The sequence below is a fragment of the Osmia lignaria genome, unplaced genomic scaffold, assembly GCF_051020975.1.
Source record: "Osmia lignaria lignaria isolate PbOS001 unplaced genomic scaffold, iyOsmLign1 scaffold0011, whole genome shotgun sequence".
In the NCBI taxonomy this organism is placed as follows: Eukaryota; Metazoa; Arthropoda; class Insecta; order Hymenoptera; family Megachilidae; genus Osmia; species Osmia lignaria.
Genome location: NW_027478165.1, coordinates 4,136,003 through 4,280,181, shown reverse-complemented (window position 1 = coordinate 4,280,181; position 144,179 = coordinate 4,136,003).

The window sequence follows — 144,179 nt, the reverse complement described above, 5'->3', positions numbered from 1 at the left end:
ATTTCGAGATATTTCTTCTTCTTGTTGTTCTTCTTCTGCACAGCTAAGCTGGAAAGGGCATTTGCAGCTCGTAATAGTGCAGAGTTATCTCAAAGAAAGGGGCCACGGTGTTTCTGTATCTCTATTATGTTGGTGCGGCTTCGGAACTTTTAAATATCTCGATATATCTCGAGAACTACGCATCTGATCAAAAAATATCATAGAACATAAAAAGTAGGAAACTTAATTCTCTACACAATAGGTCTCTTAACATTTTGCCATAGCTCGCTTCGTTTCCGAGATATTTGCAGATTTATCTCAAGGGAAGGGGCCTGACGGACATATTTCGAGATATTTCTTCTTCCTGTTGTTCTTCTTCTGCACAGCTAAGCTGGAAGTGGCATTTGCAGCTCGCAATAGTGCAGAGTTATCTCAAAGAAAGGGGCCACGGTGTTTCTGTATCTCTATTATGTTGGTGCGGCTTCGGAACTTTCAAATATCTTGATATATCGCGAGAACTACGCGTCTGATCAAAAAATATCGTAGAACATAACTTGTAGGAAAGATAATTCTCTACAAAAAAGGTCTCAACGTTTTGCCATAGCTCGCTTCGTTTCCGAGATATTTGCAGATTTATCTCAAGGGAAGGGGCCTGACGGACATATTTCGAGATATTTCTTCTTCTTGTTGTTCTTCTTCTGCACAGCTAAGCTGGAAAGGGCATTTGCAGCTCGTAATAGTGCAGAGTTATCTCAAAGAAAGGGGCCACGGTGTTTCTGTATCTCTATTATGTTGGTGCGGCTTCGGAACTTTTAAATATCTCGATATATCTCGAGAACTACGCATCTGATCAAAAAATATCATAGAACATAAAAAGTAGGAAACTTAATTCTCTACACAATAGGTCTCTTAACATTTTGCCATAGCTCGCTTCGTTTCCGAGATATTTGCAGATTTATCTCAAGGGAAGGGGCCTGACGGACATATTTCGAGATATTTCTTCTTCCTGTTGTTCTTCTTCTGCACAGCTAAGCTGGAAGTGGCATTTGCAGCTCGCAATAGTGCAGAGTTATCTCAAAGAAAGGGGCCACGGTGTTTCTGTATCTCTATTATGTTGGTGCGGCTTCGGAACTTTCAAATATCTTGATATATCGCGAGAACTACGCGTCTGATCAAAAAATATCGTAGAACATAACTTGTAGGAAAGATAATTCTCTACAAAAAAGGTCTCAACGTTTTGCCAGAGCTCGCTTCGTTTCCGAGATATTTGCAGATTTATCTCGAGGGAAGGGGCCTGACGGACATATTTCGAGATATTTCTTCTTCTTGTTGTTCTTCTTCTGCACAGCTAAGCTGGAAGCGGCATTTGCGGCTCGCACTAGTGCAGAGTTATCTCAAAGAAAGGGGCCACGGTGTTTCTGTATCTCTATTATGTTGGTGCGGCTTCGGAACTTTTAAATATCTCGATATATCTCGAAAACTACGCTTCTGATCAAAAAATATCATAGAACATAAATTGTAGGAAACATAATTCTCTACAAAAAAGGTCTCTTAACATTTTGCCATAGCTCGTTTCGTTTCCGAGATATTTGCAGATATATCTCAAGGGAAGGGGCCTGACGGACATATTTCGAGATATTTGTTCTTCTTGTTGTTGTTCTTCTGCACAGCTAAACTGGAAGTGGCATTACCAGCTCGCAATAGCGCAGAGTTATCTCAAAGAAAGGGGCCACGGTGTTTCTGTATCTCTATTATGTTGGTGCGGCTTCGGAACTTTTAAATATCTTGATATATCTCGAGAACTACGCATCTGATCAAAAAATATCATAGAACATAAAAAGTAGGAAACTTAATTCTCTACAAAAAAGGTCTCTTAACATTTTGCCATAGCTCGCTTCGTTTCCGAGATATTTGCAGATTTATCTCAAGGGAAGGGGCCTGACGGACATATTTCGAGATATCTCTTCTTCTTGTTGTTCTTCTTCTGCACAGCTAAGCTGGAAGTGGCATTTGCAGCTCGCAATAGTGCAGAGTTATCTCAAAGAAAGGGGCCACGGTGTTTTTGTATCTCTATTATGTTGGTGCGGCTTCGGAACTTTTAAATATCTTGATATATCTCGAGAACTACGCATCTGATCAAAAAATATCATAGAACATAAAAAGTAGGAAACTTAATTCTCTACAAAAAAGGTCTCTTAACATTTTGCCATAGCTCGCTTCGTTTCCGAGATATTTGCAGATTTATCTCAAGGGAAGGGGCCTGACGGACATATTTCGAGATATCTCTTCTTCTTGTTGTTCTTTTTCTGCACAGCTAAGCTGGAAGTGGCATTTGCAGCTCGCAATAGTGCAGAGTTATCTCAAAGAAAGGGGCCACGGTGTTTCTGTATCTCTATTATGTTGGTGCGGCTTCGGAACTTTTAAATATCTTGATATATCTCGAGAACTACGCATCTGATCAAAAAATATCATAGATCATAAAAAGTAGGAAACTTAATTCTCTACAAAAAAGGTCTCTTAACATTTTGCCATAGCTCGCTTCGTTTCCGAGATATTTGCAGATATATCTCAAGGGAAGGGGCCTGACGGACATATTTCGAGATATTTCTTCTTCTTGTTGTTCTTCTTCTGCACAGCTAAGCTGGAAGTGGCATTTGCGGCTCGCACTAGTGCAGAGTTATCTCAAAGAAAGGGGCCACGGTTTTTCTGTATCTCTATTATGTTGGTGCGGCTTCGGAACTTTTAAATATGTTGATATATCTCGAGAACTACGCTTCTGATCAAAAAATATCATAGAACATAAATTGTAGCAAACATAATTCTCTACAAAAGAGGTCTCTTAACATTTTGCCATAGCTCGCTTCGTTTCCGAGATATTTGCAGATATATCTCAAGGGAAGGGGCCTGACGGACATATTTCGAGATATTTCTTCTTCTTGTTGTTCTTCTTCTGCACAGCTAAGCTGGAAGTGGCATTTGCGGCTCGCACTAGTGCAGAGTTATCTCAAAGAAAGGGGCCACGGTGTTTCTGTATCTCTATTATGTTGGTGCGGCTTCGGAACTTTTAAATATCTCGATATATCTCGAAAACTACGCTTCTGATCAAAAAATATCGTAGAACATAAATTGTAGGAAACATAATTCTCTACAAAAAACGTCTCTTAACGTTTTGCCATAGCTCGCTTCGTTTCCGAGATATTTGCAGATTTATCTCAAGGGAAGGGGCCTGACGGACATATTTCGAGATATTTCTTCTTCTTGTTGTTCTTCTTCTGCACAGCTAAGCTGGAAGTGGCATTTGCGGCTCGCACTAGTGCAGAGTTATCTCAAAGAAAGGGGCCACGGTGTTTCTGAATCTCTATTATGTTGGTGCGGATTCGGAACTTTTAAATATCTCGATATATCTCGAAAACTACGCTTGTGATGAAAAAATATCATAGAACATAAATTGTAGGAAACATAATTCTCTACAAAAAAGTTCTCTTAACATTTTGCCATAGCTCGCTTCGTTTCCGAGATATGTGCAGATTTATCTCAAGGGAAGGGGCCTGACGGACATATTTCGAGATATTTCTTCTTCTTGTTGTTCTTCTTCTGCACAGCTAAGCTGGAAGTGGCATTTGCGGCTCGCACTAGTGCAGAGCTATCTCAAAGAAAGGGGCCACGGTGTTTCTGTATCTCTATTATGTTGGTGCGGCTTCGGAACTTTTAAATATCTCGATATATCTCGAAAACTACGCTTCTGATCAAAAAATATCATAGGGCATAAATTGTAGGAAACATAATTCTCTACAAAAAAGGTCTGTTAACATTTTGCCATAGCTCGCTTCGTTTCCGAGATATTTGCAGATTTATCTCAAGGGAAGGGGCCTGACGGACATATTTCGAGATATTTCTTCTTCTTGTTGTTCTTCTTCTGCACAGCTAAACTGGAAGTGGCATTTCCAGCTCGCAATAGTGCAGAGTTATCTCAAAGAAAGGGGCCACGGTGTTTCTGTATCTCTATTATGTTGGTGCGGCTTCGGAACTTTTAAATATCTTGATATATCTCGAGAACTACGCATCTGATCAAAAAATATCATAGATCATAAAAAGTAGGAAACTTAATTCTCTACAAAAAAGGTCTCTTAACATTTTGCCATAGCTCGCTTCGTTTCCGAGATATTTGCAGATATATCTCAAGGGAAGGGGCCTGACGGACATATTTCGAGATATTTCTTCTTCTTGTTGTTCTTCTTCTGCACAGCTAAGCTGGAAGTGGCATTTGCAGCTCGCAATAGTGCAGAGTTATCTCCAAGAAGGGGGCCACGGTGTTTCTGTATCTCTATTATGTTGGTGCGACTTCGGAACTTTTAAATATCTTGATATATCTCGAGAACTACGCATCTGATCAAAAAATATCATAGAACATAAAAAGTAGGAAACTTAATTCTCTATAGAAAAGGTCTCTTAACATTTTGCCATAGCCCGCTTCATTTCCGAGATATTTGCAGATTTATCTCAAGGGAAGGGGCCTAACGGACATATTTCGAGATATTTCTTCTTCTTGTTGTTCTTCTTCTGCACAGCGAAGCTGGAAGTGGCAATTGCAGCTCGCAATAGTGCAGAGTTATCTCAAAGAAAGGGGCCACGGTGTTTCTGTATCTCTATTATGTTGGTGCGGCTTCGGAACTTTTAAATATCTTGATATATCTCGAGAACTACGCATCTGATCAAAAAATATCATAGAACATAAATAGTAGGAAACTTAATTCTCTACAAAAAAGGTCTCTCAACATTTTGCCATAGCTCGCTTCGTTTCCGAGATATTTGCAGATTCATCTCAAGGGAAGGGGCCTGACGGACATATTTCGAGATATTTCTTCTTCCTGTTGTTCTTCTTCTGCACAGCTAAAGTGGAAGTTACATTTGCAGCTCGGAATAGTGCAGAGTTATCTCAAAGAAAGAGGCCACGGTGTTTATGTATCTTTATTATGTTGGTGCGGCTTCGGAACCTTTAAATATCTCGATATATCTCGAAAACTACGCATCTGATCCAAAAATATCATAGAACATAAATAGTAGGAAACTTAATTTCCTACAAAAAGGGTCTCTCAACGTTTTGCCATAGCTCGCATCGTTTCCGAGATATTTGCAGATCTAATTCAAGGGAAGGGGCCTGACGGACATATTTCGAGATATTTCTTCTTCTTGTTGTTCTTCTTCTGCACAGCTAAACTGGAAGTGGCATTTCCAGCTCGCAATAGCGCAGAGTTATCTCAGAGAAAGGGGCCACGGTGTTTCTGTATCTCTATAATGTTGGTGCGGCTTCGGATCTTTTAAATATCTCGATATATCTCGAGAACTACGCATCTGATCAAATAATATCATAGAACATAAAAAGTAGGAAACTTAATTCTCTACAAATAAGGTCTCTTAACATTTTGCTATAGCTCGCTTCATTTCCGAGATATTTGCAGATTTATCTCAAGGGAAGGGGCCTGACGTACATATTTCGAGATATTTCTTCTTCTTGTTGTTCTTCTTCTGCACAGCTAAAGTGGAAGTTACATTTGCAGCTCGGAATAGTGCAGAGTTATCTCAAAGAAAGAGGCCACGGTGTTTATGTATCTTTATTATGTTGGTGCGGCTTCGGAACCTTTAAATATCTCGATATATCTCGAAAACTACGCATCTGATCAAAAAATATCATAGAACATAAATAGTAGGAAACTTAATTTCCTACAAAAAGGGTCTCTCAACGTTTTGCCATAGCTCGCATCGTTTCCGAGATATTTGCAGATCTAATTCAAGGGAAGGGGCCTGACGGACATATTTCGAGATATTTCTTCTTCTTGTTGTTCTTCTTCTGCACAGCTAAACTGGAAGTGGCATTTCCAGCTCGCAATAGCGCAGAGTTATCTCAGAGAAAGGGGCCACGGTGTTTCTGTATCTCTATAATGTTGGTGCGGCTTCGGATCTTTTAAATATCTCGATATATCTCGAAAACTACGCTTCTGATCAAAAAATATCATAGAACATAAATTGTAGGAGCCATAATTCTCTACAAAAAAGGTCTCTTAACATTTTGCCATAGTTCGTTTCGTTTCCGAGATATTTGCAGATATATCTCAAGGGAAGGGGCCTGACGGACATATTTCGAGATATTTCTTCTTCTTGTTGTTCTTCTTCTGCACAGCTAAACTGGAAGTGGCATTTCCAGCTCGCAATAGCGCAGAGTTATCTCAAAGAAAGGGGCCACGGTGTTTCTGTATCTCTATTATGTTGGTGCGACTTCGGAACTTTTAAATATCTTGATATATCTCGAGAACTACGCATCTGATCAAAAAATATCATAGAACATAAAAAGTAGGAAACTTAATTCTCTATAGAAAAGGTCTCTTAACATTTTGCCATAGCCCGCTTCATTTCCGAGATATTTGCAGATTTATCTCAAGGGAAGGGGCCTAACGGACATATTTCGAGATATTTCTTCTTCTTGTTGTTCTTCTTCTGCACAGCGAAGCTGGAAGTGGCAATTGCAGCTCGCAATAGTGCAGAGTCATCTCAAAGAAAGGGGCCACGGTGTTTCTGTATCTCTATTATGTTGGTGCGGCTTCGGAACTTTTAAATATCTTGATATATCTCGAGAACTACGAATCTGATCAAAAAATATCATAGAACATAAAAAGTAGGAAACTTAATTCTCTACAAAAAAGGTCTCTTAACATTTTGCCATAGCTCGCTTCGTTTCCGAGATATTTGCAGATTTATCTCAAGGGAAGGGGCCTGACGGACATATTTCGAGATATTTCTTCTTCTTGTTGTTCTTCTTCTGCACAGCTAAACTGGAAGTGGCATTTCCAGCTCGCAATAGTGCAGAGTTATCTCAAAGAAAGGGGCCACGGTGTTTCTGTATCTCTATTATGTTGGTGCGGCTTCGGAACTTTTAAATATCTCGATATATCTCGAAAACTACGCTTCTGATCAAAAAATATCATAGAACATAAATTGTAGGAAACATAATTCTCTACAAAAAACGTCTCTTAACATTTTGCCATAGCTCGCTTCGTTTCCGAGATATTTGCAGATTCAGCTCAAAGGAACGGGCCTGACGGACATATTTCGAGATATTTCTTCTTCTTGTTGTTCTTCTTCTGCACAGCTAAACTGGAAGTGGCATTTCCAGCTCGCAATAGTGCAGAGTTATCTCAAAGAAAGGGGCCACGGTGTTTCTGTATCTCTACTATGTTGGTGCGGCTTCGGAACTTTTAAATATCTTGATATATCTCGAGAACTACGCATCTGATCAAAAAATATCATAGAACATAAAAAGTAGGAAACTTAATTCTCTACAAAAAAGGTCTCTTAACATTTTGCCATAGCTCGCTTCGTTTCCGATATATTTGCAGATTTATCTCAAGGGAAGGGGCCTGACGGACATATTTCGAGATATCTCTTCTTCTTGTTGTTCTTCTTCTGCACAGCTAAGCTGGAAGTGGCATTTACAGCTCGCAATAGTGCAGAGTTATCTCAAAGAAAGGGGCCACGGTGTTTCTGTATCTCTATTATGTTGGTGCGGCTTCGGAACTTTTAAATATCTTGATATATCTCGAGAACTACGCATCTGATCAAAAAATATCATAGAACATAAAAAGTAGGAAACTTAATTCTCTATAGAAAAGGTCTCTTAACATTTTGCCATAGCTCGCTTCGTTTCCGAGATATTTGCACATTTATCTCAAGGGAAGGGGCCTAACGGACATATTTCGAGATATTTCTCCTTCTTGTTGTTCTTCTTCTGCACAGCTAAGCTGGAAGTGGCATTTGCGGCTCGCACTAGTGCAGAGTTATCTCAAAGAAAGGGGCCACGGTGTTTCTGTATCTCTATTATGTTGGTGCAGCTTCGGAACTTTTAAATATCTTGATATATCTCGAGAACTACGCATCTGATCAAAAAATATCATGGAACATAAAAAGTAGGAAACTTAATTCTCTACAAAAAAGGTGTCTTAACATTTTGCCATAGCTCGCTTCGTTTCCGAGATATTTGCAGATTTATCTCAAGGGAAGGGGCCTGACGGACATATTTCGAGATATTTCTTCTTCTTGTTGTTCTTCTTCTGCACAGCTAAGCTGGAAGTGGCATTTGCGGCTCGCACTAGTGCAGAGTTATCTCAAAGAAAGGGGCCACGGTGTTTCTGTATCTCTATTATGTTGGTGCAGTTTCGGAACTTTTAAATATCTCGATATATCTCGAAAACTACGCTTCTGATCAAAAAATATCATAGAACATAAATTGTAGGAAACATAATTCTCTACAAAAAAGGTCTCTTAACATTTTGCCATAGCTCGTTTCGTTTCCGAGATATTTGCAGATATATCTCAAGGGAAGGGGCCTGACGGACATATTTCGAGATATTTGTTCTTCTTGTTGTTGTTCTTCTGCACAGCTAAACTGGAAGTGGCATTACCAGCTCGCAATAGCGCAGAGTTATCTCAAAGAAAGGGGCCACGGTGTTTCTGTATCTCTATTATGTTGGTGCGGCTTCGGAACTTTTAAATATCTTGATATATCTCGAGAACTACGCATCTGATCAAAAAATATCATAGAACATAAAAAGTAGGAAACTTAATTCTCTACAAAAAAGGTCTCTTAACATTTTGCCATAGCTCGCTTCGTTTCCGAGATATTTGCAGATTTATCTCAAGGGAAGGGGCCTGACGGACATATTTCGAGATATCTCTTCTTCTTGTTGTTCTTCTTCTGCACAGCTAAGCTGGAAGTGGCATTTGCAGCTCGCAATAGTGCAGAGTTATCTCAAAGAAAGGGGCCACGGTGTTTTTGTATCTCTATTATGTTGGTGCGGCTTCGGAACTTTTAAATATCTTGATATATCTCGAGAACTACGCATCTGATCAAAAAATATCATAGAACATAAAAAGTAGGAAACTTAATTCTCTACAAAAAAGGTCTCTTAACATTTTGCCATAGCTCGCTTCGTTTCCGAGATATTTGCAGATTTATCTCAAGGGAAGGGGCCTGACGGACATATTTCGAGATATCTCTTCTTCTTGTTGTTCTTTTTCTGCACAGCTAAGCTGGAAGTGGCATTTGCAGCTCGCAATAGTGCAGAGTTATCTCAAAGAAAGGGGCCACGGTGTTTCTGTATCTCTATTATGTTGGTGCGGCTTCGGAACTTTTAAATATCTTGATATATCTCGAGAACTACGCATCTGATCAAAAAATATCATAGATCATAAAAAGTAGGAAACTTAATTCTCTACAAAAAAGGTCTCTTAACATTTTGCCATAGCTCGCTTCGTTTCCGAGATATTTGCAGATATATCTCAAGGGAAGGGGCCTGACGGACATATTTCGAGATATTTCTTCTTCTTGTTGTTCTTCTTCTGCACAGCTAAGCTGGAAGTGGCATTTGCGGCTCGCACTAGTGCAGAGTTATCTCAAAGAAAGGGGCCACGGTTTTTCTGTATCTCTATTATGTTGGTGCGGCTTCGGAACTTTTAAATATGTTGATATATCTCGAGAACTACGCTTCTGATCAAAAAATATCATAGAACATAAATTGTAGCAAACATAATTCTCTACAAAAGAGGTCTCTTAACATTTTGCCATAGCTCGCTTCGTTTCCGAGATATTTGCAGATATATCTCAAGGGAAGGGGCCTGACGGACATATTTCGAGATATTTCTTCTTCTTGTTGTTCTTCTTCTGCACAGCTAAGCTGGAAGTGGCATTTGCGGCTCGCACTAGTGCAGAGTTATCTCAAAGAAAGGGGCCACGGTGTTTCTGTATCTCTATTATGTTGGTGCGGCTTCGGAACTTTTAAATATCTCGATATATCTCGAAAACTACGCTTCTGATCAAAAAATATCGTAGAACATAAATTGTAGGAAACATAATTCTCTACAAAAAACGTCTCTTAACGTTTTGCCATAGCTCGCTTCGTTTCCGAGATATTTGCAGATTTATCTCAAGGGAAGGGGCCTGACGGACATATTTCGAGATATTTCTTCTTCTTGTTGTTCTTCTTCTGCACAGCTAAGCTGGAAGTGGCATTTGCGGCTCGCACTAGTGCAGAGTTATCTCAAAGAAAGGGGCCACGGTGTTTCTGAATCTCTATTATGTTGGTGCGGATTCGGAACTTTTAAATATCTCGATATATCTCGAAAACTACGCTTGTGATGAAAAAATATCATAGAACATAAATTGTAGGAAACATAATTCTCTACAAAAAAGTTCTCTTAACATTTTGCCATAGCTCGCTTCGTTTCCGAGATATGTGCAGATTTATCTCAAGGGAAGGGGCCTGACGGACATATTTCGAGATATTTCTTCTTCTTGTTGTTCTTCTTCTGCACAGCTAAGCTGGAAGTGGCATTTGCGGCTCGCACTAGTGCAGAGCTATCTCAAAGAAAGGGGCCACGGTGTTTCTGTATCTCTATTATGTTGGTGCGGCTTCGGAACTTTTAAATATCTCGATATATCTCGAAAACTACGCTTCTGATCAAAAAATATCATAGGGCATAAATTGTAGGAAACATAATTCTCTACAAAAAAGGTCTGTTAACATTTTGCCATAGCTCGCTTCGTTTCCGAGATATTTGCAGATTTATCTCAAGGGAAGGGGCCTGACGGACATATTTCGAGATATTTCTTCTTCTTGTTGTTCTTCTTCTGCACAGCTAAACTGGAAGTGGCATTTCCAGCTCGCAATAGTGCAGAGTTATCTCAAAGAAAGGGGCCACGGTGTTTCTGAATCTCTATTATGTTGGTGCGGCTTCGGAACTTTTAAGTATCTCGATATATCTCGAAAACTACGCTTCTGATCAAAAAATATCATAGAACATAAATTGTAGGAAACATAATTCTCTACAAAAAACGTCTCTTAACATTTTGCCATAGCTCGCTTCGTTTCCGAGATATTTGCAGATTCAGCTCAAAGGAGCGGGCCTGACGGACATATTTCGAGATATTTCTTCTTCTTGTTGTTCTTCTTCTGCACAGCTAAGCTGGAAGTGGCATTTGCAGCTCGCAATAGTGCAGAGTTATCTCAAAGAAAGGGGCCACGGTGTTTCTGTATCTCTATTATGTTGGTGCGGCTTCGGAACTTTTAAATATCTTGATATATCTCGAGAACTACGCGTCTGATCAAAAAATATCATAGAACATAAAAAGTAGGAAACTTAACTCTCTACAAAAAATGTCTCTTAACATTTTGCCATAGCTCGCTTCGTTTCCGAGATATTTGCAGATGTATCTCAAGGGAAGGGGCCTGACGGACATATTTCGAGATATTTCTTCTTCTTGTTGTTCTTCTTCTGCACAGCTAAGCTGGAAGTGGCATTTGCAGCTCGCAATAGTGCAGAGTTATCTCAAAGAAAGGGGCCACGGTGTTTCTGTATCTCTATTATGTTGGTGCGGCTTCGGAACTTTTAAATATCTTGATATATCTCGAGAACTACGCATCTGATCAAAAAATATCATAGAACATAAAAAGTAGGAAACTTAATTCTCTACAAAAAAGGTCTCTTAACATTTTGCCATAGCTCGCTTCGTTTCCGAGATATTTGCAGATTTATCTCAAGGGAAGGGGCCTGACGGACATATTTCGAGATATCTCTTCTTCTTGTTGTTCTTCTTCTGCACAGCTAAGCTGGAAGTGGCATTTGCGGCTCGCACTAGTGCAGAGTTATCTCAAAGAAAGGGGCCACGGTGTTTCTGTATCTCTATTATGTTGGTGCGGCTTCGGAACTTTTAAATATCTCGATATATCTCGAGAACTACGCATCTGATCAAAAAATATCATAGAACATAAAAAGTAGGAAACTTCATTCTCTACAAAAAAGGTCTCTTAACATTTTGCCATAGCTCGCATCGTTTCCGAGATATTTGCAGATTTATCTCAAGGGAAGGGGCCTGACGGACATATTTCGAGATATTTCTTCTTCTTGTTGTTCTTCTTCTGCACAGCTAAGCTGGAAGTGGCATTTGCGGCTCGCACTAGTGCAGAGTTATCTCAAAGAAAGGGGCCACGGTGTTTCTGTATCTCTATTATGTTGGTGCGGCTTCGGAACTTTTAAATATCTCGATATATCTCGAAAACTACGCTTCTGATCAAAAAATATCGTAGAACATAAATTGTAGGAAACATAATTCTCTACAAAAAACGTCTCTTACCGTTTTGCCATAGCTCGCTTGGTTTCCGAGATATTTGCAGATTTATCTCAAGGGAAGGGGCCTGACGGACATATTTCGAGATATTTCTTCTTCTTGTTGTTCTTTTTCTGCACAGCTAAGCTGGAAGTGGCATTTGCAGCTCGCAATAGTGCAGAGTTATCTCAAAGAAAGGGGCCACGGTGTTTCTGTATCTCTATTATGTTGGTGCGGCTTCGGAACTTTTAAATATCTTGATATATCTCGAGAACTACGCATCTGATCAAAAAATATCATAGATCATAAAAAGTAGGAAACTTAATTCTCTACAAAAAAGGTCTCTTAACATTTTGCCATAGCTCGCTTCGTTTCCGAGATATTTGCAGATATATCTCAAGGGAAGGGGCCTGACGGACATATTTCGAGATATTTCTTCTTCTTGTTGTTCTTCTTCTGCACAGCTAAGCTGGAAGTGGCATTTGCGGCTCGCACTAGTGCAGAGTTATCTCAAAGAAAGGAGCCACGGTGTTTCTGTATCTCTATTATGTTGGTGCGGCTTCGGAACTTTTAAATATGTTGATATATCTCGAGAACTACGCTTCTGATCAAAAAATATCATAGAACGTAAATTGTAGCAAACATAATTCTCTACAAAAGAGGTCTCTTAACATTTTGCCATAGCTCGCTTCGTTTCCGAGATATTTGCAGATATATCTCAAGGGAAGGGGCCTGACGGACATATTTCGAGATATTTCTTCTTCTTGTTGTTCTTCTTCTGCACAGCTAAGCTGGAAGTGGCATTTGCGGCTCGCACTAGTGCAGAGTTATCTCAAAGAAAGGGGCCACGGTGTTTCTGTATCTCTATTATGTTGGTGCGGCTTCGGAACTTTTAAATATCTCGATATATCTCGAAAACTACGCTTCTGATCAAAAAATATCGTAGAACATAAATTGTAGGAAACATAATTCTCTACAAAAAACGTCTCTTAACGTTTTGCCATAGCTCGCTTCGTTTCCGAGATATTTGCAGATTTATCTCAAGGGAAGGGGCCTGACGGACATATTTCGAGATATTTCTTCTTCTTGTTGTTCTTCTTCTGCACAGCTAAGCTGGAAGTGGCATTTGCGGCTCGCACTAGTGCAGAGTTATCTCAAAGAAAGGGGCCACGGTGTTTCTGAATCTCTATTATGTTGGTGCGGATTCGGAACTTTTAAATATCTCGATATATCTCGAAAACTACGCTTGTGATGAAAAAATATCATAGAACATAAATTGTAGGAAACATAATTCTCTACAAAAAAGGTCTCTTAACATTTTGCCATAGCTCGCTTCGTTTCCGAGATATGTGCAGATTTATCTCAAGGGAAGGGGCCTGACGGACATATTTCGAGATATTTCTTCTTCTTGTTGTTCTTCTTCTGCACAGCTAAGCTGGAAGTGGCATTTGCGGCTCGCACTAGTGCAGAGCTATCTCAAAGAAAGGGGCCACGGTGTTTCTGTATCTCTATTATGTTGGTGCGGCTTCGGAACTTTTAAATATCTCGATATATCTCGAAAACTACGCTTCTGATCAAAAAATATCATAGGGCATAAATTGTAGGAAACATAATTCTCTACAAAAAAGGTCTGTTAACATTTTGCCATAGCTCGCTTCGTTTCCGAGATATTTGCAGATTTATCTCAAGGGAAGGGGCCTGACGGACATATTTCGAGATATTTCTTCTTCTTGTTGTTCTTCTTCTGCACAGCTAAACTGGAAGTGGCATTTCCAGCTCGCAATAGTGCAGAGTTATCTCAAAGAAAGGGGCCACGGTGTTTCTGAATCTCTATTATGTTGGTGCGGCTTCGGAACTTTTAAGTATCTCGATATATCTCGAAAACTACGCTTCTGATCAAAAAATATCATAGAACATAAAAAGTAGGAAACTTAACTCTCTACAAAAAAGGTCTCTTAACATTTTGCCATAGCTCGCTTCGTTTCCGAGATATTTGCAGATTTATCTCAAGGGAAGGGGCCTGACGGACATATTTCGAGATATTTCTTCTTCTTGTTGTTCTTCTTCTGCACAGCTAAGCTGGAAGTGGCATTTGCAGCTCGCAATAGTGCAGAGTTATCTCAAAGAAAGGGGCCACGGTGTTTCTGTATCTCTATTATGTTGGTGCGGCTTCGGAACTTTTAAATATCTTGATATATCTCGAGAACTACGCTTCTGATCAAAAAATATCATAGAACATAAATTGTAGGAAACTTAATTCTCTACAAAAAAGGTCTCTCAACATTTTGCCATAGCTCGGTTCGTTTCCGAGATATTTGCAGATTTATCTCAAGGGAAGGGGCCTGACGGACATATTTCGAGATATTTCTTCTTCTTGTTGTTCTTCTTCTGCACAGCTAAGCTGGAAGTGGCATTTGCAGCTCGCAATAGTGCAGAGTTATCTCAAAGAAAGGGGCCACGGTGTTTCTGTATCTCTATTATGTTGGTGCGGCTTCGGAACTTTTAAATATCTTGATATATCTCGAGAACTACGCATCTGATCAAAAAATATCATAGAACATAAAACGTAGTAAACTTAATTCTCTACAAAAAAGGTCTCTTAACATTTTGCCATAGCTCGCTTCGTTTCCGAGATATTTGCAGATTCAGCTCAAAGGAACGGGCCTGACGGACATATTTCGAGATATTTCTTCTTCTTGTTGTTTTTCTTCTGCACAGCGAAACTGGAAGTGGCATTTCCAGCTCGCAAAAGTGCAGAGTTATCTCAAAGAAAGGGGCCACGGTGTTTCTGTATCTCTACTATGTTGGTGCGGCTTCGGAACTTTTAAATATCTTGATATATCTCGAGAACTACGCATCTGATCAAAAAATATCATACAACATAAAAAGTAGGAAACTTAATTCTCTACAAAAAAGGTCTCTGAACATTTTGCCATAGCTCGCTTCGTTTCCGAGATATTTGCAGATACATCTCAAGGGAAGGGGCCTGACGGACATATTTCGAGATACTTCTTCTTCTTGTTGTTCTTCTTCTGCACAGCTAAGCTGGAAGTGGCATTTGCAGCTCGCAATAGTGCAGAGTTATCTCAAAGAACGGGGCCACGGTGTTTCTGTATCTCTATTATGTTGGTGGGGCTTCGGAACTTTTAAATATCTTGATATATCTCGAGAACTACGCGTCTGATCAAAAAATATCATGGAACATAAAAAGTAGCAAACTTAATTCTCTACAAAAAAGGTCTTTTAACATTTTGCCATAGCTCGCTTCTTTTTCCGAGATATTTGCAGATTTATCTCAAGGGAAGGGGCCTGACGGACATGCTTCGAGATATTTCTTCTTCTTGTTGTTCTTCTTCTGCACAGCTAAGCTGGAAGTGGCATTTGCGGCTCGCACTAGTGCAGAGTTATCTCAAAGGAAGGGGCCACGGTGTTTCTGTATCTCTATTATGTTGCTGCGGCTTCGGAACTTTTAAATATCTCGATATATCTCGAAAACTACGCTTCTGATCAAAAAATATCATAGAACATAAATTGTAGGAACCATAATTCTCTACAAAAAAGGTCTCTCAACATTTTGCCATAGCTCGCTTCGTTTCCGAGATATTTGCAGATATATCTCAAGGGAAGGGGCCTGACGGACATATTTCGAGATATTTCTTCTTCTTGTTGTTCTTCTTCTGCACAGCTAAGCTGGAAGTGGCATTTACAGCTCGCAATAGTGCAGAGTTATCTCAAAGAAAGGGGCCACGGTGTTTCTGTATTTCTATTATGTTGGTGCGGCTTCGGAACTTTTAAATATCTTGATATATCTCGAGAACTACGAATCTGATCAAAAAATATCATAGAACATGAAAAGTAGGAAACTTAATTCTCTACAAAAAAGGTCTCTTAACATTTTGCCATAGCTCGGTTCGTTTCCGAGATATTTGCAGATTTATCTCAAGGGAAGGGGCCTGACGGACATATTTCGAGATATTTCTTCTTCTTGTTGTTCTTCTTCTGCACAGCTAAACTGGAAGTGGCATTTCCAGCTCGCAATAGTGCAGAGTTATCTCAAAGAAAGGGGCCACGGTGTTTCTGTATCTCTATTATGTTGGTGCGGCTTCGGAACTTTTAAATATCTCGATATATCTCGAAAGCTACGCTTCTGATCAAAAAATATCATAGAACATAAATTGTAGGAAACATAATTCTCTACAAAAAACGTCTCTTAACATTTTGCCATAGCTCGCTTCGTTTCCGAGATATTTGCAGATTCAGCTCAAAGGAACGGGCCTGACGGACATATTTCGAGATATTTCTTCTTCTTGTTGTTCTTCTTCTGCACAGCTAAACTGGGAGTGGCATTTCCAGCTCGCAATAGTGCAGAGTTATCTCAAAGAAAGGGGCCACGGTGTTTCTGTATCCCTCCTATGTTGGTGCGGCTTCGGAACTTTTAAATATCTTGATATATCTCGAGAACTACGCATCTGATCAAAAAATATCATAGAACATAAAAAGTAGGAAACTTAATTCTCTATAGAAAAGGTCTCTTAACATTTTGCCATAGCTCGCTTCGTTTCCGAGATATTTGCACATTTATCTCAAGGGAAGGGGCCTAACGGACATATTTCGAGAAATTTCTTCTTCTTGTTGTTCTTCTTCTGCACAGCTAAGCTGGAAGTGGCATTTGCAGCTCGCACTAGTGCAGAGTTATCTCAAAGAAAGGGGCCACGGTGTTTCTGTATCTCTATTATGTTGGTGCAGCTTCGGAACTTTTAAATATCTTGATATATCTCGAGAACTACGCATCTGATCAAAAAATATCATGGAACGTAAAAAGTAGAAAACTTAATTCTCTACAAAAAAGGTCTCTTAACATTTTGCCATAGCTCGCTTCGTTTCCGAGATATTTGCAGATTTATCTCAAGGGAAGGGGCCTGACGGACATGCTTCGAGATATTTCTTCTTCTTGTTGTTCTTCTTCTGCACAGCTAAGCTGGAAGTGGCATTTACGGCTCGCACTAGTGCAGAGTTATCTCAAAGAAAGGGGCCACGGTGTTTCTGTATCTCTATTATGTTGGTGCGGCTTCGGAACTTTTAAATATCTCGATATATCTCGAAAACTACGCATCTGATCAAAAAATATCATAGAACATAAATTGTAGGAAACTTAATTCTCTACAAAAAAGGTCTCTTAACATTTTGCCATAGCTCGCTTCCTTTCCGAGATATTTGCAGATTTATCTCAAGGGAAGGGGCCTGACGGACATATTTCGAGATATTTCTTCTTGTTGTTCTTCTTCTGCACAGCTATGCTGGAAGTGGCATTTGCGGCTCGCACTAGTGCAGAGTTATCTCAAAGAAAGGGGCCACGGTGTTTCTGTATCTCTATTATGTTGGTGCGGCTTCGGAACTTTTAAATATCTTGATATATCTCGAGAACTACGCATCTGATCAAAAAACATGATAGAACATAAAAAGTAGGAAACTTAATTCTCTACAAAAAAGGTCTCTTAACATTTTGCCATAGCTCGCTTCGTTTCCGAGATATTTGCAGATTTATCACAAGGGAAGGGGCCTGACGGACATAATTCGAGATATTTCTTCTTGTTGTTCTTCTTCTGCACAGCTAAGCTGGAAGTGGCATTTGCGGCTCGCACTAGGGCAGAGTTATCTCAAAGAAAGGGGCCACGGTGTTTCTGTATCTCTACTATGTTGGTGCGGCTTCGGAACTTTTAAATATCTTGATATATCTCGAGAACTACGCATCTGATCAAAAAATATCATAGAACATAAAAAGTAGAAAACTTAATTCTCTACAAAAAAGGTCTCTTAACATTTTGCCATAGCTCGCTTCATTTCCGAGATATTTGCAGATTTATCTCAAGGGAAGGGGCCTGACGTACATATTTCGAGATATTTCTTCTTCTTGTTGTTCTTCTTCTGCACAGCTAAGCTGGAAGTGGCATTTACAGCTCGCAATAGTGCAGAGTTATCTCAAAGAAAGGGGCCACGGTGTTTCTGTATCTCTATTATGTTGGTGCGGCTTCGGAACTTTTAAATATCTTGATATATCTCGAGAACTACGCATCTGATCAAAAAATATCATAGAACATAAAAAGTAGGAAACTTAATTCTCTATAGAAAAGGTCTCTTAAGATTTTGCCATAGCTCGCTTCGTTTCCGAGATATTTGCACATTTATCTCAAGGGAAGGGGCCTAACGGACATATTTCGAGATATTTCTTCTTCTTGTTGTTCTTCTTCTGCACAGCTAAGCTGGAAGTGGCATTTGCGGCTCGCACTAGTGCAGAGTTATCTCAAAGAAAGGGGCCACGGTGTTTCTGTATCTCTATTATGTTGGTGCAGCTTCGGAACTTTTAAATATCTTGATATATCTCGAGAACTACGCATCTGATCAAAAAATATCATGAAACATAAAAAGTAGAAAACTTAATTCTCTACAAAAAAGGTCTCTTAACATTTTGCCATAGCTCGCTTCGTTTCCGAGATATTTGCAGATTTATCTCAAGGGAAGGGGCCTGACGGACATATTTCGAGATATTTCTTCTTCTTGTTGTTCTTCTTCTGCACAGCTAAGCTGGAAGTGGCATTTGCAGCTCGCAATAGTGCAGAGTTATCTCAAAGAAAGGGGCCACGGTGTTTCTGTATTTCTATTATGTTGGTGCGGCTTCGGAACTTTTAAATATCTTGATATATCTCGAGAACTACGAATCTGATCAAAAAATATCATAGAACATAAAAAGTAGGAAACTTAATTCTCTACAAAAAACGTCTCTTAACATTTTGCCATAGCTCGCATCGTTTCCGAGATATTTGCAGATTCAGCTCAAAGGAACGGGCCTGACGGACATATTTCGAGATATTTCTTCTTCTTGTTGTTCTTCTTCTGCACAGCTAAACTGGAAGTGGCATTTCCAGCTCGCAATAGTGCAGAGTTATCTCAAAGAAAGGGGCCACGGTGTTTCTGTATCTCTATTATGTTGGTGCGGCTTCGGAACTTTTAAATATCTTGATATATCTCGAGAACTACGCATCTGATCCAAAAATATCACAGAACATAAAAAGTAGGAAACTTAATTCTCTACAAAAAAGGTCTCTTAACATTTTGCCATAGCTCTCTTCGTTTCCGAGATATTTGCAGATTTATCTCAAGGGAAGGGGCCTGACGGACATATTTCGACATATTTCTTCTTCTTGTTGTTCTTCTTCTGCACAGCTAAGCTGGAAGTGGCATTTGCAGCTCGCAATAGTGCAGAGTTATCTCAAAGAAAGGGGCCACGGTGTTTCTGTATTTCTATTATGTTGGTGCGGCTTCGGAACTTTTAAATATCTTGATATATCTCGAGAACTACGAATCTGATCAAAAAATATCATAGAACATAAAAAGTAGGAAACTTAATTCTCTACAAAAAAGGTCTCTTAACATTTTGCCATAGCTCGCTTCGTTTCCGAGATATTTGCAGATTTATCTCAGGGGAAGGGGCCTGACGGACATATTTCGAGACATTTCTTCTTCTTGTTGTTCTTCTCCTGCACAGCTAAACTGGAAGTGGCATTTCCAGCTCGCAATAGTGCAGAGTTATCTCAAAGAAAGGGGCCACGGTGTTTCTGTATCTCTATTATGTTGGTGCGGCTTCGGAACTTTTAAATATCTCGATATATCTCGAAAACTACGCTTCTGATCAAAAAATATCGTAGAACATAAATTGTAGGAAACATAATTCTCTACAAAAAACGTCTCTTAACATTTTGCCATAGCTCGCTTCGTTTCCGAGACATTTGCAGATACAGCTCAAAGGAACGGGCCTGACGGACATATTTGGAGATATTTCTTCTTCTTGTTGTTCTTCTTCTGCACAGCTAAACTGGAAGTGGCATTTCCAGCTCGCAATAGTGCACAGTTATCTCAAAGAAAGGGGCCACGGTGTTTCTGTATCTCTACTATGTTGGTGCGGCTTCGGAACTTTTAAATATCTTGATATATCTCGAGAACTACGCATCTGATCAAAAAATATCTTAGAACATAAAAAGTAGGAAACTTAATTCTCTACAAAAAAGGTCTCTTAACATTTTGCCATAGCTCGCTTCATTTCCGAGATATTTGCAAATTTATCTCAAGGGAAGGGGCCTGACGTACATATTTCGAGATATTTCTTCTTCTTGTTGTTCTTCTTCTGCACAGCTAAGCTGGAAGTGGCATTTACAGCTCGCAATAGTGCAGAGTTATCTCAAAGAAAGGGGCCACGGTGTTTCTGTATCTCTATTATGTTGGTGCGGCTTCGGAACTTTTAAATATCTTGATATATCTCGAGAACTACGCATCTGATCAAAAAATATCATAGAACATAAAAAGTAGGAAACTTAATTCTCTATAGAAAAGGTCTCTTAAGATTTTGCCATAGCTCGCTTCGTTTCCGAGATATTTGCACATTTATCTCAAGGGAAGGGGCCTAACGGACATATTTCGAGATATTTCTTCTTCTTGTTGTTCTTCTTCTGCACAGCTAAGCTGGAAGTGGCATTTGCGGCTCGCACTAGTGCAGAGTTATCTCAAAGAAAGGGGCCACGGTGTTTCTGTATCTCTATTATGTTGGTGCAGCTTCGGAACTTTTAAATATCTTGATATATCTCGAGAACTACGCATCTGATCAAAAAATATCATGAAACATAAAAAGTAGAAAACTTAATTCTCTACAAAAAAGGTCTCTTAACATTTTGCCATAGCTCGCTTCGTTTCCGAGATATTTGCAGATTTATCTCAAGGGAAGGGGCCTGACGGACATATTTCGAGATATTTCTTCTTCTTGTTGTTCTTCTTCTGCACAGCTAAGCTGGAAGTGGCATTTGCAGCTCGCAATAGTGCAGAGTTATCTCAAAGAAAGGGGCCACGGTGTTTCTGTATTTCTATTATGTTGGTGCGGCTTCGGAACTTTTAAATATCTTGATATATCTCGAGAACTACGAATCTGATCAAAAAATATCATAGAACATAAAAAGTAGGAAACTTAATTCTCTACAAAAAACGTCTCTTAACATTTTGCCATAGCTCGCATCGTTTCCGAGATATTTGCAGATTCAGCTCAAAGGAACGGGCCTGACGGACATATTTCGAGATATTTCTTCTTCTTGTTGTTCTTCTTCTGCACAGCTAAACTGGAAGTGGCATTTCCAGCTCGCAATAGTGCAGAGTTATCTCAAAGAAAGGGGCCACGGTGTTTCTGTATCTCTATTATGTTGGTGCGGCTTCGGAACTTTTAAATATCTTGATATATCTCGAGAACTACGCATCTGATCCAAAAATATCACAGAACATAAAAAGTAGGAAACTTAATTCTCTACAAAAAAGGTCTTTTAACATTTTGCCATAGCTCTCTTCGTTTCCGAGATATTTGCAGATTTATCTCAAGGGAAGGGGCCTGACGGACATATTTCGACATATTTCTTCTTCTTGTTGTTCTTCTTCTGCACAGCTAAGCTGGAAGTGGCATTTGCAGCTCGCAATAGTGCAGAGTTATCTCAAAGAAAGGGGCCACGGTGTTTCTGTATTTCTATTATGTTGGTGCGGCTTCGGAACTTTTAAATATCTTGATATATCTCGAGAACTACGAATCTGATCAAAAAATATCATAGAACATAAAAAGTAGGAAACTTAATTCTCTACAAAAAAGGTCTCTTAACATTTTGCCATAGCTCGCTTCGTTTCCGAGATATTTGCAGATTTATCTCAGGGGAAGGGGCCTGACGGACATATTTCGAGACATTTCTTCTTCTTGTTGTTCTTCTCCTGCACAGCTAAACTGGAAGTGGCATTTCCAGCTCGCAATAGTGCAGAGTTATCTCAAAGAAAGGGGCCACGGTGTTTCTGTATCTCTATTATGTTGGTGCGGCTTCGGAACTTTTAAATATCTCGATATATCTCGAAAACTACGCTTCTGATCAAAAAATATCGTAGAACATAAATTGTAGGAAACATAATTCTCTACAAAAAACGTCTCTTAACATTTTGCCATAGCTCGCTTCGTTTCCGAGATATTTGCAGATTCAGCTCAAAGGAACGGGCCTGACGGACATATTTGGAGATATTTCTTCTTCTTGTTGTTCTTCTTCTGCACAGCTAAGCTGGAAGTGGCATTTGCAGCTCGCAATAGTGCACAGTTATCTCAAAGAAAGGGGCCACGGTGTTTCTGTATCTCTACTATGTTGGTGCGGCTTCGGAACTTTTAAATATCTTGATATATCTCGAGAACTACGCATCTGATCAAAAAATATCATAGAACATAAAAAGTAGGAAACTTAATTCTCTATGGAAAAGGTCTCTTAACATTTCGCCATAGCTCGCTTCGTTTCCGAGATATTTGCACATTTATCTCAAGGGAAGGGGCCTAACGTACATATTTCGAGATATTTCTTCTTCTTGTTGTTCTTCTTCTGCACAGCTAAGCTGGAAGTGGCATTTACAGCTCGCAATAGTGCAGAATTATCTCAAAGAAAGGGGCCACGGTGTTTCTGTATCTCTATTATGTTGGTGCAGCTTCGGAACTTTTAAATATCTTGATATATCTCGAGAACTACGCATCTGATCAAAAAATATCATGGAACATAAAAAGTAGAAAACTTAATTCTCTACAAAAAAGGTCTCTTAACATTTTGCCATAGCTCGCTTCTTTCCGAGATATTTGCAGATTTATCTCAAGGGAAGGGGCCTGACGGACATATTTCGAGATATTTCTTCTTCTTGTTGTTCTTCTTCTGCACAGCTAAGCTGGAAAGGGCATTTGCAGCTCGTAATAGTGCAGAGTTATCTCAAAGAAAGGGGCCACGGTGTTTCTGTATCTCTATTATGTTGGTGCGGCTTCGGAACTTTTAAATATCTTGATATATCTCGAGAACTACGCATCTGATCAAAAAATATCATAGAACATAAAAAGTAGGAAACTTAATTCTCTACAAAATAGGTCTCTTAACATTTTGCCATAGCTCGCTTCGTTTCCGAGATATTTGCAGATTTATCTCAAGGGAAGGGGCCTGACGGACATATTTCGAGATATTTCTTCTTCTTGTTGTTCTTCTTCTGCACAGCTAAGCTGGAAGTGGCATTTGCAGCTCGCAATAGTGCAGAGTTATCTCAAAGAAAGGGGCCACGGTGTTTCTGTATCTCTATTATGTTGGTGCGGCTTCGCAACTTTCAAATATCTTGATATATCTCGAGAACTACGCGTCTGATCAAAAAATATCATAGAACATAAAAAGTAGGAAACTTAATTCTCTACAAAAAAGGTCTCTTAACATTTTGCCATAGCTCGCTTCCTTTCCGAGATATTTGCAGATTTATCTCAAGGGAAGGGGCCTGACGGACATATTTCGAGATATTTCTTCTTGTTGTTCTTCTTCTGCACAGCTAAGCTGGAAGTGGCATTTGCGGCTCGCACTAGTGCAGAGTTATCTCAAAGAAAGGGGCCACGGTGTTTCTGTATCTCTATTATGTTGGTGCGGCTTCGGAACTTTTAAATATCTCGATATATCTCGAAAACTACGCTTCTGATCAAAAAATATCATAGAAGATAAATTGTAGGAAACATAATTCTCTACAAAAAAGGTCTCTTAACATTTTGCCATAGCTCGCTTCGTTTCCGAGATATTTGCAGATTTATCTCAAGGGAAGGGGCCTGACGGACATATTTCGAGATATTTCTTCTTCTTGTTGTTCTTCTTCTGCACAGCTAAGCTGGAAGTGGCATTTGCAGCTCGCAATAGTGCAGAGTTATCTCAAAGAAAGGGGCCACGGTGTTTCTGTATCTCTATTATGTTGGTGCGGCTTCGGAACTTTTAAATATCTTGATATATCTCGAGAACTACGCATCTGATCAAAAAATATCATAGAAGATAAAAAGTAGGAAACTTAATTCTCTACAAAAAAGGGCTCTTAACATTTTGCCATAGCTCGCTTCGTTTCCGAGATATTTGCAGATTTATCTCAAGGGAAGGGGCCTGACGGACATATTTCGAGATATTTCTTCTTCTTGTTGTTCTTCTTCTGCACAGCTAAGCTGGAAGTGGCATTTGCGGCTCGCACTAGTGCAGAGTTATCTCAAAGAAAGGGGCCACGGTGTTTCTGTATCTCTATTATGTTGGTGCGGCTTCGGAACTTTTAAATATCTCGATATATCTCGAAAACTACTCTTCTGATCAAAAAATATCATAGAACATAAATTATAGGAAACATAATTCTCTACAAAAAACGTCTCTTAACATTTTGCCATAGCTCGCTTCGTTTCCGAGATATTTGCAGATTCAGCTCAAAGGAACTGGCCTGACAGACCTATTTCGAGATATTTCTTCTTCTTGTTGTTCTCCCTCTGCACAGCTAAGCTGGAAGTGGGATTTGCAGCTCGCAATAGTGCAGAGTTATCTCAAAGAAAGGGGCCACGGTGTTTCTGTATCTCTATTATGTTGGTGCGGCTTCGGAACTTTTAAATATCTTGATATATCTCGAGAACTACGCATCTGATCAAAAAATATCATAGAACATAAAAAGTAGGAAACTTAATTCTCTACAAAAAAGGTCTCTTAACATTTTGCCATCGCTCGCTTCGTTTCTGAGATATTTGCAGATTTATCTCAAGGGAAGGGGCCTGACGGACATATTTCGAGATATTTCTTCTTCTTGTTGTTCTTCTTCTGCACAGCTAAGCTGGAAGTGGCATTTGCAGCTCGCAATAGTGCAGAGTTATCTCAAAGAAGGGGGCCACGGTGTTTCTGTATCTCTATTCTGTTGGTGCGGCTTCGGAACTTTTAAATATCTTGATATATCTCGAGAACTACGCTTCTGATCAAAAAATATCATAGAACATAAAAAGTAGGAAACTTAATTCTCTACAAAATAGGTCTCTTAACATTTTGCCATAGCTCGCTTCGTTTCCGAGATATTTGCAGATTTATCTCAAGGGAAGGGGCCTGACGGACATATTTCGAGATGTTTCTTCTTCTTGTTGTTCTTCTTCTGCACAGCTAAGCTGGAAGTGGCATTTGCAGCTCGCAATAGTGCAGAGTTATCTCAAAGAAGGGGGCCACGGTGTTTCTGTATCTCTATTCTGTTGGTGCGGCTTCGGAACTTTTAAATATCTTGATATATCTCGAGAACTACGCTTCTGATCAAAAAATATCATAGAACATAAAAAGTAGGAAACTTAATTCTCTACAAAATAGGTCTCTTAACATTTTGCCATAGCTCGCTTCGTTTCCGAGATATTTGCAGATTTATCTCAAGGGAAGGGGCCTGACGGACATATTTCGAGATATTTCTTCTTCTTGTTGTTCTTCTTCTGCACAGCTAAGCTGGAAGTGGCATTTGCAGCTCGCAATAGTGCAGAGTTATCTCAAAGAAAGGGGCCACGGTGTTTCTGTATCTCTATTATGTTGGTGCGGCTTCGCAACTTTCAAATATCTTGATATATCTCGAGAACTACGCGTCTGATCAAAAAATATCATAGAACATAAAAAGTAGGAAACTTAATTCTCTACAAAAAAGGTCTCTTAACATTTTGCCATAGCTCGCTTCCTTTCCGAGATATTTGCAGATTTATCTCAAGGGAAGGGGCCTGACGGACATATTTCGAGATATTTCTTCTTGTTGTTCTTCTTCTGCACAGCTAAGCTGGAAGTGGCATTTGCGGCTCGCACTAGTGCAGAGTTATCTCAAAGAAAGGGGCCACGGTGTTTCTGTATCTCTATTATGTTGGTGCGGCTTCGGAACTTTTAAATATCTCGATATATCTCGAAAACTACGCTTCTGATCAAAAAATATCATAGAAGATAAATTGTAGGAAACATAATTCTCTACAAAAAAGGTCTCTAAACATTTTGCCATAGCTCGCTTCGTTTCCGAGATATTTGCAGATTTATGTCAAGGGAAGGGGCCTGACGGACATATTTCGAGATATTTCTTCTTCTTGTTGTTCTCCCTCTGCACAGCTAAGCTGGAAGTGGGATTTGCAGCTCGCAATAGTGCAGAGTTATCTCAAAGAAAGGGGCCACGGTGTTTCTGTATCTCTATTATGTTGGTGCGGCTTCGGAACTTTTAAATATCTTGATATATCTCGAGAACTACGCATCTGATCAAAAAATATTATAGAACATAAAAAGTAGGAAACTTAATTCTCTACAAAAAAGGTCTCTTAACATTTTGCCATCGCTCGCTTCGTTTCTGAGATATTTGCAGATTTATCTCAAGGGAAGGGGCCTGACGGACATATTTCGAGATATTTCTTCTTCTTGTTGTTCTTCTTCTGCACAGCTAAGCTGGAAGTGGCATTTGCGGCTCGCACTAGTGCAGAGTTATCTCAAAGAAAGGGGCCACGGTGTTTCTGTATCTCTATTATGTTGGTGCGGCTTCGGAACTTTTAAATATCTCGATATATCTCGAAAACTACGCTTCTGATCAAAAAATATCATAGAACATAAATTATAGGAAACATAATTCTCTACAAAAAACGTCTCTTAACATTTTGCCATAGCTCGCTTCGTTTCCGAGATATTTGCAGATTCAGCTCAAAGGAACTGGCCTGACGGACCTATTTCGAGATATTTCTTCTTCTTGTTGTTCTCCCTCTGCACAGCTAAGCTGGAAGTGGGATTTGCAGCTCGCAATAGTGCAGAGTTATCTCAAAGAAAGGGGCCACGGTGTTTCTGTATCTCTATTATGTTGGTCCGGCTTCGGAACTTTTAAATATCTTGATATATCTCGAGAACTACGCATCTGATCAAAAAATATCATAGAACATAAAAAGTAGGAAACTTAATTCTCTACAAAAAAGGTCTCTTAACATTTTGCCATAGCTCGCTTCCTTTCCGAGATATTTGCAGATTTATCTCAAGGGAAGGGGCCTGACGGACATATTTCGAGATATTTCTTCTTGTTGTTCTTCTTCTGCACAGCTAAGCTGGAAGTGGCATTTGCGGCTCGCACTAGTGCAGAGTTATCTCAAAGAAAGTGGCCACGGTGTTTCTGTATCTCTATTATGTTGGTGCGGCTTCGGAACTTTTAAATATCTCGATATATCTCGAAAACTACGCTTCTGATCAAAAAATATCATAGAAGATAAATTGTAGGAAACATAATTCTCTACAAAAAAGGTCTCTAAACATTTTGCCATAGCTCGCTTCGTTTCCGAGATATTTGCAGATTTATGTCAAGGGAAGGTACCTGACGGACATATTTCGAGATATTTCTTCTTCTTGTTGTTCTTCTTCTGCACAGCTAAGCTGGAAGTGGCATTTGCGGCTCGCACTAGTGCAGAGTTATCTCAAAGAAAGGGGCCACGGTGTTTCTGTATCTCTATTATGTTGGTGCGGCTTCGGAACTTTTAAATATCTTGATATATCTCGAGAACTACGCATCTGATCAAAAAATATCATAGAAGATAAAAAGTATGAAACTTAATTCTCTACAAAAAAGGGCTCTTAACATTTTGCCATAGCTCGCTTCGTTTCCGAGATATTTGCAGATTTATCTCAAGGGAAGGGGCCTGACGGACATATTTCGAGATATTTCTTCTTCTTGTTGTTCTTCTTCTGCACAGCTAAGCTGGAAGTGGCATTTGCAGCTCGCAATAGTGCAGAGTTATCTCAAAGAAAGGGGCCACGGTGTTTCTGTATCTCTATTATGTTGGTGCGGCTTCGGAACTTTTAAATATCTTGATATATCTCGAGAACTACGCATCTGATCAAAAAATATCATAGAAGATAAAAAGTAGGAAACTTAATTCTCTACAAAAAAGGGCTCTTAACATTTTGCCATAGCTCGCTTCGTTTCCGAGATATTTGCAGATTTATCTCAAGGGAAGGGGCCTGACGGACATATTTCGAGATATTTCTTCTTCTTGTTGTTCTTCTTCTGCACAGCTAAGCTGGAAGTGGCATTTGCGGCTCGCACTAGTGCAGAGTTATCTCAAAGAAAGGGGCCACGGTGTTTCTGTATCTCTATTATGTTGGTGCGGCTTCGGAACTTTTAAATATCTCGATATATCTCGAAAACTACGCTTCTGATCAAAAAATATCATAGAACATAAATTATAGGAAACATAATTCTCTACAAAAAACGTCTCTTAACATTTTGCCATAGCTCGCTTCGTTTCCGAGATATTTGCAGATTCAGCTCAAAGGAACTGGCCTGACGGACCTATTTCGAGATATTTCTTCTTCTTGTTGTTCTCCCTCTGCACAGCTAAGCTGGAAGTGGGATTTGCAGCTCGCAATAGTGCAGAGTTATCTCAAAGAAAGGGGCCACGGTGTTTCTGTATCTCTATTATGTTGGTGCGGCTTCGGAACTTTTAAATATCTTGATATATCTCGAGAACTACGCATCTGATCAAAAAATATCATAGAACATAAAAAGTAGGAAACTTAATTCTCTACAAAAAAGGTCTCTTAACATTTTGCCATCGCTCGCTTCGTTTCTGAGATATTTGCAGATTTATCTCAAGGGAAGGGGCCTGACGGACATATTTCGAGATATTTCTTCTTCTTGTTGTTCTTCTTCTGCACAGCTAAGCTGGAAGTGGCATTTGCGGCTCGCACTAGTGCAGAGTTATCTCAAAGAAAGGGGCCACGGTGTTTCTGTATCTCTATTATGTTGGTGCGGCTTCGGAACTTTTAAATATCTCGATATATCTCGAAAACTACGCTTCTGATCAAAAAATATCATAGAACATAAATTATAGGAAACATAATTCTCTACAAAAAACGTCTCTTAACATTTTGCCATAGCTCGCTTCGTTTCCGAGATATTTGCAGATTCAGCTCAAAGGAACTGGCCTGACGGACCTATTTCGAGATATTTCTTCTTCTTGTTGTTCTCCCTCTGCACAGCTAAGCTGGAAGTGGGATTTGCAGCTCGCAATAGTGCAGAGTTATCTCAAAGAAAGGGGCCACGGTGTTTCTGTATCTCTATTATGTTGGTGCGGCTTCGGAACTTTTAAATATCTTGATATATCTCGAGAACTACGCATCTGATCAAAAAATATCATAGAACATAAAAAGTAGGAAACTTAATTCTCTACAAAAAAGGTCTCTTAACATTTTGCCATCGCTCGCTTCGTTTCTGAGATATTTGCAGATTTATCTCAAGGGAAGGGGCCTGACGGACATATTTCGAGATATTTCTTCTTCTTGTTGTTCTTCTTCTGCACAGCTAAGCTGGAAGTGGCATTTGCAGCTCGCAATAGTGCAGAGTTATCTCAAAGAAGGGGGCCACGGTGTTTCTGTATCTCTATTCTGTTGGTGCGGCTTCGGAACTTTTAAATATCTTGATATATCTCGAGAACTACGCTTCTGATCAAAAAATATCATAGAACATAAAAAGTAGGAAACTTAATTCTCTACAAAATAGGTCTCTTAACATTTTGCCATAGCTCGCTTCGTTTCCGAGATATTTGCAGATTTATCTCAAGGGAAGGGGCCTGACGGACATATTTCGAGATATTTCTTCTTCTTGTTGTTCTTCTTCTGCACAGCTAAGCTGGAAGTGGCATTTGCAGCTCGCAATAGTGCAGAGTTATCTCAAAGAAAGGGGCCACGGTGTTTCTGTATCTCTATTATGTTGGTGCGGCTTCGGAACTTTTAAATATCTTGATATATCTCGAGAACTACGCATCTGATCAAAAAATATCATAGAAGATAAAAAGTAGGAAACTTAATTCTCTACAAAAAAGGGCTCTTAACATTTTGCCATAGCTCGCTTCGTTTCCGAGATATTTGCAGATTTATCTCAAGGGAAGGGGCCTGACGGACATATTTCGAGATATTTCTTCTTCTTGTTGTTCTTCTTCTGCACAGCTAAGCTGGAAGTGGCATTTGCGGCTCGCACTAGTGCAGAGTTATCTCAAAGAAAGGGGCCACGGTGTTTCTGTATCTCTATTATGTTGGTGCGGCTTCGGAACTTTTAAATATCTCGATATATCTCGAAAACTACGCTTCTGATCAAAAAATATCATAGAACATAAATTATAGGAAACATAATTCTCTACAAAAAACGTCTCTTAACATTTTGCCATAGCTCGCTTCGTTTCCGAGATATTTGCAGATTCAGCTCAAAGGAACTGGCCTGACGGACCTATTTCGAGATATTTCTTCTTCTTGTTGTTCTCCCTCTGCACAGCTAAGCTGGAAGTGGGATTTGCAGCTCGCAATAGTGCAGAGTTATCTCAAAGAAAGGGGCCACGGTGTTTCTGTATCTCTATTATGTTGGTGCGGCTTCGGAACTTTTAAATATCTTGATATATCTCGAGAACTACGCATCTGATCAAAAAATATCATAGAAGATAAAAAGTAGGAAACTTAATTCTCTACAAAAAAGGGCTCTTAACATTTTGCCATAGCTCGCTTCGTTTCCGAGATATTTGCAGATTTATCTCAAGGGAAGGGGCCTGACGGACATATTTCGAGATATTTCTTCTTCTTGTTGTTCTTCTTCTGCACAGCTAAGCTGGAAGTGGCATTTGCGGCTCGCACTAGTGCAGAGTTATCTCAAAGAAAGGGGCCACGGTGTTTCTGTATCTCTATTATGTTGGTGCGGCTTCGGAACTTTTAAATATCTCGATATATCCCGAAAACTACGCTTCTGATCAAAAAATATCATACAACATAAATTGTAGGAAACATAATTCTCTACAAAAAACGTCTCTTAACATTTTGCCATAGCTCGCTTCGTTTCCGAGATATTTGCAGATTCAGCTCAAAGGAACTGGCCTGACGGACATATTTCGAGATATTTCTTCTTCTTGTTGTTCTCCCTCTGCACAGCTAAGCTGGAAGTGGGATTTGCAGCTCGCAATAGTGCAGAGTTATCTCAAAGAAAGGGGCCACGGTGTTTCTGTATCTCTATTATGTTGGTGCGGCTTCGGAACTTTTAAATATCTTGATATATCTCGAGAACTACGCATCTGATCAAAAAATATCATAGAACATAAAAAGTAGGAAACTTAATTCTCTACAAAAAAGGTCTCTTAATATTTTGCCATAGCTCGCTTCGTTTCCGAGATATTTGCAGATTTATCTCAAGGGAAGGGGCCTGACGGACATATTTCGAGACATTTCTTCTTCTTGTTGTTCTCCCTCTGCACAGCTAAGCTGGAAGTGGGATTTGCAGCTAGCAATAGTGCAGAGTTATCTCAAAGAAAGGGGCCACGGTGTTTCTGTATCTCTATTATGTTGGTGCGGCTTCGGCACTTTTAAATATCTTGATATATCTCGAGAACTACGCATCTGATCAAAAAATATCATAGAACATAAAAAGTAGGAAACTTAATTCTCTACAAAAAAGGTCTCTTAACATTTTGCCATAGCTCGCTTTGTTTCCGAGATATTTGCAGATTTATCTCAAGGGAAGGGGCCTGACGGACATATTTCGAGACATTTCTTCTTCTTGTTGTTCTTCTTCTGCACAGCTAAACTGGAAGTGGCATTTCCAGCTCGCAGTAGTGCAGAGTTATCTCAAAGAAAGGGGCCACGGTGTTTCTGTATCTCTATTATGTTGGTGCGGCTTCGGAACTTTTAAATATCTCGATATATCTCGAAAACTACGCTTCTGATCAAAAAATATCATACAACATAAATTGTAGGAAACATAATTCTCTACAAAAAACGTCTCTTAACATTTTGCCATAGCTCGCTTCGTTTCCGAGATATTTGCAGATTTATCTCAAGGGAAGGGGCCTGACGGACATATTTCGAGATATTTCTTCTTCTTGTTGTTCTTCTTCTGCACAGCTAAGCTGGAAGTGGCATTTGCGGCTCGCACTAGTGCAGAGTTATCTCAAAGAAAGGGGCCACGGTGTTTCTGTATCTCTATTATGTTGGTGCGGCTTCGGAACTTTTAAATATCTCGATATATCCCGAAAACTACGCTTCTGATCAAAAAATATCATAGAACATAAATTATAGGAAACATAATTCTCTACAAAAAACGTCTCTTAACATTTTGCCATAGCTCGCTTCGTTTCCGAGATATTTGCAGATTCAGCTCAAAGGAACTGGCCTGACGGACATATTTCGAGATATTTCTTCTTCTTGTTGTTCTCCCTCTGCACAGCTAAGCTGGAAGTGGGATTTGCAGCTCGCAATAGTGCAGAGTTATCTCAAAGAAAGGGGCCACGGTGTTTCTGTATCTCTATTATGTTGGTGCGGCTTCGGAACTTTTAAATATCTTGATATATCTCGAGAACTACGCATCTGATCAAAAAATATCATAGAACATAAAAAGTAGGAAACTTAATTCTCTACAAAAAAGGTCTCTTAACATTTTGCCATAGCTCGCTTCGTTTCCGAGATATTTGCAGATTTATCTCAAGGGAAGGGGCCTGACGGACATATTTCGAGACATTTCTTCTTCTTGTTGTTCTTCTTCTGCACAGCTAAGCTGGAAGTGGCATTTGCGGCTCGCACTAGTGCAGAGTTATCTCAAAGAAAGGGGCCACGGTGTTTCTGTATCTCTATTATGTTGGTGCGGCTTCGGCACTTTTAAATATCTTGATATATCTCGAGAACTACGCATCTGATCAAAAAATATCATAGAACATAAAAAGTAGGAAACATAATTCTCTACAAATGAGGTCTCTTAACATTTTGCCATAGCTCGCTTCGTTTCCGAGATATTTGCAGATTTATCTCAAGGGAAGGGGCCTGACGGACATATTTCGAGATATTTCTTCTTCTTGTTGTTCTTCTTCTGCACAGCTAAGCTGGAAGTGGCATTTGCAGCTCGCAATAGTGCTGAGTTATCTCAAAGAAAGGGGCCACGGTGTTTCTGTATCTCTATTATGTTGGTGCGGCTTCGGAACTTTTAAATATCTCGATATATCTCGAAAACTACGCTTCTGATCAAAAAATATCATAGAACATAAATTGTAGGAAACATAATTCTCTACAAAAAACGTCTCTTAAGATTTTGCCATAGCTCGCTTCGTTTCCGAGATATTTGCAGATTCAGCTCAAAGGAACTGGCCTGACGGACATATTTCGAGATATTTCTTCTTCTTGTTGTTCTTCCTCTGCACAGCTAAGCTGGAAGTGGCATTTGCAGCTCGCAATAGTGCAGAGTTATCTCAAAGAAAGAGGCCACGGTGTTTCTGTATCTCTATTATGTTGGTGCGGCTTCGGAACTTTTAAATATCTTGATATATCTCGAGAACTACGCATCTGATCAAAAAATATCATAGAACATAAAAAGTAGGAAACATAATTCTCTACAAAAAAGGTCTCTTAACATTTTGCCATAGCTCGCTTCGTTTCCGAGATATTTGCAGATTTATCTCAAGGGAAGGGGCCTGACGGACATATTTCGAGATATTTCTTCTTCTTGTTGTTCTTCTTCTGCACAGCTAAACTGGAAGTGGCATTTCCAGCTCGCAATAGTGCAGAGTTATCTCAAAGAAAGGGGCCACGGTGTTTCTGTATCTCTATTATGTTGGTGCGGCTTCGGAACTTTTAAATATCTCGATATATCTCGAAAACTACGCTTCTGATCAAAAAATATCATACAACATAAATTGTAGGAAACATAATTCTCTACAAAAAACGTCTCTTAACATTTTGCCATAGCTCGCTTCGTTTCCGAGATATTTGCAGATTCAGCTCAAGGGAAGGGGCCTGACGGACATATTTCGAGATATTTCTTCTTCTTGTTGTTCTTCCTCTGCACAGCTAAGCTGGAAGTGGCATTTGCAGCTCGCAACAGTGCAGAGTTATTTCAAAGAAAGGGGCCACGGTGTTTCTGTATCTCTATTATGTTGGTGCGGCTTCGGAACTTTTAAATATCTTGATATATCTCGAGAACTACGCATCTGATCAAAAAATATCATAGAACATAAAAAGTAGGAAACTTAAGTCTCTACAAAAAAGGTCTCTTAACATTTTGCCGTAGCTCGCTTCGTTTCCGAGATATTTGCAGATTTATCTCAAGGGAAGGGGCCTAACGGACATATTTCGAGATATTTCTTCTTCTTGTTGTTCTTCTTCTGCACAGCTAAACTGGAAGTGGCATTTCCAGCTCGCAATAGTGCAGAGTTATCTCAAAGAAAGGGGCCACGGTGTTTCTGTATCTCTATTATGTTGGTGCGGCTTCGGAGCTTTTAAATATCTCGATATATCTCGAAAACTACGCTTCTGATCAAAAAATATCATAGAACATAAATTGTAGGAAACATAATTCTCTACAAAAAACGTCTCTTAACATTTTGCCATAGCTCGCTTCGTTTCCGAGATATTTGCAGATTCAGCTCAAAGGAACTGGCCTGACGGACATATTTCGAGATATTTCTTCTTCTTGTTGTTCTTCCTCTGCACAGCTAAGCTGGAAGTGGCATTTGCAGCTCGCAATAGTGCAGAGTTATCTCAAAGAAAGGGGCCACGGTGTTTCTGTATCTCTATTATGTTGGTGCGGCTTCGGAACTTTTAAATATCTTGATATATCTCGAGAACTACGCATCTGATCAAAAAATATCATAGAACATAAAAAGTAGGAAACTTAATTCTCTACAAAAAAGGTCTCTTAACATTTTGCCATAGCTCGCTTCGTTTCCGAGATATTTGCAGATTTATCTCAAGGGAAGGGGCCTGACGGACATATTTCGAGATATTTCTTCTTCTTGTTGTTCTTCTTCTGCACAGCTAAGCTGGAAGTGGCATTTGCAGGTCGCAATAGTGCAGAGATATCTCAAAGAAAGGGGCCACGGTGTTTCTGTATCTCTATTATGTTGGTGCGGCTTCGGAACTTTTAAATATCTTGATATATCTCGAGAACTACGCGTCTGATCAAAAAATATCGTAGAACATAAAAAGTAGGAAACATAATTCTCTACAAAAAAGGTCTCTTAACATTTTGCCATAACTCGCTTCGTTTCCGAGATATTTGCAGATTTATCTCAAGGGAAGGGGCCTGACGGACATATTTCGAGATATTTCTTCTTCTTGTTGTTCTTCTTCTGCACAGCTAAGCTGGAAGTGGCATTTGCGGCTCGCACTAGTGCAGAGTTATCTCAAAGAAAGGGGCCACGGTGTTTCTGTATCTCTATTATGTTGGTGCGGCTTCGGAACTTTTAAATATCTCGATATATCTCGAAAACTACGCTTCTGATCAAAAAATATCATGGAACATAAATTGTAGGAAACATAATTCTCTACAAAAAACGTCTCTTAACATTTTGCCATAGCTCGCTTCGTTTCCGAGATATTTGCAGATTCAGCTCAAAGGAACTGGCCTGACGGACATATTTCGAGATATTTCTTCTTCTTGTTGTTCTTCCTCTGCACAGCTAAGCTGGAAGTGGCATTTGCAGCTCGCAATAGTGCAGAGTTATCTCAAAGAAAGAGGCCACGGTGTTTCTGTATCTCTATTATGTTGGTGCGGCTTCGGAACTTTTAAATATCTTGATATATCTCGAGAACTACGCATCTGATCAAAAAATATCATAGAACATAAAAAGTAGGAAACATAATTCTCTACAAAAAAGGTCTCTTAACATTTTGCCATAGCTCGCTTCGTTTCCGAGATATTTGCAGATTTATCTCAAGGGAAGGGGCCTGACGGACATATTTCGAGATATTTCTTCTTCTTGTTGTTCTTCTTCTGCACAGCTAAACTGGAAGTGGCATTTCCCGCTCGCAATAGTGCAGAGTTATCTCAAAGAAAGGGGCCACGGTGTTTCTGTATCTCTATTATGTTGGTGCGGCTTCGGAACTTTTAAATATCTCGATATATCTCGAAAACTACGCTTCTGATCAAAAAATATCATACAACATAAATTGTAGGAAACATAATTCTCTACAAAAAACGTCTCTTAACATTTTGCCATAGCTCGCTTCGTTTCCGAGATATTTGCAGATTCAGCTCAAAGGAACTGGCCTGACGGACATATTTCGAGATATTTCTTCTTCTTGTTGTTCTTCCTCTGCACAGCTAAGCTGGAAGTGGCATTTGCAGCTCGCAATAGTGCAGAGTTATCTCAAAGAAAGGGGCCACGGTGTTTCTGTATCTCTATTATGTTGGTGCGGCTTCGGAACTTTTAAATATCTTGATATATCTCGAGAACTACGCATCTGATCAAAAAATATCATAGAACATAAATTGTAGGAAACATAATTCTCTACAAAAAACGTCTCTTAACATTTTGCCATAGCTCGCTTCGTTTCCGAGATATTTGCAGATTCAGCTCAAAGGAACTGGCCTGACGGACATATTTCGAGATATTTCTTCTTCTTGTTGTTCTTCCTCTGCACAGCTAAGCTGGAAGTGGCATTTGCAGCTCGCAACAGTGCAGAGTTATCTCAAAGAAAGGGGCCACGGTGTTTCTGTATCTCTATTATGTTGGTGCGGCTTCGGAACTTTTAAATATCTTGATATATCTCGAGAACTACGCATCTGATCAAAAAATATCATAGAACATAAAAAGTAGGAAACTTAATTCTCTACAAAAAAGGTCTCTTAACATTTTGCCATAGCTCGCTTGGTTTCGGAGATATTTGCAGATTTATCTCAAGGGAAGGGGCCTGACGGACATATTTCGAGATATTTCTTCTTCTTGTTGTTCTTCTTCTGCACAGCTAAACTGGAAGTGTCATTTCCAGCTCGCAATAGTGCAGAGTTATCTCAAAGGAAGGGGCCACGGTGTTTCTGTATCTCTATTATGTTGGTGCGGCTTCGCAACTTTTAAATATCTTGATATATCTCGAGAACTACGCATCTGATCAAAAAATATCATAGAACATAAAAAGTAGGAAACTTAATTCTCTACAAAAAAGGTCTCTTAACATTTTGCCATAGCTCGCTTCGTTTCCGAGATATTTGCAGATTTATCTCAAGGGAAGGGGCCTAACGGACATATTTCGAGATATTTCTTCTTCTTGTTGTTCTTCTTCTGCACAGCTAAACTGGAAGTGGCATTTCCAGCTCGCAATAGTGCAGAGTTATCTCAAAGAAAGGAGCCACGGTGTTTCTGTATCTCTATTATGTTGGTGCGGCTTCGGAACTTTTAAATATCTTGATATATCTCGAGAACTACGGATCTGATCAAAAAATATCATAGAACATAAAAAGTAGGAAACTTAATTCTCTACAAAAAAGGTCTCTTAACATTTTGCCATAGCTCGCTTCGTTTCCGAGATATTTGCAGATTTATCTCAAGGGGAGGGGCCTAACGGACATATTTCGAGATATTTCTTCTTCTTGTTGTTCTTCTTCTGCACAGCTAAACTGGAAGTGGCATTTCCAGCTCGCAATAGTGCAGAGTTATCTCAAAGAAAGGGGCCACGGTGTTTCTGTATCTCTATTATGTTGGTGCGGCTTCGGAACTTTTAAATATCTCGATATATCTCGAAAACTACGCTTCTGATCAAAAAATATCATAGAACATAAATTGTAGGAAACATAATTCTCTACAAAAAACGTCTCTTAACATTTTGCCATAGCTCGCTTCGTTTCCGAGATATTTGCAGATTCAGCTCAAAGGAACTGGCCTGACGGACATATTTCGAGATATTTCTTCTTCTTGTTGTTCTTCCTCTGCACAGCTAAGCTGGAAGTGGCATTTGCAGCTCGCAATAGTGCAGAGTTATCTCAAAGAAAGGGGCCACGGTGTTTCTGTATCTCTATTATGTTGGTGCGGCTTCGGAACTTTTAAATATCTTGATATATCTCGAGAACTACGCATCTGATCAAAAAATATCATAGAACATAAAAAGTAGGAAACTTAATTCTCTACAAAAAAGGTCTCTTAACATTTTGCCATAGCTCGCTTCGTTTCCGAGATATTTGCAGATTTATCTCAAGGGAAGGGGCCTGACGGACATATTTCGAGATATTTCTTCTTCTTGTTGTTCTTCTTCTGCACAGCTAAGCTGGAAGTGGCATTTACAGCTCGCAATAGTGCAGAGTTATCTCAAAAAAAGGGGCCACGATGTTTCTGTATCTCTATTATGTTGGTGCGGCTTCGGAACTTTTAAACATCTTGATATATCTCGAGAACTACGCATCTGATCAAAAAATACCATAGAACATAAAAAGTAGGAAACTTAATTCTCTACAAAAAAGGTCTCTTAACATTTTGCCATAGCTCGCTTCGTTTCCGAGATATTTGCAGATTTATCTCAAGGGAAGGGGCCTAACGGACATATTTCGAGATATTTCTTCTTCTTGTTGTTTTTCTTCTGCACAGCTAAACTGGAAGTGGCATTTCCAGCTCGCAATAGTGCAGAGTTATCTCAAAGAGAGGGGCCACGGTGTTTCTGTATCTCTATTATGTTGGTGCGGCTTCGGAACTTTTAAATATCTTGATATATCTCGAGAACTACGCATCTGATCAAAAAATATGATAGAAGATAAAAAGTAGGAAACTTAATTCTCTACAAAAAAGGTCTCTTAACATTTTGCCATAGCTCGCTTCGTTTCCGAGATATTTGCAGATTTATCTCAAGGGAAGGGGCCTAACGGACATATTTCGAGATATTTCTTCTTCTTGTTGTTCTTCTTCTGCACAGCTAAACTGGAAGTGGCATTTCCAGCTCGCAATAGTGCAGAGTTATCTCAAAGAAAGGGGCCACGGTGTTTCTGTATCTCTATTATGTTGGTGCGGCTTCGGAACTTTTAAATATCTCGATATATCTCGAAAACTACGCTTCTGATCAAAAAATATCATAGAACATAAATTGTAGGAAACATAATTCTCTACAAAAAACGTCTCTTAACATTTTGCCATAGCTCGCTTCGTTTCCGAGATATTTGCAGATTCAGCTCAAAGGAACTGGCCTGACGGACATATTTCGAGATATTTCTTCTTCTTGTTGTTCTTCCTCTGCACAGCTAAGCTGGAAGTGGCATTTGCAGCTCGCAATAGTGCAGAGTTATTTCAAAGAAAGGGGCCACGGTGTTTCTGTATCTCCATTATGTTGGTGCGGCTTCGGAACTTTTAAATATCTTGATATATCTCGAGAACTACGCATCTGATCAAAAAATATCATACAACATAAAAAGTAGGAAACTTAATTCTCTACAAAAAAGGTCTCTTAACATTTTGCCATAGCTCGCTTCGTTTCCGAGATATTTGCAGATTTATCTCAAGGGAAGGGGCCTGACGGACATATTTCGAGATATTTCTTCTTCTTGTTGTTCTTCTTCTGCACAGCTAAGCTGGAAGTGGCATTTGCGGCTCGCACTAGTGCAGAGTTATCTCAAAGAAAGGGGCCACGGTGTTTCTGTATCTCTATTATGTTGGTGCGGCTTCGGAACTTTTAAATATCTCGATATATCTCGAAAACTACGCTTCTGATCAAAAAATATCATAGAACATAAAAAGTAGGAAACTTAATTCTCTACAAAAAAGATCTCTTAACATTTTGCCATAGCTCTCTTCGTTTCCGAGATATTTGCAGATTTATCTCAAGGGAAGGGGCCTAACGGACATATTTCGAGATATTTCTTCTTCTTGTTGTTCTTCTTCAGCACAGCTAAGCTGGAAGTGGCATTTACAGCTCGCAATAGTGCAGAGTTATCTCAAAGAAAGGGGCCACGATGTTTCTGTATCTCTATTATGTTGGTGCGGCTTCGGAACTTTTAAACATCTTGATATATCTCGAGAACTACGCATCTGATCAAAAAATACCATAGAACATAAAAAGTAGGAAACTTAATTCTCTACAAAAAAGGTCTCTTAACATTTTGCCATAGCTCGCTTCGTTTCCGAGATATTTGCAGATTTATCTCAAGGGAAGGGGCCTAACGGACATATTTCGAGATATTTCTTCTTCTTGTTGTTCTTCTTCTGCACAGCTAAACTGGAAGTGGCATTTCCAGCTCGCAATAGTGCAGAGTTATCTCAAAGAGAGGGGCCACGGTGTTTCTGTATCTCTATTATGTTGGTGCGGCTTCGGAACTTTTAAATATCTTGATATATCTCGAGAACTACGCATCTGATCAAAAAATATGATATAAGATAAAAAGTAGGAAACTTAATTCTCTACAAAAAAGGTCTCTTAACATTTTGCCATAGCTCGCTTCGTTTCCGAGGTATTTGCAGATTTATCTCAAGGGAAGGGGCCTAACGGACATATTTCGAGATATTTCTTCTTCTTGTTGTTCTTCCTCTGCACAGCTAAGCTGGAAGTGGCATTTGCAGCTCGCAACAGTGCAGAGTTATCTCAAAGAAAGGGGCCACGGTGTTTCTGTATCTCTATTATGTTGGTGCGGCTTCGGAACTTTTAAATATCTTGATATATCTCGAGAACTACGCATCTGATCAAAAAATATCATAGAACATAAAAAGTAGGAAACTTAATTCTCTACAAAAAAGGTCTCTTAACATTTGGCCGTAGCTCGCTTCGTTTCCGAGATATTTGCAGATTTATCTCAAGGGAAGGGGCCTGACGGACATATTTCGAGATATTTCTTCTTCTTGTTGTTCTTCTTCTGCACAGCTAAACTGGAAGTGGCATTTCCAGCTCGCAATAGTGCAGAGTTATCTCAAAGAAAGGGGCCACGGTGTTTCTGTATCTCTATTATGTTGGTGCGGCTTCGGAACTTTTAAATATCTCGATATATCTCGAAAACTACGCTTCTGATCAAAAAATATCATAGAACATAAATTGTAGGAAACATAATTCTCTACAAAAAACGTCTCTTAACATTTTGCCATAGCTCGCTTCGTTTCCGAGATATTTGCAGATTCAGCTCAAAGGAACTGGCCTGACGGACATATTTCGAGATATTTCTTCTTCTTGTTGTTCTTCCTCTGCACAGCTAAGCTGGAAGTGGCATTTGCAGCTCGCAATAGTGCAGAGTTATTTCAAAGAAAGGGGCCACGGTGTTTCTGTATCTCCATTATGTTGGTGCGGCTTCGGAACTTTTAAATATCTTGATATATCTCGAGAACTACGCATCTGATCAAAAAATATCATACAACATAAAAAGTAGGAAACTTAATTCTCTACAAAAAAGGTCTCTTAACATTTTGCCATAGCTCGCTTCGTTTCCGAGATATTTGCAGATTTATCTCAAGGGAAGGGGCCTGACGGACATATTTCGAGATATTTCTTCTTCTTGTTGTTCTTCTTCTGCACAGCTAAGCTGGAAGTGGCATTTGCGGCTCGCACTAGTGCAGAGTTATCTCAAAGAAAGGGGCCACGGTGTTTCTGTATCTCTATTATGTTGGTGCGGCTTCGGAACTTTTAAATATCTCGATATATCTCGAAAACTACGCTTCTGATCAAAAAATATCATAGAACATAAAAAGTAGGAAACTTAATTCTCTACAAAAAAGATCTCTTAACATTTTGCCATAGCTCTCTTCGTTTCCGAGATATTTGCAGATTTATCTCAAGGGAAGGGGCCTAACGGACATATTTCGAGATATTTCTTCTTCTTGTTGTTCTTCTTCAGCACAGCTAAGCTGGAAGTGGCATTTACAGCTCGCAATAGTGCAGAGTTATCTCAAAGAAAGGGGCCACGATGTTTCTGTATCTCTATTATGTTGGTGCGGCTTCGGAACTTTTAAACATCTTGATATATCTCGAGAACTACGCATCTGATCAAAAAATACCATAGAACATAAAAAGTAGGAAACTTAATTCTCTACAAAAAAGGTCTCTTAACATTTTGCCATAGCTCGCTTCGTTTCCGAGATATTTGCAGATTTATCTCAAGGGAAGGGGCCTAACGGACATATTTCGAGATATTTCTTCTTCTTGTTGTTCTTCTTCTGCACAGCTAAACTGGAAGTGGCATTTCCAGCTCGCAATAGTGCAGAGTTATCTCAAAGAGAGGGGCCACGGTGTTTCTGTATCTCTATTATGTTGGTGCGGCTTCGGAACTTTTAAATATCTTGATATATCTCGAGAACTACGCATCTGATCAAAAAATATGATATAAGATAAAAAGTAGGAAACTTAATTCTCTACAAAAAAGGTCTCTTGACATTTTGCCATAGCTCGCTTCGTTTCCGAGGTATTTGCAGATTTATCTCAAGGGAAGGGGCCTAACGGACATATTTCGAGATATTTCTTCTTCTTGTTGTTCTTCCTCTGCACAGCTAAGCTGGAAGTGGCATTTGCAGCTCGCAACAGTGCAGAGTTATCTCAAAGAAAGGGGCCACGGTGTTTCTGTATCTCTATTATGTTGGTGCGGCTTCGGAACTTTTAAATATCTTGATATATCTCGAGAACTACGCATCTGATCAAAAAATATCATAGAACATAAAAAGTAGGAAACTTAATTCTCTACAAAAAAGGTCTCTTAACATTTGGCCGTAGCTCGCTTCGTTTCCGAGATATTTGCAGATTTATCTCAAGGGAAGGGGCCTGACGGACATATTTCGAGATATTTCTTCTTCTTGTTGTTCTTCTTCTGCACAGCTAAACTGGAAGTGGCATTTCCAGCTCGCAATAGTGCAGAGTTATCTCAAAGAAAGGAGCCACGGTGTTTCTGTATCTCTATTATGTTGGTGCGGCTTCGGAACTTTTAAATATCTTGATATATCTCGAGAACTACGGATCTGATCAAAAAATATCATAGAACATAAAAAGTAGGAAACTTAATTCTCTACAAAAAAGGTCTCTTAACATTTTGCCATAGCTCGCTTCGTTTCCGAGATATTTGCAGATTTATCTCAAGGGAAGGGGCCTAACGGACATATTTCGAGATATTTCTTCTTCTTGTTGTTCTTCTTCTGCACAGCTAAACTGGAAGTGGCATTTCCAGCTCGCAATAGTGCAGAGTTATCTCAAAGAAAGGGGCCACGGTGTTTCTGTATCTCTATTATGTTGGTGCGGCTTCGGAACTTTTAAATATCTCGATATATCTCGAAAACTACGCTTCTGATCAAAAAATATCATAGAACATAAATTGTAGGAAACATAATTCTCTACAAAAAACGTCTCTTAACATTTTGCCATAGCTCGCTTCGTTTCCGAGATATTTGCAGATTCAGCTCAAAGGAACTGGCCTGACGGACATATTTCGAGATATTTCTTCTTCTTGTTGTTCTTCCTCTGCACAGCTAAGCTGGAAGTGGCATTTGCAGCTCGCAATAGTGCAGAGTTATCTCAAAGAAAGGGGCCACGGTGTTTCTGTATCTCTATTATGTTGGTGCGGCTTCGGAACTTTTAAATATCTTGATATATCTCGAGAACTACGCATCTGATCAAAAAATATCATAGAACATAAAAAGTAGGAAACTTAATTCTCTACAAAAAAGGTCTCTTAACATTTTGCCATAGCTCGCTTCGTTTCCGAGATATTTGCAGATTTATCTCAAGGGAAGGGGCCTGACGGACATATTTCGAGATATTTCTTCTTCTTGTTGTTCTTCTTCTGCACAGCTAAGCTGGAAGTGGCATTTACAGCTCGCAATAGTGCAGAGTTATCTCAAAAAAAGGGGCCACGATGTTTCTGTATCTCTATTATGTTGGTGCGGCTTCGGAACTTTTAAACATCTTGATATATCTCGAGAACTACGCATCTGATCAAAAAATACCATAGAACATAAAAAGTAGGAAACTTAATTCTCTACAAAAAAGGTCTCTTAACATTTTGCCATAGCTCGCTTCGTTTCCGAGATATTTGCAGATTTATCTCAAGGGAAGGGGCCTAACGGACATATTTCGAGATATTTCTTCTTCTTGTTGTTTTTCTTCTGCACAGCTAAACTGGAAGTGGCATTTCCAGCTCGCAATAGTGCAGAGTTATCTCAAAGAGAGGGGCCACGGTGTTTCTGTATCTCTATTATGTTGGTGCGGCTTCGGAACTTTTAAATATCTTGATATATCTCGAGAACTACGCATCTGATCAAAAAATATGATAGAAGATAAAAAGTAGGAAACTTAATTCTCTACAAAAAAGGTCTCTTAACATTTTGCCATAGCTCGCTTCGTTTCCGAGATATTTGCAGATTTATCTCAAGGGAAGGGGCCTAACGGACATATTTCGAGATATTTCTTCTTCTTGTTGTTCTTCTTCTGCACAGCTAAACTGGAAGTGGCATTTCCAGCTCGCAATAGTGCAGAGTTATCTCAAAGAAAGGGGCCACGGTGTTTCTGTATCTCTATTATGTTGGTGCGGCTTCGGAACTTTTAAATATCTCGATATATCTCGAAAACTACGCTTCTGATCAAAAAATATCATAGAACATAAATTGTAGGAAACATAATTCTCTACAAAAAACGTCTCTTAACATTTTGCCATAGCTCGCTTCGTTTCCGAGATATTTGCAGATTCAGCTCAAAGGAACTGGCCTGACGGACATATTTCGAGATATTTCTTCTTCTTGTTGTTCTTCCTCTGCACAGCTAAGCTGGAAGTGGCATTTGCAGCTCGCAATAGTGCAGAGTTATTTCAAAGAAAGGGGCCACGGTGTTTCTGTATCTCCATTATGTTGGTGCGGCTTCGGAACTTTTAAATATCTTGATATATCTCGAGAACTACGCATCTGATCAAAAAATATCATACAACATAAAAAGTAGGAAACTTAATTCTCTACAAAAAAGGTCTCTTAACATTTTGCCATAGCTCGCTTCGTTTCCGAGATATTTGCAGATTTATCTCAAGGGAAGGGGCCTGACGGACATATTTCGAGATATTTCTTCTTCTTGTTGTTCTTCTTCTGCACAGCTAAGCTGGAAGTGGCATTTGCGGCTCGCACTAGTGCAGAGTTATCTCAAAGAAAGGGGCCACGGTGTTTCTGTATCTCTATTATGTTGGTGCGGCTTCGGAACTTTTAAATATCTCGATATATCTCGAAAACAACGCTTCTGATCAAAAAATATCATAGAACATAAAAAGTAGGAAACTTAATTCTCTACAAAAAAGATCTCTTAACATTTTGCCATAGCTCTCTTCGTTTCCGAGATATTTGCAGATTTATCTCAAGGGAAGGGGCCTAACGGACATATTTCGAGATATTTCTTCTTCTTGTTGTTCTTCTTCAGCACAGCTAAGCTGGAAGTGGCATTTACAGCTCGCAATAGTGCAGAGTTATCTCAAAGAAAGGGGCCACGATGTTTCTGTATCTCTATTATGTTGGTGCGGCTTCGGAACTTTTAAACATCTTGATATATCTCGAGAACTACGCATCTGATCAAAAAATACCATAGAACATAAAAAGTAGGAAACTTAATTCTCTACAAAAAAGGTCTCTTAACATTTTGCCATAGCTCGCTTCGTTTCCGAGATATTTGCAGATTTATCTCAAGGGAAGGGGCCTAACGGACATATTTCGAGATATTTCTTCTTCTTGTTGTTCTTCTTCTGCACAGCTAAACTGGAAGTGGCATTTCCAGCTCGCAATAGTGCAGAGTTATCTCAAAGAGAGGGGCCACGGTGTTTCTGTATCTCTATTATGTTGGTGCGGCTTCGGAACTTTTAAATATCTTGATATATCTCGAGAACTACGCATCTGATCAAAAAATATGATATAAGATAAAAAGTAGGAAACTTAATTCTCTACAAAAAAGGTCTCTTAACATTTTGCCATAGCTCGCTTCGTTTCCGAGGTATTTGCAGATTTATCTCAAGGGAAGGGGCCTAACGGACATATTTCGAGATATTTCTTCTTCTTGTTGTTCTTCCTCTGCACAGCTAAGCTGGAAGTGGCATTTGCAGCTCGCAACAGTGCAGAGTTATCTCAAAGAAAGGGGCCACGGTGTTTCTGTATCTCTATTATGTTGGTGCGGCTTCGGAACTTTTAAATATCTTGATATATCTCGAGAACTACGCATCTGATCAAAAAATATCATAGAACATAAAAAGTAGGAAACTTAATTCTCTACAAAAAAGGTCTCTTAACATTTGGCCGTAGCTCGCTTCGTTTCCGAGATATTTGCAGATTTATCTCAAGGGAAGGGGCCTGACGGACATATTTCGAGATATTTCTTCTTCTTGTTGTTCTTCTTCTGCACAGCTAAGCTGGAAGTGGCATTTGCAGGTCGCAATAGTGCAGAGTTATCTCAAGGAAAGGGGCCACGGTGTTTCTGTATCTCTATTATGTTGGTGCGGCTTCGGAACTTTTAAATATCTCGATATATCTCGAGAACTACGCATCTGATCAAAAAATATCATAGAACATAAAAAGTAGGAAACTTAATTCTCTACAAATAAGGTCTCTTAACATTTTGCCATAGCTCGCTTGGTTTCGGAGATATTTGCAGATTTATCTCAAGGGAAGGGGCCTGACGGACATATTTCGAGATATTTCTTCTTCTTGTTGTTCTTCTTCTGCACAGCTAAACTGGAAGTGGCATTTCCAGCTCGCAATAGTGCAGAGTTATCTCAAAGAAAGGGGCCACGGTGTTTCTGTATCTCTATTATGTTGGTGCGGCTTCGGAACTTTTAAATATCTTGATATATCTCGAGAACTACGCATCTGATCAAAAAATATCATAGAACATAAAAAGTAGGAAACTTAATTCTCTACAAAAAAGGTCTCTTAACATTTTGCCATAGCTCGCTTCGTTTCTGAGATATTTGCAGATTTATCTCAAGGGAAGGGGCCTAACGGACATATTTCGAGATATTTCTTCTTCTTGTTGTTCTTCTTCTGCACAGCTAAACTGGAAGTGGCATTTCCAGCTCGCAATAGTGCAGAGTTATCTCAAAGAAAGGAGCCACGGTGTTTCTGTATCTCTATTATGTTGGTGCTGCTTCGGAACTTTTAAATATCTTGATATATCTCGAGAACTACGGATCGGATCAAAAAATATCATAGAACATAAAAAGTAGGAAACTTAATTCTCTACAAAAAAGGTCTCTGAACATTTTGCCATAGCTCGCTTCGTTTCCGAGATATTTGCAGATTTATCTCAAGGGAAGGGGCCTAACGGACATATTTCGAGATATTTCTTCTTCTTGTTGTTCTTCTTCTGCACAGCTAAACTGGAAGTGGCATTTCCAGCTCGCAATAGTGCAGAGTTATCTCAAAGAAAGGGGCCACGGTGTTTCTGTATCTCTATTATGTTGGTGCGGCTTCGGAACTTTTAAATATCTCGATATATCTCGAAAACTACGCTTCTGATCAAAAAATATCATAGAACATAAATTGTAGGAAACATAATTCTCTACAAAAAACGTCTCTTAACATTTTGCCATAGCTCGCTTCGTTTCCGAGATATTTGCAGATTCAGCTCAAAGGAACTGGCCTGACGGACATATTTCGAGATATTTCTTCTTCTTGTTGTTCTTCCTCTGCACAGCTAAGCTGGAAGTGGCATTTGCAGCTCGCAATAGTGCAGAGTTATCTCAAAGAAAGGGGCCACGGTGTTTCTGTATCTCTATTATGTTGGTGCGGCTTCGGAACTTTTAAATATCTTGATATATCTCGAGAACTACGCATCTGATCAAAAAATATCATAGAACATAAAAAGTAGGAAACTTAATTCTCTACAAAAAAGGTCTCTTAACATTTTGCCATAGCTCGCTTCGTTTCCGAGATATTTGCAGATTTATCTCAAGGGAAGGGGCGTGACGGACATATTTCGAGATATTTCTTCTTCTTGTTGTTCTTCTTCTGCACAGCTAAGCTGGAAGTGGCATTTGCGGCTCGCACTAGTGCAGAGTTATCTCAAAGAAAGGGGCCACGGTGTTTCTGTATCTCTATTATGTTGGTGCGGCTTCGGAACTTTTAAATATCTCGATATATCTCGAAAACTACGCTTCTGATCAAAAAATATCATAGAACATAAAAAGTAGGAAACTTAATTCTCTACAAAAAAGATCTCTTAACATTTTGCCATAGCTCTCTTCGTTTCCGAGATATTTGCAGATTTATCTCAAGGGAAGGGGCCTAACGGACATATTTCGAGATATTTCTTCTTCTTGTTGTTCTTCTTCAGCATAGCTAAGCTGGAAGTGGCATTTACAGCTCGCAATAGTGCAGAGTTATCTCAAAGAAAGGGGCCACGATGTTTCTGTATCTCTATTATGTTGGTGCGGCTTCGGAACTTTTAAACATCTTGATATATCTCGAGAACTACGCATCTGATCAAAAAATACCATAGAACATAAAAAGTAGGAAACTTAATTCTCTACAAAAAAGGTCTCTTAACATTTTGCCATAGCTCGCTTCGTTCCCGAGATATTTGCAGATTTATCTCAAGGGAAGGGGCCTAACGGACATATTTCGAGATATTTCTTCTTCTTGTTGTTCTTCTTCTGCACAGCTAAACTGGAAGTGGCATTTCCAGCTCGCAATAGTGCAGAGTTATCTCAAAGAGAGGGGCCACGGTGTTTCTGTATCTCTATTATGTTGGTGCGGCTTCGGAACTTTTAAATATCTTGATATATCTCGAGAACTACGCATCTGATCAAAAAATATGATATAAGATAAAAAGTAGGAAACTTAATTCTCTACAAAAAAGGTCTCTTAACATTTTGCCATAGCTCGCTTCGTTTCCGAGGTATTTGCAGATTTATCTCAAGGGAAGGGGCCTAACGGACATATTTCGAGATATTTCTTCTTCTTGTTGTTCTTCCTCTGCACAGCTAAGCTGGAAGTGGCATTTGCAGCTCGCAACAGTGCAGAGTTATCTCAAAGAAAGGGGCCACGGTGTTTCTGTATCTCTATTATGTTGGTGCGGCTTCGGAACTTTTAAATATCTTGCTATATCTCGAGAACTACGCATCTGATCAAAAAATATCATAGAACATAAAAAGTAGGAAACTTAATTCTCTACAAAAAAGGTCTCTTAACATTTTGCCGTAGCTCGCTTCGTTTCCGAGATATTTGCAGATTTATCTCAAGGGAAGGGGCCTGACGGACATATTTCGAGATATTTCTTCTTCTTGTTGTTCTTCTTCTGCACAGCTAAGCTGGAAGTGGCATTTGCAGGTCGCAATAGTGCAGAGTTATCTCAAGGAAAGGGGCCACGGTGTTTCTGTATCTCTGTTATGTTGGTGCGGCTTCGGAACTTTTAAATATCTCGATATATCTCGAGAACTACGCATCTGATCAAAAAATATCATAGAACATAAAAAGTAGGAAACTTAATTCTCTACAAATAAGGTCTCTTAACATTTTGCCATAGCTCGCTTGGTTTCGGAGATATTTGCAGATTTATCTCAAGGGAAGGGGCCTGACGGACATATTTCGAGATATTTCTTCTTCTTGTTGTTCTTCTTCTGCACAGCTAAACTGGAAGTGGCATTTCCAGCTCGCAATAGTGCAGAGTTATCTCAAAGAAAGGGGCCACGGTGTTTCTGTATCTCTATTATGTTGGTGCGGCTTCGGAACTTTTAAATATCTTGATATATCTCGAGAACTACGCATCTGATCAAAAAATATCATAGAACATAAAAAGTAGGAAACTTAATTCTCTACAAAAAAGGTCTCTTAACATTTTGCCATAGCTCGCTTCGTTTCCGAGATATTTGCAGATTTATCTCAAGGGAAGGGGCCTAACGGACATATTTCGAGATATTTCTTCTTCTTGTTGTTCTTCTTCTGCACAGCTAAACTGGAAGTGGCATTTCCAGCTCGCAATAGTGCAGAGTTATCTCAAAGAAAGGAGCCACGGTGTTTCTGTATCTCTATTATGTTGGTGCGGCTTCGGAACTTTTAAATATCTTGATATATCTCGAGAACTACGGATCTGATCAAAAAATATCATAGAACATAAAAAGTAGGAAACTTAATTCTCTACAAAAAAGGTCTCTTAACATTTTGCCATAGCTCGCTTCGTTTCCGAGATATTTGCAGATTTATCTCAAGGGAAGGGGCCTAACGGACATATTTCGAGATATTTCTTCTTCTTGTTGTTCTTCTTCTGCACAGCTAAACTGGAAGTGGCATTTCCAGCTCGCAATAGTGCAGAGTTATCTCAAAGAAAGGGGCCACGGTGTTTCTGTATCTCTATTATGTTGGTGCGGCTTCGGAACTTTTAAATATCTCGATATATCTCGAAAACTACGCTTCTGATCAAAAAATATCATAGAACATAAATTGTAGGAAACATAATTCTCTACAAAAAACGTCTCTTAACATTTTGCCATAGCTCGCTTCGTTTCCGAGATATTTGCAGATTCAGCTCAAAGGAACTGGCCTGACGGACATATTTCGAGATATTTCTTCTTCTTGTTGTTCTTCCTCTGCACAGCTAAGCTGGAAGTGGCATTTGCAGCTCGCAATAGTGCAGAGTTATCTCAAAGAAAGGGGCCACGGTGTTTCTGTATCTCTATTATGTTGGTGCGGCTTCGGAACTTTTAAATATCTTGATATATCTCGAGAACTACGCATCTGATCAAAAAATATCATAGAACATAAAAAGTAGGAAACTTAATTCTCTACAAAAAAGGTCTCTTAACATTTTGCCATAGCTCGCTTCGTTTCCGAGATATTTGCAGATTTATCTCAAGGGAAGGGGCCTGACGGACATATTTCGAGATATTTCTTCTTCTTGTTGTTCTTCTTCTGCACAGCTAAACTGGAAGTGGCATTTCCAGCTCGCAATAGTGCAGAGTTATCTCAAAGAGAGGGGCCACGGTGTTTCTGTATCTCTATTATGTTGGTGCGGCTTCGGAACTTTTAAATATCTTGATATATCTCGAGAACTACGCATCTGATCAAAAAATATGATAGAAGATAAAAAGTAGGAAACTTAATTCTCTACAAAAAAGGTCTCTTAACATTTTGCCATAGCTCGCTTCGTTTCCGAGATATTTGCAGATTTATCTCAAGGGAAGGGGCCTAACGGACATATTTCGAGATATTTCTTCTTCTTGTTGTTCTTCTTCTGCACAGCTAAACTGGAAGTGGCATTTCCAGCTCGCAATAGTGCAGAGTTATCTCAAAGAAAGGGGCCACGGTGTTTCTGTATCTCTATTATGTTGGTGCGGCTTCGGAACTTTTAAATATCTCGATATATCTCGAAAACTACGCTTCTGATCAAAAAATATCATAGAACATAAATTGTAGGAAACATAATTCTCTACAAAAAACGTCTCTTAACATTTTGCCATAGCTCGCTTCGTTTCCGAGATATTTGCAGATTCAGCTCAAAGGAACTGGCCTGACGGACATATTTCGAGATATTTCTTCTTCTTGTTGTTCTTCTTCTGCACAGCTAAACTGGAAGTGGCATTTGCAGCTCGCAATAGTGCAGAGTTATCTCAAAGAAAGGGGCCACGGTGTTTCTGTATCTCCATTATGTTGGTGCGGCTTCGGAACTTTTAAATATCTTGATATATCTCGAGAACTACGCATCTGATCAAAAAATATGATAGAAGATAAAAAGTAGGAAACTTAATTCTCTACAAAAAAGGTCTCTTAACATTTTGCCATAGCTCGCTTCGTTTCCGAGATATTTGCAGATTTATCTCAAGGGAAGGGGCCTAACGGACATATTTCGAGATATTTCTTCTTCTTGTTGTTCTTCTTCTGCACAGCTAAACTGGAAGTGGCATTTCCAGCTCGCAATAGTGCAGAGTTATCTCAAAGAAAGGGGCCACGGTGTTTCTGTATCTCTATTATGTTGGTGCGGCTTCGGAACTTTTAAATATCTCGATATATCTCGAAAACTACGCTTCTGATCAAAAAATATCATAGAACATAAATTGTAGGAAACATAATTCTCTACAAAAAACGTCTCTTAACATTTTGCCATAGCTCGCTTCGTTTCCGAGATATTTGCAGATATATCTCAAGGGAAGGGGCCTGACGGACATATTTCGAGATATTTCTTCTTCTTGTTGTTCTTCTTCTGCACAGCTAAGCTGGAAGTGGCATTTACAGCTCGCAATAGTGCAGAGTTATCTCAAAGAAAGGGGCCACGGTGTTTCTGTATCTCTATTATGTTGGTGCGCCTTCGGAACTTTTAAATATCTTGATATATCTCGAGAACTACGCATCTGATCAAAAAATATCATAGAACATAAAACGTAGGAAACTTAATTCTCTAGAAAAAAGGTCTCTTAAGAATTGGCCATAGCTCGCTTCGTTTCCGAGATATTTGCAGATTTATCTCAAGGGAAGGGGCCTGGCGGACATATTTCGAGATATTTCTTCTTCTTGTTGTTCTTCTTCTGCACAGCTAAGCTGGAAGTGGCATTTGCGGCTCGCACTAGTGCAGAGTTATCTCAAAGAAAGGGGCCACGGTGTTTCTGTATCCCTATTATGTTGGTGCGGCTTCGGAACTTTTAAATATCTCGATATATCTCGAAAACTACGCTTCTGATCAAAAACTATCATAGAACATAAATTGTAGGAAACATAATTCTCTACAAAAAACGTCTCTTAACATTTTGCCATAGCTCGCTTCGTTTCCGAGATATTTGCAGATTTATCTCAAGGGAAGGGGCCTGACGGACATATTTCGAGATATTCCTTCTTCTTGTTGTTCTTCTTCTGCACAGCTAAGCTGGAAGTGGCATTTGCGGCTCGCACTAGTGCAGAGTTATCTCAACGAAAGGGGCCACGGTGTTTCTGTATCTCTATTATGTTGGTGCGGCTTCGGAACTTTTAAATATCTCGATATATCTCGAAAACTACGCTTCTGATCAAAAAATATCATAGAACATAAATTGTAGAAAACATAATTCTCTACAAAAAAGGTCTCTTAACATTTTGCCATAGCTCGCTTCGTTTCCGAGATATTTGCAGATATATCTCAAGGGAAGGGGCCTGACGGACATATTTCGAGATATTTCTTCTTCTTGTTGTTCTTCTTCTGCACAGCTAAGCTGGAAGTGGCATTTACAGCTCGCAATAGTGCAGAGTTATCTCAAAGAAAGGGGCCACGGTGTTTCTGTATCTCTATTATGTTGGTGCGGCTTCGGAACTTTTAAATATCTTGATATATCTCGAGAACTACGCATCAGATCAAAAAATATGATAGAACATAAAAAGTAGGAAACTTAATTCTCTACAAAAAAGGTCTCTTAACATTTTGCCATAGCTCGCTTCGTTTCCGAGATATTTGCAGATATATCTCAAGGGAAGGGGCCTGACGGACATATTTCGAGATATTTCTTCTTCTTGTTGTTCTTCTTCTGCACAGCTAAGCTGGAAGTGGCATTTACAGCTCGCAATAGTGCAGAGTTATCTCAAAGAAAGGGGCCACGGTGTTTCTGTATCTCTATTATGTTGGTGCGGCTTCGGAACTTTTAAATATCTTGATATATCTCGAGAACTACGCATCAGATCAAAAAATATGATAGAACATAAAAAGTAGGAAACTTAATTCTCTACAAAAAAGGTCTCTTAACATTTTGCCATAGCTCTCTTCGTTTCCGAGATATTTGCAGATTTATCTCAAGGGAAGGGGCCTGACGGACATATTTCGAGATATTTCTTCTTCTTGTTGTTCTTCTTCTGCACAGCTAAGCTGGAAGTGGCATTTGCGGCTCGCACTAGTGCAGAGTTATCTCAAAGAAAGGGGCCACGGTTTTTCTGTATCCCTATTATGTTGGTGCGGCTTCGGAACTTTTAAATATCTTGATATATCTCGAGAACTACGCATCTGATCAAAAAATATCATAGAACGTAGAAAGTAGGAAACATAATTCTCTACAAAAAACGTCTCTTAACATTTTGCCATAGCTCGCTTCCTTTCCGAGATATTTGCAGATTTATCTCAAGGGAAGGGGCCTGACGGACATATTTCGAGATATTTCTTCTTCTTGTTGTTCTTCTTCTGCACAGCTAAGCTGGAAGCGGCATTTCCAGCTCGCAGTAGTGCAGAGTTATCTCAAAGAGAGGGGCCACGGTGTTTCTGTATCTCTATTATGTTGGTGCGGCTTCGGAAGTTTTAAATATCTCGATATATCTCGAAAACTACGCTTCTGATCAAAAAATATCATAGAACATAAATTGTAGGAAACATAATTCTCTACAAAAAAGGTCTCTTAACATTTTGCCATAGCTCGCTTCGTTTCCGAGATATTTGCAGATATATCTCAAGGGAAGGGGCCTGACGGACATATTTCGAGATATTTCTTCTTCTTGTTGTTCTTCTTCTGCACAGCTAAGCTGGAAGTGGCATTTACAGCTCGCAATAGTGCAGAGTTATCTCAAAGAAAGGGGCCACGGTGTTTCTGTATCTCTATTATGTTGGTGCGCCTTCGGAACTTTTAAATATCTTGATATATCTCGAGAACTACGCATCTGATCAAAAAATATCATAGAACCTAAAAAGTAGGAAACTTAATTCTCTACAAAAAAGGTCTCTTAACATTTTGCCATAGCTCTCTTCGTTTCCGAGATATTTGCAGATTTATCTCAAGGGAAGGGGCCTGACGGACAAATTTCGAGATATTTCTTCTTCTTGATGTTCTTCTTCTGCACAGCTAAGCTGGAAGTGGCATTTACAGCTCGCAATAGTGCAGAGTTATCTCGAAGAAAGGGGCCACGGTGTTTCTGTATCTCTATTATGTTGGTGCGGCTTCGGAACTTTTAAATATCTTGATATATCTCGAGAACTACGCATCTGATCAAAAAATATCATAGAACATAAAACGTAGGAAACTTAATTCTCTAGAAAAAAGGTCTCTTAAGAATTGGCCATAGCTCGCTTCGTTTCCGAGATATTTGCAGATTTATCTCAAGGGAAGGGGCCTGGCGGACATATTTCGAGATATTTCTTCTTCTTGTTGTTCTTCTTCTGCACAGCTAAGCTGGAAGTGGCATTTGCGGCTCGCACTAGTGCAGAGTTATCTCAAAGAAAGGGGCCACGGTGTTTCTGTATCCCTATTATGTTGGTGCGGCTTCGGAACTTTTAAATATCTCGATATATCTCGAAAACTACGCTTCTGATCAAAAACTATCATAGAACATAAATTGTAGGAAACATAATTCTCTACAAAAAACGTCTCTTAACATTTTGCCATAGCTCGCTTCGTTTCCGAGATATTTGCAGATTTATCTCAAGGGAAGGGGCCTGACGGACATATTTCGAGATATTCCTTCTTCTTGTTGTTCTTCTTCTGCACAGCTAAGCTGGAAGTGGCATTTGCGGCTCGCACTAGTGCAGAGTTATCTCAACGAAAGGGGCCACGGTGTTTCTGTATCTCTATTATGTTGGTGCGGCTTCGGAACTTTTAAATATCTCGATATATCTCGAAAACTACGCTTCTGATCAAAAAATATCATAGAACATAAATTGTAGAAAACATAATTCTCTACAAAAAAGGTCTCTTAACATTTTGCCATAGCTCGCTTCGTTTCCGAGATATTTGCAGATATATCTCAAGGGAAGGGGCCTGACGGACATATTTCGAGATATTTCTTCTTCTTGTTGTTCTTCTTCTGCACAGCTAAGCTGGAAGTGGCATTTACAGCTCGCAATAGTGCAGAGTTATCTCAAAGAAAGGGGCCACGGTGTTTCTGTATCTCTATTATGTTGGTGCGGCTTCGGAACTTTTAAATATCTTGATATATCTCGAGAACTACGCATCAGATCAAAAAATATGATAGAACATAAAAAGTAGGAAACTTAATTCTCTACAAAAAAGGTCTCTTAACATTTTGCCATAGCTCGCTTCGTTTCCGAGATATTTGCAGATATATCTCAAGGGAAGGGGCCTGACGGACATATTTCGAGATATTTCTTCTTCTTGTTGTTCTTCTTCTGCACAGCTAAGCTGGAAGTGGCATTTACAGCTCGCAATAGTGCAGAGTTATCTCAAAGAAAGGGGCCACGGTGTTTCTGTATCTCTATTATGTTGGTGCGGCTTCGGAACTTTTAAATATCTTGATATATCTCGAGAACTACGCATCAGATCAAAAAATATGATAGAACATAAAAAGTAGGAAACTTAATTCTCTACAAAAAAGGTCTCTTAACATTTTGCCATAGCTCTCTTCGTTTCCGAGATATTTGCAGATTTATCTCAAGGGAAGGGGCCTGACGGACATATTTCGAGATATTTCTTCTTCTTGTTGTTCTTCTTCTGCACAGCTAAGCTGGAAGTGGCATTTGCGGCTCGCACTAGTGCAGAGTTATCTCAAAGAAAGGGGCCACGGTGTTTCTGTATCCCTATTATGTTGGTGCGGCTTCGGAACTTTTAAATATCTTGATATATCTCGAGAACTACGCATCTGATCAAAAAATATCATAGAACGTAGAAAGTAGGAAACATAATTCTCTACAAAAAACGTCTCTTAACATTTTGCCATAGCTCGCTTCCTTTCCGAGATATTTGCAGATTTATCTCAAGGGAAGGGGCCTGACGGACATATTTCGAGATATTTCTTCTTCTTGTTGTTCTTCTTCTGCACAGCTAAGCTGGAAGCGGCATTTGCGGCTCGCACTAGTGCAGAGTTATCTCAAAGAAAGGGGCCACGGTGTTTCTGTATCTCTATTATGTTGGTGCAGCTTCGGATCTGTTAAATATCTCGATATATCTCGAAAACTACGCTTCTGATCAAAAAATATCATAGAACATAAATTGTAGGAAACATAATTCTCTACAAAAAAGGTCTCTTAACATTTTGCCATAGCTCGTTTCGTTTCCGAGATATTTGCAGATATATCTCAAGGGAAGGGACCTGACGGACATATTTCGAGATATTTCCTCTTCTTGTTGTTCTTCTTCTGCACAGCTAAACTGGAAGTGGCATTTCCAGCTCGCAATAGCGCAGAGTTATCTCAAAGAAAGGGGCCACGGTGTTTCTGTATCTCTATTATGTTGGTGCGGCTTCGGAACTTTTAAATATCTTGATATATCTCGAGAACTACGCATCTGATCAAAAAATATCATAGAACATAAAAAGTAGGAAACTTAATTCTCTACAAATAAGGTCTCTTAACATTTTGCCATCGCTCGCTTCGTTTCCGAGATATTTGCAGATTTATCTCAAGGGAAGGGGCCTGACGGACATTTTTCGAGATATTTCTTCTTCTTGTTGTTCTTCTTCTGCACAGCTAAGCTGGAAGTGGCATTTGCAGCTCGCAATAGTGCAGAGTTATCTCGAAGAAAGGGGCCACGGTGTTTCTGTATCTCTATTATGTTGGTGCGGCTTCGGAACTTTTAGATATCTTGATATATCTCGAGAACTACGCATCTGATCAAAAAATATCATAGAACATAAAAAGTAGGAAACTTAATTCTCTACAAAAAAGGTCTCTTAACATTTTGCCATAGCTCGCTTCGTTTCCGAGATATTTGCAGATTTATCTCAAGGGAAGGGGCCTGACGGACATATTTCGAGATATTTCTTCTTCTTGTTGGTCTTCTTCTGCACAGCTAAGCTGGAAGTGGCATTTGCAGCTCGCAATAGTGCAGAGTTATCTCGAAGAAAGGGGCCACGGTGTTTCTGTATCTCTATTATGTTGGTGCGGCTTCGGATCTTTTAAATATCTCGATATATCTCGAAAACTACGCTTCTGATCAAAAAATATCATAGAACGTAAATTGTGGGAAACATAATTCTCTACAAAAAAGGTCTCTTAACATTTTGCCATAGCTCGCTTCGTTTCCGAGATATTTGCAGATTTATCTCAAGGGAAGGGGTCTGACGGACATATTTCGAGATATTTCTTCTTCTTGTTGTTCTTCTTCTGCACAGCTAAGCTGGAAGTGGCATTTGCAGCTCGCAATAGTGCAGAGTTATCTCAAAGAAAGGGGCCACGGTGTTTCTGTATCTCTATTATGTTGGTGCGGCTTCGGAACTTTTAAATATCTTGATATATCTCGAGAACTACGCATCCGATCAAAAAATATCATAGAACATAAAAAGTAGGAAACTTAATTCTCTACAAAAAAGGTCTCTTAACATTTTGCCATAGCTCGCTTCGTTTCCGAGATATTTGCAGATTTATCTCGAGGGAAGGGGCCTGGCGGACATATTTCGAGATATTTCTTCTTCTTGTTGTTCTTCTTCTGCACAGCTAAGCTGGACGTGGCATTTACAGCTCGCAATAGTGCAGAGTTATCTCAAAGAAAGGGGCCACGGTGTTTCTGTATCTCTATTATGTTGGTGCGGCTTCGGAACTTTTAAATATCTTGATATATCTCGAGAACTACGCATCTGATCAAAAAATATCATGGAACATAAAAAGTAGGAAACTTAATTCTCAACAAAAAAGGTCTCTTAACATTTTGCCATAGCTCGCTTCGTTTCCGAGATATTTGCAGATTTATCTCAAGGGAAGGGGCCTGACGGACATATTTCGAGATATTTCTTCTTCTTGTTGTTCTTCTTCTGCACAGCTAAACTGGAAGTGGCATTTCCAGCTCGCAGTAGTGCAGAGTTATCTCAAAGAAAGGGGCCACGGTGTTTCTGTATCTCTATTATGTTGGTGCGGCTTCGGAACTTTTAAATATCTTGATATATCTCGAGAACTACGCATCTGATCAAAAAATATCATAGAACATAAAAAGTAGGAAACTTCATTCTCTACCAAAAAGGTCTCTTAACATTTTGCCATAGCTCGCTTCGTTTCCGAGATATATGCAGATTTATCTCAAGGGAAGGGGCCTGACGGACATATTTCGGGATATTTCTTCTTCTTGTTGTTCTTCTTCTGCACAGCTAAACAGGAAGTGGCATTTCCAGCTCGCAATAGTGCAGAGTTATCTGAAAGAAAGGGGCCACGGTGTTTCTGTATCTCTATTATGTTGGTGCGGCTTCGGAACTTTTAAATATCTTGATATATCTCGAGAACTACGCATCTGATCAAGTAATATCATACAACATAAAAAGTAGGAAACTTAATTCTCTACAAATAAGGTCTCTTAACATTTTGCCATAGCTCGCTTCGTTTCCGAGATATTTGCAGATTTATCTCAAGGGAAGGGCCCTGACGGACATATTTCGAGATATTTCTTCTTCTTGTTGGTCTTCTTCTGCACAGCTAAGCTGGAAGTGGCATTTGCAGCTCGCAATAGTGCAGAGTTATCTCAAAGAAAGGGGCCACGGTGTTTCTGTATCTCTATTATGTTGGTGCGGCTTCGGAACTTTTAAATATCTTGATATATCTCGAGAACTACGCATCTGATCAAAAAATATCATAGAACATAAAAAGTAGGAAACTTCATTCTCTACCAAAAAGGTCGCTCAACATTTTGCCATAGCTCGCTTCGTTTCCGAGATATATGCAGATTTATCTCAAGGGAAGGGGCCTGACGGACATATTTCGGGATATTTCTTTTTCTTGTTGTTCTTCTTCTGCACAGCTAAACAGGAAGTGGCATTTCCAGCTCGCAATAGCGCAGAGTTATCTCAAAGAAAGGGGCCACGGTGTTTCTGTATCTCTATTATGTTGGTGCGGCTTCGGAACTTTTAAATATCTTGATATATCTCGAGAACTACGCATCTGATCAAAAAATATCATAGAACATAAAAAGTAGGAAACTTAATTCTCTACAAATAAGGTCTCTTAACATTTTGCCATAGCTCGCTTCGTTTCCGAGATATTTGCAGATTTATCTCAAGGGAAGGGGCCTGACGGACATTTTTCGAGATATTTCTTCTTCTTGTTGTTCTTCTTCTGCACAGCTAAGCTGGAAGTGGCATTTGCAGCTCGCAATAGTGCAGAGTTATCTCGAAGAAAGGGGCCACGGTGTTTCTGTATCTCTATTATGTTGGTGCGGCTTCGGAACTTTTAGATATCTTGATATATCTCGAGAACTACGCATCTGATCAAAAAATATCATAGGACATAAAAAGTAGGAAACTTAATTCTCTACAAAAAAGGTCTCTTAACATTTTGCCATAGCTCGCTTCGTTTCCGAGATATTTGCAGATTTATCTCAAGGGAAGGGGCCTGACGGACATATTTCGAGATATTTCTTCTTCTTGTTGTTCTTCTTCTGCACAGCTAAGCTGGAAGTGGCATTTGCAGCTCGCAATAGTGCAGAGTTATCTCAAAGAAAGGGGCCACGGTGTTTCTGTATCTCTATTATGTTGGTGCGGCTTCGGAACTTTTAAATATCTTGATATATCTCGAGAACTACGCATCTGATCAAATAATATCATAGAACATAAAAAGTAGGAAACTTAATTCTCCACAAATAAGGTCTCTTAACATTTTGCCATAGCTCGCTTCGTTTCCGAGATATTTGCAGATTTATCTCAAGGGAAGGGGCCTGACGGACATATTTCGAGATATTTCTTCTTCTTGTTGGTCTTCTTCTGCACTGCTAAGCTGGAAGTGGCATTTGCAGCTCGCAATAGTGCAGAGTTATCTCGAAGAAAGGGGCCACGGTGTTTCTGTATCTCTATTATGTTGGTGCGGCTTCGGATCTTTTAAATATCTCGATATATCTCGAAAACTACGCTTCTGATCAAAAAATATCATAGAACGTAAATTGTGGGAAACATAATTCTCTACAAAAAAGGTCGCTTAACATTTTGCCATAGCTCGCTTCGTTTCCGAGATATTTGCAGATTTATCTCAAGGGAAGGGGTCTGACGGACATATTTCGAGATATTTCTTCTTCTTGTTGTTCTTCTTCTGCACAGCTAAGCTGGAAGTGGCATTTGCAGCTCGCAATAGTGCAGAGTTATCTCAAAGAAAGGGGCCACGGTGTTTCTGTATCTCTATTATGTTGCTGCGGCTTCGGAACTTTTAAATAACTTGATATATCTCGAGAACTACGCATCCGATCAAAAAATATCATAGAACATAAAAAGTAGGAAACTTAATTCTCTACAAAAAAGGTCTCTTAACATTTTGCCATAGCTCGCTTCGTTTCCGAGATATTTGCAGATTTATCTCGAGGGAAGGGGCCTGACGGACATATTTCGAGATATTTCTTCTTCTTGTTGTTCTTCTTCTGCACAGCTAAGCTAGACGTGGCATTTACAGCTCGCAATAGTGCAGAGTTATCTCAAAGAAAGGGGCCACGGTGTTTCTGTATCTCTATTATGTTGGTGCGGCTTCGGAACTTTTAAATATCTTGATATATCTCGAGAACTACGCATCTGATCAAAAAATATCATGGAACATAAAAAGTAGGAAACTTAATTCTCAACAAATAAAGTCGCTTAACATTTTGCCATAGCTCGCTTCGTTTCCGAGATATTTGCAGATTTATCTCAAGGGAAGGGGCCTGACGGACATATTTCGAGATATTTCTTCTTCTTGTTGTTCTTCTTCTGCACAGCTAAGCTGGAAGTGGCATTTGCAGCTCGCAATAGTGCAGAGTTATCTCAAAGAAAGGGGCCACGGTGTTTCTGTATCTCTATTATGTTGGTGCGGCTTCGGAACTTTTAAATATCTTGATATATCTCGAGAACTACGCATCTGATCAAAAAATATCATAGAACATAAAAAGTAGGAAACTTCATTCTCTACCAAAAAGGTCTCTTAACATTTTGCCATAGCTCGCTTCGTTTCCGAGATATATGCAGATTTATCTCAAGGGAAGGGGCCTGACGGACATATTTCGGGATATTTCTTCTTCTTGTTGTTCTTCTTCTGCACAGCTAAACAGGAAGTGGCATTTCCAGCTCGCAATAGTGCAGAGTTATCTGACAGAAAGGGCCCATGGTGTTTCTGTATCTCTATTATGTTGGTGCGGCTTCGGAACTTTTAAATATCTTGATATATCTCGAGAACTACGCATCTGATCAAATAATATCATACAACATAAATAGTAGGAAACTTAATTCTCTACAAATAAGGTCTCTTAACATTTTGCCATAGCTCGCTTCGTTTCCGAGATATTTGCAGATTTATCTCAAGGGAAGGGCCCTGACGGACATATTTCGAGATATTTCTTCTTCTTGTTGGTCTTCTTCTGCACAGCTAAGCTGGAAGTGGCATTTGCAGCTCGCAATAGTGCAGAGTTATCTCGAAGAAAGGGGCCACGGTGTTTCTGTATCTCTATTATGTTGGTGCGGCTTCGGATCTTTTAAATATCTCGATATATCTCGAAAACTACGCTTCTGATCAAAAAATATCATAGAACGTAAATTGTGGGAAACATAATTCTCTACAAAAAAGGTCTCTTAACATTTTGCCATAGCTCGCTTCGTTTCCGAGATATTTGCAGATTTATCTCGAGGGAAGGGGCCTGACGGACATATTTCGAGATATTTCTTCTTCTTGTTGTTCTTCTTCTGCACAGCTAAGCTAGACGTGGCATTTACAGCTCGCAATAGTGCAGAGTTATCTCAAAGAAAGGGGCCACGGTGTTTCTGTATCTCTATTATGTTGGTGCGGCTTCGGAACTTTTAAATATCTTGATATATCTCGAGAACTACGCATCTGATCAAAAAATATCATGGAACATAAAAAGTAGGAAACTTAATTCTCAACAAAAAAGGTCTCTTAACATTTTGCCATAGCTCGCTTCGTTTCCGAGATATTTGCAGATTTATCTCAAGGGAAGGGGCCTGACGGACATATTTCGAGATATTTCTTCTTCTTGTTGTTCTTCTTCTGCACAGCTAAACTGGAAGTGGCATTTCCAGCTCGCAGTAGTGCAGAGTTATCTCAAAGAAAGGGGCCACGGTGTTTCTGTATCTCTATTATGTTGGTGCGGCTTCGGAACTTTAAAATATCTTGATATATCTCGAGAACTACGCATCTGATCAAAAAATATCATAGAACGTAAAAAGTAGGAAACTTAATTCTCTACAAATAAAGTCGCTTAACATTTTGCCATAGCTCGCTTCGTTTCCGAGATATTTGCAGATTTATCTCAAGGGAAGGGGCCTGACGGACATATTTCGAGATATTTCTTCTTCTTGTTGTTCTTCTTCTGCACAGCTAAGCTGGAAGTGGCATTTGCAGCTCGCAATAGTGCAGAGTTATCTCAAAGAAAGGGGCCACGGTGTTTCTGTATCTCTATTATGTTGGTGCGGCTTCGGAACTTTTAAATATCTTGATATATCTCGAGAACTACGCATCTGATCAAAAAATATCATAGAACATAAAAAGTAGGAAACTTCATTCTCTACCAAAAAGGTCTCTTAACATTTTGCCATAGCTCGCTTCGTTTCCGAGATATATGCAGATTTATCTCAAGGGAAGGGGCCTGACGGACATATTTCGGGATATTTCTTCTTCTTGTTGTTCTTCTTCTGCACAGCTAAACAGGAAGTGGCATTTCCAGCTCGCAATAGCGCAGAGTTATCTCAAAGAAAGGGGCGACGGTGTTTCTGTATCTCTATTATGTTGGTGCGGCTTCGGAACTTTTAAATATCTTGATATATCTCGAGAACTACGCATCTGATCAAAAAATATCATAGAACATAAAAAGTAGGAAACTTAATTCTCTACAAATAAGGTCTCTTAACATTTTGCCATAGCTCGCTTCGTTTCCGAGATATTTGCAGATTTATCTCAAGGGAAGGGGCCTGACGGACATATTTCGAGATATTTCTTCTTCTTGTTGGTCTTCTTCTGCACAGCTAAGCTGGAAGTGGCATTTGCAGCTCGCAATAGTGCAGAGTTATCTCAAAGAAAGGGGCCACGGTGTTTCTGTATCTCTATTATGTTGGTGCGGCTTCGGAACTTTTAAATATCTTGATATATCTCGAGAACTACGCATCTGATCAAAAAATATCATAGAACATAAAAAGTAGGAAACTTCATTCTCTACCAAAAAGGTCTCTCAACATTTTGCCATAGCTCGCTTCGTTTCCGAGATATATGCAGATTTATCTCAAGGGAAGGGGCCTGACGGACATATTTCGGGATATTTCTTTTTCTTGTTGTTCTTCTTCTGCACAGCTAAACAGGAAGTGGCGTTTCCAGCTCGCAATAGTGCAGAGTTATCTGAAAGAAAGGGGCCACGGTGTTTCTGTATCTCTATTATGTTGGTGCGGCTTCGGAACTTTTAAATATCTTGATATATCTCGAGAACTACGCATTTGATCAAATAATATCATAGAACATAAAAAGTAGGAAACTCAATTCTCTGCAAATAAGGTCTCTTAACATTTTGCCATAGCTCGCTTCGTTTCCGAGATATTTGCAGATTTATCTCAAGGGAAGGGGCCTGACGGACATATTTCGAGATATTTCTTCTTCTTGTTGTTCTTCTTCTGCACAGCTAAGCTGGAAGCGGCATTTGCGGCTCGCACTAGTGCAGAGTTATCTCAAAGAAAGGGGCCACGGTGTTTCTGTATCTCTATTATGTTGGTGCAGCTTCGGATCTGTTAAATATCTCGATATATCTCGAAAACTACGCTTCTGATCAAAAAATATCATAGAACATAAATTGTAGGAAACATAATTCTCTACAAAAAAGGTCTCTTAACATTTTGCCATAGCTCGTTTCGTTTCCGAGATATTTGCAGATATATCTCAAGGGAAGGGGCCTGACGGACATATTTCGAGATATTTCCTCTTCTTGTTGTTCTTCTTCTGCACAGCTAAACTGGAAGTGGCATTTCCAGCTCGCAATAGCGCAGAGTTATCTCAAAGAAAGGGGCCACGGTGTTTCTGTATCTCTATTATGTTGGTGCGGCTTCGGAACTTTTAAATATCTTGATATATCTCGAGAACTACGCATCTGATCAAAAAATATCATAGAACATAAAAAGTAGGAAACTTAATTCTCTACAAATAAGGTCTCTGAACATTTTGCCATAGCTCGCTTCGTTTCCGAGATATTTGCAGATTTATCTCAAGGGAAGGGGCCTGACGGACATTTTTCGAGATATTTCTTCTTCTTGTTGTTCTTCTTCTGCACAGCTAAACTGGAAATGGCATTTCCAGCTCGCAATAGCGCAGAGTTATCTCAAAGAAAGGGGCGACGGTGTTTCTGTATCTCTATTATGTTGGTGCGGCTTCGGAACTTTTAAATATCTTGATATATCTCGAGAACTACGCATCTGATCAAAAAATATCATAGAACATAAAAAGTAGGAAACTTAATTCTCTACAAATAAGGTCTCTTAACATTTTGCCATAGCTCGCTTCGTTTCCGAGATATTTGCAGATTTATCTCAAGGGAAGGGGCCTGACGGACATTTTTCGAGATATTTCTTCTTCTTGTTGTTCTTCTTCTGCACAGCTAAGCTGGAAGTGGCATTTGCAGCTCGCAATAGTGCAGAGTTATCTCAAAGAAAGGGGCCACGGTGTTTCTGTATCTCTATTATGTTGGTGCGGCTTCGGATTTTTTAAATATCTTGATATATCTCGAGAACTACACATCCGATCAAAAAATATCATAGAGCATAAAAAGTAGGAAACTTAATTCTCTACAAAAAAGGTCTCTTAACATTTTGCCATAGCTCGCTTCGTTTCCGAGATATTTGCAGATTTATCTCAAGGGAAGGGGCCCGACGGACATATTTCGAGATATTTCTTCTTCTTGTTGTTCTTCTTCTGCACAGCTAAGCTGGAAGTGGCATTTGCAGCTCGCAATAGTGCAGAGTTATCTCAAAGAAAGGGGCCACGGTGTTTCTGTATCTCTATTATGTTGGTGCGGCTTCGGAACTTTTAAATATCTCGATATATCTCGAGAACTACGCATCTGATCGAAAAATATCATAGAACATAAAAAGTAGGAAACTTAATTCTCTACAAAAGAGGTCTCTTAACATTTTGCCATAGCTCGCTTCGTTTCCGAGATATTTGCAGATTTATCTCAAGGGAAGGGGCCTGACGGACATATTTCGAGATATTTCTTCTTTTTGTTGTTCTTCTTCTGCACAGCTAAGCTGGAAGTGGCATTTGCAGCTCGCAATAGTGCAGAGTTATCTCAAAGAAAGGGGCCACGGTGTTTCTGTATCTCTATTATGTTGGTGCGGGTTCGGATTTTTTAAATATCTTGATATATCTCGAGAACTACGCATCCGATCAAAAAATATCATAGAGCATAAAAAGTAGGAAACTTAATTCTCTACAAAAAAGGTTTCTCAACATTTTGCCATAGCTCGCTTCGTTTCCGAGATATTTGCAGATTTATCTCAAGGGAAGGGGCCTGACGGACATATTTCGAGATATTTCTTCTTCTTGTTGTTCTTCTTCTGCACAGGTAAGCTTTAAGTGGCATTTGCAGCTCGCAATAGTGCAGAGTTATCTCAAAGAAAGGGGCCACGGTGTTTCTGTATCTCTATTATGTTGGTGCGGCTTCGGATCTTTTAAATATCTCGATATATCTCGAAAACTACGCTTCTGATCAAAAAATATCATAGAACATAAATTGTAGGAAACATAATTCTCTACAAAAAAGGTCTCTTAACATATTGCCATAGCTCGTTTCGTTTCCGAGATATTTGCAGATATATCTCAAGGGAAGGGGCCTGACGGACATATTTCGAGATATTTCCTCTTCTTGTTGTTCTTCTTCTGCACAGCTAAGCTGGAAGTGGCATTTGCAGCTCGCAATAGTGCAGAGTTATCTCGAAGAAAGGGGCCACGGTGTTTCTGTATCTCTATTATGTTGGTGCGGCTTCGGAACTTTTAGATATCTTGATATATCTCGAGAACTACGCATCTGATCAAAAAATATCATAGAACATAAAAAGTAGGAAACTTAATTCTCTACAAAAAAGGTCTCTTAACATTTTGCCATAGCTCGCTTCGTTTCCGAGATATTTGCAGATTTATCTCAAGGGAAGGGGCCTGACGGACATATTTCGAGATATTTCTTCTTCTTGTTGTTCTTCTTCTGCACAGCTAAGCTGGAAGTGGCATTTGCAGCTCGCAATAGTGCAGAGTTATCTCAAAGAAAGGGGCCACGGTGTTTCTGTATCTCTATTATGTTGGTGCGGCTTCGGATCTTTTAAATATCTCGATATATCTCGAAAACTACGCTTCTGATCAAAAAATATCATAGAACATAAATTGTAGGAAACATAATTCTCTACAAAAAAGGTCTCTTAACATTTTGCCATAGCTCGTTTCGTTTCCGAGATATTTGCAGATATATCTCAAGGGAAGGGGCCTGACGGACATGTTTCGAGATATTTCCTCTTCTTGTTGTTCTTCTTCTGCACAGCTAAACTGGAAATGGCATTTCCAGCTCGCAATAGCGCAGAGTTATCTCAAAGAAAGGGGCGACGGTGTTTCTGTATCTCTATTATGTTGGTGCGGCTTCGGAACTTTTAAATATCTTGATATATCTCGAGAACTACGCATCTGATCAAAAAATATCATAGAACATAAAAAGTAGGAAACTTCATTCTCTACCAAAAAGGTCTCTCAACATTTTGCCATAGCTCGCTTCGTTTCCGAGATATATGCAGATTTATCTCAAGGGAAGGGGCCTGACGGACATATTTCGGGATATTTCTTTTTCTTGTTGTTCTTCTTCTGCACAGCTAAACAGGAAGTGGCATTTCCAGCTCGCAATAGTGCAGAGTTATCTGAAAGAAAGGGGCCACGGTGTTTCTGTATCTCTATTATGTTGGTGCGGCTTCGGAACTTTTAAATATCTTGATATATCTCGAGAACTACGCATTTGATCAAATAATATCATAGAACATAAAAAGTAGGAAACTCAATTCTCTGCAAATAAGGTCTCTTAACATTTTGCCATAGCTCGCTTCGTTTCCGAGATATTTGCAGATTTATCTCAAGGGAAGGGGCCTGACGGACATATTTCGAGATATTTCTTCTTCTTGTTGTTCTTCTTCTGCACAGCTAAGCTGGAAGCGGCATTTGCGGCTCGCACTAGTGCAGAGTTATCTCAAAGAAAGGGGCCACGGTGTTTCTGTATCTCTATTATGTTGGTGCAGCTTCGGATCTGTTAAATATCTCGATATATCTCGAAAACTACGCTTCTGATCAAAAAATATCATAGAACATAAATTGTAGGAAACATAATTCTCTACAAAAAAGGTCTCTTAACATTTTGCCATAGCTCGTTTCGTTTCCGAGATATTTGCAGATATATCTCAAGGGAAGGGGCCTGACGGACATATTTCGAGATATTTCCTCTTCTTGTTGTTCTTCTTCTGCACAGCTAAACTGGAAGTGGCATTTCCAGCGCGCAATAGCGCAGAGTTATCTCAAAGAAAGGGGCCACGGTGTTTCTGTATCTCTATTATGTTGGTGCGGCTTCGGAACTTTTAAATATCTTGATATATCTCGAGAACTACGCATCTGATCAAAAAATATCATAGAACATAAAAAGTAGGAAACTTAATTCGCTACAAATAAGGTCTCTTAACATTTTGCCATAGCTCGCTTCGTTTCCGAGATATTTGCAGATTTATCTCAAGGGAAGGGGCCTGACGGACATTTTTCGAGATATTTCTTCTTCTTGTTGTTCTTCTTCTGCACAGCTAAACTGGAAATGGCATTTCCAGCTCGCAATAGCGCAGAGTTATCTCAAAGAAAGGGGCGACGGTGTTTCTGTATCTCTATTATGTTGGTGCGGCTTCGGAACTTTTAAATATCTTGATATATCTCGAGAACTACGCATCTGATCAAAAAATATCATAGAACATAAAAAGTAGGAAACCTAATTCTCTACAAATAAGGTCTCTTAACATTTTGCCATAGCTCGCTTCGTTTCCGAGATATTTGCAGATTTATCTCAAGGGAAGGGGCCTGACGGACATTTTTCGAGATATTTCTTCTTCTTGTTGTTCTTCTTCTGCACAGCTAAGCTGGAAGTGGCATTTGCAGCTCGCAATAGTGCAGAGTTATCTCAAAGAAAGGGGCCACGGTGTTTCTGTATCTCTATTATGTTGGTGCGGCTTCGGATTTTTTAAATATCTTGATATATCTCGAGAACTACACATCCGATCAAAAAATATCATAGAGCATAAAAAGTAGGAAACTTAATTCACTACAAAAAAGGTCTCTCAACATTTTGCCATAGCTCGCTTTGTTTCCGAGATATTTGCAGATTTATCTCAAGGGAAGGGGCCTGACGGACATATTTCGAAATATTTCTTCTTCTTGTTGTTCTTCTTCTGCACAGCTAAACTGGAAGTGGCATTTGCAGCTCGCAATCGTGCAGAGTTATCTCAAAGAAAGGGGCCACGGTGTTTCTGTATCTCTATTATGTTGGTGCGGCTTCGGAACTTTTAAATATCTTGATATATCTCGAGAACTACGCCTCTGATCGAAAAATATCATAGAACATAAAAAGTAGGAAACTTAATTCTCTACAAAAAAGGTCTCTTAACATTTTGCCATAGCTCGCTTCGTTTCCGAGATATTTGCAGATTTATCTCAAGGGAAGGGGCCTGACGGACATATTTCGAGATATTTCTTCTTCTTGTTCTTCTTCTTCTGCACAGCTAAGCTGGAAGTGGCATTTGCAGCTCGCAATAGTGCAGAGTTACCTCAAAGAAAGGGGCCACGGTGTTTCTGTATCTCTATTATGTTGGTGCGGCTTCGGAACTTTTAAATATCTTGATATATCTCGAGAACTACGCATCCGATCAAAAAATATCATAGAACATAAAAAGTAGGAAACTTAATTCTCTACAAAAAAGGTCTCTTAACATTTTGCCATAGCTCGCTTCTTTTCCGAGATATTTGCAGATTTATCTCGAGGGAAGGGGCCTGACGGACATATTTCGAGATATTTCTTCTTCTTGTTGTTCTTCTTCTGCACAGCTAAGCTGGAAGCGGCATTTGCGGCTCGCACTAGTGCAGAGTTATCTCAAAGAAAGGGGCCACGGTGTTTCTGTATCTCTATTATGTTGGTGCGGCTTCGGATCTTTTAAATATCTCGATATATCTCGAAAACTACGCTTCTGATCAAAAAATATCATAGAACATAAATTGTAGCAAACTTAATTCTCTACAAAAAAGGTCTCTTAACATTTTGCCATAGCTCTCTTCGTTTCCGAGATATTTCCAGATTTATCTCAAGGGAAGGGGCCTGACGGACATATTTCGAGATATTTCTTCTTCTTGTTGTTCTTCTTCTGCACAGCTAAGCTGGAAGTGGCATTTGCGGCTCGCACTAGTGCAGAGTTATCTCAAAGAAAGGGGCCACGGTGTTTCTGTATCTCTATTATGTTGGTGCGGCTTCGGAACTTTTAAATATCTCGATATATCTCGAAAACTACGCTTCTGATCAAAAAATATCATAGAACATAAATTGTAGGAAACATAATTCTCTACAAAAAAGGTCTCTTAACATTTTGCCATAGCTCGTTTCGTTTCCGAGATATTTGCAGATATATCTCAAGGGAAGGGGCCTGACGGACATATTTCGAGATATTTCCTCTTCTTGTTGTTCTTCTTCTGCACAGCTAAGCTGGAAGTGGCATTTGCAGCTCGCAATAGTGCAGAGTTATCTCGAAGAAAGGGGCCACGGTGTTTCTGTATCTCTATTATGTTGGTGCGGCTTCGGAACTTTTAGATATCTTGATATATCTCGAGAACAACGCATCTGATCAAAAAATATCATAGAACATAAAAAGTAGGAAACTTAATTCTCTACAAAAAAGGTCTCTTAACATTTTGCCATAGCTCGCTTCGTTTCCGAGATATTTGCAGATTTATCTCAAGGGAAGGGGCCTGACGGACATATTTCGAGATATTTCCTCTTCTTGTTGTTCTTCTTCTGCACAGCTAAACTGGAAATGGCATTTCCAGCTCGCAATAGCGCAGAGTTATCTCAAAGAAAGGGGCGACGGTGTTTCTGTATCTCTATTATGTTGGTGCGGCTTCGGAACTTTTAAATATCTTGATATATCTCGAGAACTACGCATCTGATCAAAAAATATCATAGAACATAAAAAGTAGGAAACTTAATTCTCTACAAATAAGGTCTCTTAACATTTTGCCATAGCTCGCTTCGTTTCCGAGATATTTGCAGATTTATCTCAAGGGAAGGGGCCTGACGGACATATTTCGAGATATTTCTTCTTTTTGTTGTTCTTCTTCTGCACAGCTAAGCTGGAAGTGGCATTTGCAGCTCGCAATAGTGCAGAGTTATCTCAAAGAAAGGGGCCACGGTGTTTCTGTATCTCTATTATGTTGGTGCGGCTTCGGATTTTTTAAATATCTTGATATATCTCGAGAACTACGCATCCGATCAAAAAATATCATAGAGCATAAAAAGTAGGAAACTTAATTCTCTACAAAAAAGGTCTCTTAACATTTTGCCATAGCTCGCTTCGTTTCCGAGATATTTGCAGATTTATCTCAAGGGAAGGGGCCTGACGGACATATTTCGAAATATTTCTTATTCTTGTTGTTCTTCTTCTGCACAGCTAAGCTGGAAGTGGCATTTGCAGCCCGCAATAGTGCAGAGTTATCTCAAGGAAAGGGGCCACGGTGTCTCTGTACCTCTATTGTGTTGGTGCAGCTTCGGAGCTTTTAAATATCTTGATATATCTCGAGAACTACGCATCTGATCAAAAAATATCATAGAACATAAAAAGTAGGAAACTTAATTCTCTACAAAAAAGGTCTCTTAACGTTTTGCAATAGCTCGCTTCGTTTCCGAGATATTTGCAGATTTATCTCAAGGGAAGGGTCCTGACGGACATATTTCGAGATATTTCTTCTTCTTGTTGTTCTTCTTCTGCACAGCTAAGCTGGAAGTGGCATTTGCAGCTCGCAATAGTGCAGAGTTATCTCAAAGAAAGGGGCCACGGTGTTTCTGTATCTCTATTATGTTGGTGCGGCTTCGGAACTTTTAAATATCTTGATATATCTCGAGAACTACGCATCTGTTCAAAAAATATCATAGAACATAAAAAGTAGGAATCCTAATTTTCTACAAAAAAGGTCTCTTAACATTTTGCCGTAGCTCGCTTCGTTTCCGAGATATTTGCAGATTTATCTCAAGGGAAGGGGCCTGACGGACATATTTCCAGATATTTCTTCTTCTTGTTGTTCTTCTTCTGCACAGCTAAGCTGGAAGTGGCATTTGCCGCTCGCAATAGTGCAGAGTTATCCCAAAGAAAGGGGCCATGGTGTTTCTGTATCTCTATTATGTTGGTGCGGCTTCGGAACTTTTAAATATCTCGATATATCTCGAAAACTACGCTTCTGATCAAAAAATATCATAGAACATAAATTCTAGGAACCATAATTCTCTACAAAAAAGGTCTCCTAACATTTTGCCATAGCTCGCTTCGTTTCCGAGATATTTGCAGATTTATCTCAAGGGAAGGGTCCTGATGGACATATTTCGAGATATTTCTTCTTCTTGTTGTTCTTCTTCTGCACAGCTAAACTGGAAGTGGCATTTCCAGCTCGCAATAGCGCAGAGTTATCTCAAAGAAAGGGGCGACGGTGTTTCTGTATCTCTATTATGTTGGTGCGGCTTCGGAACTTTTAAATATCTTGATATATCTCGAGAACTACGCATCTGATCAAAAAATATCATAGAACATAAAAAGTAGGAAACTTAATTCTCTACAAATAAGGTCTCTTAACATTTTGCCATAGCTCGCTTGGTTTCCGAGATATTTGCAGATTTATCTCAAGGGAAGGGGCCTGACGGACATTTTTCGAGATATTTCTTCTTCTTGTTGTTCTTCTTCTGCACAGCTAAGCTGGAAGTGGCATTTGCAGCTCGCAATAGTGCAGAGTTAGAGCAAAGAAAGGGGCTACGGTGTTTCTGTATCTCTATTATGTTGGTGCGGCTTCGGAACTTTTAAATATCTTGATATATCTCGAGAACTACGCATCTGATCAAAAAATATCATAGAACATAAAAAGTAGGAAACTTAATTCTCTACAAAAAAGGTCTCTTAACGTTTTGCAATAGCTCGCTTCGTTTCCGAGATATTTGCAGATTTATCTCAAGGGATGGGTCCTGACGGACATATTTCGAGATATTTCTTCTTCTTGTTGTTCTTCTTCTGCACAGCTAAGCTGGAAGTGGCATTGGCAGCTCGCAATAGTGCAGAGTTATCTCAAAGAAAGGGGCCACGGTGTTTCTGTATCTCTATTATGTTGGTGCGGCTTCGGAACTTTTAAATATCTTGATATATCTCGAGAACTACGCATCTGATCAAAAAATATCATAGAACATAAAAAGTAGGAAACTTAATTCTCTACAAATAAGGTCTCTTAACATTTTGCGATAGCTCGCTTGGTTTCCGAGATATTTGCAGATTTATCTCAAGGGAAGGGGCCTGACGGACATATTTCGAGATATTTCTTCTTCTTGTTCTTCTTCTTCTGCACAGCTAATCGGGAAGTGGCATTTGCAGCTCGCAATAGTGCAGAGTTACCTCAAAGAAAGGGGCCACGGTGTTTCTGTATCTCTATTATGTTGGTGCGGCTTCGGATCTTTTAAATATCTTGATATATATCGAGAACTACGCATCTGATCAAAAAATATCATAGAACATAAAAAGTAGGAAAATTAATTCTCTACAAAAAAGGTCTCTTAACATTTTGCCATAGCTCGCTTCGTTTCCGAGATATTTGCAGATTTATCTCAAGGGAAGGGGCCTGACGGACATATTTCGAGATATTTCTTCTTCTTGTTGTTCTTCTTCTGCACAGCTAAGCTGGAAGCGGCATTTGCGGCTCGCACTAGTGCAGAGTTATCTCAAAGAAAGGGGCCAAGGTGTTTCTGTATCTCTATTATGTTGGTGCGGCTTCGGAACTTTTAAATATCTTGATATATCTCGAGAACTACGCATCCGATCAAAAAATATCATAGAACATAAAAAGTAGGAAACATAATTCTCTACAAAAAAGGTCTCTTAACATTTTGCCATAGCTCGTTTCGTTTCCGAGATATTTGCAGATATATCTCAAGGGAAGGGGCCTGACGGACATATTTCGAGATATTTCCTCTTCTTGTTGTTCTTCTTCTGCACAGCTAAACTGGAAATGGCATTTCCAGCTCGCAATAGCGCAGAGTTATCTCAAAGAAAGGGGCGACGGTGTTTCTGTATCTCTATTATGTTGGTGCGGCTTCGGAACTTTTAAATATCTTGATATATCTCGAGAACTACGCATCTGATCAAAAAATATCATAGAACATAAAAAGTAGGAAACTTAATTCTCTACAAATAAGGTCTCTTAACATTTTGCCATAGCTCGCTTCGTTTCCGAGATATTTGCAGATTTATCTCAAGGGAAGGGGCCTGACGGACATATTTCGAGATATTTCTTCTTTTTGTTGTTCTTCTTCTGCACAGCTAAGCTGGAAGTGGCATTTGCAGCTCGCAATAGTGCAGAGTTATCTCAAAGAAAGGGGCCACGGTGTTTCTGTATCTCTATTATGTTGGTGCGGCTTCGGATTTTTTAAATATCTTGATATATCTCGAGAACTACGCATCCGATCAAAAAATATCATAGAGCATAAAAAGTAGGAAACTTAATTCTCTACAAAAAAGGTCTCTTAACATTTTGCCATAGCTCGCTTCGTTTCCGAGATATTTGCAGATTTATCTCAAGGGAAGGGGCCTGACGGACATATTTCGAAATATTTCTTATTCTTGTTGTTCTTCTTCTGCACAGCTAAGCTGGAAGTGGCATTTGCAGCCCGCAATAGTGCAGAGTTATCTCAAGGAAAGGGGCCACGGTGTCTCTGTACCTCTATTATGTTGGTGCAGCTTCGGAGCTTTTAAATATCTTGATATATCTCGAGAACTACGCATCTGTTCAAAAAATATCATAGAACATAAAAAGTAGGAATCCTAATTTTCTACAAAAAAGGTCTCTTAACATTTTGCCGTAGCTCGCTTCGTTTCCGAGATATTTGCAGATTTATCTCAAGGGAAGGGGCCTGACGGACATATTTCCAGATATTTCTTCTTCTTGTTGTTCTTCTTCTGCACAGCTAAGCTGGAAGTGGCATTTGCCGCTCGCAATAGTGCAGAGTTATCCCAAAGAAAGGGGCCACGGTGTTTCTGTATCTCTATTATGTTGGTGCGGCTTCGGAACTTTTAAATATCTCGATATATCTCGAAAACTACGCTTCTGATCAAAAAATATCATAGAACATAAATTCTAGGAACCATAATTCTCTACAAAAAAGGTCTCCTAACATTTTGCCATAGCTCGCTTCGTTTCCGAGATATTTGCAGATTTATCTCAAGGGAAGGGTCCTGATGGACATATTTCGAGATATTTCTTCTTCTTGTTGTTCTTCTTCTGCACAGCTAAACTGGAAGTGGCATTTCCAGCTCGCAATAGCGCAGAGTTATCTCAAAGAAAGGGGCGACGGTGTTTCTGTATCTCTATTATGTTGGTGCGGCTTCGGAACTTTTAAATATCTTGATATATCTCGAGAACTACGCATCTGATCAAAAAATATCATAGAACATAAAAAGTAGAAAACTTAATTCTCTACAAATAAGGTCTCTTAACATTTTGCCATAGCTCGCTTGGTTTCCGAGATATTTGCAGATTTATCTCAAGGGAAGGGGCCTGACGGACATTTTTCGAGATATTTCTTCTTCTTGTTGTTCTTCTTCTGCACAGCTAAGCTGGAAGTGGCATTTGCAGCTCGCAATAGTGCAGAGTTATCTCGAAGAAAGGGGCCACGGTGTTTCTGTATCTCTATTATGTTGGTGCGGCTTCGGAACTTTTAGATATCTTGATATATCTCGAGAACTACGCATCTGATCAAACAATATCATAGAACATAAAAAGTAGGAAACTTAATTCTCTACAAAAAAGGTCTCTTAACATTTTGCCATAGCTCGCTTCGTTTCCGAGATATTTGCAGATTTATCTCAAGGGAAGGGGCCTGACGGACATATTTCGAGATATTTCTTCTTCTTGTTGTTCTTCTTCTGCACAGATAAGCTGGAAGTGGCATTTGCAGCTCGCAATAGTGCAGAGTTATCTCAAAGAAAGGGGCCACGGTGTTTCTGTATCTCTATTATGTTGGTGCGGCTTCGGAACTTTTAAATATCTCGATATATCTCGAGAACTACGCATCTGATCGAAAAATATCATAGAACATAAAAAGTAGGAAACTTAATTCTCTACAAAAGACGTCTCTTAACATTTTGCCATAGCTCGCTTCGTTTCCGAGATATTTGCAGATTTATCTCAAGGGAAGGGGCCTGACGGACATATTTCGAGATATTTCTTCTTTTTGTTGTTCTTCTTCTGCACAGCTAAGCTGGAAGTGGCATTTGCAGCTCGCAATAGTGCAGAGTTATCTCAAAGAAAGGGGCCACGGTGTTTCTGTATCTCTATTATGTTGGTGCGGCTTCGGATTTTTTAAATATCTTGATATATCTCGAGAACTACGCATCCGATCAAAAAATATCATAGAGCGTAAAAAGTAGGAAACTTAATTCTCTACAAAAAAGGTCTCTTAACATTTTGCCATAGCTCGCTTCGTTTCCGAGATATTTGCAGATTTATCTCAAGGGAAGGGGCCTGACGGACATATTTCGAAATATTTCTTATTCTTGTTGTTCTTCTTCTGCACAGCTAAGCTGGAAGTGGCATTTGCAGCCCGCAATAGTGCAGAGTTATCTCAAGGAAAGGGGCCACGGTGTCTCTGTACCTCTATTATGTTGGTGCAGCTTCGGAGCTTTTAAATATCTTGATATATCTCGAGAACTACGCATCTGATCAAAAAATATCATAGAACATAAAAAGTAGGAAACTTAATTCTCTACAAAAAAGGTCTCTTAACGTTTTGCAATAGCTCGCTTCGTTTCCGAGATATTTGCAGATTTATCTCAAGGGAAGGGTCCTGACGGACATATTTCGAGATATTTCTTCTTCTTGTTGTTCTTCTTCTGCACAGCTAAACTGGAAGTGGCATTTCCAGCTCGCAATAGTGCAGAGTTATCCCAAAGAAAGGGGCCACGGTGTTTCTGTATCTCTATTATGTTGGTGCGGCTTCGGAACTTTTAAATATCTCGATATATCTCGAAAACTACGCTTCTGATCAAAAAATATCAGAGAACATAAAAAGTAGGAAACTTAATTCTCTACAAAAAAGGTCTCTTAACATTTTGCCATAGCTCGCTTCGTTTCCGAGATATTTGCAGATTTATCTCAAGGGAAGGGTCCTGACGGACATATTTCGAGATATTTCTTCTTCTTGTTGTTCTTCTTCTGCACAGCTAAACTGGAAGTGGCATTTCCAGCTCGCAATAGTGCAGAGTTATCCCAAAGAAAGGGGCCACGGTGTTTCTGTATCTCTATTATGTTGGTGCGGCTTCGGAACTTTTAAATATCTCGATATATCTCGAAAACTACGCTTCTGATCAAAAAATATCAGAGAACATAAATTGTAGGAAACATAATTCTCTACAAAAAAGGTGTCTTAACATTTTGCCATAGCTCGCTTCGTTTCCGAGATATTTGCAGATTTATCTCAAGGGAAGGGTCCTGATGGACATATTTCGAGATATTTCTTCTTCTTGTTGTTCTTCTTCTGCACAGCTAAACTGGAAGTGGCATTTCCAGCTCGCAATCGTGCAGAGTTATCTCAAAGAAAGGGGCCACGGTGTTTCTGTATCTCTATTATGTTGGTGCGGCTTCGGAACTTTTAAATATCTTGATATGTCTCGAGAACTACGCCTCTGATCGAAAAATATCATAGAACATAAAAAGTAGGAAACTTAATTCTCTACAAAAAAGGTCTCTTAACATTTTGCCATAGCTCGCTTCGTTTCCGAGATATTTGCAGATTTATCTCAAGGGAAGGGGCCTGACGGACATATTTCGAGATATTTCTTCTTCTTGTTGTTCTTCTTCTGCACAGCTAAGCTGGAAGTGGCATTTGCAGCTCGCAATAGTGCAGAGTTATCGCAAAGAAAGGGGCTACGGTGTTTCTGTATCTCTATTATGTTGGTGCGGCTTCGGAACTTTTAAATATCTTGATATATCTCGAGAACTACGCATCTGATCAAAAAATATCATAGAACATAAAAAGTAGGAAACTTAATTCTCTACAAAAAAGGTCTCTTAACGTTTTGCAATAGCTCGCTTCGTTTCCGAGATATTTGCAGATTTATCTCAAGGGATGGGTCCTGACGGACATATTTCGAGATATTTCTTCTTCTTGTTGTTCTTCTTCTGCACAGCTAAGCTGGAAGTGGCATTGGCAGCTCGCAATAGTGCAGAGTTATCTCAAAGAAAGGGGCCACGGTGTTTCTGTATCTCTATTATGTTGGTGCGGCTTCGGAACTTTTAAATATCTTGATATATCTCGAGAACTACGCATCTGATCAAAAAATATCATAGAACATAAAAAGTAGGAAACTTAATTCTCTACAAATAAGGTCTCTTAACATTTTGCGATAGCTCGCTTGGTTTCCGAGATATTTGCAGATTTATCTCAAGGGAAGGGGCCTGACGGACATATTTCGAGATATTTCTTCTTCTTGTTCTTCTTCTTCTGCACAGCTAAGCTGGAAGTGGCATTTGCAGCTCGCAATAGTGCAGAGTTACCTCAAAGAAAGGGGCCACGGTGTTTCTGTATCTCTATTATGTTGGTGAGGCTTCGGATCTTTTAAATATCTTGATATATATCGAGAACTACGCATCTGATCAAAAAATATCATAGAACATAAAAAGTAGGAAAATTAATTCTCTACAAAAAAGGTCTCTTAACATTTTGCCATAGCTCGCTTCGTTTCCGAGATATTTGCAGATTTATCTCAAGGGAAGGGGCCTGACGGACATATTTCGAGATATTTCTTCTTCTTGTTGTTCTTCTTCTGCACAGCTAAGCTGGAAGCGGCATTTGCGGCTCGCACTAGTGCAGAGTTATCTCAAAGAAAGGGGCCAAGGTGTTTCTGTATCTCTATTATGTTGGTGCGGCTTCGGAACTTTTAAATATCTTGATATATCTCGAGAACTACGCATCCGATCAAAAAATATCATAGAACATAAAAAGTAGGAAACTTAATTCTCTACAAAAAAGGTCTCTTAACATTTTGCCATAGCTCGCTTCTTTTCCGAGATATTTGCAGATTTATCTCGAGGGAAGGGGCCTGACGGACATATTTCGAGATATTTCTTCTTCTTGTTGTTCTTCTTCTGCACAGCTAAGCTGGAAGCGGCATTTGCGGCTCGCACTAGTGCAGAGTTATCTCAAAGAAAGGGGCCACGGTGTTTCTGTATCTCTATTATGTTGGTGCGGCTTCGGATCTTTTAAATATCTCGATATATCTCGAAAACTACGCTTCTGATCAAAAAATATCATAGAACATAAATTGTAGCAAACTTAATTCTCTACAAAAAAGGTCTCTTAACATTTTGCCATAGCTCTCTTCGTTTCCGAGATATTTCCAGATTTATCTCAAGGGAAGGGGCCTGACGGACATATTTCGAGATATTTCTTCTTCTTGTTGTTCTTCTTCTGCACAGCTAAGCTGGAAGTGGCATTTGCGGCTCGCACTAGTGCAGAGTTATCTCAAAGAAAGGGGCCACGGTGTTTCTGTATCTCTATTATGTTGGTGCGGCTTCGGAACTTTTAAATATATCGATATATCTCGAAAACTACGCTTCTGATCAAAAAATATCATAGAACATAAATTGTAGGAAACATAATTCTCTACAAAAAAGGTCTCTTAACATTTTGCCATAGCTCGCTTCGTTTCCGAGATATTTGCAGATATATCTCAAGGGCAGGGGCCTGACGGACATATTTCGAGATATTTCTTCTTCTTGTTGTTCTTCTTCTGCACAGCTAAGCTGGAAGTGGCATTTACAGCTCGCAATAGTGCAGAGTTATCTCAAAGAAAGGGGCCACGGTGTTTCTGTATCTCTATTATGTTGGTGCGGCTTCGGAACTTTTAAATATCTTGATATATCTCGAGAACTACGCATCTGATCAAAAAATATCATAGAACATAAAAAGCAGGAAACTTAATTCTCTACAAAAAAGGTCTCTTAACATTTTGCCATAGCTCTCTTCGTTTCCGAGATATTTGCAGATTTATCTCAAGGGAAGGGGCCTGACGGACATATTTCGAGATACTTCTTCTTCTTGTTGTGCTTCTTCTGCACAGCTAAGCTGGAAGTGGCATTTGCAGCTCGCAATAGTGCAGAGTTATCTCAAAGAAAGGGGCCACGGTGTTTCTGTATCTCTATTATGTTGGTGCGGCTTCGGAACTTTTAAATATCTTGATATATGTCGAGAACTACGCATCTGATCAAAAAATATCATAGAACATAAAAAGTAGGAAACCTAATTTTCTACAAAAAAGGTCTCTTAAGATTTTGCCGTAGCTCGCTTCGTTTCCGAGATATTTGCAGATTTATCTCAAGGGAAGAGGCCTGACGGACATATTTCGAGATATTTCTTCTTCTTGTTGTTCTTCTTCTGCACAGCTAAGCTGGAAGTGGCATTTGCAGCTCGCAGTAGTGCAGAGTTATCTCAAAGAAAGGGGCCACGGTGTTTCTGTATCTCTATTATGTTGGTGCGGCTTCGGAACTTTTAAATATCTTGATATATCTCGAGAACTACGCATCTGATCAAAAAATATCATAGAACATAAAAAGTAGGAAACTTAATTCTCTACAAGAAAGGTCTCTTAACATTTTGCCATAGCTCGCTTCGTTTCCGAGATATTTGCAGATTTATCGCAAGGGAAGGGGCCTGACGGACATATTTCGAGATATTTCTTCTTCTTGTTGTTCTTCTTCTGCACAGCTAAGCTGGAAGCGGCATTTGCGGCTCGCACTAGTGCAGAGTTATCTCAAAGAAAGGGGCCAAGGTGTTTCTGTATCTCTATTATGTTGGTGCGGCTTCGGAACTTTTAAATATCTTGATATATCTCGAGAACTACGCATCCGATCAAAAAATATCATAGAACATAAAAAGTAGGAAACTTAATTCTCTACAAAAAAGGTGTCTTAACATTTTGCCATAGCTCGCTTCGTTTCCGAGATATTTGCAGATTTATCTCGAGGGAAGGGGCCTGACGGACATATTTCGAGATATTTCTTCTTCTTGTTGTTCTTCTTCTGCACAGCTAAGCTGGAAGCGGCATTTGCGGCTCGCACTAGTGCAGAGTTATCTCAAAGAAAGGGGCCACGGTGTTTCTGTATCTCTATTATGTTGGTGCGGCTTCGGATCTTTTAAATATCTCGATATATCTCGAAAACTACGCTTCTGATCAAAAAATATCATAGAACATAAATTGTAGCAAACTTAATTCTCTACAAAAAAGGTCTCTTAACATTTTGCCATAGCTCTCTTCGTTTCCGAGATATTTCCAGATTTATCTCAAGGGAAGGGGCCTGACGGACATATTTCGAGATATTTCTTCTTCTTGTTGTTCTTCTTCTGCACAGCTAAGCTGGAAGTGGCATTTGCGGCTCGCACTAGTGCAGAGTTATCTCAAAGAAAGGGGCCACGGTGTTTCTGTATCTCTATTATGTTGGTGCGGCTTCGGAACTTTTAAATATCTCGATATATCTCGAAAACTACGCTTCTGATCAAAAAATATCATAGAACATAAATTGTAGGAAACATAATTCTCTACAAAAAAGGTCTCTTAACATTTTGCCATAGCTCGCTTCGTTTCCGAGATATTTGCAGATATATCTCAAGGGCAGGGGCCTGACGGACATATTTCGAGATATTTCTTCTTCTTGTTGTTCTTCTTCTGCACAGCTAAGCTGGAAGTGGCATTTACAGCTCGCAATAGTGCAGAGTTATCTCAAAGAAAGGGGCCACGGTGTTTCTGTATCTCTATTATGTTGGTGCGGCTTCGGAACTTTTAAATATCTTGATATATCTCGAGAACTACGCATCTGATCAAAAAATATCATAGAACATAAAAAGTAGGAAACATAATTCTGTACAAAAAAGGTCTCTTAACATTTTGCCATAGCTCGCTTCGTTTCCGAGATATTTGCAGATTTATCTCAAGGGAAGGGGCCTGACGGACATATTTCGAGATATTTCTTCTTCTTGTTGTTCTTCTTCTGCACAGCTAAGCTGGAAGTGGCATTTGCGGTTCGCACTAGTGCACAGTTATCTCAAAGAAAGGGGCCACGGTGTTTCTGTATCTCTATTATGTTGGTGCGGCTTCGGAACTTTTAAGTATCTCGATATATCTCGAAAACTACGCTTCTGATCAAAAAATATCATAGAACATAAATTGTAGGAAACATAATTCTCTACAAAAAACGTCTCTTAACATTTTGCCATAGCTCGCTTCGTTTCCGAGATATTTGCAGATTCAGCTCAAAGGAACTGGCCTGACGGACATATTTCGAGATATTTCTTCTTCTGGTTGTTCTTCCTCTGCACAGCTAAGCTGGAAGTGGCATTTGCAGCTCGCAATAGTGCAGAGTTATCTCAAAGAAAGGGGCCACGGTGTTTCTGTATCTCTATTATGTTGGTGGGGCTTCGGAACTTTTAAATATCTTGATATATCTCGAGAACTACGCATCTGATCAAAAAATATTATAGAACATAAAAAGTAGGAAACTTAATTCTCTACAAAAAAGGTCGCTTGACATTTTGCCATAGCTCGCTTCGTTTCCGAGATATTTGCAGATTTATCTCAAGGGAAGGGGCCTAACGGACATATTTCGAGATATTTCTTCTTCTTGTTGTTCTTCTTCTGCACAGCTAAGCTGGAAGTGGCATTTGCGGCTCGCACTAGTGCAGAGTTATCTCAAAGAAAGGGGCCACGGTGTTTCTGTATCTCTATTATGTTGGTGCGGCTACGGAACTTTTAAATATCTCGACATATCTCGAAAACTACGCTTCTGATCAAAAAATATCATAGAACATAAATTGTAGGAAACATAATTCTCTACAAAAAAGGTCTCTCAACATTTTGCCATAGCTCGCTTCGTTTCCGAGATATTTGCAGATATATCTCAAGGGCAGGGTCCTGACGGACATATTTCGAGATATTTCTTCTTCTTGTTGTTCTTCTTCTGCACAGCTAAGCTGGAAGTGGCATTTGCAGCTCGCAATAGTGCAGAGATATCTCAAAGAAAGGGGCCACGGTGTTTCTGTATCTCTATTATGTTGGTGCGGCTTCGGAACTTTTAAATATCTTGATATATCTCGAGAACTACGCGTCTGATCAAAAAATATCATAGAACGTAAAAAGTAGGAAACATAATTCTGTACAAAAAAGGTCTCTTAACATTTTGCCATAGCTCGCTTCGTTTCCGAGATATTTGCAGATTTATCTCAAAGGAACTGGCCTGACGGACATATTTTGACATATTTCTTCTTCTTGTTGTTCTTTTTCTGCATAGCTAAACTGGAAGTGGCATTTCCAGCTCGCAATCGTGCAGAGTTATCTCAAAGAAAGGGGCCACGGTGTTTCTGTATCTCTATTATGTTGGTGCGGCTTCGGAACTTTTAAATATCTTGATATATCTCGATAACTACGCCTCTGATCGAAAAATATCATAGAACATAAAAAGTAGGAAACTTAATTCTCTACAAAAAAAATCTCTTAACATTTTGCCATAGCACGCTTCGTTTCCGAGATATTTGCAGATTTATCTCAAGGGAAGGGGCCTGACGGACATATTTCGAGATATTTCTTCTTCTTGTTGTTCGTCTTCTGCACAGCTAAGCTGGAAGTGGCCTTGGCAGCTCGCACTAGTGCAGAGTTATCTCAAAGAAAGGGGCCACGTTGTTTCTGTATCTCTATTATGTTGGTGCGGCTTCGGAACTTTTAAATATCTTAATATATCTGGAGAACTACGCATCTGATCAAAAAATATCATAGAACATAAAAAGTAGGAAACTTAATTCTCTACAAAAAAGGTCTCTTAACATTTTGCCATAGCTCGTTTCGTTTCCGAGATATTTGCAGATTCAGCTCAAAGGAACTGGCCTGACGGACATATTTCGAGATATTTCTTCTTCTGGTTGTTCTTCCTCTGCACAGCTAAGCTGGAAGTGGCATTTGCAGCTCGCAATAGTGCAGAGTTCACTCAAAGAAAGGGGCCACGGTGTTTCTGTATCTCTATTATGTTGGTGCGGCTTCGGAACTTTTAAATATCTTGATATATCTCGAGAACTACGCATCTGATCAAAAAATATCATAGAACATAAAAAGTAGGAAACTTAATTCTCTACAAAAAAGGTCGCTTAACATTTTGCCATAGCTCGCTTCGTTTCCGAGATATTTGCAGATTTATCTCAAGGGAAGGGGCCTAACGGACATATTTCGAGATATTTCTTCTTCTTGTTGTTCTTCTTCTGCACAGCTAAGCTGGAAGTGGCATTTGCGGCTCGCACTAGTGCAGAGTTATCTCAAAGAAAGGGGCCACGGTGTTTCTGTATCTCTATTATGTTGGTGCGGCTACGGAACTTTTAAATATCTCGACATATCTCGAAAACTACGCTTCTGATCAAAAAATATCATAGAACATAAATTGTAGGAAACATAATTCTCTACAAGAAACGTCTCTTAGCATTTTGCCATAGCTCGCTTCGTTTCCGAGATATTTGCAGATATATCTCAAGGGAAGGGGCCTGACGGATATATTTCGAGATATTTCTTCTTCTTGTTGTTCTTCTTCTGCACAGCGAAGCTGGAAGTGGCATTCGCAGCTCGCAATAGTGCAGAGTTATCTCAAAGGAAGGGGCCACGGTGTTTCTGTATCTCTATTATGTTGGTGCGGCTTCGGAACTTTCAAATATCTTGATATATCTCGAGAACTACGCATCTGATCAAAAAATATCATAGAACATAAAAAGTAGGAAACTTAATTCTCTACAAAAAAGGTCTCTTAACATTTTGCCATAGCTCGCTTCGTTTCCGAGATATTTGCAGATATATCTCAAGGGCAGGGTCCTGACGGACATATTTCGAGATATTTCTTCTTCTTGTTGTTCTTCTTCTGCACAGCTAAGCTGGAAGTGGCATTTGCAGCTCGCAATAGTGCAGAGATATCTCAAAGAAAGGGGCCACGGTGTTTCTGTATCTCTATTATGTTGGTGCGGCTTCGGAACTTTTAAATATCTTGATATATCTCGAGAACTACGCGTCTGATCAAAAAATATCATAGAACGTAAAAAGTAGGAAACATAATTCTGTACAAAAAAGGTCTCTTAACATTTTGCCATAGCTCGCTTCGTTTCCGAGATATTTGCAGATTTATCTCAAGGGAAGGGGCCTGACGGACATATTTCGAGATATTTCTTCTTCTTGTTGTTCTTCTTCTGCACAGCTAAGCTGGAAGTGGCATTGGCAGCTCGCACTAGTGCAGAGTTATCTCAAAGAAAGGGGCCACGTTGTTTCTGTATCTCTATTATGTTGGTGCGGTTTCGGAACTTTTAAATATCTCGATATATCTCGAAAACTACGCTTCTGATCAAAAAATATCATAGAACATAAATTGTAGGAAACATAATTCTCTACAAAAAAGGTCTCTTAACATTTTGCCATAGCTCGCTTCGTTTCCGAGATATTTGCAGATTTATCTCAAGGGAAGGGTCCTGATGGACATATTTCGAGATATTTCTTCTTCTTGTTGTTCTTTTTCTGCACAGCTAAACTGGAAGTGGCATTTCCAGCTCGCAATCGTGCAGAGTTATCTCAAAGAAAGGGGCCACGGTGTTTCTGTATCTCTATTATGTTGGTGCGGCTTCGGAACTTTTAAATATCTTGATATATCTCGATAACTACGCCTCTGATCGAAAAATATCATAGAACATAAAAAGTAGGATACTTAATTCTCTACAAAAAAAGTCTCTTAACATTTTGCCATAGCACGCTTCGTTTCCGAGATATTTGCAGATTTATCTCAAGGGAAGGGGCCTGACGGACATATTTCGAGATATTTCTTCTTCTTGTTGTTCTTCTTCTGCACAGCTAAGCTGGAAGTGGCATTTGCGGCTCGCACTAGTGCAGAGTTATCTCAAAGAAAGGAGCCACGGTGTTTCTGTATCTCTATTATGTTGGTGCGGCTTCGGAACTTTTAAATATCTCGATATATCTCGAAAACTACGCTTCTGATCAAAAAATATCATAGAACATAAATTGTAGGAAACATAATTCTCTACAAGAAACGTCTCTTAGCATTTTGCCATAGCTCGCTTCGTTTCCGAGATATTTGCAGATATATCTCAAGGGAAGGGGCCTGACGGATATATTTCGAGATATTTCTTCTTCTTGTTGTTCTTCTTCTGCACAGCGAAGCTGGAAGTGGCATTCACAGCTCGCAATAGTGCAGAGTTATCTCAAAGGAAGGGGCCACGGTGTTTCTGTATCTCTATTATGTTGGTGCGGCTTCGGAACTTTCAAATATCTTGATATATCGCGAGAACTACGCGTCTGATCAAAAAATATCGTAGAACATAAAAAGTAGGAAACTTAATTCTCTACAAAAAAGGTCTCTTAACATTTTGCCATAGCTCGCTTCGTTTCCGAGATATTTGCAGATTTATCTCAAGGGAAGGGGCCTGACGGACATATTTCGAGATATCTCTTCTTCTTGTTGTTCTTCTTCTGCACAGCTAAGCTGGAAGTGGCATTTGCAGCTCGCAATAGTGCAGAGTTATCTCAAAGAAAGGGGCCACGGTGTTTTTGTATCTCTATTATGTTGGTGCGGTTTCGGAACTTTTAAATATCTTGATATATCTCGAGAACTACGCATCTGATCAAAAAATATCATAGAACATAAAAAGTAGGAAACTTAATTCTCTACAAAAAAGGTCTCTTAACATTTTGCCATAGCTCGCTTCGTTTCCGAGATATTTGCAGATTTATCTCAAGGGAAGGGGCCTGACGGACATATTTCGAGATATCTCTTCTTCTTGTTGTTCTTCTTCTGCACAGCTAAGCTGGAAGTGGCATTTGCAGCTCGCAATAGTGCAGAGTTATCTCAAAGAAAGGGGCCACGGTGTTTTTGTATCTCTATTATGTTGGTGCGGCTTCGGAACTTTTAAATATCTTGATATATCTCGAGAACTACGCATCTGATCAAAAAATATCATAGAACATAAAAAGTAGGAAACTTAATTCTCTATAGAAAAGGTCTCTTAACATTTTGCCATAGCCCGCTTCATTTCCGAGATATTTGCAGATTTATCTCAAGGGAAGGGGCCTAACGGACATATTTCGAGATATTTCTTCTTCTTGTTGTTCTTCTTCTGCACAGCGAAGCTGGAAGTGGCAATTGCAGCTCGCAATAGTGCAGAGTTATCTCAAAGAAAGGGGCCACGGTGTTTCTGTATCTCTATTATGTTGGTGCGGCTTCGGAACTTTTAAATATCTTGATATATCTCGAGAACTACGCATCTGATCAAAAAATATCATAGAACATAAATAGTAGGAAACTTAATTCTCTACAAAAAAGGTCTCTCAACATTTTGCCATAGCTCGCTTCGTTTCCGAGATATTTGCACATTTATCTCAAGGGAAGGCGCCTAACGGACATATTTCGAGATATTTCTTCTTCTTGTTGTTCTTCTTCTGCACAGCTAAGCTGGAAGTGGCATTTGCGGCTCGCACTAGTGCAGAGTTATCTCAAAGAAAGGGGCCACGGTGTTTCTGTATCTCTATTATGTTGGTGCAGCTTCGGTACTTTTAAATATCTTGATATATCTCGAGATCTACGCATCTGATCAAAAAATATCATAGAACATAAAAAGTAGGAAACTTAATTCTCTACAAAAAAGGTCTCTTAACATTTTGCCATAGCTCGCTTCGTTTCCGAGATATTTGCAGATTTATCTCAAGGGAAGGGGCCTGACGGACATATTTCGAGATATTTCTTCTTCTTGTTGTTCTTCTTCTGCACAGCTAAGCTGGAAGTGGCATTTGCAGCTCGCAATAGTGCAGAGTTATCTCAAAGAAAGGGGCCACGGTGTTTCTGTATCTCTATTATGTTGGTGCGGCTTCGGAACTTTTAAATATCTTGATATATCTCGAGAACTACGCATCTGATCAAAAAATATCATAGAACATAAAAAGTAGGAAACTTAATTCTCTACAAAAAAGGTCTCTTAACATTTTGCCATGGCTCGCTTCGTTTCCGAGATATTTGCAGATTTATCTCAAGGGAAGGGGCCTGACGGACATATTTCGACATATTTCTTCTTCTTGTTGTTCTTCTTCTGCACAGCTAAGCTGGAAGTGGCATTTGCAGCTCGCAATAGTGCAGAGTTATCTCAAAGAAAGGGGCCACGGTGTTTCTGTATTTCTATTATGTTGGTGCGGCTTCGGAACTTTTAAATATCTTGATATATCTCGAGAACTACGAATCTGATCAAAAAATATCATAGAACATAAAAAGTAGGAAACTTAATTCTCTACAAAAAAGGTCTCTTAACATTTTGCCATAGCTCGCTTCGTTTCCGAGATATTTGCAGATTTATCTCAAGGGAAGGGGCCTGACGGACATATTTCGAGATATTTCTTCTTCTTGTTGTTCTTCTTCTGCACAGCTAAACTGGAAGTGGCATTTCCAGCTCGCAATAGTGCAGAGTTATCTCAAAGAAAGGGGCCACGGTGTTTCTGTATCTCTATTATGTTGGTGCGGCTTCGGAACTTTTAAATATCTCGATATATCTCGAAAACTACGCTTCTGATCAAAAAATATCATAGAACATAAATTGTAGGAAACATAATTCTCTACAAAAAACGTCTCTTAACATTTTGCCATAGCTCGCTTCGTTTCCGAGATATTTGCAGATTCAGCTCAAAGGAACGGGCCTGACGGACATATTTCGAGATATTTCTTCTTCTTGTTGTTCTTCTTCTGCACAGCTAAGCTGGAAGCGGCATTTGCGGCTCGCACTAGTGCAGAGTTATCTCAAAGAAAGGGGCCACGGTGTTTCTGTATCTCTATTATGTTGGTGCGGCTTCGGAACTTTTAAATATCTTGATATATCTCGAGAACTACGCGTCTGATCAAAGAATATCATAGAACATAAATTGTAGGAAACATAATTCTCTACAAAAAAGGTCTCTTAACATTTTGCCATAGCTCGCTTCGTTTCCGAGATATTTGCAGATATATCTCAAGGGAAGGGGCCTGACGGACATATTTCGAGATATTTCTTCTTCTTGTTGTTCTTCTTCTGCACAGCTAAGCTGGAAGTGGCATTTGCGGCTCGCACGAGTGCAGAGTTATCTCAAAGAAAGGGGCCACGGTGTTTCTGAATCTCTATTATGTTGGTGCGGATTCGGAACTTTTAAATATCTCGATATATCTCGAAAACTACGCTTGTGATGAAAAAATATCATAGAACATAAATTGTAGGAAACATAATTCTCTACAAAAAAGGTCTCTTAACATTTTGCCATAGCTCGCTTCGTTTCCGAGATATGTGCAGATTTATCTCAAGGGAAGGGGCCTGACGGACATATTTCGAGATATTTCTTCTTCTTGTTGTTCTTCTTCTGCACAGCTAAGCTGGAAGTGGCATTTGCGGCTCGCACTAGTGCAGAGCTATCTCAAAGAAAGGGGCCACGGTGTTTCTGTATCTCTATTATGTTGGTGCGGCTTCGGAACTTTTAAATATCTCGATATATCTCGAAAACTACGCTTCTGATCAAAAAATATCATAGAGCATAAATTGTAGGAAACATAATTCTCTACAAAAAAGGTCTGTTAACATTTTGCCATAGCTCGCTTCGTTTCCGAGATATTTGCAGATTTATCTCAAGGGAAGGGGCCTGACGGACATATTTCGAGATATTTCTTCTTCTTGTTGTTCTTCTTCTGCACAGCTAAACTGGAAGTGGCATTTCCAGCTCGCAATAGTGCAGAGTTATCTCAAAGAAAGGGGCCACGGTGTTTCTGAATCTCTATTATGTTGGTGCGGCTTCGGAACTTTTAAGTATCTCGATATATCTCGAAAACTACGCTTCTGATCAAAAAATATCATAGAACATAAATTGTAGGAAACATAATTCTCTACAAAAAACGTCTCTTAACATTTTGCCATAGCTCGCTTCGTTTCCGAGATATTTGCAGATTTATCTCAAGGGAAGGGGCCTGACGGACATATTTCGAGATATTTCTTCTTCTTGTTGTTCTTCTTCTGCACAGCTAAGCTGGAAGTGGCATTTGCAGCTCGCAATAGTGCAGAGTTATCTCAAAGAAAGCGGCCACGGTGTTTCTGTATCTCTATTATGTTGGTGCGGCTTCGGAACTTTTAAATATCTTGATATATCTCGAGAACTACGCATCTGATCAAAAAATATCATAGAACATAAAAAGTAGGAAACTTAATTCTCTACAAAAAAGGTCTCTTAACGTTTTGCCATAGCTCGCTTGGTTTCCGAGATATTTGCAGATTTATCTCAAGGGAAGGGGCCTGACGGACATATTTCGAGATATTTCTTCTTCTTGTTGTTCTTCTTCTGCACAGCTAAGCTGGAAGTGGCATTTGCAGCTCGCAATAGTGCAGAGTTATCTCAAAGAAAGGGGCCACGGTGTTTCTGTATCTCTATTATGTTGGTGCGGCTTCGGAACTTTTAAATATCTTGATATATCTCGAGAACTACGCATCTGATCAAAAAATATCATTGATCATAAAAAGTAGGAAACTTAATTCTCTACAAAAAAGGTCTCTTAACATTTTGCCATAGCTCGCTTCGTTTCCGAGATATTTGCAGATATATCTCAAGGGAAGGGGCCTGACGGACATATTTCGAGATATTTCTTCTTCTTGTTGTTCTTCTTCTGCACAGCTAAGCTGGAAGTGGCATTTGCAGCTCGCAATAGTGCAGAGTTATCTCAAAGAAAGGGGCCACGGTGTTTCTGTATCTCTATTATGTTGGTGCGGCTTCGGAACTTTTAAATATCTTGATATATCTCGAGAACTACGCTTCTGATCAAAGAATATCATAGAACATAAATTGTAGGAAACATAATTCTCTACAAAAAAGGTCTCTTAACATTTTGCCATAGCTCGCTTCGTTTCCGAGATATTTGCAGATATATCTCAAGGGAAGGGGCCTGACGGACATATTTCGAGATATTTCTTCTTCTTGTTGTTCTTCTTCTGCACAGCTAAGCTGGAAGTGGCATTTGCGGCTCGCACTAGTGCAGAGTTATCTCAAAGAAAGGGGCCACGGTGTTTCTGAATCTCTATTATGTTGGTGCGGATTCGGAACTTTTAAATATCTCGATATATCTCGAAAACTACGCTTGTGATGAAAAAATATCATAGAACATAAATTGTAGGAAACATAATTCTCTACAAAAAAGGTCTCTTAACATTTTGCCATAGCTCGCTTCGTTTCCGAGATATGTGCAGATTTATCTCAAGGGAAGGGGCCTGACGGACATATTTCGAGATATTTCTTCTTCTTGTTGTTCTTCTTCTGCACAGCTAAGCTGGAAGTGGCATTTGCGGCTCGCACTAGTGCAGAGCTATCTCAAAGAAAGGGGCCACGGTGTTTCTGTATCTCTATTATGTTGGTGCGGCTTCGGAACTTTTAAATATCTCGATATATCTCGAAAACTACGCTTCTGATCAAAAAATATCATAGAGCATAAATTGTAGGAAACATAATTCTCTACAAAAAAGGTCTGTTAACATTTTGCCATAGCTCGCTTCGTTTCCGAGATATTTGCAGATTTATCTCAAGGGAAGGGGCCTGACGGACATATTTCGAGATATTTCTTCTTCTTGTTGTTCTTCTTCTGCACAGCTAAACTGGAAGTGGCATTTCCAGCTCGCAATAGTGCAGAGTTATCTCAAAGAAAGGGGCCACGGTGTTTCTGAATCTCTATTATGTTGGTGCGGCTTCGGAACTTTTAAGTATCTCGATATATCTCGAAAACTACGCTTCTGATCAAAAAATATCATAGAACATAAATTGTAGGAAACATAATTCTCTACAAAAAACGTCTCTTAACATTTTGCCATAGCTCGCTTCGTTTCCGAGATATTTGCAGATTTATCTCAAGGGAAGGGGCCTGACGGACATATTTCGAGATATTTCTTCTTCTTGTTGTTCTTCTTCTGCACAGCTAAGCTGGAAGTGGCATTTGCGGCTCGCACTAGTGCAGAGTTATCTCAAAGAAAGGGGCCACGGTGTTTCTGTACCTCTATTATGTTGGTGCGGCTTCGGAACTTTTAAATATCTTGATATATCTCGAGAACTACGCATCTGATCAAAAAATATCATAGAACATAAAAAGTAGGAAACTTAATTCTCTACAAAAAAGGTCTCTTAACATTTTGCCATAGCTCGCTTCGTTTAATAGATATTTGCAGATTTATCTCGAGGGAAGGGGCCTGACGGACATATTTCGAGATATTTCTTCTTCTTGTTGTTCTTCTTCTGCACGGCTAAGCTGGAAGCGGCATTTGCGGCTCGCGCTAGTGCAGAGTTATCTCAAAGAAAGGGGCCACGGTGTTTCTGTATCTCTATTATGTTGGTGCGGCTTCGGAACTTTTAAGTATCTCGATATATCTCGAAAACTACGCTTCTGATCAAAAAATATCATAGAACATAAATTGTAGGAAACATAATTCTCTACAAAAAACGTCTCTTAACATTTTGCCATAGCTCGCTTCGTTTCCGAGATATTTGCAGATTTATCTCAAGGGAAGGGGCCTGACGGACATATTTCGAGATATTTCTTCTTCTTGTTGTTCTTCTTCTGCACAGCTAAGCTGGAAGTGGCATTTGCGGCTCGCACTAGTGCAGAGTTATCTCAAAGAAAGGGGCCACGGTGTTTCTGTACCTCTATTATGTTGGTGCGGCTTCGGAACTTTTAAATATCTTGATATATCTCGAGAACTACGCATCTGATCAAAAAATATCATAGAACATAAAAAGTAGGAAACTTAATTCTCTACAAAAAAGGTCTCTTAACATTTTGCCATAGCTCGCTTCGTTTAATAGATATTTGCAGATTTATCTCGAGGGAAGGGGCCTGACGGACATATTTCGAGATATTTCTTCTTCTTGTTGTTCTTCTTCTGCACGGCTAAGCTGGAAGCGGCATTTGCGGCTCGCACTAGTGCAGAGTTATCTCAAAGAAAGGGGCCACGGTGTTTCTGTATCTCTATTATGTTGGTGCGGCTTCGGAACTTTTAAATATCTCGATATATCTCGAAAACCACGCTTCTGATCAAAAAATATCATAGAACATAACTTGTAGGAAACATAATTCTCTACAAAAAAGGTCTCTTAACATTTTGCCATAGCTCGCTTCGTTTCCGAGATATGTGCAGATGTATCTCAAGGGAAGGGGCCTGACGGACATATTTCGAGATATTTCTTCTTCTTGTTGTTCTTCTTCTGCACAGCTAAGCTGGAAGTGGCATTTGCGGCTCGCACTAGTGCAGAGTTATCTCAAAGAAAGGGGCCACGGTGTTTCTGTATCTCTATTATGTTGGTGCGGCTTCGGAACTTTTAAATATCTCGATATATCTCGAGAACTACGTTTCTGATCAAAAAATATCGTAGAACATAAATTGTAGGAAACATAATTCTCTACAAAAAACGTCTCTTAACGTTTTGCCATAGCTCGCTTCGTTTCCGAGATATTTACAGATTTATATCAAGGGAAGGGGCCTGACGGACATATTTCGAGATATTTCTTCTTCTTGTTGTTCTTCTTCTGCACAGCTAAGCTGGAAGTGGCATTTGCGGCTCGCACTAGTGCAGAGTTATCTCAAAGAAAGGGGCCACGGTGTTTCTGTATCTCTATTATGTTGGTGCGGCTTCGGAACTTTTAAATATCTCGATATATCTCGAAAACTACGCTTCTGATCAAAAAATATCGTAGAACATAAATTGTAGGAAACATAATTCTCTACAAAAAACGTCTCTTAACGTTTTGCCATAGCTCGCTTGGTTTCCGAGATATTTGCAGATTTATCTCAAGGGAAGGGGCCTGACGGACATATTTCGAGATATTTCTTCTTCTTGTTGTTCTTCTTCTGCACAGCTAAGCTGGAAGTGGCATTTGCAGCTCGCAATAGTGCAGAGTTATCTCAAAGAAAGGGGCCACGGTGTTTCTGTATCTCTATTATGTTGGTGCGGCTTCGGAACTTTTAAATATCTTGATATATCTCGAGAACTACGCATCTGATCAAAAAATATCATAGATCATAAAAAGTAGGAAACTTAATTCTCTACAAAAAAGGTCTCTTAACATTTTGCCATAGCTCGCTTCGTTTCCGAGATATTTGCAGATATATCTCAAGGGAAGGGGCCTGACGGACATATTTCGAGATATTTCTTCTTCTTGTTGTTCTTCTTCTGCACAGCTAAGCTGGAAGTGGCATTTGCAGCTCGCAATAGTGCAGAGTTATCTCAAAGAAAGGGGCCACGGTGTTTCTGTATCTCTATTATGTTGGTGCGGCTTCGGAACTTTTAAATATCTTGATATATCTCGAGAACTACGCTTCTGATCAAAGAATATCATAGAACATAAATTGTAGGAAACATAATTCTCTACAAAAAAGGTCTCTTAACATTTTGCCATAGCTCGCTTCGTTTCCGAGATATGTGCAGATTTATCTCAAGGGAAGGGGCCTGACGGACATATTTCGAGATATTTCTTCTTCTTGTTGTTCTTCTTCTGCACAGCTAAGCTGGAAGTGGCATTTGCGGCTCGCACTAGTGCAGAGCTATCTCAAAGAAAGGGGCCACGGTGTTTCTGTATCTGTATTATGTTGGTGCGGTTTCGGAACTTTTAAATATCTCGATATATCTCGAAAACTACGCTTCTGATCAAAAAATATCATAGAGCATAAATTGTAGGAAACATAATTCTCTACAAAAAAGGTCTGCTAACATTTTGCCATAGCTCGCTTCGTTTCCGAGATATTTGCAGATTTATCTCAAGGGAAGGGGCCTGACGGACATATTTCGAGATATTTCTTCTTCTTGTTGTTCTTCTTCTGCACAGCTAAACTGGAAGTGGCATTTCCAGCTCGCAATAGTGCAGAGTTATCTCAAAGAAAGGGGCCACGGTGTTTCTGAATCTCTATTATGTTGGTGCGGCTTCGGAACTTTTAAGTATCTCGATATATCTCGAAAACTACGCTTCTGATCAAAAAATATCATAGAACATAAATTGTAGGAAACATAATTCTCTACAAAAAACGTCTCTTAACATTTTGCCATAGCTCGCTTCGTTTCCGAGATATTTGCAGATTTATCTCAAGGGAAGGGGCCTGACGGACATATTTCGAGATATTTCTTCTTCTTGTTGTTCTTCTTCTGCACAGCTAAGCTGGAAGTGGCATTTGCGGCTCGCACTAGTGCAGAGTTATCTCAAAGAAAGGGGCCACGGTGTTTCTGTACCTCTATTATGTTGGTGCGGCTTCGGAACTTTTAAATATCTTGATATATCTCGAGAACTACGCATCTGATCAAAAAATATCATAGAACATAAAAAGTAGAAAACTTAATTCTCTACAAAAAAGGTCTCTTAACATTTTGCCATAGCTCGCTTCGTTTCCGAGATATTTGCAGATTTATCTCAAGGGAAGGGGCCTGACGGACATATTTCGAGATATTTCTTCTTCTTGTTGTTCTTCTTCTGCACAGCTAAGCTGGAAGTGGCATTTGCGGCTCGCACTAGTGCAGAGTTATCTCAAAGAAAGGGGCCACGGTGTTTCTGTATCTCTATTATGTTGGTGCGGCTTCGGAACTTTTAAATATCTCGATATATCTCGAAAACTACGCTTCTGATCAAAAAATATCATAGAACATAAATTGTAGGAAACATAATTCTCTACAAAAAACGTCTCTTAACATTTTGCCATAGCTCGCTTCGTTTCCGAGATATTTGCAGATTCAGCTCAAAGGAACGGGCCTGACGGACATATTTCGAGATATTTCTTTTTCTTGTTGTTCTTCTTCTGCACAGCTAAACTGGAAGTGGCATTTCCAGCTCGCAATAGTGCAGAGTTATCTCAAAGAAAGGGGCCACGGTGTTTCTGTATCTCTACTATGTTGGTGCGGCTTCGGAACTTTTAAATATCTTGATATATCTCGAGAACTACGCATCTGATCAAAAAATATCATACAACATAAAAAGTAGGAAACTTAATTCTCTACAAAAAAGGTCTCTCAACATTTTGCCATAGCTCGCTTCGTTTCCGAGATATTTGCAGATTTATCTCAAGGGAAGGGGCCTGACGGACATATTTCGAGATATTTCTTCTTCTTGTTGTTCTTCTTCTGCACAGCTAAGCTGGAAGTGGCATTTGCAGCTCGCAATAGTGCAGAGTTATCTCAAAGAAAGGGGCCACGGTGTTTTTGTATCTCTATTATGTTGGTGCGGCTTCGGAACTTTTAAATATCTTGATATATCTCGAGAACTACGCATCTGATCAAAAAATATCATAGAACATAAAAAGTAGGAAACTGAATTCTCTATAGAAAAGGTCTCTTAACATTTTGCCATAGCCCGCTTCATTTCCGAGATATTTGCAGATTTATCTCAAGGGAAGGGGCCTAACGGACATATTTCGAGATATTTCTTCTTCTTGTTGTTCTTCTTCTGCACAGCGAAGCTGGAAGTGGCAATTGCAGCTCGCAATAGTGCAGAGTTATCTCAAAGAAAGGGGCCACGGTGTTTCTGTATCTCTATTATGTTGGTGCGGCTTCGGAACTTTTAAATATCTTGATATATCTCGAGAACTACGCATCTGATCAAAAAATATCATAGAACATAAATAGTAGGAAACTTAATTCTCTACAAAAAAGGTCTCTCAACATTTTGCCATAGCTCGCTTCGTTTCCGAGATATTTGCACATTTATCTCAAGGGAAGGCGCCTAACGGACATATTTCGAGATATTTCTTCTTCTTGTTGTTCTTCTTCTGCACAGCTAAGCTGGAAGTGGCATTTGCAGCTCGCAATAGTGCAGAGTTATCTCAAAGAAAGGGGCCACGGTGTTTCTGTATCTCTATTATGTTGGTGCGGCTTCGGAACTTTTAAATATCTTGATATATCTCGAGAACTACGCATCTGATCAAAAAATATCATAGAACATAAATAGTAGGAAACTTAATTCTCTACAAAAAAGGTCTCTCAACATTTTGCCATAGCTCGCTTCGTTTCCGAGATATTTGCACATTTATCTCAAGGGAAGGCGCCTAACGGACATATTTCGAGATATTTCTTCTTCTTGTTGTTCTTCTTCTGCACAGCTAAGCTGGAAGTGGCATTTGCGGCTCGCACTAGTGCAGAGTTATCTCAAAGAAAGGGGCCACGGTGTTTCTGTATCTCTATTATGTTGGTGCAGCTTCGGTACTTTTAAATATCTTGATATATCTCGAGATCTACGCATCTGATCAAAAAATATCATAGAACATAAAAAGTAGGAAACTTAATTCTCTACAAAAAAGGTCTCTTAACATTTTGCCATAGCTCGCTTCGTTTCCGAGATATTTGCAGATTTATCTCAAGGGAAGGGGCCTGACGTACATATTTCGAGATATTTCTTCTTCTTGTTGTTCTTCTTCTGCACAGCTAAGCTGGAAGTGGCATTTACAGCTCGCAATAGTGCAGAGTTATCTCAAAGAAAGGGGCCACGGTGTTTCTGTATCTCTATTATGTTGGTGCGGCTTCGGAACTTTTAAATATCTTGATATATCTCGAGAACTACGCATCTGATCAAAAAATATCATAGAACATAAAAAGTAGGAAACTTAATTCTCTATAGAAAAGGTCTCTCAACATTTTGCCATAGCTCGCTTCGTTTCCGAGATATTTGCACATTTATCTCAAGGGAAGGGGCCTAACGGACATATTTCGAGATATTTCTTCTTCTTGTTGTTCTTCTTCTGCACAGCTAAGCTGGAAGTGGCATTTGCGGCTCGCACTAGTGCAGAGTTATCTCAAAGACAGGGGCCACGGTGTTTCTGTATCTCTATTATGTTGGTGCAGCTTCGGAACTTTTAAATATCTTGATATATCTCGAGAACTACGCATCTGATCAAAAAATATCATGGAACATAAAAAGTAGAAAACTTAATTCTCTACAAAAAAGGTCTCTTAACATTTTGCCATAGCTCGCTTCGTTTCCGAGATATTTGCAGATTTATCTCAAGGGAAGGGGCCTGACGGACATATTTCGAGATATTTCTTCTTCTTGTTGTTCTTCTTCTGCACAGCTAAGCTGGAAGTGGCATTTGCGGCTCGCACTAGTGCAGAGTTATCTCAAAGAAAGGGGCCACGGTGTTTCTGTATCTCTATTATGTTGCTGCAGCTTCGGAACTTTTAAATATCTTGATATATCTCGAGATCTACGCATCTGATCAAAAAATATCATACAACATAAAAACTAGGAAACTTAATTCTCTACAAAAAAGGTCTCTTAACATTTTGCCATAGCTCGCTTCGTTTCCGAGATATTTGCAGATTTATCTCAAGGGAAGGGGCCTGACGGACATATTTCGAGATATCTCTTCTTCTTGTTGTTCTTCTTCTGCACAGCTAAGCTGGAAGTGGCATTTGCAGCTCGCAATAGTGCAGAGTTATCTCAAAGAAAGGGGCCACGGTGTTTTTGTATCTCTATTATGTTGGTGCGGCTTCGGAACTTTTAAATATCTTGATATATCTCGAGAACTACGCATCTGATCAAAAAATATCATAGAACATAAAAAGTAGGAAACTTAATTCTCTACAAAAAAGGTCTCTTAACATTTTGCCATAGCTCGCTTCGTTTCCGAGATATTTGCAGATTTATCTCAAGGGAAGGGGCCTGACGGACATATTTCGAGATATCTCTTCTTCTTGTTGTTCTTCTTCTGCACAGCTAAGCTGGAAGTGGCATTTGCAGCTCGCAATAGTGCAGAGTTATCTCAAAGAAAGGGGCCACGGTGTTTTTGTATCTCTATTATGTTGGTGCGGCTTCGGAACTTTTAAATATCTTGATATATCTCGAGAACTACGCATCTGATCAAAAAATATCATAGAACATAAAAAGTAGGAAACTGAATTCTCTATAGAAAAGGTCTCTTAACATTTTGCCATAGCCCGCTTCATTTCCGAGATATTTGCAGATTTATCTCAAGGGAAGGGGCCTAACGGACATATTTCGAGATATTTCTTCTTCTTGTTGTTCTTCTTCTGCACAGCGAAGCTGGAAGTGGCAATTGCAGCTCGCAATAGTGCAGAGTTATCTCAAAGAAAGGGGCCACGGTGTTTCTGTATCTCTATTATGTTGGTGCGGCTTCGGAACTTTTAAATATCTTGATATATCTCGAGAACTACGCATCTGATCAAAAAATATCATAGAACATAAATAGTAGAAAACTTAATTCTCTACAAAAAAGGTCTCTCAACATTTTGCCATAGCTCGCTTCGTTTCCGAGATATTTGCACATTTATCTCAAGGGAAGGCGCCTAACGGACATATTTCGAGATATTTCTTCTTCTTGTTGTTCTTCTTCTGCACAGCTAAGCTGGAAGTGGCATTTGCAGCTCGCAATAGTGCAGAGTTATCTCAAAGAAAGGGGCCACGGTGTTTCTGTATCTCTATTATGTTGGTGCGGCTTCGGAACTTTTAAATATCTTGATATATCTCGAGAACTACGCATCTGATCAAAAAATATCATAGAACATAAATAGTAGGAAACTTAATTCTCTACAAAAAAGGTCTCTCAACATTTTGCCATAGCTCGCTTCGTTTCCGAGATATTTGCACATTTATCTCAAGGGAAGGCGCCTAACGGACATATTTCGAGATATTTCTTCTTCTTGTTGTTCTTCTTCTGCACAGCTAAGCTGGAAGTGGCATTTGCGGCTCGCACTAGTGCAGAGTTATCTCAAAGAAAGGGGCCACGGTGTTTCTGTATCTCTATTATGTTGGTGCAGCTTCGGTACTTTTAAATATCTTGATATATCTCGAGATCTACGCATCTGATCAAAAAATATCATAGAACATAAAAAGTAGGAAACTTAATTCCCTACAAAAAAGGTCTCTTAACATTTTGCCATAGCTCGCTTCGTTTCCGAGATATTTGCAGATTTATCTCAAGGGAAGGGGCCTGACGTACATATTTCGAGATATTTCTTCTTCTTGTTGTTCTTCTTCTGCACAGCTAAGCTGGAAGTGGCATTTACAGCTCGCAATAGTGCAGAGTTATCTCAAAGAAAGGGGCCACGGTGTTTCTGTATCTCTATTATGTTGGTGCGGCTTCGGAACTTTTAAATATCTTGATATATCTCGAGAACTACGCATCTGATCAAAAAATATCATAGAACATAAAAAGTAGGAAACTTAATTCTCTATAGAAAAGGTCTCTCAACATTTTGCCATAGCTCGCTTCGTTTCCGAGATATTTGCACATTTATCTCAAGGGAAGGGGCCTAACGGACATATTTCGAGATATTTCTTCTTCTTGTTGTTCTTCTTCTGCACAGCTAAGCTGGAAGTGGCATTTGCGGCTCGCACTAGTGCAGAGTTATCTCAAAGACAGGGGCCACGGTGTTTCTGTATCTCTATTATGTTGGTGCAGCTTCGGAACTTTTAAATATCTTGATATATCTCGAGATCTACGCATCTGATCAAAAAATATCATACAACATAAAAAGTAGGAAACTTAATTCTCTACAAAAAAGGTCTCTTAACATTTTGCCATAGCTCGCTTCGTTTCCGAGATATTTGCAGATTTATCTCAAGGGAAGGGGCCTGACGGACATATTTCGACATATTTCTTCTTCTTGTTGTTCTTCTTCTGCACAGCTAAGCTGGAAGTGGCATTTGCAGCTCGCAATAGTGCAGAGTTATCTCAAAGAAAGGGGCCACGGTGTTTCTGTATTTCTATTATGTTGGTGCGGCTTCGGAACTTTTAAATATCTTGATATATCTCGAGAACTACGAATCTGATCAAAAAATATCATAGAACATAAAAAGTAGGAAACTTAATTCTCTACAAAAAAGGTCTCTTAACATTTTGCCATAGCTCGCTTCGTTTCCGAGATATTTGCAGATTTATCTCAAGGGAAGGGGCCTGACGGACATATTTCGAGATATCTCTTCTTCTTGTTGTTCTTCTTCTGCACAGCTAAGCTGGAAGTGGCATTTGCAGCTCGCAATAGTGCAGAGTTATCTCAAAGAAAGGGGCCACGGTGTTTTTGTATCTCTATTATGTTGGTGCGGCTTCGGAACTTTTAAATATCTTGATATATCTCGAGAACTACGCATCTGATCAAAAAATATCATAGAACATAAAAAGTAGGAAACTTAATTCTCTACAAAAAAGGTCTCTTAACATTTTGCCATAGCTCGCTTCGTTTCCGAGATATTTGCAGATTTATCTCAAGGGAAGGGGCCTGACGGACATATTTCGAGATATCTCTTCTTCTTGTTGTTCTTCTTCTGCACAGCTAAGCTGGAAGTGGCATTTGCAGCTCGCAATAGTGCAGAGTTATCTCAAAGAAAGGGGCCACGGTGTTTTTGTATCTCTATTATGTTGGTGCGGCTTCGGAACTTTTAAATATCTTGATATATCTCGAGAACTACGCATCTGATCAAAAAATATCATAGAACATAAAAAGTAGGAAACTGAATTCTCTATAGAAAAGGTCTCTTAACATTTTGCCATAGCCCGCTTCATTTCCGAGATATTTGCAGATTTATCTCAAGGGAAGGGGCCTAACGGACATATTTCGAGATATTTCTTCTTCTTGTTGTTCTTCTTCTGCACAGCGAAGCTGGAAGTGGCAATTGCAGCTCGCAATAGTGCAGAGTTATCTCAAAGAAAGGGGCCACGGTGTTTCTGTATCTCTATTATGTTGGTGCGGCTTCGGAACTTTTAAATATCTTGATATATCTCGAGAACTACGCATCTGATCAAAAAATATCATAGAACATAAATAGTAGGAAACTTAATTCTCTACAAAAAAGGTCTCTCAACATTTTGCCATAGCTCGCTTCGTTTCCGAGATATTTGCAGATTTATCTCAAGGGAAGGGGCCTGACGGACATATTTCGAGATATTTCTTCTTCTTGTTGTTCTTCTTCTGCACAGTTAAGCTGGAAGTGGCATTTGCGGCTCGCAATAGTGCAGAGTTATCTCAAAGAAAGGGGCCACGGTGTTTCTGTATCCCTATTATGTTGGTGCGGCTTCGGAACTTTTAAATATCTCGATATATCTCGAAAACTACGCTTCTGATCAAAAAATATCATAGAACATAAATTGTAGGAAACACAATTCTCTACAAAAAACGTCTCTTAACATTTTGCCATAGCTCGCTTCGTTTCCGAGATATTTGCAGATTCAGCTCAAAGGAACTGGCCTGACGGACATATTTCGAGATATTTCTTCTTCTTGTTGTTCTTCCTCTGCACAGCTAAGCTGGAAGTGGCATTAGCAGCTCGCAATAGTGCAGAGTTATCTCAAAGAAAGGGGCCACGGTGTTTCTGTATCTCTATTATGTTGGTGCGGCTTCGGAACTTTTAAATATCTTGATATATCTCGAGAACTACGCATCTGATCAAAAAATATCATAGAACATAAAAAGTAGGAAACTTAATTCTCTACAAAAAAGGTCTCTTAACATTTTGCCATAGGTCGCTTCGTTTCCGAGATATTTGCAGATTTATCTCAAGGGAAGGGGCCTAACGGACATATTTCGAGATATTTCTTCTTCTTGTTGTCCTTCTTCTGCACAGCTAAACTGGAAGTGGCATTTCCAGCTCGCAATAGTGCAGAGTTATCTCAAAGAGAGGGGCCACGGTGTTTCTGTATCTCTATTATGTTGGTGCGGCTTCGGAACTTTTAAATATCTTGATATATCTCGAGAACTACGCATCTGATCAAAAAATATCATAGAAGATAAAAAGTAGGAAACTTAATTCTCTACAAAAAAGGTCTCTTAACATTTTGCCATAGCTCGCTTCGTTTCCGAGATATTTGCAGATTTATCTCAAGGAAAGGGGCCTGACGGACATATTTCGAGATATTTCTTCTTCTTGTTGTTCTTCTTCTGCACAGCTAAGCTGGAAGTGGCATTTACAGCTCGCAATAGTGCAGAGTTATCTCAAAGAAAGGGGCCACGGTGTTTCTGTATCTCTATTATGTTGGTGCGGCTTCGGAACTTTTAAATATCTTGATATATCTCGAGAACTACGCATCTGATCAAAAAATATCATAAAACATAAAAAGTAGGAAACTTAATTCTCTACAACAAAGGTCTCTTAACATTTTGCCATAGCTCGCTTCGTTTCCGAGATATTTGCAGATTTATCTCAAGGGAAGGGGCCTGACGGACATATTTCGAGATATTTCTTCTTCTTGTTGTTCTTCTTCTGCACAGCTAAGCTGGAAGTGGCATTTGCGGCTCGCACTAGTGCAGAGTTATCTCAAAGAAAGGGGCCACGGTGTTTCTGTATCCCTATTATGTTGGTGCGGCTTCGGAACTTTTAAATATCTTGATATATCTCGAGAACTACGCATCTGATCAAAAAATATCATAGAACATAAAAAGCAGGAAACTTAATTCTCTACAAAAAAGGTCTCTTAACAGTTTGCCATAGCTCGCTTCGTTTCCGAGATATTTGCAGATTTATCTCAAGGGAAGGGGCCTGACGGACATATTTCGAGATATTTCTTCTTCTTGTTGTTCTTCTTCTGCACAGCTAGGCTGGAAGTGGCATTTGCGGCTCGCACTAGTGCAGAGTTATCTCAAAGAAAGGGGCCACGGTGTTTCTGTATCTCTATTATGTTGGTGCGGCTTCGGAACTTTTAAATATCTCGATATATCTCGAAAACTACGCTTCTGATCCAAAAATATCATAGAACATAAATTGTAGGAAACAGAATTCTCTACAAAAAAGGTCTCTTAACATTTTGCCATAGCTCGCTTCGTTTCCGAGATATTTGCAGATATATCTCAAGGGAAGGGGCCTGACGGACATATTTCGAGATATTTCTTCTTCTTGTTGTTCTTCTTCTGCACAGCTAAGCTGGAAGTGGCATTTGCGGCTCGCACTAGTGCAGAGTTATCTCAAAGAAAGGGGCCACGGTGTTTCTGTATCCCTATTATGTTGGTGCGGCTTCGGAACTTTTAAATATCTCGATATATCTCGAAAACTACGCTTCTGATCAAAAAATATCATAGAACATAAATTGTAGGAAACACAATTCTCTACAAAAAACGTCTCTTAACATTTTGCCATAGCTCGCTTCGTTTCCGAGATATTTGCAGATTCAGCTCAAAGGAACTGGCCTGACGGACATATTTCGAGATATTTCTTCTTCTTGTTGTTCTTCCTCTGCACAGCTAAGCTGGAAGTGGCATTAGCAGCTCGCAATAGTGCAGAGTTATCTCAAAGAAAGGGGCCACGGTGTTTCTGTATCTCTATTATGTTGGTGCGGCTTCGGAACTTTTAAATATCTTGATATATCTCGAGAACTACGCATCTGATCAAAAAATATCATAGCACATAAAAAGTAGGAAACTTAATTCTCTACAAAAAAGGTCGCTTAACATTTTGCCATAGGTCGCTTCGTTTCCGAGATATTTGCAGATTTATCTCAAGGGAAGGGGCCTAACGGACATATTTCGAGATATTTCTTCTTCTTGTTGTCCTTCTTCTGCACAGCTAAACTGGAAGTGGCATTTCCAGCTCGCAATAGTGCAGAGTTATCTCAAAGAGAGGGGCCACGGTGTTTCTGTATCTCTATTATGTTGGTGCGGCTTCGGAACTTTTAAATATCTTGATATATCTCGAGAACTACGCATCTGATCAAAAAATATCATAGAAGATAAAAAGTAGGAAACTTAATTCTCTACAAAAAAGGTCTCTTAACATTTTGCCATAGTTCGCTTCGTTTCCGAGATATTTGCAGATTTATCTCAAGGAAAGGGGCCTGACGGACATATTTCGAGATATTTCTTCTTCTTGTTGTTCTTCTTCTGCACAGCTAAGCTGGAAGTGGCATTTGCGGCTCGCACTAGTGCAGAGTTATCTCAAAGAAAGGGGCCACGGTGTTTCTGTATCCCTATTATGTTGGTGCGGCTTCGGAACTTTTAAATATCTCGATATATCTCGAAAACTACGCTTCTGATCAAAAAATATCATAGAACATAAATTGTAGGAAACATAATTCTCTATAAAAAACGTCTCTTAACATTTTGCCATAGCTCGCTTCGTTTCCGAGATATTTGCAGATTCAGCTCAAAGGAACTGGCCTGACGGACATATTTCGAGATATTTCTTCTTCTTGTTGTTCTTCCTCTGCACAGCTAAGCTGGAAGTGGCATTTGCAGCTCGCAATAGTGCAGAGTTATCTCAAAGAAAGGGGCCACGGTGTTTCTGTATCTCTATTATGTTGGTGCGGCTTCGGAACTTTTAAATATCTTGATATATCTCGAGAACTACGCATCTGATCAAAAAATATCATAGAACGTAAAAAGTAGGAAACTTAATTCTCTACAAAAAAGGTCTCTGAACATTTTGCCATAGCTCGCTTCGTTTCCGAGATATTTGCAGATTTATCTCAAGGGAAGGGGCCTGACGGACATATTTCGAGATATTTCTTCTTCTTGTTGTTCTTCTTCTGCACAGCTAAGCTGGAAGTGGCATTTGCGGCTCGCACTAGTGCAGAGTTATCTCAAAGAAAGGGGCCACGGTGTTTCTGTATCTCTATTATGTTGGTGCGGCTTCGGAACTTTTAAATATCTCGATATATCTCGAAAACTACGCTTCTGATCCAAAAATATCATAGAACATAAATTGTAGGAAACAGAATTCTCTACAAAAAAGGTCTCTTAACATTTTGCCATAGCTCGCTTCGTTTCCGAGATATTTGCAGATATATCTCAAGGGAAGGGGCCTGACGGACATATTTCGAGATATTTCTTCTTCTTGTTGTTCTTCTTCTGCACAGCTAAGCTGGAAGTGGCATTTACAGCTCGCAATAGTGCAGAGTTATCTCAAAGAAAGGGGCCACGGTGTTTCTGTATCTCTATTATGTTGGTGTGGCTTCGGAACTTTTAAATATCTTGATATATCTCGAGAACTACGCATCTGATCAAAAAATATCATAGAACATAAAAAGTAGGAAACTTAATTCTCTACAAAAAAGGTCTCTTAACATTTTGCCATAGCTCGCTTCGTTTCCGAGATATTTGCAGATCTATCTCAAGGGAAGGGGCCTGACGGACATATTTCGAGATATTTCTTCTTCTTGTTGTTCTTCTTCTGCACAGCTAGGCTGGAAGTGGCATTTGCGGCTCGCACTAGTGCAGAGTTATCTCAAAGAAAGGGGCCACGGTGTTTCTGTATCTCTATTATGTTGGTGCGGCTTCGGAACTTTTAAATATCTCGATATATCTCGAAAACTACGCTTCTGATCCAAAAATATCATAGAACATAAATTGTAGGAAACAGAATTCTCTACAAAAAAGGTCTCTTAACATTTTGCCATAGCTCGCTTCGTTTCCGAGATATTTGCAGATATATCTCAAGGGAAGGGGCCTGACGGACATATTTCGAGATATTTCTTCTTCTTGTTGTTCTTCTTCTGCACAGCTAAGCTGGAAGTGGCATTTGCGGCTCGCACTAGTGCAGAGTTATCTCAAAGAAAGGGGCCACGGTGTTTCTGTATCCCTATTATGTTGGTGCGGCTTCGGAACTTTTAAATATCTCGATATATCTCGAAAACTACGCTTCTGATCAAAAAATATCATAGAACATAAATTGTAGGAAACACAATTCTCTACAAAAAACGTCTCTTAACATTTTGCCATAGCTCGCTTCGTTTCCGAGATATTTGCAGATTCAGCTCAAAGGAACTGGCCTGACGGACATATTTCGAGATATTTCTTCTTCTTGTTGTTCTTCCTCTGCACAGCTAAGCTGGAAGTGGCATTAGCAGCTCGCAATAGTGCAGAGTTATCTCAAAGAAAGGGGCCACGGTGTTTCTGTATCTCTATTATGTTGGTGCGGCTTCGGAACTTTTAAATATCTTGATATATCTCGAGAACTACGCATCTGATCAAAAAATATCATAGCACATAAAAAGTAGGAAACTTAATTCTCTACAAAAAAGGTCGCTTAACATTTTGCCATAGGTCGCTTCGTTTCCGAGATATTTGCAGATTTATCTCAAGGGAAGGGGCCTAACGGACATATTTCGAGATATTTCTTCTTCTTGTTGTCCTTCTTCTGCACAGCTAAACTGGAAGTGGCATTTCCAGCTCGCAATAGTGCAGAGTTATCTCAAAGAGAGGGGCCACGGTGTTTCTGTATCTCTATTATGTTGGTGCGGCTTCGGAACTTTTAAATATCTTGATATATCTCGAGAACTACGCATCTGATCAAAAAATATCATAGAAGATAAAAAGTAGGAAACTTAATTCTCTACAAAAAAGGTCTCTTAACATTTTGCCATAGTTCGCTTCGTTTCCGAGATATTTGCAGATTTATCTCAAGGAAAGGGGCCTGACGGACATATTTCGAGATATTTCTTCTTCTTGTTGTTCTTCTTCTGCACAGCTAAGCTGGAAGTGGCATTTGCGGCTCGCACTAGTGCAGAGTTATCTCAAAGAAAGGGGCCACGGTGTTTCTGTATCCCTATTATGTTGGTGCGGCTTCGGAACTTTTAAATATCTCGATATATCTCGAAAACTACGCTTCTGATCAAAAAATATCATAGAACATAAATTGTAGGAAACATAATTCTCTATAAAAAACGTCTCTTAACATTTTGCCATAGCTCGCTTCGTTTCCGAGATATTTGCAGATTCAGCTCAAAGGAACTGGCCTGACGGACATATTTCGAGATATTTCTTCTTCTTGTTGTTCTTCCTCTGCACAGCTAAGCTGGAAGTGGCATTTGCAGCTCGCAATAGTGCAGAGTTATCTCAAAGAAAGGGGCCACGGTGTTTCTGTATCTCTATTATGTTGGTGCGGCTTCGGAACTTTTAAATATCTTGATATATCTCGAGAACTACGCATCTGATCAAAAAATATCATAGAACGTAAAAAGTAGGAAACTTAATTCTCTACAAAAAAGGTCTCTTAACATTTTGCCATAGGTCGCTTCGTTTCCGAGATATTTGCAGATTTATCTCAAGGGAAGGGGCCTAACGGACATATTTCGAGATATTTCTTCTTCTTGTTGTCCTTCTTCTGCACAGCTAAACTGGAAGTGGCATTTCCAGCTCGCAATAGTGCAGAGTTATCTCAAAGAGAGGGGCCACGGTGTTTCTGTATCTCTATTATGTTGGTGCGGCTTCGGAACTTTTAAATATCTTGATATATCTCGAGAACTACGCATCTGATCAAAAAATATCATAGAAGATAAAAAGTAGGAAACTTAATTCTCTACAAAAAAGGTCTCTTAACATTTTGCCATAGCTCGCTTCGTTTCCGAGATATTTGCAGATTTATCTCAAGGAAAGGGGCCTGACGGACATATTTCGAGATATTTCTTCTTCTTGTTGTTCTTCTTCTGCACAGCTAAGCTGGAAGTGGCATTTACAGCTCGCAATAGTGCAGAGTTACCTCAAAGAAAGGGGCCACGGTGTTTCTGTATCTCTATTATGTTGGTGCGGCTTCGGAACTTTTAAATATCTTGATATATCTCGAGAACTACGCATCTGATCAAAAAATATCATAAAACATAAAAAGTAGGAAACTTAATTCTCTACAACAAAGGTCTCTTAACATTTTGCCATAGCTCGCTTCGTTTCCGAGATATTTGCAGATTTATCTCAAGGGAAGGGGCCTGACGGACATATTTCGAGATATTTCTTCTTCTTGTTGTTCTTCTTCTGCACAGCTAAGCTGGAAGTGGCATTTGCGGCTCGCACTAGTGCAGAGTTATCTCAAAGAAAGGGGCCACGGTGTTTCTGTATCCCTATTATGTTGGTGCGGCTTCGGAACTTTTAAATATCTCGATATATCTCGAAAACTACGCTTGTGATCAAAAAATATCATAGAACATAAATTGTAGGAAACATAATTCTCTACAAAAAACGTCTCTTAACATTTTGCCATAGCTCGCTTCGTTTCCGAGATATTTGCAGATTCAGCTCAAAGGAACTGGCCTGACGGACATATTTCGAGATATTTCTTCTTCTTGTTGTTCTTCCTCTGCACAGCTAAGCTGGAAGTGGCATTTGCAGCTCGCAATAGTGCAGAGTTATCTGAAAGAAAGGGGCCACGGTGTTTCTGTATCTCTATTATGTTGGTGCGGCTTCGGAACTTTTAAATATCTTGATATATCTCGAGAACTACGCATCTGATCAAAAAATATCATAGAACATAAAAAGCAGGAAACTTAATTCTCTACAAAAAAGGTCTCTTAACAGTTTGCCATAGCTCGCTTCGTTTCCGAGATATTTGCAGATTTATCTCAAGGGAAGGGGCCTGACGGACATATTTCGAGATATTTCTTCTTCTTGTTGTTCTTCTTCTGCACAGCTAAGCTGGAAGTGGCATTTGCGGCTCGCACTAGTGCAGAGTTATCTCAAAGAAAGGGGCCACGGTGTTTCTGTATCCCTATTATGTTGGTGCGGCTTCGGAACTTTTAAATATCTCGATATATCTCGAAAACTACGCTTCTGATCAAAAAATATCATAGAACATAAATTGTAGGAAACACAATTCTCTACAAAAAACGTCTCTTAACATTTTGCCATAACTCGCTTCGTTTCCGAGATATTTGCAGATTCAGCTCAAAGGAACTGGCCTGACGGACATATTTCGAGATATTTCTTCTTCTTGTTGTTCTTCCTCTGCACAGCTAAGCTGGAAGTGGCATTAGCAGCTCGCAATAGTGCAGAGTTATCTCAAAGAAAGGGGCCACGGTGTTTCTGTATCTCTATTATGTTGGTGCGGCTTCGGAACTTTTAAATATCTTGATATATCTCGAGAACTACGCATCTGATCAAAAAATATCATAGCACATAAAAAGTAGGAAACTTAATTCTCTACAAAAAAGGTCGCTTAACATTTTGCCATAGGTCGCTTCGTTTCCGAGATATTTGCAGATTTATCTCAAGGGAAGGGGCCTAACGGACATATTTCGAGATATTTCTTCTTCTTGTTGTCCTTCTTCTGCACAGCTAAACTGGAAGTGGCATTTCCAGCTCGCAATAGTGCAGAGTTATCTCAAAGAGAGGGGCCACGGTGTTTCTGTATCTCTATTATGTTGGTGCGGCTTCGGAACTTTTAAATATCTTGATATATCTCGAGAACTACGCATCTGATCAAAAAATATCATAGAAGATAAAAAGTAGGAAACTTAATTCTCTACAAAAAAGGTCTCTTAACATTTTGCCATAGTTCGCTTCGTTTCCGAGATATTTCCAGATTTATCTCAAGGAAAGGGGCCTGACGGACATATTTCGAGATATTTCTTCTTCTTGTTGTTCTTCTTCTGCACAGCTAAGCTGGAAGTGGCATTTGCGGCTCGCACTAGTGCAGAGTTATCTCAAAGAAAGGGGCCACGGTGTTTCTGTATCCCTATTATGTTGGTGCGGCTTCGGAACTTTTAAATATCTCGATATATCTCGAAAACTACGCTTCTGATCAAAAAATATCATAGAACATAAATTGTAGGAAACATAATTCTCTATAAAAAACGTCTCTTAACATTTTGCCATAGCTCGCTTCGTTTCCGAGATATTTGCAGATTCAGCTCAAAGGAACTGGCCTGACGGACATATTTCGAGATATTTCTTCTTCTTGTTGTTCTTCCTCTGCACAGCTAAGCTGGAAGTGGCATTTGCAGCTCGCAATAGTGCAGAGTTATCTCAAAGAAAGGGGCCACGGTGTTTCTGTATCTCTATTATGTTGGTGCGGCTTCGGAACTTTTAAATATCTTGATATATCTCGAGAACTACGCATCTGATCAAAAAATATCATAGAACGTAAAAAGTAGGAAACTTAATTCTCTACAAAAAAGGTCTCTGAACATTTTGCCATAGCTCGCTTCGTTTCCGAGATATTTGCAGATTTATCTCAAGGGAAGGGGCCTGACGGACATATTTCGAGATATTTCTTCTTCTTGTTGTTCTTCTTCTGCACAGCTAAGCTGGAAGTGGCATTTGCGGCTCGCACTAGTGCAGAGTTATCTCAAAGAAAGGGGCCACGGTGTTTCTGTATCTCTATTATGTTGGTGCGGCTTCGGAACTTTTAAATATCTCGATATATCTCGAAAACTACGCTTCTGATCCAAAAATATCATAGAACATAAATTGTAGGAAACAGAATTCTCTACAAAAAAGGTCTCTTAACATTTTGCCATAGCTCGCTTCGTTTCCGAGATATTTGCAGATATATCTCAAGGGAAGGGGCCTGACGGACATATTTCGAGATATTTCTTCTTCTTGTTGTTCTTCTTCTGCACAGCTAAGCTGGAAGTGGCATTTACAGCTCGCAATAGTGCAGAGTTATCTCAAAGAAAGGGGCCACGGTGTTTCTGTATCTCTATTATGTTGGTGTGGCTTCGGAACTTTTAAATATCTTGATATATCTCGAGAACTACGCATCTGATCAAAAAATATCATAGAACATAAAAAGTAGGAAACTTAATTCTCTACAAAAAAGGTCTCTTAACATTTTGCCATAGCTCGCTTCGTTTCCGAGATATTTGCAGATCTATCTCAAGGGAAGGGGCCTGACGGACATATTTCGAGATATTTCTTCTTCTTGTTGTTCTTCTTCTGCACAGCTAGGCTGGAAGTGGCATTTGCGGCTCGCACTAGTGCAGAGTTATCTCAAAGAGAGGGGCCACGGTGTTTCTGTATCTCTATTATGTTGGTGCGGCTTCGGAACTTTTAAATATCTTGATATATCTCGAGAACTACGCACCTGATCAAAAAATATCATAGAAGATAAAAAGTAGGAAACTTAATTCTCTACAAAAAAGGTCTCTTAACATTTTGCCATAGTTCGCTTCGTTTCCGAGATATTTGCAGATTTATCTCAAGGAAAGGGGCCTGACGGACATATTTCGAGATATTTCTTCTTCTTGTTGTTCTTCTTCTGCACAGCTAAGCTGGAAGTGGCATTTGCGGCTCGCACTAGTGCAGAGTTATCTCAAAGAAAGGGGCCACGGTGTTTCTGTATCCCTATTATGTTGGTGCGGCTTCGGAACTTTTAAATATCTCGATATATCTCGAAAACTACGCTTCTGATCAAAAAATATCATAGAACATAAATTGTAGGAAACATAATTCTCTATAAAAAACGTCTCTTAACATTTTGCCATAGCTCGCTTCGTTTCCGAGATATTTGCAGATTCAGCTCAAAGGAACTGGCCTGACGGACATATTTCGAGATATTTCTTCTTCTTGTTGTTCTTCCTCTGCACAGCTAAGCTGGAAGTGGCATTTGCAGCTCGCAATAGTGCAGAGTTATCTCAAAGAAAGGGGCCACGGTGTTTCTGTATCTCTATTATGTTGGTGCGGCTTCGGAACTTTTAAATATCTTGATATATCTCGAGAACTACGCATCTGATCAAAAAATATCATAGAACGTAAAAAGTAGGAAACTTAATTCTCTACAAAAAAGGTCTCTGAACATTTTGCCATAGCTCGCTTCGTTTCCGAGATATTTGCAGATTTATCTCAAGGGAAGGGGCCTGACGGACATATTTCGAGATATTTCTTCTTCTTGTTGTTCTTCTTCTGCACAGCTAAGCTGGAAGTGGCATTTGCGGCTCGCACTAGTGCAGAGTTATCTCAAAGAAAGGGGCCACGGTGTTTCTGTATCTCTATTATGTTGGTGCGGCTTCGGAACTTTTAAATATCTCGATATATCTCGAAAACTACGCTTCTGATCCAAAAATATCATAGAACATAAATTGTAGGAAACAGAATTCTCTACAAAAAAGGTCTCTTAACATTTTGCCATAGCTCGCTTCGTTTCCGAGATATTTGCAGATTTATCTCAAGGGAAGGGGCCTAACGGACATATTTCGAGATATTTCTTCTTCTTGTTGTCCTTCTTCTGCACAGCTAAACTGGAAGTGGCATTTCCAGCTCGCAATAGTGCAGAGTTATCTCAAAGAAAGGGGCCACGGTGTTTCTGTATCTCTATTATGTTGGTGTGGCTTCGGAACTTTTAAATATCTTGATATATCTCGAGAACTACGCATCTGATCAAAAAATATCATAGAACATAAAAAGTAGGAAACTTAATTCTCTACAAAAAAGGTCTCTTAACATTTTGCCATAGCTCGCTTCGTTTCCGAGATATTTGCAGATCTATCTCAAGGGAAGGGGCCTGACGGACATATTTCGAGATATTTCTTCTTCTTGTTGTTCTTCTTCTGCACAGCTAGGCTGGAAGTGGCATTTGCGGCTCGCACTAGTGCAGAGTTATCTCAAAGAAAGGGGCGACGGTGTTTCTGTATCTCTATTATGTTGGTGCGGCTTCGGAACTTTTAAATATCTCGATATATCTCGAAAACTACGCTTCTGATCCAAAAATATCATAGAACATAAATTGTAGGAAACAGAATTCTCTACAAAAAAGGTCTCTTAACATTTTGCCATAGCTCGCTTCGTTTCCGAGATATTTGCAGATTTATCTCAAGGGAAGGGGCCTAACGGACATATTTCGAGATATTTCTTCTTCTTGTTGTCCTTCTTCTGCACAGCTAAACTGGAAGTGGCATTTCCAGCTCGCAATAGTGCAGAGTTATCTCAAAGAAAGGGGCCACGGTGTTTCTGTATCTCTATTATGTTGGTGTGGCTTCGGAACTTTTAAATATCTTGATATATCTCGAGAACTACGCATCTGATCAAAAAATATCATAGAACATAAAAAGTAGGAAACTTAATTCTCTACAAAAAAGGTCTCTTAACATTTTGCCATAGCTCGCTTCGTTTCCGAGATATTTGCAGATCTATCTCAAGGGAAGGGGCCTGACGGACATATTTCGAGATATTTCTTCTTCTTGTTGTTCTTCTTCTGCACAGCTAGGCTGGAAGTGGCATTTGCGGCTCGCACTAGTGCAGAGTTATCTCAAAGAAAGGGGCGACGGTGTTTCTGTATCTCTATTATGTTGGTGCGGCTTCGGAACTTTTAAATATCTCGATATATCTCGAAAACTACGCTTCTGATCCAAAAATATCATAGAACATAAATTGTAGGAAACAGAATTCTCTACAAAAAAGGTCTCTTAACATTTTGCCATACCTCGCTTCGTTTCCGAGATATTTGCAGATATATCTCAAGGGAAGGGGCCTGACGGACATATTTCGAGATATTTCTTCTTCTTGTTGTTCTTCTTCTGCACAGCTAAGCTGGAAGTGGCATTTACAGCTCGCAATAGTGCAGAGTTATCTCAAAGAAAGGGGCCACGGTGTTTCTGTATCTCTATTATGTTGGTGCGGCTTCGGAACTTTTAAATATCTTGATATATCTCGAGAACTACGCATCTGATCAAAAAATATCATAGAACATAAAAAGTAGGAAACTTAATTCTCTACAAAAAAGGTCTCTTAACATTTTGCCATAGCTCGCTTCGTTTCCGAGATATTTGCAGATCTATCTCAAGGGAAGGGGCCTGACGGACATATTTCGAGATATTTCTTCTTCTTGTTGTTCTTCTTCTGCACAGCTAAGCTGGAAGTGGCATTTGCGGCTCGCACTAGTGCAGAGTTATCTCAAAGAAAGGGGCCACGGTGTTTCTGTATCCCTATTATGTTGGTGCGGCTTCGGAACTTTTAAATATCTCGATATATCTCGAAAACTACGCTTCTGATCAAAAAATATCATAGAACATAAATTGTAGGAAACATAATTCTCTATAAAAAACGTCTCTTAACATTTTGCCATAGCTCGCTTCGTTTCCGAGATATTTGCAGATTCAGCTCAAAGGAACTGGCCTGACGGACATATTTCGAGATATTTCTTCTTCTTGTTGTTCTTCCTCTGCACAGCTAAGCTGGAAGTGGCATTTGCAGCTCGCAATAGTGCAGAGTTATCTCAAAGAAAGGGGCCACGGTGTTTCTGTATCTCTATTATGTTGGTGCGGCTTCGGAACTTTTAAATATCTTGATATATCTCGAGAACTACGCATCTGATCAAAAAATATCATAGAACATAAAAAGTAGGAAACTTAATTCTCTACAAAAAAGGTCTCTGAACATTTTGCCATAGCACGCTTCGTTTCCGAGATATTTGCAGATTTATCTCAAGGGAAGGGGCCTGACGGACATATTTCGAGATATTTCTTCTTCTTGTTGTTCTTCTTCTGCACAGCTAAGCTGGAAGTGGCATTTGCGGCTCGCACTAGTGCAGAGTTATCTCAAAGAAAGGGGCCACGGTGTTTCTGTATCTCTATTATGTTGGTGCGGCTTCGGAACTTTTAAATATCTCGATATATCTCGAAAACTACGCTTCTGATCCAAAAATATCATAGAACATAAATTGTAGGAAACAGAATTCTCTACAAAAAAGGTCTCTTAACATTTTGCCATAGCTCGCTTCGTTTCCGAGATATTTGCAGATATATCTCAAGGGAAGGGGCCTGACGGACATATTTCGAGATATTTCTTCTTCTTGTTGTTCTTCTTCTGCACAGCTAAGCTGGAAGTGGCATTTACAGCTCGCAATAGTGCAGAGTTATCTCAAAGAAAGGGGCCACGGTGTTTCTGTATCTCTATTATGTTGGTGTGGCTTCGGAACTTTTAAATATCTTGATATATCTCGAGAACTACGCATCTGATCAAAAAATATCATAGAACATAAAAAGTAGGAAACTGAATTCTCTACAAAAAAGGTCTCTTAACATTTTGCCATAGCTCGCTTCGTTTCCGAGATATTTGCAGATTTATCTCAAGGGAAGGGGCCTGACGGACATATTTCGAGATATTTCTTCTTCTTGTTGTTTTTCTTCTGCACAGCTAAGCTGGAAGTGGCATTTGCGTCTCGCACTAGTGCAGAGTTATCTCAAAGAAAGGGGCCACGGTGTTTCTGTATCCCTATTATGTTGGTGCGGCTTCGGAACTTTTAAATATCTCGATATATCTCGAAAACTACGCTTCTGATCAAAAAATATCATAGAACATGAATTGTAGGAAACATAATTCTCTACAAAAAACGTCTCTTAACATTTTGCCATAGCTCGCTTCGTTTCCGAGATATTTGCAGATTCAGCTCAAAGGAACTGGCCTGACTGACATATTTCGAGATATTTCTTCTTCTTGTTGTTCTTCCTCTGCACAGCTAAGCTGGAAGTGGCATTTGCAGCTCGCAATAGTGCAGAGTTATCTCAAAGAAAGGGGCCACGGTGTTTCTGTATCTCTATTATGTTGGTGCGGCTTCGGAACTTTTAAATATCTTGATATATCTCGAGAACTACGCATCTGATCAAAAAATATCATAGAACATAAAAAGTAGGAAACTTAATTCTCTACAAAAAAGGTCTCTTAACATTTTGCCATAGCTCGCTTCGTTTCCGAGATATTTGCAGATTTATCTCAAGGGAAGGGGCCTGACGGACATATTTCGAGATATTTCTTCTTCTTGTTGTTCTTCTTCTGCACAGCTAAGCTGCAAGTGGCATTTGCGGCTCGCACTAGTGCAGAGTTATCTCAAAGAAAGGGGCCACGGTGTTTCTGTATCTCTATTATGTTGGTGCGGCTTCGGAACTTTTAAATATCTCGATATATCTCGAAAACTACGCTTCTAATCAAAAAATATCATAGAACATAAATTGTAGGAAACAGAATTCTCTACAAAAAAGGTCTCTTAACATTTTGCCATAGCTCGCTTCGTTTCCGAGATATTTGCAGATATATCTCAAGGGAAGGGGCCTGACGGACATATTTCGAGATATTTCTTCTTCTTGTTGTTCTTCTTCTGCACAGCTAAGCTGGAAGTGGCATTTACAGCTCGCAATAGTGCAGAGTTATCTCAAAGAAAGGGGCCACGGTGTTTCTGTATCTCTATTATGTTGGTGCGGCTTCGGAACTTTTAAATATCTTGATATATCTCGAGAACTACGCATCTGATCAAAAAATATCATAGAACATAAAAAGTAGGAAACTTAATTCTCTACAAAAAAGGTCTCTTAACATTTTGCCATAGCTCGCTTCGTTTCCGAGATATTTGCAGATTCATCTCAAGGGAAGGGGCCTGACGGACATATTTCGAGATATTTCTTCTTCTTGTTGTTCTTCTTCTGCACAGCTAAGCTGGAAGTGGCATTTGCGGCTCGCACTAGTGCAGAGTTATCTCAAAGAAAGGGGCCACGGTGTTTCTGTATCCCTATTATGTTGGTGCGGCTTCGGAACTTTTAAATATCTCGATATATCTCGAAAACTACGCATCTGATCAAAAAATATCATAGAACATAAATTGTAGGAAACATAATTCCCTATAAAAAACGTCTCTCAACATTTTGCCATAGCTCGCTTCGTTTCCGAGATATTTGCAGATTCAGCTCAAAGGAACTGGCCTGACGGACATATTTCGAGATATTTCTTCTTCTTGTTGTTCTTCCTCTGCACAGCTAAGCTGGAAGTGGCATTTGCAGCTCGCAATAGTGCAGAGTTATCTCAAAGAAAGGGGCCACGGTGTTTCTGTATCTCTATTATGTTGGTGCGGCTTCGGAACTTTTAAATATCTTGATATATCTCGAGAACTACGCATCTGATCAAAAAATATCATAGAACATAAAAAGTAGGAAACTTAATTCTCTACAAAAAAGGTCTCTTAACATTTTGCCATAGCTCGCTTCGTTTCCGAGATATTTGCAGATTTATCTCAAGGGAAGGGGCCTGACGGACATATTTCGAGATATTTCTTCTTCTTGTTGTTCTTCTTCTGCACAGCTAAGCTGGAAGTGGCATTTGCGGCTCGCACTAGTGCAGAGTTATCTCAAAGAAAGGGGCCACGGTGTTTCTGTATCTCTATTATGTTGGTGCGGCTTCGGAACTTTTAAATATCTCGATATATCTCGAAAACTACGCTTCTGATCAAAAAATATCATAGAACATAAATTGTAGGAAACAGGATTCTCTACAAAAAAGGTCTCTTAACATTTTGCCATAGCTCGCTTCGTTTCCGAGATATTTGCAGATTTATCTCAAGGGAAGGGGCCTGACGGACATATTTCGAGATATTTCTTCTTCTTGTTGTTCTTCTTCTGCACAGCTAAGCTGGAAGTGGCATTTGCGGCTCGCACTAGTGCAGAGTTATCTCAAAGAAAGGGGCCACGGTGTTTCTGTATCTCTATTATGTTGGTGCGGCTTCGGAACTTTTAAATATCTCGATATATCTCGAAAACTACGCTTCTGATCAAAAAATATCATACAACATAAATTGTAGGAAACAGGATTCTCTACAAAAAAGGTCTCTTAACATTTTGCCATAGCTCGCTTCGTTTCCGAGATATTTGCAGATATATCTCAAGGGAAGGGGCCTGACGGACATATTTCGAGATATTTCTTCTTCTTGTTGTTCTTCTTCTGCACAGCTAAGCTGGAAGTGGCATTTACAGCTCGCAATAGTGCAGAGTTATCTCAAAGAAAGGGGCACGGTGTTTCTGTATCTCTATTGTGTTGGTGCGGCTTCGGAACTTTTAAATATCTTGATATATCTCGAGAACTACGCATCTGATCAAAAAATATCATAGAAGATAAAAAGTAGGAAACTTAATTCTCTACAAAAAAGGTCTCTTAACATTTTGCCATAGCTCGCTTCGTTTCCCAGATATTTGCAGATTTATCTCAAGGGAAGGGGCCTGACGGACATATTTCGAGATATTTCTTCTTCTTGTTGTTCTTCTTCTGCACAGCTAAGCTGGAAGTGGCATTTGCGGCTCGCACTAGTGCAGAGTTATCTCAAAGAAAGGGGCCACGGTGTTTCTGTATCTCTATTATGTTGGTGCGGCTTCGGAACTTTTAAATATCTCGATATATCTCGAAAACTACGCTTCTGATCAAAAAATATCATAGAACATAAATTGTAGGAAACAGAATTCTCTACAAAAAAGGTCTCTTAACATTTTGCCATAGCTCGCTTCGTTTCCGAGATATTTGCAGATATATCTCAAGGGAAGGGGCCTGACGGACATATTTCGAGATATTTCTTCTTCTTGTTGTTCTTCTTCTGCACAGCTAAGCTGGAAGTGGCATTTACAGCTCGCAACAGTGCAGAGTTATCTCAAAGAAAGGGGCCACGGTGTTTCTGTATCTCTATTATGTTGGTGCGGCTTCGGAACTTTTAAATATCTTGATATATCTCGAGAACTACGCATCTGATCAAAAAATATCATAGAACATAAAAAGTAGGAAACTTAATTCTCTACAAAAAAGGTCTCTTAACATTTTGCCATAGCTCGCTTCGTTTCCGAGATATTTGCAGATTTATCTCAAGGGAAGGGGCCTGACGGACATATTTCGAGATATTTCTTCTTCTTGTTGTTCTTCTTCTGCACAGCTAAGCTGGAAGTGGCATTTACAGCTCGCAATAGTGCAGAGTTATCTCAAAGAAAGGGGCCACGGTGTTTCTGTATCTCTATTATGTTGGTGCGGCTTCGGAACTTTTAAATATCTTGATATATCTCGAGAACTACGCATCTGATCAAAAAATATCATAGAAGATAAAAAGTAGGAAACTTAATTCTCTACAAAAAAGGTCTCTTAACATTTTGCCATAGCTCGCTTCGTTTCCGAGATATTTGCAGATTTATCTCAAGGGAAGGGGCCTGACGGACATATTTCGAGATATTTCTTCTTCTTGTTGTTCTTCTTCTGCACAGCTAAGCTGGAAGTGGCATTTGCGGCTCGCACTAGTGCAGAGTTATCTCAAAGAAAGGGGCCACGGTGTTTCTGTATCTCTATTATGTTGGTGCGGCTTCGGAACTTTTAAATATCTCGATATATCTCGAAAACTACGCTTCTGATCAAAAAATATCATAGAACATAAATTGTAGGAAACAGTATTCTCTAGAAAAAAGGTCTCTTAACATTTTGCCATAGCTCGCTTCGTTTCCAAGATATTTGCAGATATATCTCAAGGGAAGGGGCCTGACGGACATATTTCGAGATATTTCTTCTTCTTGTTGTTCTTCTTCTGCACAGCTAAGCTGGAAGTGGCATTTACAGCTCGCAATAGTGCAGAGTTATCTCAAAGAAAGGGGCCACGGTGTTTCTGTATCTCTATTATGTTGGTGCGGCTTCGGAACTTTTAAATATCTTGATATATCTCGAGAACTACGCATCTGATCAAAAAATATCATAGAACATAAAAAGTAGGAAACTTAATTCTCTACAAAAAAGGTCTCTTAACATTTTGCCATAGCTCGCTTCGTTTCCGAGATATTTGCAGATTTATCTCAAGGGAAGGGGCCTGACGGACATATTTCGAGATATTTCTTCTTCTTGTTGTTCTTCTTCTGCACAGCTAAGCTGGAAGTGGCATTTGCGGCTCGCACTAGTGCAGAGTTATCTCAAAGAAAGGGGCCACGGTGTTTCTGTATCTCTATTATGTTGGTGCGGCTTCGGAACTTTTAAATATCTCGATATATCTCGAAAACTACGCTTCTGATCAAAAAATATCATAGAACATAAATTGTAGGAAACATAATTCTCTACAAAAAACGTCTCTTAACATTTTGCCATAGCTCGCTTCGTTTCCGAGATATTTGCAGATTCAGCTCAAAGGAACTGGCCTGACGGACATATTTCGAGATATTTCTTCTTCTTGTTGTTCTTCCTCTGCACAGCTAAGCTGGAAGTGGCATTAGCAGCTCGCAATAGTGCAGAGTTATCTCAAAGAAAGGGGCCACGGTGTTTCTGTATCTCTATTATGTTGGTGCGGCTTCGGAACTTTTAAATATCTTGATATATCTCGAGAACTACGCATCTGATCAAAAAATATCATAGAACATAAAAAGTAGGAAACTTAATTCTCTACAAAAAAGGTCTCTTAACATTTTGCCATAGCTCGCTTCGTTTCCGAGATATTTGCAGATTTATCTCAAGGGAAGGGGCCTGACGGACATATTTCGAGATATTTCTTCTTCTTGTTGTTCTTCTTCTGCACAGCTAAGCTGGAAGTGGCATTTGCGGCTCGCACTAGTGCAGAGTTATCTCAAAGAAAGGGGCCACGGTGTTTCTGTATCTCTATTATGTTGGTGCGGCTTCGGAACTTTTAAATATCTCGATATATCTCGAAAACTACGCTTCTGATCAAAAAATATCATAGAACATAAATTGTAGGAAACATAATTCTCTACAAAAAACGTCTCTTAACATTTTGCCATAGCTCGCTTCGTTTCCGAGATATTTGCAGATTCAGCTCAAAGGAACTGGCCTGACGGACATATTTCGAGATATTTCTTCTTCTTGTTGTTCTTCCTCTGCACAGCTAAGCTGGAAGTGGCATTTGCAGCTCGCAATAGTGCAGAGTTATCTCAAAGAAAGGGGCCACGGTGTTTCTGTATCTCTATTATGTTGGTGCGGCTTCGGAACTTTTAAATATCTTGATATATCTCGAGATCTACGCATCTCATCAAAAAATATCATAGAACATAAAAAGTAGGAAACTTAATTCTCTACAAAAAAGGTCTCTTAACATTTTGCCATAGCTCTCTTCGTTTCCGAGATATTTGCAGATTTATCTCAAGGGAAGGGGCCTGACGGACATATTTCGAGATATTTCTTCTTCTTGTTGTTCTTCTGCACAGCTAAGCTGGAAGTGGCATTTGCAGCTCGCAATAGTGCATAGTTATCTGAAAGAAAGGGGCCACGGTGTTTCTGTATCTCTATTATGTTGGTGCGGCTTCGGAACTTTTAGATATCTTGATATATCTCGAGAACTACGCATCTGATCAAAAAATATCATAGCACATAAATTGTAGGAAACTTAATTCTCTACAAAAAAGGTCTCTTAACATTTTGCCATAGCTCTCTTCGTTTCCGAGATATTTGCAGATTTATCTCAAGGGAAGGGGCCTGACGGACATATTTCGAGATATTTCTTCTTCTTGTTGTTCTTCTGCACAGCTAAGCTGGAAGTGGCATTTGCAGCTCGCAATAGTGCATAGTTATCTGAAAGAAAGGGGCCACGGTGTTTCTGTATCTCTATTATGTTGGTGCGGCTTCGGAACTTTTAAATATCTTGATATATCTCGAGAACTACGCATCTAATCAAAAAATATCATAGAACATAAAAAGTAGGAAACTTAATTCTCTACAAAAAAGGTCTCTTAACATTTTGCCATAGCTCTCTTCGTTTCCGAGATATTTGCAGATTTATCTCAAGGGAAGGGGCCTGACGGACATATTTCGAGATATTTCTTCTTCTTGTTGTTCTTCTTCTGCACAGCTAAGCTGGAAGTGGCATTTGCAGCTCGCAATAGTGCAGAGTTATCTCAAAGAAAGGGGCCACGGTGCTTCTGTATCTCTATTATGTTGGTGCGGCTTCGGAACTTTTAAATATCTCGATATATCTCGAAAACTACGCTTCTGATCAAAAAATATCATAGAACATAAATTGTAGGAAACATAATTCTCTACAAAAAAGGTCTCTTAACATTTTGTCATAGCTCGCTTCGTTTCCGAGATATTTGCAGATATATCTCAAGGGAAGGGGCCTGACGGACATATTTCGAGATATTTCTTCTTCTTGTTGTTCTTCTTCTGCACAGCTAAGCTGGAAGTGGCATTTACAGCGCGCAATAGTGCAGAGTTATCTCAAAGAAAGGGGCCACGGTGTTTCTGTATCTCTATTATGTTGGTGCGGCTTCGGAACTTTTAAATATCTTGATATATCTCGAAAACTACGCTTCTGATCAAAAAATATCATAGAACACAAATAGTAGGAAACTTAATTCTCTACAAAAGAGGTCTCTTAACATTTTGCAATAGCTCGCTTCGTTTCCGAGATATTTGCAGATTTATCTCAAGGGAAGGGGCCTAACGGACATATTTCGAGATATTTCTTCTTCTTGTTGTTCTTCTTCTGCACAGCTAAACTGGAAGTGGCATTTCCAGCTCGCAGTAGTGCAGAGTTATCTCAAAGAGAGGGGCCACGGTGTTTCTGTATCTCTATTATGTTGGTGCGGCTTCGGAACTTTTAAATATCTCGATATATCTCGAGAACTACGCATCTGATCAAAAAATATCATAGAACATAAAAAGTAGGAAACTTAATTCTCTACAAAAAAGGTCTCTTAACATTTCGCCATAGCTCGCTTCGTTTCCGAGATATTTGCAGATTTATCTCAAGGGAAGGGGCCTGACGGATATATTTCGAGATATTTCTTCTTCTTGTTGTCCTTCTTCTGCACAGCTAAGCTGGAAGTGGCATTTACAGCTCGCAATCGTGCAGAGTTATCTCAAAGAAAGGGGCCACGGTGTTTCTGTATCTCTATTATGTTGGTGCGGCTTCGGAACTTTTAAATATCTTGATATATTTCGAGAACTACGCATCTGATCAAAAAATATCATAGAACATAAAAAGTAGGAAACTTAATTCTCTACAAAAAAGGTCTCTTAACATTTCGCCATAGCTCGCTTCGTTTCCGAGATATTTGCAGATTTATCTCAAGGGAAGGGGCCTGACGGACATATTTCGAGATCTTTCTTCTTCTTGTTGTTCTTCTTCTGCACAGCTAAGCTGGAAGTGGCATTTGCGGCTCGCACTAGTGCAGGGTTATCTCAAAGAAAGGGGCCACGGTGATTCTGTATCCCTATTATGTTGGTGCGGCTTCGGAACTTTTAAATATCTCGATATATCTCGAAAACTACGCTTCTGATCAAAAAATATCATAGAACATAAATTGTAGGAAACATAATTCTCTATAAAAAACGTCTCTTAACATTTTGCCATAGCTCGCTTCGTTTCCGAGATATTTGCAGATTTATCTCAAGGGAAGGGGCCTGACGGACATATTTCGAGATATTTCTTCTTCTTGTTGTTCTTCTTCTGCACAGCTAAGCTGGAAGTGGCATTTGCGGCTCGCACTAGTGCAGAGTTATCTCAAAGAAAGGGGCCACGGTGTTTCTGTATCTCTATTATGTTGGTGCGGTTTCGGAACTTTTAAATATCTTGATATATCTCGAGAGCTACGCGTCTGATCAAAAAATATCATAGAACATAAAAAGTAGGAAACATAATTCTCTACAAAAAAGGTCTCTTAACATTTTGCCATAGCTCGCTTCGTTTCCGAGATATTTGCAGATTTATCTCAAGGGAAGTGGCCTGACGGACATATTTCGAGATATTTCTTCTTCTTGTTGTTCTTCTTCTGCACAGCTAAGCTGGAAGTGGCATTTGCGGCTCGCTCTAGTGCAGAGTTATCTCAAAGAAAGGGGCCACGGTGTTTCTGTATCTCTATTATGTTGGTGCGGCTTCGGAACTTTTAAATATCTTGATATATCTCGAGAACTACGCATCTGATCCAAAAATATCATAGAACATAAATAGTAGGAAACTTAATTCTCTACAAAAAAGGTCTCTCAACATTTTGCCATAGCTCGCTTCGTTTCCGAGATAGTTGCAGATTTATCTCAAGGGAAGGGGCCTGACGGACATATTTCGAGATATTTCTTCTTCTTGTTGTTCTTCTGCACAGCTAAGCTGGAAGTGGCATTTGCAGCTCGCAATAGTGCATAGTTATCTGAAAGAAAGGGGCCACGGTGTTTCTGTATCTCTATTATGTTGGTGCGGCTTCGGAACTTTTAAATATCTTGATATATCTCGAGAACTACGCATCTAATCAAAAAATATCATAGAACATAAAAAGTAGGAAACTTAATTCTCTACAAAAAAGGTCTCTTAACATTTTGCCATAGCTCTCTTCGTTTCCGAGATATTTGCAGATTTATCTCAAGGGAAGGGGCCTGACGGACATATTTCGAGATATTTCTTCTTCTTGTTGTTCTTCTTCTGCACAGCTAAGCTGGAAGTGGCATTTGCAGCTCGCAATAGTGCAGAGTTATCTCAAAGAAAGGGGCCACGGTGTTTCTGTATCTCTATTATGTTGGTGCGGCTTCGGAACTTTTAAATATCTCGATATATCTCGAAAACTACGCTTCTGATCAAAAAATATCATAGAACATAAATTGTAGGAAACATAATTCTCTACAAAAAAGGTCTCTTAACATTTTGTCATAGCTCGCTTCGTTTCCGAGATATTTGCAGATATATCTCAAGGGAAGGGGCCTAACGGACATATTTCGAGATATTTCTTCTTCTTGTTGTTCTTCTTCTGCACAGCTAAGCTGGAAGTGGCATTTACAGCGCGCAATAGTGCAGAGTTATCTCAAAGAAAGGGGCCACGGAGTTTCTGTATCTCTATTATGTTGGTGCGGCTTCGGAACTTTTAAATATTTTGATATATCTCGAGAACTACGCATCTGATCAAAAAATATCATAGAACATAAAAAGTAGGAAGCTTAATTCTCTACAAAAGATGTCTCTTAACATTTTGCCATAGCTCGCTTCGTTTCCGAGATATTTGCAGATTTATCTCAAGGGTAGGGGCCTAACGGACATATTTCGAGATATTTCTTCTTCTTGTTGTTCTTCTTCTGCACAGCTAAACTGGAAGTGGCATTTCCAGCTCGCAGTAGTGCAGAGTTATCTCAAAGAGAGGGGCCACGGTGTTTCTGTATCTCTATTATGTTGGTGCGGCTTCGGAACTTTTAAATATCTCGATATATCTCGAGAACTACGCATCTGATCAAAAAATATCATAGAACATAAAAAGTAGGAAACTTAATTCTCTACAAAAAAGGTCTCTTAACATTTCGCCATAGCTCGCTTCGTTTCCGAGATATTTGCAGATTTATCTCAAGGGAAGGGGCCTGACGGACATATTTCGAGATATTTCTTCTTCTTGTTGTCCTTCTTCTGCACAGCTAAGCTGGAAGTGGCATTTACAGCTCGCAATCGTGCAGAGTTATCTCAAAGAAAGGGGCCACGGTGTTTCTGTATCTCTATTATGTTGGTGCGGCTTCGGAACTTTTAAATATCTTGATATATCTCGAGAACTACGCATCTGATCAAAAAATATCATAGAACATAAAAAGTAGGAAACTTAATTCTCTACGAAAAAGGTCTCTTAACATTTCGCCATAGCTCGCTTCGTTTCCGAGATATTTGCAGATTTATCTCAAGGGAAGGGGCCTGACGGACATATTTCGAGATATTTCTTCTTCTTGTTGTTCTTCTTCTGCACAGCTAAGCTGGAAGTGGCATTTGCGGCTCGCACTAGTGCAGGGTTATCTCAAAGAAAGGGGCCACGGTGATTCTGTATCCCTATTATGTTGGTGCGGCTTCGGAACTTTTAAATATCTCGATATATCTCGAAAACTACGCTTCTGATCAAAAAATATCATAGAACATAAATTGTACGAAACATAATTCTCTATAAAAAACGTCTCTTAACATTTTGCCATAGCTCGCTTCGTTTCCGAGATATTTGCAGATTTATCTCAAGGGAAGGGGCCTGACGGACATATTTCGAGATATTTCTTCTTCTTGTTGTTCTTCTTCTGCACAGCTAAGCTGGAAGTGGCATTTGCGGCTCGCAGTAGTGCAGAGTTATCTCAAAGAAAGGGGCCACGGTGTTTCTGTATCTCTATTATGTTGGTGCGGTTTCGGAACTTTTAAATATCTTGATATATCTCGAGAGCTACGCGTCTGATCAAAAAATATCATAGAACATAAATTGTAGGAAACATAATTCTCTACAAAAAAGGTCTCTTAACATTTTGTCATAGCTCGCTTCGTTTCCGAGATATTTGCAGATATATCTCAAGGGAAGGGGCCTGACGGACATATTTCGAGATATTTCTTCTTCTTGTTGTTCTTCTTCTGCACAGCTAAGCTGGAAGTGGCATTTACAGCGCGCAATAGTGCAGAGTTATCTCAAAGAAAGGGGCCACGGTGTTTCTGTATCTCTATTATGTTGGTGCGGCTTCGGAACTTTTAAATATCTTGATATATCTCGAGAACTACGCATCTGATCAAAAAATATCATAGAACATAAAAAGTAGGAAACTTAATTCTCTACAAAAAAGGTCTCTTAACATTTCGCCATAGCTCGCTTCGTTTCCGAGATATTTGCAGATTTATCTCAAGGGTAGGGGCCTAACGGACATATTTCGAGATATTTCTTCTTCTTGTTGTTCTTCTTCTGCACAGCTAAACTGGAAGTGGCATTTCCAGCTCGCAGTAGTGCAGAGTTATCTCAAAGAGAGGGGCCACGGTGTTTCTGTATCTCTATTATGTTGGTGCGGCTTCGGAACTTTTAAATATCTCGATATATCTCGAGAACTACGCATCTGATCAAAAAATATCATAGAACATAAAAAGTAGGAAACTTAATTCTCTACAAAAAAGGTCTCTTAACATTTCGCCATAGCTCGCTTCGTTTCCGAGATATTTGCAGATTTATCTCAAGGGAAGGGGCCTGACGGACATATTTCGAGATATTTCTTCTTCTTGTTGTCCTTCTTCTGCACAGCTAAGCTGGAAGTGGCATTTACAGCTCGCAATCGTGCAGAGTTATCTCAAAGAAAGGGGCCACGGTGTTTCTGTATCTCTATTATGTTGGTGCGGCTTCGGAACTTTTAAATATCTTGATATATCTCGAGAACTACGCATCTGATCAAAAAATATCATAGAACATAAAAAGTAGGAAACTTAATTCTCTACAAAAAAGGTCTCTTAACATTTCGCCATAGCTCGCTTCGTTTCCGAGATATTTGCAGATATATCTCAAGGGAAGGGGCCTGACGGACATATTTCGAGATATTTCTTCTTCTTGTTGTTCTTCTTCTGCACAGCTAAGCTGGAAGTGGCATTTGCGGCTCGCACTAGTACAGGGTTATCTCAAAGAAAGGGGCCACGGTGATTCTGTATCCCTATTATGTTGGTGCGGCTTCGGAACTTTTAAATATCTCGATATATCTCGAAAACTACGCTTCTGATCAAAAAATATCATAGAACATAAATTGTAGGAAACATAATTCTCTATAAAAAACGTCTCTTAACATTTTGCCATAGCTCGCTTCGTTTCCGAGATATTTGCAGATTTATCTCAAGGGAAGGGGCCTGACGGACATATTTCGAGATATTTCTTCTTCTTGTTGGTCTTCTTCTGCACAGCTAAGCTGGAAGTGGCATTTGCGGCTCGCACTAGTGCAGAGTTATCTCAAAGAAAGGGGCCACGGTGTTTCTGTATCTCTATTATGTTGGTGCGGTTTCGGAACTTTTAAATATCTTGATATATCTCGAGAGCTACGCGTCTGATCAAAAAATATCATAGAACATAAAAAGTAGGAAACATAATTCTCTACAAAAAAGGTCTCTTAACATTTTGCCATAGCTCGCTTCGTTTCCGAGATATTTGCAGATTTATCTCAAGGGAAGTGGCCTGACGGACATATTTCGAGATATTTCTTCTTCTTGTTGTTCTTCTTCTGCACAGCTAAGCTGGAAGTGGCATTTGCGGCTCGCTCTAGTGCAGAGTTATCTCAAAGAAAGGGGCCACGGTGTTTCTGTATCTCTATTATGTTGGTGCGGCTTCGGAACTTTTAAATATCTTGATATATCTCGAGAACTACGCATCAGATCCAAAAATATCATCGAACATAAATAGTAGGAAACTTAATTCTCTACAAAAAAGGTCTCTCAACATTTTGCCATAGCTCGCTTCGTTTCCGAGATATTTGCAGATTTATCTCAAGGGAAGGGGCCTGACGGACATATTTCGAGATATTTCTTCTTCTTGTTGTTCTTCTTCTGCACAGCTAAGCTGGAAGTGGCATTTACAGCGCGCAATAGTGCAGAGTTATCTCAAAGAAAGGGGCCACGGTGTTTCTGTATCTCTATTATGTTGGTGCGGCTTCGGAACTTTTAAATATCTTGATATATCTCGAGAACTACGCATCTGATCAAAAAATATCATAGAACATAAAAAGTAGGAAGCTTAATTCTCTACAAAAGAGGTCTCCTAACATTTTGCCATAGCTCGCTTCGTTTCCGAGATATTTGCAGATTTATCTCAAGGGAAGGGGCCTAACGGACATATTTCGAGATATTTCTTCTTCTTGCTGTTCTTCTTCTGCACAGCTAAACTGGAAGTGGCATTTCCAGCTCGCAGTAGTGCAGAGTTATCTCAAAGAGAGGGGCCACGGTGTTTCTGTATCTCTATTATGTTGGTGCGGCTTCGGAACTTTTAAATATCTCGATATATCTCGAAAACTACGCTTCTGATCAAAAAATATCATAGAACATAAATTGTAGGAAACATAATTCTCTACAAAAAAGGTCTCTTAACATTTCGCCATAGCTCGCTTCGTTTCCGAGATATTTGCAGATATATCTCAAGGGAAGGGGCCTGACGGACATATTTCGAGATATTTCTTCTTCTTGTTGCTCTTCTTCTGCACAGCTAAGCTGGAAGTGGCATTTACAGCTCGCAATAGTGCAGAGTTATCTCAAAGAAAGGGGCCACGGTGTTTCTGTATCTCTATTATGTTGGTGCGGCTTCGGAACTTTTAAATATCTTGATATATCTCGAGAACTACGCATCAGATCAAAAAATATCATAGAACATAAAAAGTAGGAAACTTAATTCTCTACAAAAAAGGTCTCTTAACATTTTGCCATAGCTCTCTTCGTTTCCGAGATATTTGCAGATTTATCTCAAGGGAAGGGGCCTGACGGACATATTTCGAGATATTGCTTCTTCTTGTTGTTCTTCTGCACAGCTAAGCTGGAAGTGGCATTTGCAGCTCGCAATAGTGCATAGTTATCTGAAAGAAAGGGGCCACGGTGTTTCTGTATCTCTATTATGTTGGTGCGGCTTCGGAACTTTTAAATATCTTGATATATCTCGAGAACTACGCATCTAATCAAAAAATATCATAGAACATAAAAAGTAGGAAACTTAATTCTCTACAAAAAAGGTCTCTTAGCATTTCGCCATAGCTCGCTTCGTTTCCGAGATATTTGCAGATATATCTCAAGGGAAGGGGCCTGACGGACATATTTCGAGATATTTCTTCTTCTTGTTGTTCTTCTTCTGCACAGCTAAGCTGGAAGTGGCATTTACAGCTCGCAATAGTGCAGAGTTATCTCAAAGAAAGGGGCCACGGTGTTTCTGTATCTCTATTATGTTGGTGCGGCTTCGGAACTTTTAAATATCTTGATATATCTCGAGAACTACGCATCAGATCAAAAAATATCATAGAACATAAAAAGTAGGAAACTTAATTCTCTACAAAAAAGGTCTCTTAACATTTTGCCATAGCTCTCTTCGTTTCCGAGATATTTGCAGATTTATCTCAAGGGAAGGGGCCTGACGGACATATTTCGAGATATTGCTTCTTCTTGTTGTTCTTCTGCACAGCTAAGCTGGAAGTGGCATTTGCAGCTCGCAATAGTGCATAGTTATCTGAAAGAAAGGGGCCACGGTGTTTCTGTATCTCTATTATGTTGGTGCGGCTTCGGAACTTTTAAATATCTTGATATATCTCGAGAACTACGCATCTAATCAAAAAATATCATAGAACATAAAAAGTAGGAAACTTAATTCTCTACAAAAAAGGTCTCTTAACATTTTGCCATAGCTCGCTTCGTTTCCGAGATATTTGCAGATTTATCTCAAGGGAAGGGGCCTGACGGACATATTTCGAGATATTTCTTCTTCTTGTTGTTCTTCTTCTGCACAGCTAAGCTGGAAGTGGCATTTGCGGCTCGCACTAGTGCAGGGTTATCTCAAAGAAAGGGGCCACGGTGATTCTGTATCCCTATTATGTTGGTGCGGCTTCGGAACTTTTAAATATCTCGATATATCTCGAAAACTACGCTTCTGATCAAAAAATATCATAGAACATAAATTGTAGGAAACATAATTCTCTATAAAAAACGTCTCTTAACATTTTGCCATAGCTCGCTTCGTTTCCGAGATATTTGCAGATTTATCTCAAGGGAAGGGGCCTGACGGACATATTTCGAGATATTTCTTCTTCTTGTTGTTCTTCTTCTGCACAGCTAAGCTGGAAGTGGCATTTGCGGCTCGCAGTAGTGCAGAGTTATCTCAAAGAAAGGGGCCACGGTGTTTCTGTATCTCTATTATGTTGGTGCGGTTTCGGAACTTTTAAATATCTTGATATATCTCGAGAACTACGCATCTAATCAAAAAATATCATAGAACATAGAAAGTAGGAAACTTAATTCTCTACAAAAAAGGTCTCTTAACATTTTGCCATAGCTCGCTTCGTTTCCGAGATATTTGCAGATTTATCTCAAGGGAAGGGGCCTGACGGACATATTTCGAGATATTTCTTCTTCTTGTTGTTCTTCTTCTGCACAGCTAAGCTGGAAGTGGCATTTGCGGCTCGCACTAGTGCAGAGTTATCTCAACGAAAGGGGCCACGGTGTTTCTGTATCTCTATTATGTTGGTGCGGCTTCGGAACTTTTAAATATCTCGATATATCTCGAAAACTACGCTTCTGATCAAAAAATATCATAGAACATAAATTGTAGGAAACTTAATTCTCTACAAAAAAGGTCTCTTAACATTTTGCCATAGCTCTCTTCGTTTCCGAGATATTTGCAGATTTATCTCAAGGGAAGGGGCCTGACGGACATATTTCGAGATATTTCTTCTTCTTGTTGTTCTTCTGCACAGCTAAGCTGGAAGTGGCATTTGCAGCTCGCAATAGTGCATAGTTATCTGAAAGAAAGGGGCCACGGTGTTTCTGTATCTCTATTATGTTGGTGCGGCTTCGGAACTTTTAAATATCTTGATATATCTCGAGAACTACGCATCTGATCAAAAAATATCATAGAACATAAAAAGTAGGAAACTTAATTCTCTACAAAAAAGGTCTCTTAACATTTTGCCATAGCTCGCTTCGTTTCCGAGATATTTGCAGATTTATCTCAAGGGAAGGGGCCTGACGGACATATTTCGAGATATTTCTTCTTCTTGTTGTTCTTCTTCTGCACAGCTAAGCTGGAAGTGGCATTTGCGGCTCGCACTAGTGCAGAGTTATCTCAAAGAAAGGGGCCACGGTGTTTCTGTATCCCTATTATGTTGGTGCGGCTTCGGAACTTTTAAATATCTCGATATATCTCGAAAACTACGCTTCTGATCAAAAAATATCATAGAACATAAATTGTAGGAAACATAATTCTCTACAAAAAACGTCTCTTAACTTTTTGCCATAGCTCGCTTCGTTTCCGAGATATTTGCAGATTCAGCTCAAAGGAACTGGCCTGACGGATATATTTCGAGATATTTCTTCTTCTTGTTGTTCTTCCTCTGCACAGCTAAGCTGGAAGTGGCATTTGCAGCTCGCAATAGTGCAGAGTTATCTCAAAGAAAGGGGCCACGGTGTTTCTGTATCTCTATTATGTTGGTGCGGCTTCGGAACTTTTAAATATCTTGATATATCTCGAGAACTACGCATCTGATCAAAAAATATCATAGAACATAAAAAGTAGGAAACTTAATTCTCTACAAAAAAGGTCTCTTAACATTTTGCCATAGCTCGCTTCGTTTCCGAGATATTTGCAGATTTATCTCAAGGGAAGGGGCCTGACGGACATATTTCGAGATATTTCTTCTTCTTGTTGTTCTTCTTCTGCACAGCTAAGCTGGAAGTGGCATTTGCGGCTCGCACTAGTGCAGAGTTATCTCAAAGAAAGGGGCCACGGTGTTTCTGTATCCCTATTATGTTGGTGCGGCTTCGGAACTTTTAAATATCTCGATATATCTCGAAAACTACGCTTCTGATCAAAAAATATCATAGAACATAAATTGTAGGAAACATAATTCTCTACAAAAAACGTCTCTTAACTTTTTGCCATAGCTCGCTTCGTTTCCGAGATATTTGCAGATTCAGCTCAAAGGAACTGGCCTGACGGATATATTTCGAGATATTTCTTCTTCTTGTTGTTCTTCCTCTGCACAGCTAAGCTGGAAGTGGCATTTGCAGCTCGCAATAGTGCAGAGTTATCTCAAAGAAAGGGGCCACGGTGTTTCTGTATCTCTATTATGTTGGTGCGGCTTCGGAACTTTTAAATATCTTGATATATCTCGAGAACTACGCATCTGATCAAAAAATATCATAGAACATAAAAAGTAGGAAACTTAATTCTCTACAAAAAAGGTCTCTTAACATTTTGCCATAGCTCGCTTCGTTTCCGAGATATTTGCAGATTTATCTCAAGGGAAGGGGCCTGACGGACATATTTCGAGATATTTCTTCTTCTTGTTGTTCTTCTTCTGCACAGCTAAGCTGGAAGTGGCACTTGCGGCTCGCACTAGTGCAGAGTTATCTCAAAGAAAGGGGCCACGGTGTTTCTGTATCTCTATTATGTTGGTGCGGCTTTGGAACTTTTAAATATCTCGATATATCTCGAAAACTACGCTTCTGATCAAAAAATATCATAGAACATAAATTGTAGGAAACATAATTCTCTACAAAAAAGGTCTCTTAACATTTTGCCATAGCTCGCTTCGTTTCCGAGATATTTGCAGATATATCTCAAGGGAAGGGGCCTGACGGACATATTTCGAGATATGTCTTCTTCTTGTTGTTCTTCTTCTGCACAGCTAAGCTGGAAGTGGCATTTACAGCTCGCAATGGTGCAGAGTTATCTCAAAGAAAGGGGCCACGGTGTTTCTGTATCTCTATTATGTTGGTGCGGCTTTGGAACTTTTAAATATCTCGATATATCTCGAAAACTACGCTTCTGATCAAAAAATATCATAGAACATAAATTGTAGGAAACATAATTCTCTACAAAAAAGGTCTCTTAACATTTTGCCATAGCTCGCTTCGTTTCCGAGATATTTGCAGATTTATCTCAAGGGAAGGGGCCTAACGGACATATTTCGAGATATTTCTTCTTCTTGCTGTTCTTCTTCTGCACAGCTAAACTGGAAGTGGCATTTCCAGCTCGCAGTAGTGCAGAGTTATCTCAAAGAGAGGGGCCACGGTGTTTCTGTATCTCTATTATGTTGGTGCGGCTTCGGAACTTTTAAATATCTCGATATATCTCGAGAACTACGCATCTGATCAAAAAATATCATAGAACATAAAAAGTAGGAAACTTAATTCTCTACAAAAAAGGTCTCTTAACATTTCGCCATAGCTCGCTTCGTTTCCGAGATATTTGCAGATTTATCTCAAGGGAAGGGGCCTGACGGACATATTTCGAGATATTTCTTCTTCTTGTTGTCCTTCTTCTGCACAGCTAAGCTGGAAGTGGCATTTACAGCTCGCAATCGTGCAGAGTTATCTCAAAGAAAGGGGCCACGGTGTTTCTGTATCTCTATTATGTTGGTGCGGCTTCGGAACTTTTAAATATCTTGATATATCTCGAGAACTACGCATCTGATCAAAAAATATCATAGAACATAAAAAGTAGGAAACTTAATTCTCTACAAAAAAGGTCTCTTAACATTTCGCCATAGCTCGCTTCGTTTCCGAGATATTTGCAGATTTATCTCAAGGGAAGGGGCCTGACGGACATATTTCGAGATATTTCATCTTCTTGTTGTTCTTCTTCTGCACAGCTAAGCTGGAAGTGGCATTTGCGGCTCGCACTAGTGCAGGGTTATCTCAAAGAAAGGGGCCACGGTGATTCTGTATCCCTATTATGTTGGTGCGGCTTCGGAACTTTTAAATATCTCGATATATCTCGCGAGCTACGCGTCTGATCAAAAAATATCATAGAACATAAAAAGTAGGAAACATAATTGTCTACAAAAAAGGTCTCTTAACATTTTGCCATAGCTCGCTTCGTTTCCGAGATATTTGCAGAATTATCTCAAGGGAAGTGGCCTGACAGACATATTTCGAGATATTTCTTCTTCTTGTTGTTCTTCTTCTGCACAGCTAAGCTGGAAGTGGCATTTGCGGCTCGCTCTAGTGCAGAGTTATCTCAAAGAAAGGGGCCACGGTGTTTCTGTATCTCTATTATGTTGGTGCGGCTTCGGAACTTTTAAATATCTTGATATATCTCGAGAACTACGCATCTGATCCAAAAATATCATAGAACATAAATAGTAGGAAACTTAATTCTCTACAAAAAAGGTCTCTCAACATTTTGCCATAGCTCGCTTCGTTTCCGTGATAGTTGCAGATTTATCTCAAGGGAAGGGGCCTGACGGACATATTTCCAGATATTTCTTCTTCTTGTTGTTCTTCTTCTGCACAGCTAAGCTGGAAGTGGCATTTGCAGCTCGCAATAGTGCAGAGTTATCTCAAAGGAAGGGGCCACGGTGTTTCTGTATCTCTATTATGTTGGTGCGGCTTCGGAACTTTTAAATATCTTGATATATCTCGAGAACTACGCATCTGATCAAAAAATATCATAGAACATAAAAAGTAGGAAACTTAATTCTCTACAAAAAAGGTCTCTTAACATTTTGCCATAGCTCGCTTCGTTTCCGAGATATTTGCAGATTTATCTCAAGGGAAGGGGCCTGACGGACATATTTCGAGATATTTCTTCTTCTTGTTGTTCTTCTTCTGCACAGCTAAGCTGGAAGTGGCATTTGCGGCTCGCACTAGTGCAGAGTTATCTTAACGAAAGGGGCCACGGTGTTTCTGTATCTCTATTATGTTGGTGCGGCTTCGGAACTTTTAAATATCTCGATATATCTCGAAAACTACGCTTCTGATCAAAGAATATCATAGAACATAAATTGTAGGAAACATAATTCTCTACAAAAAAGGTCTCTTAACATTTCGCCATAGCTCGCTTCGTTTCCGAGATATTTGCAGATATATCTCAAGGGAAGGGGCGTGACGGACATATTTCGAGATATTTCTTCTTCTTGTTGTTCTTCTTCTGCACAGCTAAGCTGGAAGTGGCATTTACAGCTCGCAATAGTGCAGAGTTATCTCAAAGAAAGGGGCCACGGTGTTTCTGTATCTCTATTATGTTGGTGCGGCTTCGGAACTTTTAAATATCTTGATATATCTCGAGAACTACGCATCTGATCAAAAAATATCATAGAACATAAAAAGTAGGAAACTTAATTCTCTACAAAAAAGGTCTCTTAACATTTCGCCATAGCTCGCTTCGTTTCCGAGATATTTGCAGATTTATCTCAAGGGAAGGGGCCTGACGGACATATTTCGAGATATTTCATCTTCTTGTTGTTCTTCTTCTGCACAGCTAAGCTGGAAGTGGCATTTGCGGCTCGCACTAGTGCAGGGTTATCTCAAAGAAAGGGGCCACGGTGATTCTGTATCCCTATTATGTTGGTGCGGCTTCGGAACTTTTAAATATCTCGATATATCTCGAGAGCTACGCGTCTGATCAAAAAATATCATAGAACATAAAAAGTAGGAAACATAATTGTCTACAAAAAAGGTCTCTTAACATTTTGCCATAGCTCGCTTCGTTTCCGAGATATTTGCAGATTTATCTCAAGGGAAGTGGCCTGACAGACATATTTCGAGATATTTCTTTTTCTTGTTGTTCTTCTTCTGCACAGCTAAGCTGGAAGTGGCATTTGCAGCTCGCAATAGTGCAGAGTTATCTCAAAGGAAGGGGCCACGGTGTTTCTGTATCTCTATTATGTTGGTGCGGCTTCGGAACTTTTAAATATCTTGATATATCTCGAGAACTACGCTTCTGATCAAAAAATATCATAGAACATAAAAAGTAGGAAACTTAATTCTCTACAAAAAAGGTCTCTTAACATTTTGCCATAGCTCGCTTCGTTTCCGAGATATTTGCAGATTTATCTCAAGGGAAGGGGCCTGACGGACATATTTCGAGATATTTCTTCTTCTTGTTGTTCTTCTTCTGCACAGCTAAGCTGGAAGTGGCATTTGCGGCTCGCACTAGTGCAGAGTTATCTTAACGAAAGGGGCCACGGTGTTTCTGTATCTCTATTATGTTGGTGCGGCTTCGGAACTTTTAAATATCTCGATATATCTCGAAAACTACGCTTCTGATCAAAGAATATCATAGAACATAAATTGTAGGAAACATAATTCTCTACAAAAAAGGTCTCTTAACATTTCGCCATAGCTCGCTTCGTTTCCGAGATATTTGCAGATATATCTCAAGGGAAGGGGCCTGACGGACATATTTCGAGATATTTCTTCTTCTTGTTGTTCTTCTTCTGCACAGCTAAGCTGGAAGTGGCATTTACAGCTCGCAATAGTGCAGAGTTATCTCAAAGAAAGGGGCCACGGTGTTTCTGTATCTCTATTATGTTGGTGCGGCTTCGGAACTTTTAAATATCTTGATATATCTCGAGAACTACGCATCAGATCAAAAAATATCATAGAACATAAAAAGTAGGAAACATAATTCTCTACAAAAAACGTCTCTTAACTTTTTGCCATAGCTCGCTTCGTTTCCGAGATATTTGCAGATTCAGCTCAAAGGAACTGGCCTGACGGACATATTTCGAGATATTTCTTCTTCTTGTTGTTCTTCCTCTGCACAGCTAAGCTGGAAGTGGCATTTGCAGCTCGCAATAGTGCAGAGTTATCTCAAAGAAAGGGGCCACGGTGTTTCTGTATCTCTATTATGTTGGTGCGGCTTCGGAACTTTTAAATATCTTGATATATCTCGAGAACTACGCATCTGATCAAAAAATATCATAGAACATAAAAAGTAGGAAACTTAATTCTCTACAAAAAAGGTCTCTTAACATTTTGCCATAGCTCGCTTCGTTTCCGAGATATTTGCAGATATATCTCAAGGGAAGGGGCCTGACGGACATATTTCGAGATATTTCTTCTTCTTGTTGTTCTTCTTCTGCACAGCTAAGCTGGAAGTGGCACTTGCGGCTCGCACTAGTGCAGAGTTATCTCAAAGAAAGGGGCCACGGTGTTTCTGTATCTCTATTATGTTGGTGCGGCTTTGGAACTTTTAAATATCTCGATATATCTCGAAAACTACGCTTCTGATCAAAAAATATCATAGAACATAAATTGTAGGAAACATAATTCTCTACAAAAAAGGTCTCTTAACATTTTGCCATAGCTCGCTTCGTTTCCGAGATATTTGCAGATATATCTCAAGGGAAGGGGCCTGACGGACATATTTCGAGATATGTCTTCTTCTTGTTGTTCTTCTTCTGCACAGCTAAGCTGGAAGTGGCATTTACAGCTCGCAATGGTGCAGAGTTATCTCAAAGAAAGGGGCCACGGTGTTTCTGTATCTCTATTATGTTGGTGCGGCTTTGGAACTTTTAAATATCTCGATATATCTCGAAAACTACGCTTCTGATCAAAAAATATCATAGAACATAAATTGTAGGAAACATAATTCTCTACAAAAAAGGTCTCTTAACATTTTGCCATAGCTCGCTTCGTTTCCGAGATATTTGCAGATATATCTCAAGGGAAGGGGCCTGACGGACATATTTCGAGATATGTCTTCTTCTTGTTGTTCTTCTTCTGCACAGCTAAGCTGGAAGTGGCATTTACAGCTCGCAATGGTGCAGAGTTATCTCAAAGAAAGGGGCCACGGTGTTTCTGTATCTCTATTATGTTGGTGCGGCTTTGGAACTTTTAAATATCTCGATATATCTCGAAAACTACGCTTCTGATCAAAAAATATCATAGAACATAAATTGTAGGAAACATAATTCTCTACAAAAAAGGTCTCTTAACATTTTGCCATAGCTCGCTTCGTTTCCGAGATATTTGCAGATATATCTCAAGGGAAGGGGCCTGACGGACATATTTCGAGATATGTCTTCTTCTTGTTGTTCTTCTTCTGCACAGCTAAGCTGGAAGTGGCATTTACAGCTCGCAATGGTGCAGAGTTATCTCAAAGAAAGGGGCCACGGTGTTTCTGTATCTCTATTATGTTGGTGCGGCTTCGGAACTTTTAAATATCTTGATATATCTCGAGAACTACGCATCTGATCAAAAAATATCATAGAACATAAAAAGTAGGAAACTTAATTCTCTACAAAAAAGGTCTCTTAACATTTTGCCATAGCTCGCTTCGTTTCCGAGATATTTGCAGATTTATCTCAAGGGAAGGGGCCTGACGGACATATTTCGAGATATTTCTTCTTCTTGTTGTACTTCTTCTGCACAGCTTAGCTGGAAGTGGCATTTGCGGCTCGCACTAGTGCAGAGTTATCTCAAAGAAAGGGGCCACGGTGTTTCTGTATCCCTATTATGTTGGTGCGGCTTCGGAACTTTTAAATATCTCGATATATCTCGAAAACTACGCTTCTGATCAAAAAATATCATAGAACATAAATTGTAGGAAACATAATTCTCTACAAAAAACGTCTCTTAACATTTTGCCATAGCTCGCTTCGTTTCCGAGATATTTGCAGATTCAGCTCAAAGGAACTGGCCTGACGGACATATTTCGAGATATTTCTTCTTCTTGTTGTTCTTCTTCTGCACAGCTAAGCTGGAAGTGGCATTTGCGGCTCGCACTAGTGCAGAGTTATCTTAACGAAAGGGGCCACGGTGTTTCTGTATCTCTATTATGTTGGTGCGGCTTCGGAACTTTTAAATATCTCGATATATCTCGAAAACTACGCTTCTGATCAAAGAATATCATAGAACATAAATTGTAGGAAACATAATTCTCTACAAAAAAGGTCTCTTAACATTTCGCCATAGCTCGCTTCGTTTCCGAGATATTTGCAGATATATCTCAAGGGAAGGGGCCTGACGGACATATTTCGAGATATTTCTTCTTCTTGTTGTTCTTCTTCTGCACAGCTAAGCTGGAAGTGGCATTTACAGCTCGCAATAGTGCAGAGTTATCTCAAAGAAAGGGGCCACGGTGTTTCTGTATCTCTATTATGTTGGTGCGGCTTCGGAACTTTTAAATATCTTGATATATCTCGAGAACTACGCATCAGATCAAAAAATATCATAGAACATAAAAAGTAGGAAACATAATTCTCTACAAAAAACGCCTCTTAACTTTTTGCCATAGCTCGCTTCGTTTCCGAGATATTTGCAGATTCAGCTCAAAGGAACTGGCCTGACGGACATATTTCGAGATATTTCTTCTTCTTGTTGTTCTTCCTCTGCACAGCTAAGCTGGAAGTGGCATTTGCAGCTCGCAATAGTGCAGAGTTATCTCAAAGAAAGGGGCCACGGTGTTTCTGTATCTCTATTATGTTGGTGCGGCTTCGGAACTTTTAAATATCTTGATATATCTCGAGAACTACGCATCTGATCAAAAAATATCATAGAACATAAAAAGTAGGAAACTTAATTCTCTACAAAAAAGGTCTCTTAACATTTTGCCATAGCTCGCTTCGTTTCCGAGATATTTGCAGATATATCTCAAGGGAAGGGGCCTGACGGACATATTTCGAGATATTTCTTCTTCTTGTTGTTCTTCTTCTGCACAGCTAAGCTGGAAGTGGCACTTGCGGCTCGCACTAGTGCAGAGTTATCTCAAAGAAAGGGGCCACGGTGTTTCTGTATCTCTATTATGTTGGTGCGGCTTTGGAACTTTTAAATATCTCGATATATCTCGAAAACTACGCTTCTGATCAAAAAATATCATAGAACATAAATTGTAGGAAACATAATTCTCTACAAAAAAGGTCTCTTAACATTTTGCCATAGCTCGCTTCGTTTCCGAGATATTTGCAGATATATCTCAAGGGAAGGGGCCTGACGGACATATTTCGAGATATGTCTTCTTCTTGTTGTTCTTCTTCTGCACAGCTAAGCTGGAAGTGGCATTTACAGCTCGCAATGGTGCAGAGTTATCTCAAAGAAAGGGGCCACGGTGTTTCTGTATCTCTATTATGTTGGTGCGGCTTTGGAACTTTTAAATATCTCGATATATCTCGAAAACTACGCTTCTGATCAAAAAATATCATAGAACATAAATTGTAGGAAACATAATTCTCTACAAAAAAGGTCTCTTAACATTTTGCTATAGCTCGCTTCGTTTCCGAGATATTTGCAGATATATCTCAAGGGAAGGGGCCTGACGGACATATTTCGAGATATGTCTTCTTCTTGTTGTTCTTCTTCTGCACAGCTAAGCTGGAAGTGGCATTTACAGCTCGCAATGGTGCAGAGTTATCTCAAAGAAAGGGGCCACGGTGTTTCTGTATCTCTATTATGTTGGTGCGGCTTCGGAACTTTTAAATATCTTGATATATCTCGAGAACTACGCATCTGATCAAAAAATATCATAGAACATAAAAAGTAGGAAACTTAATTCTCTACAAAAAAGGTCTCTTAACATTTTGCCATAGCTCGCTTCGTTTCCGAGATATTTGCAGATTTATCTCAAGGGAAGGGGCCTGACGGACATATTTCGAGATATTTCTTCTTCTTGTTGTACTTCTTCTGCACAGCTTAGCTGGAAGTGGCATTTGCGGCTCGCACTAGTGCAGAGTTATCTCAAAGAAAGGGGCCACGGTGTTTCTGTATCCCTATTATGTTGGTGCGGCTTCGGAACTTTTAAATATCTCGATATATCTCGAAAACTACGCTTCTGATCAAAAAATATCATAGAACATAAATTGTAGGAAACATAATTCTCTACAAAAAACGTCTCTTAACATTTTGCCATAGCTCGCTTCGTTTCCGAGATATTTGCAGATTCAGCTCAAAGGAACTGGCCTGACGGACATATTTCGAGATATTTCTTCTTCTTGTTGTTCTTCCTCTGCACAGCTAAGCTGGAAGTGGCATTTGCAGCTCGCAATAGTGCAGAGTTATCTCAAAGAAAGGGGCCACGGTGTTTCTGTATCTCTATTATGTTGGTGCGGCTTCGGAACTTTTAAATATCTTGATATATCTCGAGAACTACGCATCTGATCAAAAAATATCATAGAACATAAAAAGTAGGAAACTTAATTCTCTACAAAAAAGGTCTCTTAACATTTTGCCATAGCTCGCTTCGTTTCCGAGATATTTGCAGATTTATCTCAAGGGAAGGGGCCTAACGGACATATTTCGAGATATTTCTTCTTCTTGTTGTTCTTCTTCTGCACAGCTAAACTGGAAGTGGCATTTCCAGCTCGCAATAGTGCAGAGTTATCTCAAAGAGAGGGGCCACGGTGTTTCTGTATCTCTATTATGTTGGTGCGGCTTCGGAACTTTTAAATATCTCGATATATCTCGAAAACTACGCTTCTGATCAAAAAATATCATAGAACATAAATTGTAGGAAACATAATTCTCTACAAAAAACGTCTCTTAACATTTTGCCATAGCTCGCTTCGTTTCCGAGATATTTGCAGATTCAGCTCAAAGGAACTGGCCTGACGGACATATTTCGAGATATTTCTTCTTCTTGTTGTTCTTCCTCTGCACAGCTAAGCTGGAAGTGGCATTTGCAGCTCGCAATAGTGCAGAGTTATCTCAAAGAAAGGGGCCACGGTGTTTCTGTATCTCTATTATCTTGGTGCGGCTTCGGAACTTTTAAATATCTTGATATATCTCGAGAACTACGCATCTGATCAGAAAATATCATAGAAGATAAAAAGTAGGAAACTTAATTCTCTACAAAAAAGGTCTCTTAACATTTTGCCATAGCTCGCTTCGTTGCCGAGATATTTGCAGATTCAGCTCAAAGGAACTGGCCTGACGGACATATTTCGAGATATTTCTTCTTCTTGTTGTTCTTCCTCTGCACAGCTAAGCTGGAAGTGACATTTGCAGCTCGCAATAGTGCAGAGTTATCTCAAAGAAAGGGGCCACGGTGTTTCTGTATCTCTATTATGTTGGTGCGGCTTCGGAACTTTTAAATATCTCGATATATCTCGAAAACTACGCTTCTGATCAAAAAATATCATAGAACATAAAAAGTAGGAAACATAATTCTCTACATAAAAGGTCTCTTAACATTTTGCCATAGCTCGCTTCGTTTCCGAGATATTTGCAGATTTATCTCAAGGGAAGGGGCCTAACGGACATATTTCGAGATATTTCTTCTTCTTGTTGTTCTTCTTCTGCACAGCTAAACTGGAAGTGGCATTTCCAGCTCGCAATAGTGCAGAGTTATCTCAAAGAGAGGGGCCACGGTGTTTCTGTATCTCTATTATGTTGGTGCGGCTTCGGAACTTTTAAATATCTTGATATATCTCGAGAGCTACGCGTCTGATCAAAAAATATCATAGAACATAAAAAGTAGGAAACATAATTCTCTACAAAAAAGGTCTCTTAACATTTTGCCATAGCTCGCTTCGTTTCCGAGATATTTGCAGATTTATCTCAAGGGAAGGGGCCTAACGGACATATTTCGAGATATTTCTTCTTCTTGTTGTTCTTCTTCTGCACGCTAAGCTGGAAGTGGCATTTGCAGCTCGCAATAGTGCAGAGTTATCTCAAAGAAAGTGGCCAGGTGTTTCTGTATCTCTATTATGTTGGTGCGGCTTCGGAACTTTTAAATATCTTGATATATCTCGAGAACTACGCATCTGATCAAAAAATGTCATAGAACATAAAAAGTAGGAAACTTAATTCTCTACAAAAAAGGTCTCTCAACATTTTGCCATAGCTCGCTTCGTTTCCGAGATACTTGCCGATTTATCTCAAGGGAAGGGGCCTGACGGACATATTTCGAGATATTTCTTCTTCTTGTTGTTCTTCTTCTGCACAGCTAAGCTGGAAGTGGCATTTGCAGCTCGCAATTGTGCAGAGTTATCTCAAAGAGAGGGGCCACGGTGTTTCTGTATCTCTATTATGTTGGTGCGGCTTCGGAACTTTTAAATATCTTGATATATCTCGAGAACTACGAATCTGATCAGAAAATATCATAGAAGATAAAAAGTAGGAAACTTAATTCTCTACAAAAAAGGTCTCTTAACATTTTGCCACAGCTCGCTTCGTTTCCGAGATATTTGCAGATTTATCTCAAGGGAAGGGGCCTGACGGACATATTTCGAGATATTTCTTCTTCTTGTTGTTCTTCTTCTGCACAGCTAAGCTGGAAGTGGCATTTGCGGCTCGCACTAGTGCAGAGTTATCTCAAAGAAAGGGGCCACGGTGTTTCTGTATCTCTATTATGTTGGTGCGGCTTCGGAACTTTTAAATATCTTGATATATCTCGAGAACTACGCATCTGATCAAAAAATATCATAGAACATAAAAAGTAGGAAACTTAATTCGCTACAAAAAGGTCTCTTAACATTTTGCCATAGCTCGCTTCGTTTCCGAGATATTTGCAGATTTATCTCAAGGGAAGGGGCCTAACGGACATATTTCGTGATATTTCTTCTTCTTGTTGTTCTTCTTCTGCACAGCTAAGCTGGAAGTGGCATTTGCAGCTCGCATTAGTGCAGAGTTATCTCAAGGAAAGGGGCCACGGTGTTTCTGTATCTCTATTATGTTGGTGCGGCTTCTTAACTTTTAAATATCTTGATATATCTCGAGAACTACGCATCTGATCAAAAAATATCATAGAACATAGAAAGTAGGAAACTCAATCCTCTACAAAAAAGGTCTCTTAACATTTTGCAATAGCTCGCTTCGTTTCCGAGATATTT